The sequence below is a fragment of the Vespula pensylvanica genome, chromosome 1 (assembly GCF_014466175.1).
Source record: "Vespula pensylvanica isolate Volc-1 chromosome 1, ASM1446617v1, whole genome shotgun sequence".
Lineage (NCBI taxonomy): Eukaryota > Metazoa > Arthropoda > Insecta > Hymenoptera > Vespidae > Vespula > Vespula pensylvanica.
In genome coordinates this window covers 3934454-4072846 of record NC_057685.1, presented here as the reverse complement: position 1 = coordinate 4072846, position 138393 = coordinate 3934454, and the positions used below count along the sequence as shown (strand labels likewise).

Below are 138393 nucleotides of genomic sequence, written 5' to 3'. Positions count from 1 at the left end.
ATCCTATTCTTTATAGTAAGCGCCGTTGTATTTAGTCTCCTCTTTATCTCTCCTTCTTCCTCCCCTTTCTCTCTCTCTCACTCTTTCTCTCTTTCTTCCCTCTCCTCCCTCTCTCTCCCTCTCTTTCTCCTCCCTCTCTCCCGATACTCCCACTGTTTCTTTAGGTAAATCAAAGCACATTTCTATGCTATATATTTGATGACTTCTTTCTGAAGATTGCTTCTTCATCATCCGTTCACTTCATCGTAATACAATGCTTTAGCACAATGTGATCTCGTGCAGTTAAATAATAGTTTCAATATTGTAAGAGAAATCTTTCGTATATTCGAAACTTAAAGTACATAAAATGAAACATAGACGAGTTAATAGAACTGTCTTTTTCATTAATCATTTATTTATTTATATATATATTTATTCATTTATTTATTTATTTTTTATTTTTTTCTTCACGTAAATATTGGAATATAATTTTTTAAAAGATACCTGCTCTTCTCTTGTAAAAATATTTGATAAGAATAGCGAGTTATCGATTATCCGATTATAGATCGATAGATCCATATCTCATTGTTCATTATTGATTTTAGGAAAGGCACACGTCCAGTCATCACAAGAGTACCAGCAAAGTGTCACAAAGTCAACAATCCCACGCTACGTAGTATCGAGATATCCGGATAAAACGGCATCAGTAAGCCGACATAATAATTTAGGATATATATATCTATCTATATATATATATATATACATCCATATATATATATGTATATATATACATATATATTCGTCGAAGAAGTGCCCTGATCGATGTGCGTTCACCTTGGAAGTCATTCTATTTGTTATATTTCCACCAATCGAAGAGACAGCTCCCGATGCACTTGAAAGTCTACGATAAAAGATACTTCGAGGCTTCAACGACGACGATGACGCCGACGACGAAAGCGACGACGACGATGACGACGTTATCGAAACAAAACTACGAGAAAAAGAAAATCGATTTCTTGTCAATCGATTTTGAATGTGCGACAAACTCGTATAAAAAGAGAAAAGAAAGTTTTTTTCATTCATATCGTCGTTTCGTGTCCTGTCGGTGTTGGTGGTTTTGTTCTTCTTTCATTTTGCTCTTCTACATGCAACAGTGTTTTTTAATTTTTTTCTTTTTTTTCTTTTTTTAATTATATTTTTAATTATCTTTCTCACATTTTCATCCCAAACGAAAGAAAACAAAGATATATGACGCTTACACAAACGAAAAGGACGTGTAGAGACTAGTAAACTCTTACGTTAGCCAAAGTTTAACGTAAATCGAATTTTGATTCGTAAGAGGGATGCTTCTTTCGAAATATTAAATAGAAACATTTTGAGGGAAATAAGGAGAAAAAAGAAAAAGATATTCTCACTCAGGTCGATTTAGATCGCGATAGGTAAATAAGAGAAAGCGGCTTTACTTCGTTCCAGTCCGCAGACCTTTTTTTTTGCGAACGGATTCTCTATCTCTATCTCTCTGTCTCTCTCCTTCCCTACCTCCCTCCCTCCTTCTATCTAACTATCTATCTATCTATTTCTCTCTCTCTCTCTCTCTCTCTCTCTCTCTCTCTCTCTCTCTCTTTCTCTCTCTCTCTCTTTCTCTCTTGCTGTTCTATTTTCATTTACATTATATTCTTAGTTCCTCATTTTTGATCATTGATATTCATTGAACTTTTTCAATGATTATGAGGCTGCCAATGAAGCTGAAACGCATCTATGGTTTTCACAATTGCAGTCAACTCTGCTTTGATAAATAATTGTGGATATTACTTGTACTATTCGTCTGTTTGCTTATTTTTTTACTATATTTATTGTATTTTTTATGTACGATTTAATTCATAAAAATCTCCTTATTTCTATCAGAACATTGAATCGTTGGACTTATATATATATATATATATATATATATATATATATATATATATATAAACGACAGATTATAAAGAACAATAAATCATTAGTTTAATCATCAGCGGACAAATAATACAAGAATTTCTTAATTTGCTTAGTCATCATTTAGTGACTATTGCAATATTGTAAAGCTATATTGTGAAACTGTTTGCGTCAAGGTTGCGTCTTGTAAACTAACAAAATAGCTTCAGCCTCTTTTCACTTCACTATCTCTCATCTTTGTTCCTATATCTATTTTTCTTCCTATCCTTCTGTCTATATACATATATATATATAAATATATCTATAGTAATTCTATATAATTCTATCTTGCATAATTATTTGCAAGAGCGTTAAACATTTTGTGCTTTATTCTCAACGATCAAATCGATTATCGATCGATTCGTTGCATGAGGACATTTTTGATAAAAGAATTTCGAAGTTCCTTAGATCAATTATATTGAACAACGTTTTTCTGCTTTTTTTCTTTCTCTCATTTGTTTTTAATAATTTAATGCAAGTTCTGGAAGGGATAGATGAAAAATACGTATTGCGTGTGTTTCACGTTCATTTAAATTGACTTTTTATTTTCTTCGGAAAGCGTGATATACACAAGTGTTTTATATATTTAGAAGTATATTTTAGATTGTAGTACGGCTCTTTTTACAGATCGTGCATTTACAGTTGTTAGCAGCGTGCCGCATAGTTTAATCCCTTCACAGAACCTTAACTCCTTTTGAGAACATAAATGTCCCTGTCGACGAAACGATCCGTAGTTGGTCAATGAGCAAGCACACGAGGTAAACTTGAACCACGTCCAAGAGGTATTTATTCGTGTCTTTATTTTTTTTTTAATTTTTTTTCTTTTGTTGATGTAAATAGCCGTAACTGCATAATGTAATAAGTAATTCGATTATACTATCGCCACTTAGTATAAAAGACTATCGATAAATAATTAATATTATTGTCAGACTGTAAATAAAATTATTTTGTATGCCAAAATAAACCAAATGTATAACACTGATACACGATGTTAACACGAACGCATTACACCGTATACACAGAGAACACAGAAAATGTGTAATAACGCTTGCTGAGAGAGAAACGATCGTGTAATAGACCTTAATTTTCGTATATACATATACATACGTCTCGATTATTCGAGGTCACACTTTTGAAAATATATAAGATAAATGATATTTCCAATCTTTCTTTTTTTTCTGTTAGATGAAGAATTCATGTTATTCGACCAACGATCCCAATGAGTTTAAACATGATTTAATTTTTTGATTTATCTTGTTTTTGTTTTTTTCCTTCTTTTATATATTCTACATATAAAACCAATCAATCTCATTCTCTCATCCTTTGCACATCTTTTCTCTCGCTGTGCATATCAAAACCGCACCGAATGACAAAGTACGAACGATCACTGAGAAGAGGAAAAGCTATGTTCGTTGTTCATTACGATCGAATGTATTATATGTTCGAACATTATATCGATAAAGTAATATGCCTTTAAAGCGTTCCTTTAGCGAACAATTATAAACATATATTATATAAATATATATTAGCAGTAAACGCTTTCTTGTTCTCGGCGCGATAAAATACGCGTCGGCCATTTTTTCCAAACGCAAGAATATTTTTCATTTTCAATTAATATTAATATGAAAAATGAAAAAAACTTTTACATTTCAGACAGAGCGTGGATTTCTATACGATATAAGCACAATTGAAGAAGAAAAGAAAAAAAAAAAAAAAGAAAAAAAAAATTTCGGAACAAAGTTGAATGAAAAAAAGTTTACACAAAAAATATGCAAAATATAAACAAAAAAAAGAGCAAATGTGCATTGTAAATGGATTTTTTTTCGAAAATATATAATTTTCGAATCAACTTCAACATTTACTTCATAAAAATGTGTATTTCTTGAAGTTTCAGCTTTTTGTTCTTGTACGATAGAAGTGACGTTTATTGCTAATCGTTTTTAATTAATAGATAATGTTTAATGTAAAGCGTACATATGTCGCTGAGGCAGCGAGAAATAATAAGGAAAATCGTATCGCGAGTCGGTGTTGAAAAATGACAGCGATATGAGAAATGACGAGATTCGATCGATGGCATTATCGGCAGTGTTTTCCCGAAATAATAATAATAATATTAATATTAATAATAAATAAATAATAATAATAATTTAAATAATAACAATAAAAGTAAAAAAAAATATTGAAAATCCCATTGCTTCTCGACAAAACAGGAAAGTTTTAATTATTTTTTCTTTCTTTCTTTAAAAAACCTTTAGTTTTTCCATGTTCGAGGAGCATATAACGATGAGAATAAAATTTAAAAAAAACGAACGGGAAAGAGCCAAGGGAATAATAACCTACGTCCGTGATGTATATAAACTTTAGTATATAAGAAGTTAGAAGAAGAAGGAGCGACGATTGGAGAATATATATATATATATACATATATATATATATATATATATATATATATGTATGTATGTATGTATATATATCTTACTAATTATCGTTCGTAAGTCGTGCATTTGTATTTCGCGCGTATTTGCTCGCGCATCTCCCCTTCCACTTTTCCCCCCATTCACTCGTACCAAGCTCGATGAAACTCAACGTCATTGAAAAGACGTTCGGGTTTGGAAAAAACCTCAGTTGCGAAGATACGAGCATACTGGTTGTACCGTTCACTTTAAATCGTGTATGCGAGTATTCCTCCTTCCGATTATCATAAAAATTGAATATCTTCGTTCTGTTCGTCATGTTATTCATATTGAAGAGTTCGAATTTCTATAATAAGTGAATTTTATTTCTTTACTAATTGCTCTCGCTAATCAGAGAAAAGAAAAGTAAATTAAAAGTTCATTGTTTATTATTATTATTTGTTTCTGTTTCCTTTAGGATTTGAAAGATTTGTTTCTGTTTTCCTTTAGGAGCAGTGATGAATCGTCTATTGAAGAGAAAACCATGTGAATTTTTGTCGAACGACGAAAATTCATCAACCTCTTCGATATGAGATCGTAACTATAAAATATCAAAACTGAAATAAACAGTTTTTAATTGTATTCTTATAGAATAAGTTCTATTTTTATGAAAAGATGAAGATAGAGGAATGCTATTTAATTTAAAGTATCGAACACTCACTTATATCATTTTTCTCAAGTAAAACTTCAAATTAAGTTATATATATATATATATATATATATATATATATATGTATATGTATATATTTCTTTTCTATTTCAAGTGCTCCTGAATAAATAAGTTTTCTGTATCTATTGTGAGAATTTCGTTTTAAAAAAATGAAAGATATTACGTTTAGGAATACTTGGAAACGAGCTAAGCTTGCCTACTAATTCAGGACGGCGTTAGAAAGTTATCCTTAATAAAGAGAGCAACAACAAAATAACTAAAAATATGATATATTAATTGTCTTTATTATTTCTCCTTTCCAATTATTTTAAGTTCGAAAAAAAAATAATTTATAATAGTTTTAGAAAGTAAGCTATATTGGAATAATGAAAATTTTTAATAAAATTTTCTCAGAAATATGATTGTCAACTTTATGGAAAATCATTGAATGGCGAAACAGTTCTTTTTTTTATTATATTAGTCCAGAAGATTAAAAGAATGTGATTAGATAAAACGTGTATATTAGACCAGAAGATTAAATAAATATGAATGAATAGACGATTGAAAAAAATAAGAATTTTCGATACTGACGCAAAGTAGTGTAACATTCGTTTTTTTGTTGTCACTTAAATTTCGCGCTAATTCGCTACTTGGTAACATGGTGGCAACTACGTGCGTAGTTCTTTGCGATTAGTTTAACGAAATAAAACGGAAGTTTTTAACACTTCAAAAGAATTACGACAAGTTATAAGAGGTAGATATATATATTTTTATGTTTTATTTTATTGACTTGTGATTATTAGAAGTGGCAAATGTTGAATGTGTATTATAATAACATCATTTAACAAATAATTCGTCGAATAAAGAAACATAGAACATTGTGGTAATCAAAAAAGGATAGAAATATTTTGTTCTTATGAATTTGATAAGATAAACACGTAAGTTTTTACATCAAATAAAAGATTTAGCTAATGAATGGTAATAAATATAACAATATTTGCATAATCTATGTTAATTGGTTATCACGTCAAATTGTACAGTATTTTTCTATTGGTAAAATACAATATTATTACGTTTTAGAAACGATAATTGATTCTATTCATATAAAATTTATCGAAGTAATAGTCTTCAAATCAATTTAAATTCGTTGATGTATTTATTATATGCATATCTTCTAATTATAAGCACAATATTTTTATGATAATATTAATATGTACAATTTACAAAATATGATTAACTATAATTAACTATTTCAAAAATAAAAAATATTACAAAACACTCCAGAAGTACTATATCATATATAATATAATTATATCTTTCTGAACTTTTACATATGTATTGTGCAATATATCTTTTTTCTTTTAGCTCATTAAGTTTTACATAGAGTATAAATCTTTGCAATTCTGATATATTATTATAAATAATATATTCTGTTTTATTTTATTCATTTCAGAGATGAGTTATATAAAAAGCATGAGTTTATATACATCTCTTACAATGAGTCACAATTTTTTATTATCTTCTAAAAGCTTATTTATTAAAAACATACATAGACAAGTTCATCATTCGTAAGTAGACAGTTTATGATTAGTCTTTTAATTGTAATTATTTTCATTTACGATTATAATCTATTTATAGTTGCAAAATATTGGTAGTCGGTGGTGGTACTGGTGGTTGTACTATGGCAGCAAAATTTGCAAGAAAGTTAAAAGGATCGTCTGATCAAATTATAATAGTTGAACCAAAAGAAGTAAGAATAATGATTATATTATATTCTATTTAATAAATATGATTATTTTATGGAACTTAGTTATTATGTTTGTACAACTATTATGTAGGTTCATTATTATCAACCACTTTTTACTTTAGTCGGTGGTGGCATTGGCTCATACAATTATTCAAAAAAGCCAATGAAGAGTGTACTTCCACAAAATGCAAAGTGGATAAAAGATAGTGTACTTGATTTTGATCCTGAAAATAGTCAGATTACTACAAATAATGGCGATATAGTGCAATATGATATCTTAATTGTTGCATTAGGGCTACAAATTAATTGGGATCAAGTAAGTAAATAATTATTTCTCTTTATTACAATTACATATCTTTTTATTTTCCATTATATAAATATATATCTGATTTCTATAATATTTTTAATAGTTACCTGGTTTAAAAGATGGCCTTCAAAATGCAGAATCACAAGTTTGTTCTATTTATGGATCTGACACTGTACCATATGTATTTAATAAAATTAAAAAGACTAAGGATGGTACAGCTATATTTACATTTCCAAATACTCCTGTCAAATGTCCAGGTGCACCACAAAAAATTGCTTATCTCGCTGAAGACTATTTTCGAAAAGTACATTCATACGATCCTTAATTTACAAAACTGTAAAATGTAGTGAATTATAAAAACCATTTGTTTTATTTATTTTAGACGAATGTACGTAACAACATAGAAGTGGTTTATAATACATCCTTACCTGTCATTTTTGGTGTTAAAAAATATGCAGATGCTCTTTGGCATGTATGCAATAACAGAAACATTATTGTTAATACAAGAACAAATCTTGTAAAAATAGACGTGGGTAAGCAGGAAGCAACATTTCAGAACTTAGATACTCCAGATCAAACTAGTACAATGAGAGTGAGTACTTTAATACTATTATGTACAATATATTGTGTAATTTAAATACTCACATTGTATATTTATATTTATATTCACAGTACTCATTGCTCCATGTATGTCCTCCTATGGGACCTCCAGATGTTTTAAAAAGTCATTCTAAATTGACAGATAAAAGTGGATTTTTATCTGTAGATCCTGCTACATTAAAACATGTTAAATATTCTAATATATATGGTATAGGCGATTGTTTGAATGCACCCAATTCTAAAACTATGGCAGCAGTAGGTAATGAATAAATAATTATATTATTTGTATATTATATGACTAACTAGAAAAAAGATTGAACTAGAAATTTATATAATTTGCTATTTATAGCTGCTCAGGCAAAGGTTCTTTATAAGAATATCATTGATGACTTAGCTGGTAAACCAATGACAATGGTATATACAGGATATGCTTCTTGTCCACTAGTAACTGGACAAAGTAAATGTATAATGGCTGAATTTGATTATAAATTACAACCTATGGAAACGTTTCCTGTAGATCAATCCAAAGAACTATATTTTATGTTTTTACTAAAAAAATATTTCTTCCCATTTATATATTGGAATCTTATGTTAAAGTATGTATTTTATAGTTTATGTAGTCCTTTCTTATATAAATTAAAAAAAAAGTTATTTTCTTTAATTATGTTATATCATTTTAGAGGTCTATGGAATGGTCCTGAATTTTTCAGAAAATGTACAAGTTTTATGAAATCTAAGACGACATAAAATTATATAGTAATAACAGTAGGTATTAGTAGATGATAGTCAAGGATTTTTATACGTGACACGATAATTTAAAAAAAAATCAATATTTTATTGTGTATATATAAATTACATCATTCTTATATTTTTACATTATCGAAAAAAAATAAAAACTTTTAGATGTTTATATTTTGATCCTAAGATTGTAATATATTGTACAGAGTATTATGTGAAATATTATGTGAAACAGTTAATAAAATATTTTATTCTTAATGTTATATATATATATATATATATATTGTATAAACACACACATACACATACGCACATATATATATATATTTATGTATATATAGGTAAAGTAAATAATATATTTTTTATCTTTATCTTATAAAGCAATATGTATTTGTACTATTGTATACAAATGTTTCGTTGAATGATTTTTTAAATTTGCGCGCCACGATAATGGTATTGAATCGCGTAGTATGGTCTGATATAATTTATGTTGGCACATTTGACACGTCAAATTAAACGTAAACATGAATGGTCAGTTATTGGTAGGTTGTGTTAAATAACATTGATATTTTTTGCGTATCTTATATAAACATTCATTTCATTGCTATTTAGTTTCGCTAAAAGTGTCGTCTTGTTCGGTCGAGATCATGAATCGGGGTGGGTCATCGAAGTCTACTCAACATAACCTCGCTGCAATGCCGTACAGTGTTGTAGAAAATGATCTTTACAAATGTGTATGATTATTATTTGCGTTTATAATTAATTGGTTAATTTGGTTATTTCTTTAATATTTTTTATGTCACTATCATCAATAATTTTTTAAATAATATTGTGATAACTTATTTCATAGGGATGTCTTGATGTATGATAGCTGGGTTTATGATAATAATATATAATTGTTTTCCAAACACAATTTAATATAATAATTGTGGATATATATTAAACTACTAACTAAATTGTTTGTAGTTAAAATGAATTTTACTGTAGAAACTATGTTTTATCAATAATATCGTTAAAAATTACTATTTCAGGAACCAACGTTATATACCGTAAAAGGTATGGCTATTCTTGATAATGATGGCAATAGAATTCTTGCTAAATATTATGATAAAAACATATTCCCAACACCAAAAGAACAGAAAGCATTTGAAAAGAATCTTTTTAATAAAACTCATCGAGCCAATGCCGAAATTATTATGCTGGATGGTTTAACTTGTGTTTATAGAAGCAATGTAGATTTATTTTTCTATGTTATGGGAAGTTCTCATGAAAATGAGGTAAATAATATTTTTTATAGAAATAATTTAATTTCTAAATAAAATAATTTTTACTAATATGAAAATATGTTTCAGTTGATTCTGATGAGCGTTCTCAATTGTTTATATGATTCTGTAAGTCAGATTCTTAGAAAAAATGTTGAGAAAAGAGCAGTATTGGACAGCTTAGATATAGTAATGCTAGCAATGGATGAAATTTGTGATGGAGGGTATGTATGTAGAAACACATTTGTGACTTGATAATGCGTCTAAAATATAAATCTTTTTTTTAGGATTATTTTAGATGCTGATGCTACTAGTGTCGTTCAAAGGGTAGCACTAAGGACCGACGATATACCACTTGGAGAACAAACAGTTGCACAGGTAATACTCAATTATGTGTTTCATTCATTTAAACGAATTAACAAATGTTAGATATATCTTCGTTAATCGAGAGGATAGAAATATTTCCGATTTCTTTATTTTGTGTTCACGCATCGTTCTTCCTTCTTCGAACAGTCCCTGATTGTAAGTCTTCAGTAATTCTTGGGAATAATTGGGTTATAGCATTTCTTTCTTCCTGGTACGTTTCATTATTTTTTAAGTCTTCTCTTTTGTTCTAGGTATTGCAATCGGCAAAGGAGCAGCTGAAGTGGTCATTATTAAAATAAATTACTTGTATACTTTACTGCAATATTATTTTTACAGTCATCACAATTTTATAAATATTATCACAAAATGCTGTTGCATATTATAGAAACAACCGTAAATAAATGACCAATTTGGTTCCATTATCTACTCTTTAAGATTTTAACCAATCTACATTCTAAAACTGGCTAAAAGAGAGAATATTATTTTATTTACAAATACTCAAATATTGAACGGAAGTAAATATTAAATTTTAGTTAAATTTCTCTATCTCTCTCTCTCCTAATTCCCGATATAATTATATTTTCAAACAATTAGAAATTTCGATTTTCACGAGGAAATGATTTTTATATACGCTAGATAAATTTAGAATTTCCTTTGAGAAAGAAATGTCATGAATGAGGCATTTGAAAATCCTTTATAAATAGATAAAGAATATCATACTTTGAATAATCCCATGCTCCACCACGGATGTTCGCATAATTGAGATACCGCTGTAAAAACGTACTCGCAAAAGAGAAGCGCACGAATTTTTCCGTAATCTCGGGGGAAATCTAAAGATTGATGCAAGGATGGCAGGAGGGGTATGGAAACACGTATAGAAGGCTCTTCGCAGAGAAGCCGAAGGACATTGGCCGGTTATTTGGAGTCATGTGACACGGCTGGTGTCGATTCGATCGTACCCGTTGGTTACTCTTTCATCGGGTTCTTCCACGCTGGGAATTTTAGATTTGATTACGAAACACGCTAGCTTCTCTAACATTCCGTCCACCCTCCTCTTTCTCCCTCTCCTTTTTCCTCCTCGTCTTCCTCCCTCTTCACCGAGCAAACTCTCGGCAATCTCTCGTTTTCACCCCTCCCTTTACCCCTACTACCAGCCGCTATCAGAGAAATACAAACACAAACACCAGCATCAGCACCGGCACCCTTTTGCCATCGACGATGAAAAACTCTTGTTGTACGATCGCGACGGAATTATTGGCCGGCCGAGCTTATTTATGGCGTTCATTTTCCTGGAGATTGCAAGAGAGTCGAGTGCGAGCACACCTCGTCTCTACCCATTGCTCACTTTTTTTTGCTTTTTTTACCAACGGTCCGTCGATGCCGCGATTTATGGCCATGTCACCTGAAAGACAAACAGGACGTTGATAGCGACGACATTCTGACACGAAGCGTATTCGATCTCCATCCCTTCTCACCTCCCTTACGAGATAACTCGTTAATTTGAAATTCGTCCCTCGAACTTCATCGGGTATAAATATATCTAGAGAAAGACGAATGATAGATAGGATTTTATCTCGGCGAGAAGAGCGAGAGGAAGAAGAGAATAATAATGTTTAGAAACGCTCGCACTCTTGCACACTCTTGGAATGTAATGGATACCCTTCACACATAGAATTTCTCCCTCGCATGGAATCGTTCTCGTAAATCAATAAACCCCGTATATACGCTGGAGAGCCTGTAAAATGGAATCGCTTCTAACATCTTGCGGCTACCGGTGGTCCAGGTGGCTGGCGAAAGCAATTAAACGTATAAACGGTGGAAATTAGCCACAAGAATTGGTCTCGGTTAGATTCAGGAGAAGCACACCGCATGAATGGATATGGGAGCATCAGGGCCATTTAACACGATGACACCCTATTTACCACCCCCGCAGGAAAGACGACTGGATGGACGCTAGGAAAGCCTTTTAGCCCATATGTCAGCACGTGACCATGCTTCGATAGTGGGCGTTTGGTATTAATCGCTGTACCGTACGAATGAAACCATTCATTTATACTTTACAAGACTATTCAAAGCTAAATTGAAATGATTTCGAATCTAATTTTTCAAATCTCTGAACCATTCTTTAGAAACTCACGGGAAGTTTATGACTCATTTTAATATAATGCAAATATCGCTTGGGAGCTGAAAGATTTCATCTCCCGAAGAAAAAAGAAGAAAGCAAATAATTGAACGCTCAGTAGCCGATTAGAAAGTTCGTTTTAAGGAACTTCATTTCAAAGTCCATGGTATGTCAAAATTATAAATAATGTCTACTGAAGTTCTCGTCACAACGAAACTCTCCTATACGCGCTCATAAAACCGCAACGAAACGCATTTACAGAAGAATTTCCGTCGGTTAGCTTCTCATTTTAACTCCGAGACCATTTCAGCTTGAAAAGAAGTACATCTTTCTACGATTTGCCCCTCATAAATCAAAGAATCCGGTAGAATTGGAGGTAACTATTTGATTTTTTTATCCTCTTTTTTCTATGGCGGGTTAAGTTTGTTTAAGTATCTTATGACGTAATTCGTTTCTTATTTTTTTTTCTTCTTTTTCTTCCTTTTTTTTTCTTTTTTTTCTTTTTCTTTTTTTCTTGTAGATATATCAACGAATAAAAATTTTCTTTTCTTGTCGTTTCGTGACTTCTTCATAATTCGACGGAATTTCTCTCTTTCGTGGATTGTATTCATCCCCATGAAAATATGATTGACAATAATGCAGCGTAACGATGGAAGACCAAAGGTAGAAGCATGGTCAAAGGTAGAAGGAAGATGGTCTTTCACAAATTCAGACCTAGAAAAGTCAGGTCATTTTTAAGTACCACCCGCGATTTTTGTCGGTAAACAGGGCTTCGAAAATTTCAGAAAAACCGTTTTAATGTTGACGTTTTCGCTCTATTGCATTGTATTCGAGATATCCGTGCGTTAGACACGGCCCTGAATACTTCTTGCTACCTCGAGCTACTGGTTGAGATGTAAGGAATAGTTCATATACCATTTTAATCTATAACATACCGTCAGTTGGCTCATATCTTTGCCCATCGACGAATATGAGTAGAGTAACTTTTTTTCTTATATTTTGATCGCAGTATAATATCGATAGCAATATAAATATCGCTATTTAATTAATTTTTAAAGCAAACTTATTTTCTTATATAGAGCATGGATTTGCTTTATAAAAGTTATCCATAAGTTCAACTCAAATAAATAGATCAGATTCCCTGAAACATATTTCATTTTTCTACGACGGAAAATTACGTAAAGCTATTTTCTCCGTTTACAATGTTCATGTGAATTGATTTATTCGATAATTTCTAGAGATACGTGGGTCAGAGAAGAGATGGCAAATTTAAGTAGCGACGGAATCGTGCAACCTTTATCTTTCGATAAAAGCCACACGAAGGGAAGGGGAGAGTTTAGATCTCCGTAGCAGAACTGTAATAGTCAAAATGGCGGCAGCATAGTCTTATCGTCCGTTCAAGAGTAGGCGAACCAACCCAATTGCATTGGGTGGCAGCCAATACGGCGGCTCTCGTCAGCGATATCATCGCTCTCTCCTTCGACCCTCTTCCACCTTCGCATTTTGCGAGAAATTCTCTTCCCCTTCTTCTTTAAGTGACTCAACATATTTGTCTTACGATGAAATATCACTTTTAATTCGATCAAAGGATTAATTCGAAAATCATCATTATTCAATGACAATTGTGGTTTTTAATTAATCTCAATGCAATGTACGTTTAACGATGTCAATGCAACGATGTACGTTTAGAATTGCTAACAATAAGATGATAGAAGAATCAATCTTCTTCTATCATCCTTAATTAAATTTGTCTGATTTTTTTAAGAAAAGAAAAGATATCAGTGAGTAAGAGTAGGGACGTTTAACAGAGCAAGTCATTTTCGAAAATGGATCCTTTATGAATAGAAGATATAATACGGTGTATACTCTCAGCGAAGCTGAGATGAGATAGTGCTCTCTCCTTATTTATGGCGAAGTACGATAATAACGCGGATGATGGGACTCCCCGTCGTTGAGCGAGTATATCGGACGTAACCATGGCGACCGCGCAGAGGCCATATTGGTCCTTCGCCAGCTATCGATAATAGGAAAGATAAGGGGTGGTCCTGGATACTCGGACTATACTTTATCGTTCCCTAAATAGTTACCAGTGGGGATAGGAGAAATTTTTCGTACCAGTTAGGATCGTCTTTTGCAAAGTGCCGATCGTTATTTCCCCTCGGATCAAATTCCTTTTCGAATCAGATTCGACATTATAATCGAGAATATTCTGATGGTGATACAATTCTTTTCTCTGAAAATGGTAAAAGAACGAAGCAACGAGCTAGCTGTCCGTGTGCTGCCACACGCCATTACACGAAATAAATGCGAGTTAATTAAAGGGCGGAAGCAATTACTTGCGAATAAATCGTAGCCGTTAATCCGTTATAGCGCAGTCAAGTCTGCACTTCTCTCTTCGTATCGTATCACGTATCCAACCCCAAACTACCCTCTTTCGCCTCGTCTCACCGTCCGTCGGCGCGTACACGAGGATGGGGATTTGCGAGAACGACGCCGATCCCGTGCTACGTTCGCATAATTGGCTTTGAGCGTCGCCACCTGCGACCTCGACGATGCCCCATCCTTCCTTCCTTTTATCCTTTCTTAACTTTATCTTCGTTTGCGAGATCCTTACACTATTTTTCTCTAATATCTATTCGCTCGATGTAATGCATTAAATGAACATAATTATTTGTGTTGTTAACAAAAAAAAAAGAGATTTTAAATGATGATTATTTTTCATATATCTAGCAAATAATTTCAGGAAAGATAAGGAAATATATATTTTCTGTAGTTAACTCTTCAGTTAATTATTCAAGATTATACAAATTTGATGGAATTACGTGGTTCACCTTGTACGATCATGAAACGTATATACAGCTATGTTACGATGTTTACATTGAATATTCTATTCTCGAGAGTACGAGTGTTGAGACTTATAATGATTGCCGTTAAAGGATTAGAATGGGTTAAGCAAATTATACTGATAATCGGATAAGAAATTATTAAAATTAATTCGATCGGATCAGATTGGATTTTTTTCGGAAAGAAATTGTGAAGATTCGTTGTTGTCAAAACATTGTCCTAAAGTTTGTTGTCAGCACGACAAACCCCAGGATACGATGACTCCAACAAACTTCGAAGTTGACGTCCTACTGATACTCTTTGTTCTCTTTCGAAGCTGTCTTTTCTAACAAACTCGATTCTCTTTTTTGTATTTCAAAAGGTAGCATTCCTTTTCTTTAAACTCTATGTGCAAATATTATGTCAAGGACATCGAACACGTTGTCGAGCACAATTCTTAACAAAAATTTCAACGATTCGACACGTAAGAAGGATGCAACGTCCTCGACCCGAATGAGAGTATTTCACTGAGAATCTAGTTTCGGTGAACGTTTCTTATTACAGATTTCATTTCTATAGATTACTAACATTTTACAAAGAATTCATTAAATTGCTTATCTTTTTTGTTTGACAAAATCCATTTCTTTGTAATAGATAGTGCAATGATAATAGAGATCATTATCAGCTGATTCGTTAATTTCTCAATAAATTCGTATCACTAACAGTTACAGAATCGAAAGTTTAGGGAAGACAGGAAGATTATTTTGTAATAGTTTGTAAAAATGACTATGGTGGTATGTTCATGGGGTTCGTCCTTGAAAAACATTTACACACTTAGAAGAAAACTTTTGTTAACGGAGAAACTGTGTCATCAATAGCGTTTCGTTAAACACATAAATCTTTTCTGTTAGTTTACTTTATCTAGGGGACTTAGTCAATATTGTCAAATATTTAGTAGGCTTCCCGCAGTGTGGCACGCGCCACACTTTATTTTCTTTTCCTCTTTAATATCTATTCATTTTGTTTCCTCTACTTTCTTTCTTTCTTTATTTCTCATTGATTGGCTTTGTGCGAATTGCCTACTGTCAGCCTTGACCCAAATTCTTCTTATATAAGTTTACTACTTCTAATGCATTTTCAATGAAATTTTCGTTTGTTTTTATAATTCGTATACAATAGTTATTTAATAAAATACTTATCAAGTTATTGTTTTAAATGAAAAAAAAAAAAATATACATTTCTTTTTAAAACTCATTTAGAATGGAATATTTCAGATTATTTTTTTCTTTCTTTTAACTGCCAAGGATCCAAGATATGATTAATTTTCGACATTGAAGAAGAACTTACGGCAAAGAATGACATTCACGTATTTCAATCTTTCGACGAATTCATAGGTGGAGTCATAAAAAAATGTCCGTGTCGATGATATATACATAGATGGGAGATAGGTATCGTTGATAATGAAATAGTAGAACTAGTACTGAATAAAACTTCGGTGACTTTAGTTTGATTAAAACATCGAAGAGATCGACGGATGGATTTATGGACGTAAGAGTAGATTTCATGTACATAACCGGTGACTACAAAGTACACACAATTTTTATCGATGAACCAAAGCGAATTGCCAAAAATATTAACTCAAAAATTTCAAGGTTAGACTTTCGATTTTAAAACTGTTTCTCTAGGTCAGTAATGGCATGAACTCTCGTTCTGAAGTAACTTTCTGCGACGGAAGCTTACAGGTAGAGAGTATTATGCAACGTTTGCTTACAGTGATAGAAAATCATTGAAAATGCTGGTAAATTCAAATTCGAACGAATCTAAAATATTATTAAAATATTTGTAATTTATTTGATAAGTTCATTTTAAAAAATTAGCACAGTAATACCGATGTAATTTTTCGTTTCTTCTTTTTATATTTAGGAAATGATTTAAATAGAAATTCGAACCGAATAGAACAGTTTTCTTTTTTTGTTTATTTGACATTACTTTATTTCCAATAAATTTTAATGGATATAAATTTTATTTCACTTGTTAAGAAGAGAAATTTTCAAATGAGTAATATAATTGGAATGTGTTTGGTATAATTTAATAATAGTCGAATTGACGATCGAGTACTCGCGCTATTCGGTAGTATTTCCAGTTTTTTTATAATAACGAAAACTAACAGATATAGAATATTGTTCATTTAATTTGATTATATAGAATGTTGTTGGAACGTAAAAAATTCTATCGTTGATTTACGGTAGAATCGAAAGAAATCTCATGTACACGATCGTTTACGTAACGTGATAAAGAAAATCGTGAGAAGCATCGAGTAAGGTCAACGCGAGACGACGATTTTCTAGGGAATAATTTATTTAGCGGTAGCACGATTTACGAGTCCAGATATTGGATAATGAATCAGGTCTCCCTTGATGGAATTAACTTGCCTATGGCACGACAGTGCACCGCCTCTTCTTTAACCTTTATTAGCTTCCGACGAAGAGCATGTGAAATCTACTTTCTTTCGTTTTACTGCAGACTTACATCCTGATGGAATCTTTTGCTTCTTTTCTACGACCGTCGTCTCTCCTTTTTTCTTTATATACATACATATACATACATATATACATATATACATATACATATGTATATGTATATACGTGTATATACATATGTATAGGTGTATATCTATACGTGTCTGTCTGTTGTCCGTCTGCTGTCTATCTGTCCGGTGTCTGTCCGCTGTCTGTCTATCTGTCTGTCTGTCTCTCTCTCTCTCTCTCTCTCTCCCCTTCTCTCTCTCTCTTTCTCTCTCTCTCTCTCTCTCTCTCTCTCTCTCTCTCTCTCTCTCTCTCTCTCTCTCTCTCTCTCTCTTTCTCTCTCTCTCCTCCCTTCCTTTGTGTGTGAATATATGAGATAAATTACTATTGAGTTGAAGTCGAAAGTGAAATTCGTTGTAAGTAATTTATTATCGTATTTAGAACATATAGATATGTATGTAAGTATAATACATATACCTATACAGTAAGATATATTACGTATATGAATTTGTATCGAATGAATGGATAGGTAAGAAACTGTGGTTGTATTTCTTTTTCGGTAGATATAAAAATGTATGTATCCACATGAAGGGATAATACCATCTACTAACGACACCTCTTTACACACCTTTTCTTTTTTATCACGAAATTTTAGTTTGCTGTATCTTAATCAAAATAAGAATCAAAATAAATTTTGGTGAAGTTAGGCTTATAATAAGCTGTATGAAATTGTTAAATTTATCACCGGCTTAGAAAAATAGTCGGAATAGAAGCATCGTAACTTTACGGGGAAACCCACACATATAATGTTTCGTAACCAAAACAAAGATAATCGTCCATCAGTATTGTGTAAATAGCATTTTGTAAAATTTGTGAATTTATGATTTACAATTTTACAACCTTTCTTTTCTTTAACAAGAATACAAAAAAGATTCATGAACAAATCTCCTCTTCGAAAAGGGTCTACCTTTTCGACTTATGTTATCAATTTGTAATCTTTTCTATTTCTTTTCTATTTTTTGATTTTTAGACTCTTCTATTTATTTATTTATACTAACAGAAAAATTACAAATACAAAGTACTTATAAAAGGATAAATCTGGAAATCGTTTATTAATGTTTTTAATAAATATGCATGTTTAAATATAAAAAAAAATAGAAAGATCTCTACGTGTTGTTGAATAACTTTTGCTCTATCACGTACTCTTATAGGACATTATAACTCGCGTTTGCTTTTCATGCGAAATTAGTAGACTGGCTGTAGACCATTTTTCCCACAGTTCGATATGCCGATATAAATTAATTCCCACAGTCGATACGCGCAGCATCGATTATCGGCCATCGAAATAAGGCCTACTTTCGATCTATAGAAAGGAAGAGAGAAAATCTCCAAGATATCGAAGAATCAGTTACGGCTTCTACTATGAGTGTTACGCATTTCATTGCTACACATTATTTATGTGCTCTCGCTTTGTTACCAGTACTGCTGGGGCCAAAGATTCACAATGCCTCCGGTTTATGAGAAAAATATTGTCCTACAAGAGATCAAACGGCCGATTAAGTATGGGGGATCTATGCGTGAAATTGATTCGTCTAGTAAACGCAGGTTCCATTCAGCCGAAACTTCCGTTGCATTTATTGAGATAATATGCAATATTTTCGTGATATCAGATAGTCCATTTCTTTTTTTTTTTTTTTTTTGATAGTCTGTTTTATATTCTGTATGTTTACCATATTATATTTGTGGTATTCTCATAAAATTAGATTTATATTTTTTTTAACAATCCCTTCATGTTCTTTAACGGCGAGTAAGAAAAAAGTTCGGCAAAAAAGCAAGCAAGATTGCAAAAAATCATATCACCCAAAGGAAAAAAGTAAAATCTTTACATTAAAAAAACGAGATCTTCCTCGCTACAGGAATAATCGTTTCTGATATTGTTTACAGAAAACACGGTGTCTTTTTTAAGCGTAAAAAAGAATTGTTCGTCATTGTCGAATATTTTCTGAAAGCGAGATCATAAAAATGCTGACAGAAAAGACGTTCTTTTTTCATCCTTTTTCTTTTCTTCTCTTGTATTTTCCTTTTTTTTTCTTCTCCCGTTCATGATTCAAGACCGACGGCGGTAAATTTTTTTTTTGAAATCGGAAAACAGTTCCTCTTTCGTTGCCTTGTGTAATTGATACAAAAACCGGAGCAAAAAGAGAACTACCCTTTTACGAAAAATATATAAGAAAAGAAAAAAACGGTCCATGTAGCAAAATGAAGGCAACAAAAAAATATGTCCGTAAAAAGGGTTGACTCCTTTCAAAGACGTTTAACGAATGCTCGGTAGGTTAGTTTTCTCTTTTTCTCTTCTCAAGCAACTCGTAAAATCATTCTCTTCTCACGATCTCTTCTCTTCCTTTTCTTCTCTTTATTAGTTTTAACAAAGAATATATCTTTCTAAAACTTATGAATCTTTGCACCTTTTGGCAGTAGTTACTTGTATTATATCTTTTTTATTATTTATCACATAATGTTTATATTTTAAATTTCTGATAAAATAATATTTTATAAAACTATATTAACTGTCTGGAGATTGTAATGATAGAGTATCAATAATGTCAAGATAGAATGATTTTTATTTTAATTTATTAGAATACTTTACAAAAAAACAAAGAAGACTATAACTAGAGAGATAATTGATATTATTCGTTCATTATTCATTACTCGATTCTTCATCCCTTAGATGTTATCGTTACGACAATGCATACAGAAAAACACACGATTAATTTGATTTATGGTAAAATATTAAAAATGAATTATTTTGTAATATTATAGATATATATTATAAAATAACTTTCCCCATTCAAATATGTTTCTTTTCAAACCTATTTATTATTTATACTAAAAGTATAGTACTTAAAATTATAAAATTTTCCTTATTCACAGAACTTTACAAAAGAAAATCCGCTAGAAGTTTTCTCGAAGAATGAAAGAATAGTTTCCGTACTTTGAATGGTTTTCAGTTTTCGATTAGCCGATTTTGCCTTCGCTCAAATGTTGTGACCATTTCGTTTCGGTCGTTACTTTCTTCACTTTGATTTATTACGACCCATAATATCCTGTACTCAATTCCTTATTCTCCGTTTACTAACCAGTTGTATATTACTCACTATTTGTAGAAGTGCCGATATTTATGTACAATATTTCTTTCGATTACTAATCTTAACTAATATGTCTAGTATATTAAATGAATGAAAATGTATATGGATATGAAAGTTGCGTGCAATGCTTTTGATAAATCTTCATCGAATGAATTTTCATTTTTATTGAGAAAACAGATAAATCTACTTTTTGAAATATTTCGGCATTATTTTTTTTTAAAACGTAAACCGAATGCAAAAACTCAGAGTTTCGAGTAATGAATGGTCCTTTGCTCGATCAGATGAAACCAAAAACTATCAGCAAAATCCAGCAAGGTTTAACTTCGTTCAGCAAATCATTTTTTTTGTTGTCTAAAACAGAAAAAAGGAAATAAAATTGGAATCTCGTAATTCGTTGGTCAAATTGAAATAGAAATATTTTAAGTATCAAGTGTTTATTTGTTTGAAAGACATATTTTAATTTATAGTGTACCCAATTTTCGTTTGAAACTTGCGATATTCGCGAGACATTTTTTTATTCATAATATATCTAATTGCTATTGTTTGGAACTTACGAGGTTTGCTAGTAAATTTTCGCGAAAAGTAGTGAGTGCAAAACTTAGTAGATCTTTCGATAAGATAATGTAATTCTTCGATCGAATCTGATTTCTCTAGGCACGTTCTTGGTAATTTGCCGAAATTTAGATTTGGGATATACGAGAGGTATTAAATCAATACTTGCAAAAGGTCCGTCTTTGTGTTCCCTTTGTAGAAAATTGTCGAGGGTGAAATCGACGAGATAGAGGGATGATACTCGTATACGTACTATCAATTGGATATTAATATTTCAAAAAATTAGTTCGAGAGAATGAAATAGTGAACAGACTTGAATAAGTGAATACGATCATTTTCATGACATTGCACATGTCGTTCTTTGGAAACAATTCTTATATTCTCCATAACAGTTGGATAGATCGATTTAAAATTAATATTTAAAATTAATACTAAAATGAAGTTTCTTGTAACGATGATTTGTTAATAATTATCAAATTAATAAAAAATTGCATATAAATGATTTCATTAAATAAATAAAAATTGTGTAGGAATATTTCAAATAACGTTACCCTTTAATTATGTTCTTAGTTCTGTATTTTACACAGAAGTACTTACTATATTATTTTATTTTATATCTTACACAGATAAATCCAATATTTTGTTTTACATAAATAATTACAATCTATAAAATATATGTACATAAGACCTTCACAATATTATCATTTTCTCATAACATATATTCCAAGAACAAATTAATCATCAGTTGATTTCTACTTAAATCTTTTCTTGTCTTATTTTATAAGCCGAGAAGATTTTCGATTAATTTTTTACGTAGCTAATGTAATAAAATGCTTCATTTTACACTTATTACAATAGATTTGAATAACTTCTATGTCAATATTGGTTTATTTCAATGTTCCTCTTTGCTGTTTTCATTCACCAGCAATAAATAATATTTATGCTGTAATGATAATATTCTACTTACTTATGATACGTAATACTTATATTTATAATACATTAGACAATTTCAATTTTTTGATAAACTTTATACTATAATACTGGTGTAGTAAAGAAACAAAAAAAAGCATGATTTCGAAATGAAGCATATTTGTAAACGTTTCAATAAAAATGCTTTAAAATTTTTTAATTAGTTAGTAATAGGAATTATTTCAGTTCTATCGGAAGAACTAATTATTTTTGGAATAATTGTACAAACACGAAAATAGTTAATATAAAAAATTGCGAGAGGAATGTGGGCATACGGTGAAAAACTGGACTATATAAATATTATAATAAGTTTACGCCAGATTTACCAAAATTATTGTAACTGTTCGAATTTCGTTTCCAAATTTCGAAATTCGTTTGTATTCAAATCTTAACAACGTAATTCTGTTATTGGCTTAATTTCTTTTTTTATCACTTTTTTGGCATGAATATCCTGAATATGTATGCCAATATAATTGTCCATGTAACAGATAATTCTTAAGAAATGTTTTTGTTAATAATCACGATATTTTTTGTTTGATCACCAACAATAAGATACAGTTTGTATTACAAAATAATCAATATATTAATTAAAATAAAATAATAAATTAGACATAACAACATATATAAATATATATATATATATTTTTTTTTTGTATTGATTTTGCAAAAAATGCAAATTTAATGTAGTATTAAAACATAGTTTTAATGTAATATTTAAAGGAATTTAAAAAAATCCTATAAATTTTTCGATAGATCCACGTACGGAATTATAAAGAAATGACAAAAAAAAAATATATAATTTAACTTCGAAAAATAAATAATAATTTAATCAATTTTAATCATTTTTAATTAAAGCTTTTTATTACGAAATTCTATATATTAATTACATTATATACATATGTACATATTAAATAAACATTTAATTTTGTTTGCATTCAATGCATTCTTTAATTAAGATGTTTATTCAATCAATAAGATGTCAAAATCGATTATTCTACGTTATATTTGCATTGTTCATAAACTATATTAAATATAATATTCACGTATATGCTTCCAGGCATATATATATATATACATATATACATTTGTGAGAGTCTATTAGGTTATCCTTGCAAACTAAAAACAGATAGGTATATTATAATAATCACGATAAGAAATAATATTAGAAGAAAAAGAAATTGGATAAAAAAGTAAATAAGGTGATCAGAGGTTCAAAGATAATGCCTAAAAGTTTTAGTTTTAGGAAATTTTCCTCTATAAATGCCACATAAAGAAATTTATTTTTTGTCTTAAATTAACATATTACTTTTTATTTTCTTACAATTTCAAGTCTCTTTCAATCAAGTCTCTTTTGCTTATATGATTTATTAGAATAAGATTTAGTTCCTTAGCTTCTCTCTAATCGCAAACTGAATAATAAATTAGTCAGATACTAATACTTCTCAGCCTTTGTTGCTAAAAGTAATATGAAGAAATAAGAGAAAAAATAAATAAGAGTATGTTAGTTATAAGAACAGTTAAAGAATTGGAGCTTTTCATCGATAGGAGAGTAATTGAGGACTAGTCGGGTGATGAGATTGATGTTTTGTCGTGGAAGCACAATCGCAATCACTGGATGTTTCTGAATCTTGATTTAATTTAGAAAGTAATGGTGTTCTATAAGGACTACCTGTCAGACCGTTAGTTAGGTCCGTTGTTGAACTTGATGTTGGACTTGTCCTTAAAAGACTTCCTTCTGTGAGTGTTGTTACTGGACTTAATAACGGTGGCCTATAAGTAGTTGTTTCGTTTGCAGATGTAGCTCCGTTGATTTGAAAGGCGGTACTGCCAACACTAGGAACGCCCAATCCTGTTAAATGGAGGGGAGGTAAGAGTGTATGGTGTATTAAATGAGAGTGAGTCGTAGGATAGGTTGCCGCAGATCGTGGTTGCGGCCTGTGGAGGGAGGATGCTGTCGTGGTGGGACAAACTGTACTCGGATAGGGAGAATATCGAGCTGCTGCATAGTATGCCGCTGCCGCAGCAGCTGGATACGATGACGCTAAGTGTGTCGTTCCATGATATGTTGGTGGTAACGATGCTGTGGCTGCTGCGAACAAGCTGGCTGCTAACGTTGGATCATACATGGCGTATGGCCATGCCATTGCCATACGTTGACGTTTGTCTTTCATCCGACGATTTTGAAACCAAACCTGAAATTATAGAAAAAACGATTGTTTTCTTTTTTTTCTTTTTTGAATGAATATCGAGTCAAAGCGGCAAACGTTTCCGTTATTTAGCACCTCGATTATTTCCATTCACATACGCTTTATTGCCTTCGTAAAAGCACAAGTATCAAAATACTAAAAATTAAAAGATCCGTTAAACCCAAAGGAAGACCCGTAGATAGTCGCTAACGAAGATGCTTAGCACCTCCAACCGCAATGAGCGGGCTTGGCGTGCTTCCAAGATGAGAGGAAAATTATTGAAAGAAAGAGAAAAAGAGAGAATGCTACTGTTAATGTCTTCGTTTCCGGTGTGATCGACCCTTCGTTAGTTCATTTGACGTGGGTAAAGCCAACTATTTTTCATTTAGTAGTATCTTTATAGTATCTTTACTTGAATTGATCAATATTAACACGTTCATTGTTATTCAGGAAAATATTTCATGGATGACTGTAGCGCATCTAAACAATTAAAAAAGTTCATACGAAAAATATCTTACTTGATATTGTTTTGGAGTATTTGTTTTTTGCTATTGAGATTCTATTTACTTAACTTACTTTGATAAGTGGTTTTCGAAATAATTCCTATAAATATGTGTGCAGATATTTTACCAATCATATGTCTAGTTATTGATAGAATTTCTTAAAAAGTTCGTTCGTTTTTTTTACTAAAATATTATTTACCTGCATCCATATAAAATTCATTATAACTAAAAAGAAATTCAAATACGAGATATCTTTTTTTTGAGAATCTGACGTCTCGTATGTACAATAACATAGAATAGAAAATATTTAGGTATATAGTTTTACCTCTGTTAACGCATTATTAAATAAATCAACTTGTCATTATGTAATTATTATTGACCAATGAGGATTTTATTCGCTATTAAATAAATGTACAAATTTACATTATTCTTTAATATTATTGTTTATAATTTAATATTTTATGAAAAATTATTAGTTATAAACATTTGATAAATATGTATAAAGTGAGGTAAAACGCACTAATATATAAATAATAGTAAAAAACTAATATATAAATAGAATTGTTGCAGTTTTTAGCAGGTAATTAGTACATAGAAATATAGAGATATACATCATACCGCTGAAGATAGATAAATAGCATTTGGCAAAAGCTGATAAGAAATAAATAAAAAGAAACCTTCAATACTTTTTATTGATATTAGGAAGCTTACAATAGAACTAAGTTTACGTAATGATTTCATCAGCGCATCTACGAGAATAGTTAACAATATTTACGCTTATGTACTCTTACAAAATGATCGACCAATGATCATGGTCATTAAAGCAATTGATTTTCTAAATAAAACTGAAGAGAAACATTTACACAGGAGGTATTAAACGTATAATGTATTATACACAATCTATCCAAAAAGTTTCGAAACTAGATTAATAAAAAATAAACAAATATTAAGACGGCAGTTTCAACGGTTCAGATGTTCTACATAGTCTTTCTCCACTTGAGTACAATGCACAGAATACTTATACAACCATATGAAACTATCAGAAAAGTCCTTTCTTGGGATGTTGTTTAATTCGTGTATCACGAATTTTTTCTTGCTACACGACAATGCGTGCACTCACACAGCTGCAGTTATAATGATTTTTAGCGAAAAAAGAAATGCCAATTTTCAACCTCCCTCCATATTCACTCGATTTGATGCCGAATGACTTTTTTTTATTCTCTAAAATAAAAATTCACATTGAAGGATCAACGCTTTGACGACAACATAATCGACATTCAAGCCATTGTGACAACCGAGTTGAACAGCATCTTAAAGAAGAACTTTTCTGATAGCTTCAAATGTTTGTAAGAGCATTCTGTGAATCAGTTCTGTATTCAAATGAAAAAAGACTATGTAAAATAACTGAACTACTGAAACTGCTATTGTAAGATTTGTTTATTTTTTATTAATCCAGTCTCGGAATTTTTTGAGACAGATGATGTATGTCCAATAAAGAAATGTCATTAACAAAAAAAGATTAGTCATATATTAAAATGTATCTATTGTAGAGTAACTGAAACTTGTTTATTACTATTTATATAGAAACTTTAATTCCATCTTTTTTAAAAATCATTTTTCTCTAATCATTTCTACATCTCTGTCTTACATTATATAATATATTATACTCATAAATGTCTCTCCTCAGTTTTATTTAGTAAATCTATTGCTTTAATGACCATGATCATTGGCCGATCATTTTGTAGGAGCACAGAAGCGTAAATATTGTTAATTATTCTCGTAGATGCGCTGATGAAATCATTACGTAAACTTAGTTATATTGTAGGCTTCTTAATATCGATAAGAAGTATCGAAGGCTTTTTTTATTTATTTCTTACCAGATTTTGTTAGATGCCATTTATCTATCTTCAGCATTTAACATCCTCTCTCCAAAAAGTTTTCAGATTGGAGTAATCAAAAAATAGAGAAATGTTAAGATGACGGCTTCAATGATTCAGGTGTTCAACATAGTCTTCCTCCACTTGAGTGCAATACACAGAATACTCATGCAACTATGTGAAATTATCGGAAGTCCTTCTTTGAAATGTTCTTTGAATTCTTGGAATTCTTTGAACGGACAGTGTATATCTTCTATATCTTTTAATAAGTTATTATAATTTGTAACAATGCACACCTTAATAGTTGATTCCGGTAAATGTAATTGTGAAGCAAGTTCACACCTTCGTGGTCTGCTAACATAATTCTCACGATGAAATTCTTTTTCTAATCGGGACAATTGTTCTCTGGTAAAAGCCGTTCTGTACCTTCGGATATTTGGGTCCATAGAAGATAATGGTTGTTGAGTTAATTGATGATCACCTGAAGAACTTCCTAAAAACAAAAAAGATATAATGTCATTAAGAAGATGTTTTAATTATTTAGGATTTCAACTGACAAATTTGGCAAATACTAGTTTAACTGATGAAACGTAGTTTTTAGAATGTATTGGTATATACTTTTCAAGAATGCGAGACTATTAAGCATGTTGGTTAAAAGATCCAGCAATTAAATAATTAAAAGAATTCAATTTTCATAAAAAATTTGATTCATTAAAATAATTATCCTTTTTTAAGAAGATTCAAGTTTATAGATTCTTATCATTTGGCAAAAAAATCGTTTATAAATTATAATGCTGTTGTCTCTTTTTCTCTCTTTGAAGAAGAATTATTATATTTACAATTGCCATGACAGGATATGCAATTACAATTTTAGAGTTTATGTATCGCTAATCTTGCTATCAAGATCTACGTGCTTGCAATAAAAAAAGAAAACAACAAAGTTTTCAATATAAAAAAATTATGCTTGCTCGATTATGCTTATCGAAATCTACGCAATAAAAAGAAAAATTTAATTTCTACAAAAGATTTATGCAAAAATAACATTTCTAGGTGTTCCTATAGATATATAATTACTTTAATTTAAAAGAGATATATGTTCTTACTAATATACGTACATTCTGTTTGAATAGATCATGAACAATCATTGTTAAAACAAATAAAAAGAAGAAAAGACTTTTATTAAAAATAAGATATTATATAAGATATTATAAAGAATAATAATATTATATAAGATATGTATAAGATATTATAAAGAATAATAAAGATATTATATAAGAAACACAGAAAAGAAGTAAGAAAAAACTACAATGTTATTCGGAACAATGAAATACTGCTTTTCAGAATAAATACCTCTTCGGAATCGTAATAAAAATTTATCACGAATAAAAGCAGCTTATACTAATAAAAGAATGTCTATTCTGAATGAAGAATTCTGAATGTTATTTTTTCCATTGTAAGGTACAAAGAAAAACTTGTTCTCATACAAATACTTTTAACAAGCGTAAACGTTTTAAAAATTTTGAAAATATTTTTCTCAAATCTTTTGAAAATATTGCTTTTTGTGATTTATATGGTAGTGTAATGGATTGACAGAGCGAAAGGAAAAGAAATATAAAATGTCAAAAATAATATTTTAAATGTATATTAATAAATAGAGCCATGCAATAAAAGAAACGGAAAGAATAATCCATTTTTACAATCGTAGTATTACCTTTTTCTGGCGTTTTAGATAGACTTCCAGGTGATGGACTATGACGCGAACTATGTGATGGACTATGAGGAGGGCTATCAGATGGACGAAGTTGAAATTGTGAAGGAACAATATCAACAACAATGATCGTTTCGTCCTGATCGTTGTGCTCTTTTTGTTGATCATCGAAATTTTGATGAAACTCTTGCATTTCACAATCAATTTATTTTCATAAATGAATGTATTACTTTTGTACCCAAATGAATGTGAGCACTTTTCACTTCTCTCTATTTTCTTGTCACTTTTACAACTGATTATACAATTGTCAATCATATAGAATGATTAAACATAAATTGAGTTTAGTTTTAGTGTGCGTATGTATGTGTAACTATATATATATAATAATAATAATAATATATATAGTATATATATATTTTATAAATATATTTTATAAATATATATATATATATATGTATATATATATATTTATAAATAATATTTTGTTTGTCTGTTTACTGTTCTTTGTCAAAGAGTTGTCAACTTCTTATTAACAAAAATATTTCCGAAACGTTTATAGTAATAATCGTATTTATCAGGTCGTTAAAATACACTCACAATTATTATATGTTTAGTTGATTTTTTTTATTAACGAGGACCGTAGGAAACAAAACTTCGAAGTTATGACATCCGTTACTCGACACTCTAATGCAAGTGCATGTGTCGACTGAAAGAAGGAAGCAACCAACGAGTTTATATATTACGAACCAAAGCGCCACAACATGGACTGTCCTCTTCTCTGATTGGTCGACTCCAATCCACCTCTCGTATTTGATATCACGTATCTTCCCCTTCTTGACTCCATTGTAGCATCACCACTCCCACAACCATTCGCTTTCCTTTGTCTTCTCAGGGTGGTGCGGTTCAAGATAGTCCATCTAATTTTTTTTTTGATAATCAACCTTTTCCACACTCTTTTTCATTAAATAATAAATTTAAGTTTAATGAATTTATTTTCTATATAAAATAAAACCTATAAACAAAAACATTTATTTCTATTTAAATGCAAAACTGAATAAAATTTCTGTGAAAAGAATACGGGTATCATTAACCATAAAGGAAAGAAATGCCTTTTCTTTCATTTATTTTAGACTTTGACCTGCTATTTATAAAGAAAGTTATACAAACTTATTTTACCTGTTATGAAGACACTAACGTAGACAATGAATAATTCTTTTATTATTATACGTAGAATACATTGTAAATAGAAGGATTTAATACTCATGTAATAGTAGTCATTATGATAATCTTAAAAGGATACATCTTTTGTCCTTATGTACCCTTTGAAATTTCTTCCCAGCTTTGTACAGTATTTAATTTTTAAAAAGTAATTTAAATTACTTGAGTACTTAAATTATATATATATACATATATGTCTAACTAAACTTATATATATAATATTTATTATAATAGATATATAATAGATAAAAATGCAATAAAAATGCAATTATTTACTTCTATAAGTTCGTAAATTCATAAAACTTCATAAATCGTAATTTATATTTCAAAATTCATTGTCAGAGATTTTTAATGAATTTTTTACCAGCAGAAGTAATAGGATGGACTTTTTTTCATAAAATCTTTTTTTCTCTCTAATTTCTTCCATTTTTATGAGTGTGCCGTGACGACTTCTTTGTCAAAATACGACGTCTACGTAAATCTAGAGCACTTTCTCTATTTCTCTGTTCAAATTACACAAAAATGAATTCTATTCACTTGTAGGTATACATGTCAAATAGTACAATTACTTACACGATCTTTCCATTTATTTATTTCTGCTCGAATTTCTTATTTTGTTTTTCTCATATTGATAAACTATAAAATATTAACAAATTGTTTATTTTGCAAAGTGATAATATAGAATACTACCTATTAAAAAGAACTTATCTACAGTTTTTTCAGACCATTTAAATCATATAGTTTATTTTAACCACATACTTCTTATACTAAGAATTATAAACTCTAAATGTTCTAAAAATCAATTAAATAGTAACTCGTAGATTTTTAATAAATCTTGTTGTTCTTGGCAGGATTATCTTGGATTACATTGGATTATAGCAATAGAAAAAAGAAGATAAAAGAAACTGATTGTTAACCGTCGAAAATATCCGTCTTCATAATGCCATAGAAAGAAAAAGAGAGAAAGAAAGAAAAGGATGAAAAGAAAAACAGAGAGAGAAGAAAGGAAAAGGTTCGAAATTTTCTCCTAGTTCAGAAGAGTATGCGATCTTCTACTTCATTCCTTCTTTTTCATATATATATTTTTTGACAAATATTTTTAAGATAACGATGTAATCAACATGTAAAGTAATTCATGAAATATTATTCTGTCAAAAATCTATCAATGAATCATTATTATTTAGCTCGTTTTTTTTCGAATAATAAACAATATCATTTATTAATGTCACTATGAGCTAATAAAGTAATAATCATCAAATTATGAAATCTATATCTAGCTAATATATCATCTTAATTAATGTCTCGATTAGATTAAAATGGATAGTTAATACTATTTAATATGATAAAGAAGAAAAATGATAGAAAAATATTTATAGAAAGTCATATGAACATTTTTTAAAATGTTGTTATCTTTATTATCTTTTTGTCAGGAAGTCGAATGTTGTATCGTATCGCGTAATAAAGCCTATTCGGTAGACTTGAACGCGATTATACGATTGAAGAGCAGGTACAATAGATAATTGACGCGAACGGCCGATGCAGATGCGGTCGCAATCATGCCGCTGATTAAACGGTTTGATTAAGCGTCTAATTTACTCGTGTGTACGATGTAACGTCGCTCTACGTGAAATCTATGCAGTTCAATACCTGGTAACGTTCGCTAAGGTATATATATATATATGTATGCTCGCACACGAATATCCACGGGCTAGTATATAACAGAGTCCATAACGCGTAGCAATCGTACCGTCCATGCGAAACGATACATCGCAAACATTCGAATCCAATCCGAAGGTCTATTGTACGATTTTCTCGCAAATGCTATCGTTAACTGTCTTTCAAACTTTTTAATGGCTTTGAAGTGATATGTATCAACTGATGAAGAGATATCTATCTACAAATAATCTCTCGTTGTGAATAGATAGCAAAATAAATACATTTGCGTATTCGATCGTTCTCCCGAAAAGCGAAAGGTCTACAAAAAAATTTTCAAGTCTGCCATAAAAACAAAATTTTCCAAATCCGACTTTAAATTCCTTTTTTTTCTTTCCTTTTTCTATTTTAATCGATTATCAAGAAAATTATTGTCGGGTTTATCACATTTTTGTATAAGTTTATGTCGATGCATATTTCTCTGTAATTTTTCATTATTTAAAAAATGTTTAACTTAATCTTGTAAATACGTTCTATCAGGCAAAGGAAAGTTCACCTCATAGATGATGAACGTTAAAAAAAAAATAATAATAATATATCAACAGTCATATCAACTTTTGATAAAAAATTAATATAAGATATATTAAAAAGATCTTGCAATTGTAACAAATATTTCACCAAACTAATAGATTTGTCAAATGAATTTTCGATAACTATAAGATCCGAAAACGAACATTGTTCATTTTTATATCGACCGAAAATTCTTTTCTTCCTTACTTCAAAGAAAATACGTAATTATATATATATATATATATATATATATATATATATATGTATTAGAAATTAATGTATTCGCTATCATATAAATTAAAAGGAAAAAATTAACATAGAAAAAGTCAAATTATTTGAAAGATCGTTCGATGGATGATTTATGAGCATATTCTTTTCTGCCTCGAATTCCATACAATCCTCACCATCAATCAATTCATTCCGCCTCTCTTTAAGTTCACTAGCCGTTACTTCATGCTTAAAAATAAAAGGTATTTCCACAAGAATATTTTCTACTGATATCTTACCTGGTACCTGGTACAGAATAAGGTCATTATTCCAGGCCTACGAACAAAACTTTTGCTCATAAACTTTTCAAGAATTCTTCTAACATCTTTTATCTGATATAAAATAGAAATAAGTACAATAATTGTATTGTTTATAAAAGTAAAGCATCACGTCATATTTTCACTTTTGTGTAAGTAAGCCGTTTAAAAGTTCTTAATATCAATTCTTCTTATTATAGAGCAAACTATATCCTTCTTTTTTTTTAATATATAAATAAATAGTATATTATATTCCGTAAAGCATGATAGACAATTAAAACTTGTTCACACGACATCGAAAATTTTTAAATAAGTAAATCTCATTAAAATAAATCAACATTTTTCTTATTAAATCTTTCTTATAAATTTCTATCTTATTTTAAACATTTGAACATGTTTCAGCTAGTCAGCAAGGATATAAAGAGCGAACCAAATCTTACTTACCGAAAGAACGGAGAAAAAAAGATAAAAGAAATATTGTACGATAGTGTAGCATGTGTATATACTTGAAAAGAACTCGACGCATTCTCATTTCCCGCTCTTACGGATCGCAACTGCTCGAAACTCTTAAGTCTCTCTTATCATTTGTTGTTCACGAAAAAAACAGCGAAATGACTCCGAAAAGATTATTTCACACGTTCACTGACAGAGAAAGATTCTCACAGTACGCGTATCTTCTTTAGATACTTCGCGTCAAGTTCGTTAGCGTTTGTGGTCACATTAAGTGATACTCCCTAGTTTAAACTTTACAATGTCTTTATGAACACAAGCTCTTAAAAAGAATATCTATCTTCTTTAATACCATTGTGTTGAATCATTGTATTCTATTTAAATAGATTTATGAATAATAATTCATCCTTTTTTTAATATAATTGCATAATCCTTGAATGTAAAGAAAAAAATTTGCACTCGTATAAAAATCACATTCATCGCTATCATTTGTGATTATTCGTCGAACATTTTTAAGATTCATTTGTCATTAATATGTTTGCTACCGACTGTATAGACAGCTTGTGTATAGGCATACATTATTTTTATGTATACGTAGGAAAATATCATCGAAAGGTGGCCGACGTGAGCGGCAAGATGAAAGCCTTTGTCGCTTTCTTCGGCGTTCCCTATTAGGAGATTTCATTCGTTTTTATCACACACGTTTGCAGCACTAGCACCACTATCTGTATGTATCCCTTGATTCCATGGGTGGGATTCTGTACGACGTTGAAGCGTGTTTCGTGTCTTCGTGCTAATTAAAACGGTCCACTAAAGACTTCACGAACCTGTCTGTAACACTCGCCAACATTCGAACGCGTACTTACATACTTTGTTTAACTAATACTTATTTTTGTCGGTGATTACATTCGTGAAATCTTCGGTTATTTATAAACATAAAACTTATTTATTTCTTTTTTTATCGAGTACTACATATATCGCATGCTTTTGTATCATCATTTCTATTACTCATTGATGAAATAATAAAAATTTGATAGCTGCTACATATTTATATATTTAGAATTAGACGAATGTTTGAATTATTAGAATTCTATATTTAACATTTCATAAATTTTAGAATCATTAAAATTCTATTTAGAATAGATGTATTTTATTTAGAAGAGTCATAAACACCATTTCTTATTTCTTTCTTTCTATTTTAGACACATTATTTTTAAAATCTTTTCTTTATTTTTCATATAAATTCTTCTTTTTTTTTTTGTAGGAAACCGATCCAATTTGGAAAGACAAACGTTAAGTGCCGGAATTAGGACGAAATTAGGCGAGCCACTTAAACCACATACGTTCGGAGCAATTTGGAAGCACTCCAGGAAACGGTACGATGTAGAAGTGCACTTTTTCTTTCTCTTTTAAGAACCGAATGTCCTCTCTTCCTGCTTCCTGCACTTCATTTTTTTCTCTTTCCTCGCCTTTTCCGCGGAGGAAGAGAAATCTCTGCTCGTAGACACGTTTTCAGATCGGCGCCCGTGACATTTTTTATTCTCGCGTATTATGAGCAGACAGATGCGTCTCGAGGGTGCGTTCGTTTTGAACACGACGTAACAGAAAATGTCTCTGTGAAATTACACGAAACTTTACTTAGGACCATTAAAATAAAGCTCGATCTTTAAAAACTACACTTTTCTGCCTGGTATTATCGACTGTTTACGTCAAATTTAATACGATTAACGCGATTGCTTTTATCTATTTAGAAATTGTTTAAATTACAAATTTTTTAACAATTCTTCTTTAACAAATAACTTTTATAGCAATCAATAACGATCAAGATATACATTTTTATCGCTAGAAGAGAAAAATTTTAATTATTCCCTTTTATCTCTCGCAGTGTTCAATAGCGACACGAAAAATCAATTTCCGTTATCAGAAAGATGTGGATCGCGGCAAGAACAGGAATATTGCAATAAATTCCTGGAGCATACTCTCATGGGGGTCCGCGTCGAGATGAAAGTTAATGCCTCTAATTTCGCACGATCATCCCCTAATTTAATCAAAGCGTCAACCTCGTCCGTTCGAAGCCCCTCGCTGACCCCCTTTCCCCCATCTCACCTCGTCATTTCAAGGCTGTACTTTTAGACACGAGCAGAGAGAAAGAGAGGAAGAAAGAGAGGGGAAGAGAGAGCGAGAGATTTTGCTAACTCGGTTATAAATTTGGCGCCGTATTATGTTCGAGAAAGCATACACCCCCATCTACTCCCGACCCTTTTATCTTTCACCATTCTGTAGCAACGAACGGCTATGATAGTGGCTATGAGGAGATACCTTCTTGCATTAGACTTTAGTCTTGGATTAAATTGTACGTCACAGGATTGGAGAGATATTTCGAATTGTCTATAAAGAAGATATCAAAGAAAAAATGTCAAAACAAGAAAAACATGATAAAATTTTAATGACAGAAACTAAAGAAGACACGCTTGATAGACGTAAGAGAAAAAAAATTATGCGTGCGTGAGTTTACCAACGTATGTACGAGCATACACACACACACATACATAGAAATAGTGCATCTGTTCGCAAGGGATGATATCGTTCTTAGGATCGAGAGATGCCTCAAGTATTCGCGTACGGCCAAGTGAAGAGGTTGCGATAGACTACTTCAACCGTGAAAGCTTTACGACGTGCCGACGGAAGGGAACAGCGAAACGTATGGACAAACGTTTCACTGTGAGAGCGGCTTAAAAGGCCAACGCACAAAGTGTATCGTTAAAGACTGCTTCGTCTAACCTGTTCCCTTCTTCTTATATTGTACATCGTAAGAAACTCTTGTCGCATTAAGTTCCATTAATATCTATCTTGAAAGCAAGAAGAAAGATATCATTTCTAAATGATATATACTGTTTGCTATACTATTCTCACATCTATTTATTACGTACCTATACTTAAAAAAAAAAGAAATAATAATAATAATAATAAAATAATAAGAGAAGAAAAATTTCATGTCAATTAATTGTATATAATACGTTTATTAATAACGTTATATTAATAAAATATAAAATGATAGATATTATCTAAGTATACATACTTTATTTATTACAATTTTAAAAATTTACTGTTTATTTTATTAATAGAAAATTCGAGGAAAACAAAATTTTTGTAGATTTTTAAATAACGTGTAAACTGTGGTGGCTGTGACAATACGAAAAATGTAATCAGGTTCCCATGTAGATCATATGTTCTACGTATTTATGCTATTATTATATATCATAAAATTGTGATAGTTTCAAAACACGTTTCCTTTCTAAATTCTCACCAATACGATACAAGAGAATATAGTAGAACCTTAATGTCTAAGATCGTGGAAGTCTGGCGGTGAAATTACATTTTTTAATTATGGCCAGAGCAAGTTCATAATTGGTGCTCACTACGCGGGGGATGAAACTTATTAGTCGGCAAGACTTTACCGTCCTGGGGAATGTAACATGCCCGCCTCATGGAAGGATATCGTTGGGATATCTCAGGGGCGCGGCTACTCGGAAATTTCAATTTATCCAACAGATTTTGGAAATAAATCTTTACGTTTAAATCATCTAAACATTTATCTCGACAGATTTGATATACGATTAGAACGTGTATTCGGTTTAATACAAATATTAAAAAGAAAAAGAAGAAAGAAAATATGTGTCGAACAATACTCTATTAATCAATGTAACAATTTCGTTTTCTTATTTTTAAAAAATATTAATTACAACAATACGATAAAATATATATTGAGTGTGTCCGATTTATTTTAATATAAACAAAATGAAGGAAACAAAATCGTTTAGGAAGACAAGTAGGAGCATCCCTGGCACTAATCTCGAGTTACGCAGCAACATTTTCTTGTAGACACAAAATATACGAATTTGTAGGTGGCATACGCATAGTGCCTACAATATATTTCTCTGCTTTTTTCTATTTTTTTTTGCATACATATATACCTATTGTACAACTTAAATGTTCGTTGATACGTTTAATCTTTGGAGTACTTTGTGTTATCGCACTTCCATAAAATCAAATGTTAACTTTTGAAAAATATATATGCCATAGAAAAAAACAGTATATCGAATGTTTTGAAAGAGATCAGCCATCCTTATGACTCCTCGCGAGTAAGCGAGAAGAGAAGATTATGTTTTGCATGAACTACCGGAACGCGTTCTAATTAACTGGTTCCCGTAGACCAGCTCATTATACGGATTATTACGCTCCTAGCTTAACGTTCACCCTACATGATATAACGTTCTAATCTGAAGTACAATTATAATTTCAAAATTAATCAGCATGAAATATAAATTCGTATATTGTTGATAAAAACGAATAAATTCGATCATTATTCGTATTTCGAGACATTTTTTAATATTATAATAATATACCAATGACAGTCTCGAATATATTTGCAAGAAAAAGAAAATATCAATAGTTATTTCAAATAATATACTTAGCCTCGTAGCTTAGATTACGTAGGAAACAATAAATTAAATAGAGTTCTAAAAGTAAAGTTCGAAAGAAAATAATTATTGAGATCGTGAAACGTACAAGCAAGGTATAAAGGAATATACTCGGTAGATGTGGCGGCCATGATGGTTGAGAAATCTCGCTTATCAACGTGGGAAGAGCTGCTAGGATGAGGGGTGTAGAAGAGAGAAGAGAAAGAGGGAAAGAGAGAGAGGAAGAAGATATCGGGTCAATACTTCGTGGGGGGCCAAAACGAGAGAAGAGGCCAAAGCGAGAAGGTAAAGAAGGGAGGCTCTGCGAAATGGAGGGGAGCTTTTCGCTTTGCCGCTCCTCCTCTTTCGCGCAGCATCCGATTGGCGGTGGCAAGGCGTTAAGGGTGGAGGACAGGAACAAAGACAGAGACGAATGCCGAAAGGATGCGAAAGGATATTCGATTTTTTCCTTATAAACCTATATCGTTGTTTGTTAAAATACGAAGTAGCATCGATTTATCAAAGATCTTATCAACAAATTGATACGCGAATCTTTAATTTTGTTCTTTTTTTGTTCTTTTCTAACTCGAATGAAAAGAATTGGGTATTTTATCAGAAAAAAGAATAAAAAAAAACGAAGAGACACTAATGATATATCGATATATTGACGAGAAAATAAAATCGTGAATTACCTATGTGTAATTTTTATAAAAGTATATTAGTTCTTTTACATCAATAACTTAGACGTTATTGAAGGTGAAAAGAACGTATCAGGGATCTTCAAGCTCGTCGTTCATTGGTGGTTAGAAGTCGTGTGAAGGTGGAGAAGGGCAGATAGAAGGGTGGTAAAGGCAAAGAGAGGGAGAAGAAAGAGAGAGAGAGAGATTCATCGCCTATCACCGTAGGGACGAAGCGCTGTGTTCGCCTCGAATGCGGTAAGGGTGGATGAGCAGCCTCGTGAAATGCCATCATCAAGCATTCATAAGGTATAGCGGTCTATTTATCAAAGGCAACTCGCTGCCTCGCCTTGGAAACGTATCAAGAAATTGCGGATGGAAAAGATAAGGTTGCGAAAAAAGTTATGCGCTGGGAAATCTCTCTTATGTTCCTTTTTACGTCATCTTTATAACGAAAGTAATTTATATACTCTTGGATCGGTATATACCCTGTATCTCAATGATCTTGATCTTTCTTTATCGGATCAAATTTTTTATTGATTGCTTATCTACTTTTTATTCTTCGACAATGATTAGATATAAAAGAAAGTCCTTGACTATGACAATAATATTTCTTTTTAGTCTTCCATACAGGAATAATGATGTAGGTCGAACTAAACGTTACGAAAAAGCCATAAGGGAAGCATCATCATCAATCAAAATCAGTGCTGGATCAAGAACTGAAAATAGAAAGAGAGAAGGAGGGTGTGAACACACCCTCGAAAAAAAATCTTGTAATTATTGCAATCCAATGAAAGACTCGCGAGAGCATATGCGAGTATTCAACCCTCCGAAGACCGAGGGGTCGCGTCAACGAGGCTAGTTTTGTCATTGGAATTTGATGATCCTTTTCTGTCTCATGGGATTCGCTACATAAATATTTGCCAGGTAATCCCTTCGGCGGATCCACTCGCTTCCTCCTCCATATATCTCTATTGTTCCTCTACTGATTTGCACACCCTTCTTCTTTTCGACAAGCTTCTCTTCGTTTAAAAAATCTATCTTGCACCTGCCCTCAGATTAAGGGATCATATTTGATACTTTTCTTTGCAAAATGAACGTTTAACACGTTCGTTTGACTGATTTATAACTGAATTATTTTTCAATGAATAATATTTAAGATTTTTCAAAATCACTTTTTTCTTCTATACAATGAAAAGTAACACGATTCATTTCTAGATTATTTGAACAATTTTCTTTGCGTTACCTTCGTGTAATAATCCTTTTGAATTATCCACCAAAGCCGTTGTTCTACGCTCGATTAATTTCTTCGGCAAACCTTTTATCCCCTTTAACCCTTTAGCAACTCATTCTCTTATTTACTGACAGCAGGTACGGATTACCCTTCTAGCAAGTGTAACATAGGGACACGCATGTTGGCACCCCGCAAAATAATAAACACGATTGCTCCATATGTAACGGATATACATGATGTTACGATGACAATCGCGATGATCCCTACTGCGAGAAGTTAAATCACTCGATTTAACGTCCTTTTTGGGGAGAGTTTCTAAAAGGGGATGATAGGACAATCGGCCTGAGAAACACATAAAACGTGTTCAATAATTTATTTGTTCAGTTAATTACCTTTATTAATTATCTATTTCTCGATTATAAAAATAAACATATATTTTTATTTTATTTCATTTTATTAATTGAAAATATCGGATGTTTCTATATGTGTCTATGTGTTCTTTTACGAGACGTTAACATATGCTGGACAATACTTGTAAATTCTATAGATAATCCCATTTAAGGCATCAATCATCAATAATCTAGTGATCAGTAGAACTGATGGCAAGTATGGCATTACTATAGGATGATAAATCATGTGTTTGGACATATCATTAAAAAAGATAAATTCTCCGATGACTAGTGCTTTTCTCTAAATGAAAAAAAAAAAAAAAGAAAAAGTATATTCTCTGGATATATTAAAAAAATCTATGCGAATGAAAATGAAAGAAATCTTTATGATACTATATACCTATTTAAAAAATAATTTCTACGATACGTAAAAATGTAATTCTTTCGTCTTGGAGAAAAAGCATAGAGAGAAGTAGGCAAGTTATTCCTTCGGATTCAACATGTTCACGGATTCTTTCTTATTCCGTCCTAATTCGAGAGAACGACTGCCGTAAAACGAATCAGAGGGGGATCATGCCTCGAAATTTCTTCGCCGGATTACCCTCCGGACGATCGTTTCTCCTTCCTCCTACTGTAGCCGGGATGAAGAAGGGATGAAAATTTGGGATAACCAACCGGCAGGAAATCGTATTCCACCATCCTACGAACGCGATTGCTTTCGAGTTATCAAATTCTTATCGAATTGTACGTGCGATAAATTTGATAATATTAGAACAATCTAAAAAAAAAGAAGCAGAAGAGGAAAAGAACTTTGAGATTAGAATTATAAATAAACTCTAGTTAATCGTTAATCATTTTTTACTTCAATATCTTTTTTTATATTATTATACTATTGCTATGGATTGATAAAAAATGCACTATAAAAAAAAAACAACTATTTTTTTAAATACGAAAAATAATGAAGGAAATATTTTAAGTTATTTCTGCGGATTTATGTGGCCGTGCTCACTCTCAGCTTGTGTGTATATGAAAGTTTTTATTAGGAGGAAATAACGTTCCAACCAGAAATCCGACAAAGTTCGGATTTCTCTCTATAGTAGTAGATACGAATGTATTTTATATTTTTCTCGTCATTTGTACTGTTAGTAAGAGAAACAACAAGAACGATAGAGCTAGGGTTTAGCAGAATCTACACTGCTATCACTACTGACTGCTACCTTCCATAGTTTTTAAGGGCGTCGTTCAAAGGTTTACGACTGCGCGAGAAGATAAGCTCGACCTGGGTACATATATTCTCATCCTCGTTATCCTTCACGTCGACCAGCCTCAAACTCATGCGATATGTCTAAGACAACATTTTCGATTTCGTTTATGATTAAACTCTCTAACATACGTATGATAGAATGATAGTTACGATATAAATAATTTATCAAGATCATATGAATTTAATTTTTTTATATCCCTGTATATAAAAAAAAATTTCTTAATTTAAAAGTTCACTTGATATTATTATTCAATAATAAAGTAATGCAAAGTTTTGTAAATTTGATGATACAATTTTTTATTTTCGCTAATTTATGTATAGTTTCCTTCAATACCGATAAGTATCGTAACTATAATATTTGTTGATTTTCATTTATATCGTTAGAGGGCAAACGTGTATGGTGGAACTCATTTGATAAGAATATCATTATGCAACGATCATACAGATGGAGCTCGGAATTAAAGCAATGTATGCGATGTAATATATTGTTGATTAAACGCCGATCGTATAAGATAATCATATTAATTTATACGATTAGTAGATTGCGCAGAATTAATTGTGTATATTCATATTGTTTAGATCAGTATTTATTTTTAAATACAAATATATAGACCATGCTTGATATGTTTAAAACTATAGAATTATCTGTCTTCTTATATTTGTAAGTCAAATATTAATCCTTTTGTTTCAATATATTATAAAAAAATCATTTTTCTTATAGCTTACTAGATAGACAAGATGGTCTTCAAAATACAATCACAATTGTTCTCTATTTATGAACCTGACATTATACCATATATATTTAATAAAATTAAAAGGATAGCATAGTTATACCTACATTTTCAAATACTGCTATCAAATGTTCTTGCTTTTTATCTTGCTCTTTATCTTGCTGAAGACTATTTTGGAAAGTTGACAAGTTAATAATTAAAGTTACAAAAGGTGAAATGTATATAAATGAATGATTTTAAGAGCTTTATCTGTTTAATTAAATGTACGTAAGAATATAGAAGTCATTTATGTCTTTACCTGTCATTTTCAGTGTTAAAAAGTATGCGGATGTTGTTTGATATATATAGAAGGTTTTTGTAGAGAACTCGAAAATCATTGGTCCATTATTAGAAGTGACATGTTAGGTGTTACCTCAATCGAACTTATTGATTGGTCGGACTTCTTTCGTTGGCTTCTTATACGCTGAAAATTTTAGATTTGATCATGGAGCTCTTGAAGATCCCGCCCTCTCAATGATTTTTCCCTTTTCTTCCTTTTCTCAAGCTCTTTATCTCATATTTCTTTCTTTCTTTAGTTTCACTAATAGCCGTTATAAACGAAACACAAATACTAGTTTAGCACACGCACTCTATTGTTAACGATGATCTTTTGTTGTACAATGCAACGGTATTATTGACCGATCATATTTATTTATGGTATTCATTTTCTTGAAGATTGAACACCTCGACTGCATTTACTAGTCATTTTGTTTCGTTTTCTATTTTTAATGGTCAGTCGATGCCGCGATTTACGGCCTTGCCACCTAAGAGACGAACAAGATGTTAATCACAACATTTTGACATAAAGCGTATTCGATATCCATTCCTTTTCACTTCCTAACGATATAACGCGGTAATTTGAAATTCGTTTCTCGAACTTCATCGGATGTAAATATGTTTAAAAGAGAACGGATGATAGACAGAATTTTATCTTAGCGAGAAGAATGAGATAAAGAAGAAAATAATAATGTTTAGAATAATGTTTAAAAACATTATTGCAAATGTTTGAAATATAATGGATATAATGGATACTTTTAACACACAAAAATATTTTCCTCACATAAAATCGTTCTCGTAAATCAATAAACCTTATACATCGAGAGCTTGTACAATGGAATCGCTTTTAACGTTTAAGATTTTTTTAACCCGAGGGCCAACAATGAACAGTAAAAGTAATTCAACGTGTATACAGTTAAAATTAGCCGTAAAAATTGACCTTGGTTACATACAATAGAAATATGCCATATGGATGGATATGGGAACGTTAAGGCAGAGATCATCAATATGACCGCCTCTATTTACCACCTCTACAAATAAGAGGCTAAGAAAGCATTTTATACCTATACATTATGACGTGAATGCGGTTCAAGAAAAGCAGTGTACGGAAAGTTTGTTTTGTCCCACATCCGCTTGAGGACTCTTCAGTATAGCTTATAAATGGCCAGGCTCTAGACGTCATGATTCATTTCATATTTCCCCTTTATAATTCACGCCTGGTGTTCTAGTGCTTATGAATAAACCTAGTGGCTAGCAGCAATGTTTCATTTCATTTTTCAAATCTTTTAAACAATTCTTCATAGATTCATAGAAAGTTTGAAAAGAGAAGAAGACAAATAATTGAACGTTCAGTAGCCGGTTAGAAAATTCATTTTAAAAGACGAAATGTCCTTGGTTTATGAAAAGGAGGATACAAGTAATGTCTACTAATGTTCTCGTCAAAAAGAAAGTTTTTCTACCATGCATCATGAGAAGAAAAACAACCGCAACGAAACGTGTTGAAAAGAATTTCCGTCGGTTAGCTTCCCATTTTAACTCCAAAACGTTCAACGCTAAAGGAGCTACATATTTCTTCGATTTGCCGGTCGTAAACCAAAGCATCCGGTAGAATTTGAGGTAACCATTTGATATTTTCATTTTCTTTTTTCTATGATACATTTAGTTAGTTGAAGATTTTACAATGTAAGTAATATCTTCTTCTTTTTCTTTTTTTTTTTCTTGTAAAATATCAATGAATTTCGTTTCTTGACGTTTCTTAAGATTTCTTCATAATTTGACAACTTTCTCTTTCGAGGATTGTATTAGCCTTTAAGAAAATTTGATTGACAATAATGCAGCGTAAAGGTCGAGGACCAAACATTGAAACCTGACAGGAGAAAATTTTTCACGCGATTCAGTCCGGAGAAAGTCGGTTTTTCTTTAAATGCACAATATTTGTTGGTAAACAGGGCTCCGACGATTATAGAAAGAACCTTGAGGTTCTCGCCGTACTAGATTATGCTTGGGATACCCGCGCATTAGACGCGGTTCTGAATACTTTTAGCTACCTCGTGCTACCGGCTTAAATCTAATAAGTCATTTGTGGACTATTAGAACTGTTAGTATACTATCAGTAGGTATATATGTTTGCTCATCAACGAGTATCAGTTACTTTTTTTTTTTTTTTTGCTATTTTCCGATCTCTCCGATAATTATATAGAGATCGTTGTTCAATTTGTTTTTTTCTCATAAAGAGCATAAATTTACTTTATAAAAATTATCTATAATTTTAATTCATACGGTCAAATCAAATGTTTTTATCAAAAACATATATAAGACGGAAAATTACGTAAATTATTTTCTCTCTTTACAATGTCCATGTGAATTGATTTATTCGATAATTTTTAGAAATACGTAGGTCAGAAAGCAAACGAAAGTAAAGTTAAGTAGTAACGAAATCGCGCTAACTTTATCTTTTGATAAAAATTACGAAGGGAAAAAGAAAATTTTAGTTTCCATAGCAAAACTGTAACAATCAAATGACAACAGCGTGGTCTTATTGTCAGATAGGTCCATTCAAACCAATTGCATTGGATGGCAGCCAATATGGTAACTCTCGTCAAATATATCATCGCTTTCTGTTCAGATCCTCTTCTATCTTCGTATTATTTGAGATATCTTCTTTCTCTTCTTCTTTAAGTGACTCAATAAATTTGTTTTACTTCAATTATTACTTTCCTCTCGATGTAAAGGGATCGGTTAGAAAGCCGTGAACTCTGAACAACAATTTTGTTTTTTTAACTGATCACTCTGCTAATGCAATGAATGCAATGATAGATGTTTAGGCTCGCTAAACATCAAGACGATGGAAAAATCAATATTTTCTCTATCCAAATTTTCCTGATTTTCTAAAAAAAAGAAAAGATATCAGAGAGTAAGAATAGGAACGTTTAACGGAGAAAGTCTTTTTTTAAAATGAATCCTTTATCAATGGAATATATAACATGATATATATTACTAGCGAAGCTCAGATGAGATAGTACTCTTTTCTTATTTGTGGCGAAGCACGATAATAACGCGGATGATCGGATTCCTCGTCATTGAGCGAGTATGTTGGACGGAACCATGGCGGCCGTACAGTGCTCATATTGGTTTTCTGCCAACTATCGATAATAGGAAAGATAAGATAATCCTGGATATTGGGACTATACTTTATCGTTCTCTATGTGATTACTAGTAGTTAAAGACACTATTCTTTTCTTTGAAAATGGTGAAAGAGCGAAGCAACGAGTTAACTGTCCGTATGCTGCCACAAGCCATTACATGAAATAAATGCGAGTTAATTAAAGGGTAGAAGCAATTACTTACGAATAAATCGTAGCCGTTAATCCGTTATAGTGCATTCAAGTCTGCACTTCTCTCTTCGTATCGTATCACGTATCCAACCCCAAACTACCTTCTTTCGTCTCGTCTCACCGTCCGTCGGAACGTATATGAGAATGAGGATTTGCGAAAACGACGTCGATCCGGTGCTACGTTCGCATAATTGGCTTTGAACGTTGCCACCTGCGACCTTGACGATCCTTGCTCCATCCTCCCTTCCTTTTATCCTTTCTTAACTTTATCTTCACTCACTTTTCTTCTCTAATATCTATTCACTCAATATAATACATTAAATGATGGTAATTATTTCTGTTCTTAACAAAAAAAGAGATTTTTAATGATAATTATTTTTCATATATTTAACAAATAACTTCAGGAAAGATAAGGAAATATAATTTTTCTAATTTTATGGAATTACGGGGTTCACTTTCACGATTATAAAATATTACAATATTTATATCGAATATTCTATCATAAAGTATGTGTCTCGAGACTTATAATAATTGCCCTATAGAGTATTAGAATAAGCTAAGCGAATTCTACTGATAGTCAGATAAGTAGTAATTAAAAGTCATTCGATCGGATTTGACAAATTTTCTAAGAAAAGAAATTGAGAAGAATCTTTATTCTCAAAACATTGTCTTAAGTTTGTTGTCGACACAACAAACACTGAAGTTGATTTCCTACTAATGCTTTTTGTTCTCTTTTAGAGCCGTCTTTTTTAACAAACTAACTCTATCCTCTTTTTCGTATTACAAAAGGTCGCATTCCTTTTTTTAAATTCTACGTGCAAATATTGTGTCAAGGACATAGAACACATTGTCGAGCAACAATTTCAGCGATTCGACACGTAGGACCGTGTCCACGTTTGACAAAGTCCTTGACCTTAGTTTCGACAAACATTTTTTATTACAGATTTCATTTTATAAGTTTGCTAACATTTTAGAAAAAATTCGTCAAAATGCTTATCTATTTTGTTTAGCCATTCGATAAAATCAATCCAAATTAATTTTTATCTAATGCATTATTCAATCTTTTTTAATAGTTCGTAAAATCGACCAGAAAAAACATTTGTCCTTGAAAAAAGTTAATACACCTAAAAGAAAACTTCTGTTGACAGTGAAACTGTGTCGTCAATTGTATTTCGTTAAACACATAAATCTTTCTTGTTAATTTACCCTATATAGGGGACTTTGTCAATATTGTCAAATATTCAGTAGGCTTCCCGCAGTGTGGCACGCGCCACACTTTAGTTTCTTTTTCTCTTTAATGTCTATCCATTTTCCTCTACTTTCTTTCATTCTTTATTTTACAACATTGATTGTGCGAATGGCCTACTGTCAGCCTTGACCGAAATGTTTTATTATGGCATAGATACATCTAGTGCGGAACAATCCTCTCTTTCTCACGTCCTTTTTACTTTTACTTCTTTTCCCGAGCTTCTGAATTGTTATTAGAAAAATCCTTTTATCAGTATACTCATAGAATTTATTGTTATCGTTAATCTTCATTATCTACATGAAATAATATAAGTTTACTATTCTTAATGCAATAAAATTTTCGTTTGTTTCCATAATTCGTATACACTAGTTATTTAATAAAATATTTATCAAGTTATTATATTATATATTAAAAAAATAATACATTTCTTTTTAAAAGATTCATTTAGAATGAAATATTTCAATTGATCTTTTTTCTTTTTTTCATCTGCCAAAGATCGAAAATGTAATTAATTTTCTATATTGAAGAAGAACTTATAGCAAAGAATGACATTCACGTATTTCAATCTTCCAATGAATTCATAGGTGGAGTTATAAAAAAAGTGTCTATGTCGATGATATATACATAGATGGGAGATAGGTATCGTTGATAATGAAATAGTAGTACTAGCGTTGAATAAAACTTCAGTGACTTTAGTTTGATTAAAACATCGAAGAGATCGTCGGATGAATTTATGAACGTAAGAATAGATTTCATGTACATAACCGGTGACTGCAAAATACACGCTACTTTTGTAGATGAACCGAAGTTTTGACTTGAAAATATCTAAGTAAAACATTCGATTTTAAAACTGTTTCTTCAGGTCAGCTGTATTTTCCGCTCTGAATTAACTTTCTACGACGAAAATTCATAAGTAAAAATTATTATACAATATTTACTTACGTACAGAAAATTATTTATTTCCATACAAAATACCATTTCTTTATGTTCTTTAATAACGAATAAGAAAAAAGTTTGACAAAAAATTGTAAAAAAATATTAACCAAAGGAAAAAAGTAAGTTCTTTACGTCAAAGAAACAAGATTTTCCTCGCTACAGGAATAATCGTTTCTGATATTGTTTACAGAAAACATGACTTTTTTAAGCGCAAAAAAGGGTTGTCCGTCATGGACGAACGTTTTTTGGAAGAGAGATTATAAAAATTCAAAAATATTTAGAGAAAAAAAGAAGAAGACATTCATTTTTTATCCTTTTTCTTTTCTTCTCTTCTATTTTTTTCTTTTTTCTTCTCTCGCTCGTGACTCCAGGCCCACAGCGGTATATACTTTTTTCTAGACTAAAGAACAGTTTCTCTTTCGTCACCTTGTATAATTGGTACAAAAAGCAAAGCAAAAAGAGGGCTGTTTTTTACAAGAAATATACGAAAAAAATAATCCTAGGAGCAAAATGGAGGCAACAAAAAAATATTTCTCTAGAAAGGATTAACTCCTTCCAACGATGAAGGCTCGATGCGTTAATTCTTTTTTTCCTTTTTCAAGTAACTCGGAAAATCTGCTTCCCTTCTTACCGCCCTTTACTTCTTCCTTTCATCGACTTTCAGCCCTACGAATCTTCACCATTTTCGTTTTTACGAAAATGGTTTTGTAAGAAGGATGCTATGTCTCTTTTATATTCTTACAACTATTAACAAATAGATTTCGACAGTCTTAAATTTTACAACAGTTTCGCTTTTATCTAAATATTTTGTCCTTTTCTATCCTCTATTTCATAATAATTTTGCGATATGTTTCAGAATCCTTCGTTTTGGTTAATCTTCCGATCAGATCGTGCTCTAATCCGTTCAATAAAATGCTACTCTATTAGAAAAAAGATACAAGTATTATAAAAATAAAGAAAATAAACGAGCTTAGGCGTTTTTAGTTAATTTCTAGTCTTCGAGAATGTATTAAATCTAATAATAACTAAATGTATAAAATAAACTCATAGACAAAACTAAGCATAAATTAATTCGATCTTACCTTTAATATATAGATTTGTCGTTCATGAGTCATAATAGTTAACAGAACAAATAATAACATATTAGAGTAGTATTACAAACAATTCGCACGCACCTACGTTAAATCACTACAAATCGATAATTTCCCTTTCTCACTTCTTGTTTACCAAATCATATTTATGTTATCTTGTCACGTATTATATTTATATCGTCTTGCCATATCATTACGACTTCTTTCATCTGATCCCCACTTTGATCGAAGAGTTATTAAGATGTATTAAGATATAGATATAAATAAGTACACGCTGCTATTCCGACAAACGAAAAGGAAAAACTTAAAAGTGAAAATAGGCTGATTCATATAAGAAATCAATAAAAATTGATCAATATTTTCTAATAGCTTCGGTTCGTTATATAAAAATCTGTTGATTCTTTTCCTATATCAGTTGTATTGCGCATACTCGAACATTTATCTGTACTCGAGTTCTCGGCGAGAGTAGCAGTCTACACATTCTTGATGCTTGGAACAGTTCTCAAATTCTTAAGAAGAGTACCTTTAAGTGTTGTTATTTTGCATATTCGCGTTATTCGTTGGTTCTATATAGTGAGACTTGTACGATCTTTTTAAATATTAAGAAATATAAGAATATACATAAGGTATCTTCGTATCATTGGTGATTCTATGTAGTGAGATTTATAGAATCTTTTCATACGTGAAGATATATAAACATATATATAAGAAATAATATTTAATATTTACATATACGGAGAAGATTGTAAAGGTATTTTGTTAAAAAAAAACAACAACAAATAGTGTGCGTGACTCTTATAAATAAAGTACATCTATTCCAAATAAAATTCCAATAAAATGAAATTAAATCGGCCTATTACAATCGATGTCAAATAGTGATTGAGTGAATTCAAATCAGTTTGTTTTTTTCAGCCAATGTATAATTTAATTTAACTGAGCGAAAATTATGAAACTAAATTAAATTAAACTAAATTATATTAATTAAAGAAGTTTTACTTTTATAGTGTGATATTGTGTGATATCTTTTTAAATAACTTTTCATGTTAATTAATTAATGATAATTATGTAATATTAATTAATAATTATATATTATTTTTATATATTATTTGTGCTGTTTAATAGATATATACGTAGATAAAGGTGTTTGATGTGATGTTAGAAGATAATGCGATTACGGTCTATGGAGGAAGAATGGTATTGTTATAGGACAAATTAAGTAAAGAAAATATTAAATAAGAAAAGATCACAATAAATGATATGTACCAATGATATGTTCAATAGGTATTTATTTTTAAAGTAAACAATACCTCAAGATTATTGAAGACGTTCCTCTCACAAATAACTCTCTCATAAATACTACTTTCCGTGATTGTACGACAGTAGAATAAATATAATAATATTAATTAAATACAATAAATAAAATAATAATAAATCAAAAAAAAATTCAGGTAAAGATGCAATAATAAAGTATCAAATAATAATAGTCATAAAGTATCAAAATAAAAATTTCGAATGTATATTAATAATATGATAAATGGTAATAAAAACATAAAAACATAAAAAGAAATATAAAACATGATTCAATAAAGTCATACAATGAAAAGAGAGAAATGAATAATAATTTATAATTATTACCTTTATCCGTCTTATCATTTAATGAGTTATTTTTTGGGCTAATTACCATGACTAAGTTTTGTCGATAATCTTCTTATATCATCTATAACATTCCTTTTAAGTTCAACTTATATCTATCTTTGGAAAGTCTTTTTTCTCATAATTATTGTCTTTCCGTAATTATGTGACAGTACAATAAATATAATAACAATAAATTGAAAGAAATCATCATCAGTCAAAATCAGTGCTGGATCAGGAACTGAAAATAAAAAGAAAGAAAAAAGTATCACATTCTCCAATCACGCCCTCCAAAAAATATATTGTAATTATATGAAAAAGTTACGAGAACATATGCGAGTGTTCAATTCCCTGAAGGCTGAAGGGTCATGTCAACGAGCCTAATTTTGTCATTGGAATTTGATGATCCTTTTCTGTCCCATGAGATTCAATACATAAATATTTGCCAGGTAATCCCTTCGGTGGATCCGTTCGCTTCCTCTTCCATATATCTTTATTATTCTTTCATCGATTTACACGCCCTTTTTGTTTTCAATAAGTTTCTTTTCATTAAAAAAATCTATCTTGCACGTACCTTACGATTAAGGGATTATATTCGACAATTTTCTTTGTAAAACGAACATTTAAGATATTCATTTAACTAATTTATAATCGAATTGTTTTTCTGTCGTTCAAAGATTTACGACTGTGCGAGAAAATGAACTCAACCAGATATATATATTTTTTCTTCGTTGTTTTCCACAACTTAACTTATTCAGAATGATTAATACAACACTTTCCATTTCTTTCACGATTTAACTCTAATATACTCGGACCATACTTTCCATATACATAAATAATTAAACAAAATCATATGACTTTTATCTGTTATATATATGTGTGTGTGTGTTAAAAAACATTTATTTCTTAATTTGAAAATTTAATTAATATTATTTGCAAATAATAAATTAATGATAAGTCCTAAACGATTCAAATTTTCAATCAAGTGGACGATTTAATTTTTTATGTATTTACAGTTTCCTTCAATACCGATAATTGTTTTCAACTTTTATTTTTAACACTAGAGGGCGACCGTATACGATTCAACTCCCTTGATAAAAAAATATAATTATGTAATGGTCCTACAGATGGCACTCGAAGTTTTATTGATTAAACATTAATGCAGTGTGTACGTGATATATTTTGAAATTATAATATAAATTTATAATGAAAATTAGTAAATTTGTTAAAATATTTATTTTTAATAATAATTTAATATTTCTCGATAAAAAATTAATGTTATATTAAATAAAATCCATAAGTTAATTTCTCTTCGACAAATTCGATAATCTTCGATAATCGATAGTCGTCGATGTCTTCTCGACGTTAGAAATTCCGCTTCCTGTTTTATTTCTTTGTAGTGACTACTAAGTTAGCAAAATGGTGAGTTCTTTGGTATTTTATGATTGAAATCCATTTTTATTGCAGAAATCTTAACAAAAGTGCATATATATTTATGCTAATGTTGCTTAATATCACATGATATAATTTCACTTGGTGATATTTTAGTTTTTTTGTGAAAAAATAGTATAATTCAAAAATAGAAATTATTCTTCGTTTCACAGTCATCATCGATCATCGCAGTGTTTACAAATCAACTTTTTACATTTATTTCATTTATTTCTCTATTCAATCTATTTATTTTTCTACGTTCATTCCTATAAATGTCTCAATGACCTGTTGACAAGTAGATTTTTTATGCGTTCAATATAAATTTTATCATTGTTATCTATTATATTTACAGTCGCTCGTTATTCCTGAGAAGTTTCAACATATTCTTCGTGTCATGAACACGAATATCGATGGTAACAGGAAGGTTATGTTTGCGATGACAGCCATCAAAGGTGTTGGTCGTCGTTATGCCAACATTGTTCTTAAAAAGGCAGATATTGACTTAAACAAACGAGCTGGAGAATGTTCAGAAGAGGAGGTAAGGCAAATTAATAGTCTTATAATATTACCTTGTATGTAATTACATATTTAACACGTCGAAAAAATTTAATATTTACAGGTTGAAAAAATTGTTACTATTATGGCTAATCCTAGGCAATATAAAATACCTGATTGGTTCTTGAATCGGCAAAAAGATATTGTTGATGGAAAATACTCTCAGGTATGCACATTTTAGATTTGAAAAAATTAATAATATTAAATTCAATGCACAACTAAACGGCTGATAGTATAAGATTATCATACTAATTTAGTTAGTAGGTTGTGCAAAATTAACTGCGCATATCCATGTTGTTTAGATTGTTACATATTTCTAAATGCAAAAATATAAATTGTGCGTCACATATGTGAAACTATAAGATCATTTATTTTCTTATATTTGTAAATTAATTATCAACTTTCTTGTTTCAAAGAAATACTATAAGAAAATTTTTCTTGTAGCTTACTAGTTCCAATTTAGATTCTAAGCTTCGTGATGACTTAGAACGTATGAAGAAAATTCGTGCTCACAGAGGTTTACGTCATTATTGGGGCTTACGTGTGCGTGGTCAACATACGAAGACTACTGGCAGACGTGGACGTACTGTTGGTGTATCAAAGAAGAAGTAATTTTATATTTCATTAATTATCAATAAATATTGAAAACTATTTATCTCTGAGTTTTATTTATAAATTACACAAGATTAGTAATAAGTTAAATATTGACTGTACAAGTTTGAAAAATATTATTTAAGTGGATTTTAATTCCATTAATATATGTAAATGCAGATTTGATAAAATTCTATAGACAACATTATATTGCGATTGAACAATTCGTTTGTTAACATCATTTTGCAAAGGCACACAAAATTTCCAGCAATTGCTACTATAATAAGAATAATTTATTAATAGTTTTATGTAATTAAACTGTTATATTATTTTAATTTACTAAAATTACAACTCTTAAGAATTTTTTGAACTGCTATCGTAAATTTTATGTAAATAGATATATATGTAAAATTTCTATGGAATATCTCTAAGGCAGTTGAAAATAATTAATTTTGATTTTATGTTAATAACTGAGAATAGTTTCTAGATATGCCTTAGGAACTTTCCCTCGCTGATTGCCTCTTATACCAATTAAATAATCTTCATCTCCAGGGATTTCAATAATGGAAATTACCTACAAATATAATAAAACATATTATAGTGCATATTCTAGACACTAAACACTGCATCTGATAAATGCAGATAATAATTAATTAGATGTGTTCATTTATTTCAATTAAACAATTTACTTATCTCTGACTACTCTAAAACACAACAAAAGATTAGGAAAATATAAATCTTAACATTAAATGAAATTATATATATTTATTTAACATGCAAAATATGAATAAATATACAATTAAACGAATAAACGTGTATATGATAATTAATATTAATAATTCTAATAAACAAAATATACAGAAGAATAATAAACAGACAAAGAATATTACGACTTTTTTTAACAAAAATATAAAAATTACTCATTTACTATACATATAAACTAAAAGTAAATTAATATTATATCATGCATCTTTTCGCATGGTAAGTATAATGCCAATTCTGCTACAATACAAATTTATTATCCTAGATCACTTCCATTTGAGTATTATATGGAACTTCTTATTTTATTATTTATAAACTTGATTATAATGTAACCTAAAAATAAAAAGTTTATCATTTCAATTTGAACAAAGTAAATAAAAATGGATTATCTTAAACTAATAAAAAAATATTTATTAAATAAATTTATACTTGAATATATAAGTAAAATAACAAAAATCTAACTTACAGTTCAGATGAATATCATGCCTTGTTTATGGATACATGGAACACATGCTGTCATCTATCTAAATCACAAATTTGGTTACCTCATCTTGCATGACACTAAGCTCGGTTGAATCCCTAGCATCATAGTCACAGACTACTCTTGCACGATCTTGACCATTTTCCACTTGTGCAGTAGGATTTGTTGAGGTGGTCGAGTGATAAGGACCCCCAGATAAGCTGGGTAGGATAAATTATAATGGGATGAATTTGATGATTATACTTAAAGAAATATATAAATTAAAAAATTATAAAACGAAACAAAAAAAATTGTGTTCAACACTATTTTACACTACAAATTAAATTAGTTATACCTCACAAAAGCGTGCGCACTGTACACATACAAATAATAAAGACAAAGTAATAACAACAATATAACATATATGTATTCTAAATACAACACTTTTGCTTACATAATATTGCTAATGTATGAAACAAGCACACCTTCAAAATTATTTTAGTAAAATAAATGCAGTAAATTATTTTATTAATATGAAGTAAAGCATGATGATGCATTGCTTATACAATAAATAAAAAACAAATTAATTCATCTTATAGATAATTATACTATACACATTGAAATCGTAATATAAATTCATTAAAAAAATTTAGACTAAATAATGAAATTTCATAATCTAAACAAAGATAGAATATGATTTATTTCTGCTATCTAAATAAAGGAATTATTGATTTATAGAAATTTTCTTTTTCATGCATATTTTATAGAAAGTATATAGAATGTTTTGTAAACATATTTTATTTACTGATGTGTACTAACAAGTTAAATTCAACAATTTCAGAAAATTAAAATCTTCAATATATTTTTAAAGTGATTATGTATTGATAACAGCTATCTGTTCAACAGTGAAGAGAACAACTCATTAATATAATAACTCTTCATTGTTTAGAGATCATTTACCATATTAAGAAGTAAAACCATAATGTGAAATTAGATTTTAGAGGTATTGGTGTCAAAGGTAGCAGTAACATACGTTGAATCAGCAAGAGAATTATTTATAGGCAGATTTTGGGATGAAGTGGGTGAGGGTGTTAGCTCGATCACTTCCTCGCTGTTGACTCTTAGCAAAGGACTCGGCTGACGTGCCCTGCAATTCCCACCATGCAAGCAAAAGATAGAAAATGGAAAATAGAATATTAGAGAAGAAAAAAGTATAAAAAGCAGGATATAGCAGAAACTGAATTTAATTCACTACTACCAATAGATCTGCAGAAATTAGCAACATTGAGCAATTATGTTCACAGTAGAAGTTTGATATGAAATGCACTATTGTAGTAATAGATTTAAAGAAGAGGACATAAATATTATTCAATAAGATATCTTATGATACTTTGTATTTACATAAACATTTTTAATTATGTTTTTATTTCTCCAAGAAGTAAGACCTGAATTATTTTCACACAATTCTTCTTGGAAAAAATTGAAAAAGCTTTACACAATAATTACCAGTTATTTTAACTACATAATATGATGATCTTTACGAATGAGTAATGGTTCTAAAGCCCTTCTAAACATTTTATATCTTGTACATGGAAATATTCAAGATTCAACAAACATTACTCACTCGGATCACCAAAGAGTAGGATAGCTATACAGAAAAAATTGAATTTGTGTACTGCAAGGATTGTGCGGGAAAATCAAAAGACACCACTAACATATATAATAAATAAATTAACTCACCCAGCAAGTTCACGCTGCAATTCTTGCATAGTTGCATGACACTGTGCATAATGACGTGCTTGTGCCTCCACAAATTCGTGTAAACATCGCAAGTGTCCAGCTTGAGAGCTTGATACTCCTTCTAAAAGTAGCTTGACGATCTCTGCCTGTCGATCAAATTCCGATTGTGCCACCCTCAGCTCCCTCTCTGCCTAAGTTTAGTAATATTCAAGTTTCATTTCTTTCTTTGTATAATTTAAATATGTTATTAAAATATGTTATAAAAAATGTTTAATTTTTACTTAAAAAGTATATAGTTCCATTATATACATAAAATACTTATAGATAAATATTTTGTTAAGTTTATTATATGTACATGCGTTAATGATGGCTTTGCACTTATTTAGGTATTTATGTGTGATATAATTAACATATATAGACAAACAAATATAACAATTAGAAGAAATAACAATAAGGGATAATTTTATGATGTAAAATACAATTCTTGAATGATCTCATTACATTATCTAGTGTAATATCAAATATAAATTCATTTAATGCTTATATTACTTCTTATGTAAAAATGTAAAAATATATAATAAGTAAAAGTTGCAACAAATGATGACAGGATGAAAGACACAAAAATGGATAGTTCTTCAATCTTTACAAATGTATTACTAGTTCTGTTTTGTTCCTGTTATTATTTCAACTCGTTTGCAATGTGTAAATATATTAAAATAAAATAAAATAAAATTAAATTAAATAAAATGAAAAAAAAAACACATTGCATAAGAAGAGATATTTCTGATCTTTTAACTTCGTTAATACCTGATCAAGTAATACTTCGGGTGAAACGCCGGAGTCCTATGAAATGCAGCAATGTACGGGACAAAACACAGAATAAACATACAGACCAAATGCATTAATTAAACAAACGATAATAGAACTTACACTCTGTTGACCCAGCATACTCCTGGCTTTCCTTACTCGATTTTTACATGCATCTAAATCCAACCTAAACATAATTACATGTTTTTATGATAATAAATATTTTTTCAAGTAAATGTATAACTTTATATTACCTTTTGGTTTCTAAAATAGCCATCTCTTTACTAACAGTTTTCATTTCTCCATCTAGAAACTTTCTTAGTGGTTGTATATAACAATTAGCCGCTATTCCAATAAAATCTCTTTCAATTTGTCCCAGCTTTTGTTGACACTGACCTACTTTTATCAAAGCACTACCTACAATAAAATATAAGAATATATAATAGTGTAATAATAAATTTCAGAAAAATAATCAATTAACAATAGATACCACACACATACCATAGGCAATGCCAGGACCAAAATCATTTCCAGCTTCTATCATGTCAATACCTACATATTCAAGATTGCTGAGCCTATTAGGTTTCTTTTTATCAATTTTTTCATAAAAGAAATCCTCAATTCTATTTCCTAGAATAAAAGCCAAATTATCATTTCTTTGTTCATTTATTTTTATTATCTTTTCAATTTGTCATTTTATACCTGGATTAGGAGTAAGTACAGCTTCCATATTCCTAAGAACTTTTTCTGTCCATGTTTTAGTTGCATTTGCTCTTTCTGCAAGATGTTCTAAATGTGCATCTAATTCAGTTTTCTCAGATGTACCTAATGTTTCCTCTGTTAGCTAATAACATAGAAATTTAATTATGGATTTTTCTTTGAGAACTTAATAGCAAATATATCATTTTTTTATAGAAAAAATATTTAACAAATTCTAATCTAATATTTAAAATTATATTATTTGTAATTTATACAATTATAAGAAATCAGTGATAATCTTAAAAAAGAATATAATAAAGACATTACTCATAATTGTTTGACATGTATAGACTGAGTCATCCAGAATTTTGTACAACCTAATTGTAATGTCATTATAATAGAATTTATTTTATTGTATTATTTCTTTAAATATATGATGTTAATAGATGTTAATAGATTCAAATTACGTATTATACAATCTACAAATTATGCGTAGACGTTATACAGCATAAATATGTAATAAAAGGCTAATGCATTCATTGTCAATTTTATTCTCATAAATTACAATTAGGTTAAAAAACGGTTCTTCGCGAAGGCGAATTATATAGATCAAATTAAGTTTCTAATATGTATGTCAAGTCGTTGAATAACGTCTAAAGAAAATTAATCGACGTTTTGTTGTCAATTATATTTAAATTTTAATTTGTGCAAGAAAAGTACAAAATGTCAGAAGTGACAGCGTTTACAAACGATAGTCATTGATAGTAGAACACATCATATCTTTCTATGTCATAAAGGTATAACTTTTGCAACAATCAATTATAAAAATCTCACCTGTACAACTCTGCTTAGTGCAGCACCAGCATCTTTAACCAATTTCTTTACATTGAAATCCATTTTTTCTCTTTAACAACGCGATTGTTCGGCGAGTACGTTCTATTGCTTTTTATTTTCTATTGCTTCTTATTTTCTATCGATCCATAATTCTACGAACTTCCGCAAAGTGGCGCCGCTAAACTTTACGTATAAATTCTTTAGTATTCAAATATTCCCGCCTTTTATTCTACAATATTTTCATAATACATAATAAAATATATATTTGACTTTTCTATTGTTTTTAAATTTAGTTAATTTATTTTATATATACATATCGATGGAAATTGAACAAAATTATTGTTTTGTTAAATAATGCTTTATTTCAATAGATTACGAACTTTCTTGAAATACATTACTTACTAAATTATTAACGATACTGAACGTTATTCGAAAAATTTTAGGAAGATTGAAAATTAAGACACAAGATTTATAAAAAAAATAAACATTCTTATATTGAGTATACGAAATACAATTATCGCTCATCACAGATTCTATGAATCTATTTGAGTTGATCAGCTTATCCTACAGTTAAAAGGTATTCATATAGCAAAAAGTAATATTTGTACCTGATAATGGACCACTAGTTTAGTTTATAATCAAGAAATTCTTGAGGAAAGTAGTCCAATCAACATTGATGTCTTTGATGAAAAAACTGCAGGAAGTTCAGGACTTTATCCTAGAATCATTACTAAACAAAAATTGAGCTATTCTATCATACTGTTCTTTTTTAGTCATCATCAGACAATTACCTGTTCCAAACGATGAAATAATTTCTCCGTAGAACGAGTGGTAATGGGTTTCACACGGGAGTTGAACTGTTTATTAAGTCCAAAGGTGCAAAATTCTGCAAAAATTCAATGAATCAACAAACAAATAGGTTGAAATTAAAATAAAAAAAATGAAGACTGATCTTTTTCTAGAAATTTTATTTATATACAAAGTACATGTTTTTGTCACATGAAAAACCAATGAAACTTTTGTTCCCCTACAAGTTCATAGTACCATGCATTTCCAAAAATATTAGTACAATATATATGCAATAAATATTCTTTAATTTTTTATCATATAAAACTAATGCACAAACTGGTTTATGGAATTAATATTTAATTGACTGTATAATAAATGTAACAAAAGATTTAGAAATATACAAAGGTCATATCTATATTTATTACAATTCTAATGGTAAATTTCAATACCATGTATAAATGCAATATTTATATAATAGAATTATAATGGTTTGTGATACAGTTCTGCTAACTCAATGGAATGACGTTCGACATCACAATTAATCATTATAAAGGCAACAATTGTTTACTTACTATTAGCCCATTGGCCAGCCATTAAACGTCATTGTGATTTCATAGACACAAGTTTTCGCGAACGTGCTCGAACTTCTGTACGAATATTTGTATATTCAAACCACAATACATTTGGAATTAAAGTTGTGTCACGCAACAGCAGATATTCTGATACTCGCCTAAAAAATATACTTCATAACTATTATGCATAGGATTTTGATTAGATCAATTAATAGGATACAAACTCACCATGATACAATAAGAGGAAACAAAGGAGTCAGAATTGTATGTGTGATTAAAAACCATGCTACTCCTAAAGTAACTCCCACAAGTACACCACATAAAACTTGGGAAGTTGAGTGGTATTGTAGGTAAATTCTGCCATAAGATACTAAAACAGCTACTATTATACAAGCAGCCACAATAATTATTCGCCAAAACCTTTCAGATATTGTGCTATTACTATTGTGATGTAACCTGTATAACAAACAAATTATATCATTAGATTAATCGACAATATAATGATGAAATGACAAAAAAAACATTTACCTAATACATATGAAAAGTATTGCATATGTAGTAAAGAACCACATAAATTGTGCATGTGTAGAAGGCATACCATATTCATTATAAATACCATCACGTTTTAATGGTCTTGCTTCACGAATGGTATGTTTTAATATTAAATTAACAAATTCATTCAATATAACTCCACTGAAAAATGCAATCTGAAAAAGACAATAATAAATAACCTTTGAAAATGATTACTCTAAATATAAGATAGTGTAAATATAATTTAAGCAAAACTTCTAATGTTTTATACTTACAGTATGCAAATCTCTTCTAAAGAGAATCAATGTCATAAAACCAGTCAAAATAACGAAAGGTGTTAAACTTATCAGAGCTAATAATTTACCAAGTATGTCTCCTATAAAAGAAAAGCATTTAATTATAAGAAAAAAAATAATACTTATTGATCAGATGAAGTTGAAAAAATAATAAAAATAGAAAATAATTATTTTATAACACAACACAAAGTATGTTATTATAATAATTTCATGTTTTCGTTCAAAGAAATATGATATAAAAGAATAATTTATGAAAAATCAATGATACCTGTCATGTAAACAGGTAGCAATAACAAAATGTAGACACGAAGAATCCAAAATTAGTATGATCGCACATGTCTGTTTCCGACTGACGCCGACTATATTTCTGATTGTGGTAATACTGAAAAATCTTTACCTTGTGGATATTCGATTAGAGTCAAAGACAAAGGAACCCATTCCAATTCATCAGTTGCACGAATGAAATGTGATTTGAGCTCGTCGTCGAGCGATGCCATGTTACCGGAAAATTTGAAGTCGCATGACTTTCGGACTCTTCTAAACCAGCGATCATAAGACTGAGAGCAACTGAGAGCAACGGAGAGCCGCTGAGAGCTAATAAACTGGAATGAACTATGATAACTTTTTAAAGATAATACTTCTACGCTATCGACAGATGGCAGCAGCTGTACTATCGATTATAGAGTTCTAATCACATACAACGTACAGCGGAGTTATCTTGAAAGTTATGAAAATACTTTATTTATGATACCAACAATGGAATTAAACTGTACAAATAGATATATGTGAAACAATGATATCTTCTTATGAGCGCATTGGCAAAAAATTAGTAAATCGTATTAAACTGGATCTGTAATTTAAGCTGTCTGATTGGTCGACAAATGGATAATGCGCGCTCCTACGTGAGCAACGGTACCTTTATATCGTTGAAATGTGTTTACAATGGAAGTCAACCGAGTGTTCCATTGTATATATACCATTTTATTACAAAGCTCGCCTATGTAATAATGTAGTATATATATACACACACACACACACACACACACTATATATTTATATAAGAAATAGACCGATATTTTCTAGTCTTTATATTTATTTGTTGTAAAGAAAAAATAATTTAATGAATAAATTTGTTATGTACATTATTTTAAACTATGCATTAATATATATACTGTAAATAACATCGATTTTTATGAAAATAGTGTAATTATAAATTTGTAACTATAAGAATTACGTCAGGGTGTACCTTACACACACGTGGAATTATTTTCTACATAGATGCGTCATTGGATGAGAAAATTAAATTTAAATAATTTACAAATAATGACAGAAGAAAAAACATCGCCTTTGAACTTCGAAATTTTAGCAGAATGTGAAATTAGCAAAGCAAGAACTGGGAAAATAACTTTAAGGCATCACCATGTAGATACTCCAGTTTTTATGCCAGTAGGAACACAGGTAAATAAATTATTTTTCTTATAGTGTTATGTATATAAATATATAAAAAAAAAGTTTATTATCAGAAATTATTTATATTATATGTTTTAGGGTACTCTGAAAGGTTTATTGCCTCAACAATTAGAAGAATTGAATTGTCAAATAATTCTTGGCAATACTTATCATCTTGGGAATAGACCTGTATCTTATTTCTTATTTTTAACAAATCTTGCTTTTTAAATCTTCTCAAATTTTAGATAGTAAATCTTATTGTGTAATTATAATTTTTTAGGGTACTGAAATATTGCAGAAAGCAGGAGGTTTACATAAATTTATGAATTGGAAAAGAGCATTACTAACTGATTCTGGTGGGTTTCAAATGGTGTCATTATTACAACTTGCCAAAATTACAGAAGAAGGAGTGAACTTTAAATCTCCATATAATGGTATTGTATAAGAGTGTAGAAAGTATAATCATTTTATAAATCATGTATCTAATTGTATATATTCAAAAATTATTTTTTAATTTTTATTAGATATTTTTTCTTATTATTAGATACTGATTGTATGTTAACTCCTGAACGCTCAATTCAAATTCAGAATATAATTGGTGCTGATATAATAATGCAATTAGATGATGTAGTTAAAAGTACACAAACAGGACCAAGAGTGACAGAAGCTATGGGAAGGTAAATATTGATTCAATAAATTATATTTAATTTATTATGTTTTATATATATATATATATATAAAATAAAACTAATAATATTATTTTTAAATGCAATTAATAGTAATATTTAATTTATAGAACAGTAAGATGGTTAGATAGATGTTTATTAGCACATGAAAGATCTGATGAACAAAGTATATTCCCTATTGTACAAGGTGGATTAGATCCTAAATTAAGATCAGAATGTGCCCATGAATTAACTAAAAGAAAAGTAAATGGTTATGCAATTGGAGGATTAAGGTATTATTTTATTATAAATGTCACCTAATTTTATAATAAAAAAAATCTAATTTTATGAAATATATATTTATAATATAGTTATATATAAACTAAAAATTTATTATAGTGGTGGTGAAAGTAAAGATATATTTTGGAAAATGGTACATCTTTCTACTGATATTCTTCCAAAAAATAAACCTCGTTATTTAATGGGTGTTGGTTTTGCTATAGATCTAGTTGTATGCTGTGCATTAGGTGTTGACATGTATGATTGTGTATTTCCAACAAGAACAGCTGTAAGTAAAGCACTATATATCCTTTATTATACTTCCAAAATAATTCTATAAAAACATTATGTTTTTAATTTATAATTTCAGAGATTTGGTTGTGCTTTAGTACGTACAGGTCAACTTAATTTAAAACAAAACCAATATAGTAAAGATATGAGGCCAATTGATGAATCTTGTCCATGTAGCACTTGTAAGACATATACACGTGCATATCTTCATCAAATAGTTACAATAGAAACAGTTGCATGTCACTTATTAACAGTTCATAATATAGCATTTCAAATGAAATTAATGAAAGATATTAGAGAAAGTATAAAGCAACAAAAATATCCTGAATTTGTACAAAATTACATGTTAAATGTATATCCAGATAAAAAGTACCCAGAATGGATAGTTAATGCTTTGCAAACAGTTAATATTACATTATTATAACAATTAATGAAATTGGTGCCCATATAATATAATTCTACTATTTCTTAAGTATTTTTTATTATGTACTATATTACTAGATATTACTTATGTACTATAATTCAAATGTTATTAACATACAACTAAAATAAAATATTTGTAAATAAAATTAAAAAGTACATAATACACCATAATTTATTAATAACTTCACATTATACTATTAATATAAATATGAAAACAAGTGTTCAATTAGTAACCAAATTACATATTCAATACAAGTGCTTTCTATTTTATTTCAATTATATTCTCTATAATATCAATTAAAGTATGATCTACAATAGGCACCACTTGTAATAATTAAATTATATTGAGTTCATCACATAAAGTCGTCTGAATCATAGCCACTATTTTCTGTATTTGATGTCATGTTAGATGAATTAAATAAAGAATTGTAGCTTCTAAAAAAATGAATATACATACTAAATAATAATATACATACATTTTAGTTTAAAACAAATTAATTATAAATAGAAAATACTTTGCAGTAAACATTCTATCATACCTCATTTCAGCTTCTTCTTGACGTCTTTTCTCTTCAGCTTTTTCTCTTTCTTTTTGTTCTCTTAAAAGCTTTTTCTTATCTTTCCGCTCATTTCTATCTCTTTGTTCTCTTTCTGCTTGTAAATTTACTTGTTCAGAACGTTTAGTTTTATTAAGTCGATTAACAATAATATTTTGACGTTTTGTAACATGAATTTTACGAACATCTTTCTCTTTGTGAAAACCAACTTGACCAACTTCCATTTCCTGAGTCTTTTTCAAATTAGACCACATTGTATAAACTACATCAATATCATTCATTCTATTTCCATCAATACTATTTGCTTTTACTAATTGTGCAGCATCTTCTAAAACTGTACTAGGGATATCATCTATTGTTTGACCCTAACCAGAATATAAAAGAGAGTAGTTTATTTATATATTTATATGCTATAATAACATCAGAATACATATATATTATCTTTACCATATGTAATCGTAAATACACATGAGCTGAGGAGTACTTGTCCACATGAAACCATACATCTTCTGGCCAACCCCACTTAATCAAATCCTCATCTAAATGTTTTATAAATACAATATTAATAATAACCGTTATTTAATTCTCTCATTCAATGAAATTATATCATTTCACTTACTTTCATATTTATCAACCCCCATAAATAATGTTACTGGTGGTTGTACAACTGCAATTCAAAATAATAATTTAAACTAACCTTAACAAAATGTTATGAAAAACATAATTACGACTATATACGCAAATAACATATAATTTATGTATATTTTGAAGAACAAATAAAACAATAATGATAAATTACCCTCGCTTGTAAAATAATATACCATCGTTCCACAAATATTGATGTAAATGCACGTGTTAACGAAAACAACTGTCAAAAATAACGCCGACACTAACGCCACTGAACTATACAATGTATTACTATTAGTTACTACATTCACTTGATTCTTCTTAGATCATATACACTCAATAATGCTTTTTTTGTAACAGGGTAACACAAAAAACAACTTCAAGTCTAACATTACATTAATGATATTTTAAGGTAAAAATTTGAAAAATATAATTAATACTACTGCAGATAAATCATTAATTTATTATTTGAATATAAAGTACAAAGCATATATAGATACAGCACATCCCTATTTTTTTTAAAATCATTTCTATTATAAATGGTTAAAGCAAAATTTTTATATTACTTTAAAGTTATTACTTTCATCAAACAGCGGTGCTAGTAATTAAAGTGACTGATATTATATTTAATTTTTAATACAATCGTTAGGAACAATGATAAATTAATAAACATGCGATTTTTTTTAATAAATTGCATTGAAATTTCGAACTTTTTTTAATTGTAACATACCAAGTATTTCCTGTAGGATCTATTTTTGTAAGTTTATATGAAAATATGTTTATCCCACAGATATTGAAGATTTTTATATCTGCTAATAATGTTAATTCATCCTAGAACGATTCATATGGATGGCATGTTTTTCAGCATGATATGTTTTAAATATTTGATTGAATACAGGATATATTTCAGGATCATTGATCCACACAGATGATGCTGAAGGTGTTTCTAGCATTGTTAAGTATGCTGAGAAAAATTATTAGTTAATAAAAAATAATCGAATATTTGTTAAATTATTAAATTAAAAATTGTAAATTTATATTTACCAAGAAGCACTTTTGGATTATTAAGGCTGAGTTGTATTTGAGGATTGCTTATAATTGCGTGATAAATGGATTCGTTTGTGTCAAGGCCAACATCTAAATCTTGTAAACTAGGTCGTCGTTCACCAAGTAACCATTCACACTATACAAATCAGATATTTTTGAATTAATTGTAATATGAATACATTACGTTCGATATAGTATTATACTTACAGCATTAAATTGATTATTTCCAGTAACTTTTAATGCTTCTATTATGTTTTTTTCTTCAAAACCCATTTCCAAAAATGTTTCTATCATTCTTGGATTTGCTTTAAAATTTAATTTCTTAAATTGCCGGAAATATTCTAATAAGAGAGTTACGATATTTACTAGATTCTCTTTCACGAATTGAGCTTCCCTATCTGAACATTAGTACAATAAATATATGTAACATAAATGATAAATTTAAAGAAGTCGTATCATTTTAATGGATAATATTATTACCACTAAAGAGATCAGCACATGCTTCCTTAAAGGTTATTTCTGTACTGCCTGTTGAAGAACTAGGACCTGCTTCATTGATATCTGTTTTGGCATATAAAGAAATTACTGTCGCATCATCTTCATAATATTCATCTGGATCATCTTGATGTTCTATCAGCCATTCTAAAGCCTCTGTCATATCAGACCTATAAATATAAGGTACTATATTTCGTCATATTGTATTTGAAAAATACAATATCATATTACTTACTTTCGTATATGAAGTGCTGTAATCACTTTTTTAAAAGAATAACCCATATCAGTTAATGCTTTTATAGCTTTAGAATCAATATTTGGGCAACATCTTCCTTTAAATTTTTCTTTAATCATTTCAAAAAGCTTTGGTGCCTCTCGACTACCCATTAATAGTCTTGCTGATGCTTGCACAAGTGTTATTAAAATTTTACGAGTTTCACTCTGAAACTATTGAAAAAAAACTGTTGATAAAATATTCAAGAAATACAATTACTACTACTATTTGAAATATAATCTTACATCAAAAGAGAAATTAATAGGTGGTATATATTTAGGTGGATTTCTTATAGGTAAATCACTAGTAGCATTTGCTATTGCTTCTTCAGTTGGACCTTTTAAAGTTTCCTCTGGAAAATTTTCTTTGCTAGAAACAGGCCGTATTTCTACTAATATTAATTCATCTAAAATAAAAATGATATATGATACATGACTTATTATTTTATCATTTAAAGTATTAAAAACTCACCATGCTCATCAATTTCTTCATCATCAATATTTTTATCATCTATGAGTTGTTTAAACTTAGATGAATGGATTAAACGATACTTAGAAGTAGATTTAGATATATCTTGGCCATAAAAATGTTTCATTGCCATTTCCTTAATTTTTTTTACAGTGAAATCAGTTCTTACCCCAACATCTAATACATGACCTTCCATGCTATATGGAAAAAATAAATATAATTTATTATTTTTAATATTAACAAAATTAATTGATTACTTATAAATTTAATAACCTGATGACATTCACATTAAAGCACTTAGTAGTTGAAGATAATGGCATGTGTACGGTGCTATTACTTTCCGAATTGCCTGTGTCGGTGGAAGAAAGAGTCAAGGACTGCCTTTCAGCTGTCCTTGAGCTCTTTCTGTTATGCCAGGCTTCTGCTATTCGACCACGCATCCATGGAATCATCAATTTGGCTTGTAATACCAAAAATATATGTATTACAAATTTCTTGTACCAATATAAAAAAAATGTTTACTCGACCTTTTAAGTAAATCTGTCACATAAACAGTACAAATTACTCACTTCGTTTATGAACGAATGTATATAGAATGTAGTTAATTATTTCTTGAATAGTATTTTAAATTTTGATTTCTTGTAATATCCTTATTATTATCAATATACAAAAAGTTAGTTACATCAATTTTAAGTTACATACTTATAAAAAAATTACTGTGTTTTAATCGTCTTAAAAGAGATAACACATAGTTTCGCATAACTTCGCATATAGCGAAGTCAAACTAGTTAATGTTGTTTGTCAATTGTTCTAACAATAAAAGTATTTTTTACAGATGATATGAACCAAATCGGCACTCACTGTAATTCTATACGTCAATGATTGTAACAACTAAAATATTATTAAGGAGCATTTACATGTGTTGGTTAAACATGTGATACCCCCCGTAAACGATTGATAAATCACCTTTGTGCGCATGTGTATTATTGTATTGTTATTTTCCATAAAAATAGATATTCTGTCTAAGATGATAAGTAAATAATATAAATAAAAATGGTGGAAAAGAACTACGTTTTGTCATGCAGTGATATTATCATATATGATATTGAGAAGTAATGTGATTATTTAGAAGCGGAAATTTTTTTATGGCATAAGAATAACAACAAGAGACTACTGCATTTTATAAATATAATAAATTAAATACTATTTGTAAACGTGTCTTTTAAGACAATTTTTAATTGCCAAAAAAATTATAATTAAAAAATTATCAAAATGGTGGAGGTATCAGGTTGTGGTGAACTACAACAATTAGTTCAAGAAGAAGAATGCGAGGAACCACTTAGTCGTGGTGGTGAAGCTACACCTCCTTTAACACCAGCAAGATCACAACATCCAAGTAAAAATGAAACACATAGCTCTCATGTATCGGTATGGATAATATGTCTTTTGAGTTTGCAATATTGACAAGTATTAATTAATTAATACATCTTTAGCAACAAGTATTATGGGAAAGCAATACTCAGACTTCTCCTATTGTTAGTAAGGGTAGTTCTGGCCAAGCAACTAGTCAAGGTTCTATGGTTTCTGGGAGAGCCATTAATTTTTCAAATCATGCTACCAATCAATCTCGTTTAATTTATCTAAATGAAAAAGAGAAACAAAGACCTAATAGACCAGAACCTCCAAAGCTCAATCGACAACAAAAAGGTACTAACTTATAGCATTTATTTATCTATATATTTTATCTTCCTTTATATATATATATATATATATATATATATATATATATGTTATATGTATGCATGTTTTGTATATTATTTACATTTGTATGATTCTGTGTCCTTGTAATTGTTAATAATTTTTTCCTCACTTATGGTTTAGATTATATTTTTTTTACAAGAATATTTTTGAATTATTTTGATTTTTTAATTAATTGCACCTCTTTCATTTTGTTTTGGTGTCATAATATGTAATAGATATGACACCATGCAAACATCACTGTTTTTTATCAGAGGTACCTGATGTTAGACGCATGGAACAAGCTTTATTGCAGCTATTAGAAGATTTTCATAGTGGAAATTTACGAGCTTTTGGTTTGTATATATTATTAATTTTATATCCACAAATTAAAGAAGTTAATGAAATATATATATATATCAACATATAAAATTTTTAATCCATAAAATATATAGGTAAAGATTGCAGTATGGAACATATGACAGAGATAAGAGAACAGCAAGAACGTTTAGCTAGACTTCATTTTGAATTAGGTCAGAGACAAGAAGTTGGTAGCGATCAGTCTGGATTAAGGCAATCAAGTGCAAATATGAGACATTTACTTCATCGTCTTCAACAACTTAGTGTTTGCATTGAGAAGTTACATAGTAAATAAATTTAATATTAAATAGTAGAAGTAAATTTTCTACAATTTTCATATTATACTAATCTTATAAAATAAATAAACTATATCAAATTTTATCTCTAATGTATAATTATTTAAATAATATAAAATCTGTCAAACTAATTTCTCGTTGGTTATATTTTTCTTTTTTATAAAACAATGATATATCTAGAATATATATCAAACTTCACTGTTACATATTAACATAGATTACATTAAAAATCCAGATTTGCTTTATTTAATACAATTGAATGACTTACATATTAAATCATGACAAATTGTAATATTTACAAAAAAAATATAGAGCTATATGAAGAACCAACTACTTACAAATATGATTATGTACATCATCCATTGAGTTTAACAGAGGTAAATTTATAATTATAAAATAATTACTTTTTTTTATATAAATCACCACATTCTTTAGAAAACTCCCACAACAGCACATGTTATAAGTCCATTAAAGGATGCAAAACATTTGGATTTATCAAAACAAACAGTTAGAGCCCATGATACTTTACAATACTTAAGCTATGATAAGCAAATACCATTTAATACTTTTTGGGAATCTAAAGATACAACAATTATTTCTATAAAGCCATCAATTAGACACAAAATTCTTGGAGATCATCAGTATCAAGAGGTGATAAGGTCAAAGAAATAATAGTTATAACATATGAAATTTTCTTTTCTTAAATAAGATTAATGTAAATAAATTATTTATATAATATAATATTTTAACAATAATATAGATCTAGACCACGTGTGTATATGACTCCAGGTATAAGTCTTGATGATATACAGAATTCTAAAACAAGAAAACTATTGGTTGATTTTACATACATGACAACATCAAATTATGCTTCTAAAGATGTTTGGGGTGATTTTAAACCAAGACATCCATGTCATACTGAAATAAATGTAGAAGAAATATGTAAAGAAGTATGGTCTACATGATTACATTGTTATAGTTAATAATTAGAACAATTATTTAAAATGTTATTTTACAGAGTATGCAAAAACCATTGTGTATTTTATCAGCAAGGTTTCCAACTGAAGCTGAGAAATGGGATAAATTGCAAGATCGTTCATTTTTGATGAATACTACATCAAACATTGATCATATACACAGGTAAATTTATATTACATCATAAATTTTTCTTGAAAATTTACAAAAATATTTTTTATAATTTCTAGTAAATCAGAAAGTGAACATTTAGAAACAAAACAAAATAGATTGGAAGTAAAAAGATTGTTAGAAAAAGATAAATTGCGTATAGCTTATGATAAGTTATCTCCTACGTATGGTGGTTATAGACCGTATGTAGGTTTAGGTATTCCTTTAGAGAAAAAGGTATTACCAATTGTTCATCCAGATTTATCTATATCACAAGCACTTCGTCGGTATGTATACTTTACACATTTTATTAAAATAGTACATATATATATAATGAATATTCTATATAATGAATATAATCTAATTTCTAAATATAATATATATATATATATTGCAGAAGGTGTTTAGAATCTTAGATTAAAACTAAACAAACGTCTCGACAAGTTCTTCATAGCATATCATTCTTAGAAAATTATAAAAACACTCAATATTATATGGTAAATTTACGATTTGTTGAAGATTAAGATTATTATTAATCAATTATATTTATTTATAAATTTGTTGTAATTATTTGAATGACAAACGATACTCCATACTCCGTTGGTAATGTTATACATACATACATACATACATATATATATATATATATGTTTTCTAATGTTAACATGAAACGATACATGTGTGTGTGTATACATATATGTTCTTTATTATATATGAAACAGTACATGTTTAATTATTTAATAGATAAAATATTTCTAATAAGGGATTTTTGTTTTATTAATATATCTAATATTATTTAAATATGATACTTTTTTTTTATAATAGTAGCATACTTTATTCACAGTGTTTATATTATAATTATATTAATATAATTGCATTAGTTTAGCCTTTATATAGATTGTTTAAATAAATATATAAACTTCTTATAATTATTAATTTTGTATAAATATATATATATATATATATATTAAGCTCCAAATAGATGAAATGACAGAGGATACTTTTCTATATAACAACTATGATGTAGAATCATTTAATCTTATATTAAAATATTTAAACAATGTGAGAATAAGATACTAAAAGCTATTCATTACATCATAAAATAAAGCATAAAGATAGTGCATGTGCAGCACGTTTTCTAACAATGCTTTCCGTATCCCGTAGCAATTGAAGCAACCTTTGAATATCTTCTGGTCTTGGTGAACCAAAGTGTCCTAAAAGTAGTGCAGATGTGGCCCTAGTATTAAAATTTTCGGATCTTGAATATCCTCGAACTACAGCATTTCTGAAAACAATAATTGTAAAAAATGTAAGATATATTCCATATGATTAATATTTCAAAATTTATAAATACCTCAGTTCTTCTGCTCTTTGTGGAAGCTCTTTTTGTAGACAATGTATCAAATTCGATATAAATTTTTCAAAATGAAATTCGATATTTAATCCTAAAGAAGCATGTATTATATCAAATAAAGGTTGACATTGCAATAACCTTGCTGTATTACGTAGAGCTTCTTGTGCTACCTATTGATTATAAATAATAAAAATATATACACATTAAAAAGTTCACAAATAAATAATTACTAATTACTAATATGATACCTTCGCCACTGTAACATTTTCGTCTTCTAGTCTTATAGTAAGACAGGGTAAGCAACCCAAAAGATGATCCTTTATATCATCATCTGGTGAAGTAACAATTTTCTGCCAACTACAAGCTACAGCACTTAAGGCACTTATAGCTGCTAATCTCATTTCCCAATTTTCTTTTTCAATAAATGGTTTTAAAGCAAGTACAACTCGGGGACTTACTGGACGCACGAATTGAACTGATAATAATACAGAAAGACCACGTAGTGATTCTAAAATCACATCATTACCCCCATCTCCTATGGCAGATTCTTCTAAACCATCAAGTAAGGCATCCATACAATTATCAAAATATTCATCAACCTGGAACAATATACTTCATAAAAAATGTACTAAATATAGAATCAACAGTTGGATGTTATCTATAAGTAAATTTTATTACTTGTTTAGGCTCTAAATAGGCAATTCTTGCAAGTCCAATAGTAGCTAATTTTCGGACCAAAGGAGATGAATCAGCTTTTGCTTCATACAATGTATTTATAATTGCATCCAGCCATATAACATCACAATTAATTTTTCCTATTAATTCAGAATAAAAAGTTGCAGCTACTGCTCTTTGGGCAGAAATCGTACTTGTCATCATTCTTCCTAAAGACTGAGCCAAAGCTGATAATACATTATTTTTCGTATGTATACATCTCATCATTGTACGTACTGTTGCCACTACACTTTCCTCAGCTTCTGTTTCAGAGGAAAAGATCTAGAATTTGTAAATTATTTATAAACATTGCAAATTATAATGCATACAAATCATAAATTTATTATTGTACTCACATTTTCATTAAGTAAACTCGATGCTATATTTGAATCTAGTGTAGTTAATACATTGACTAATACAGAATAAGTTTCTGTATGTGGATTTATCTTGCACCCTTCTCTATTTGGCACATAACCGAACTTAGTACTAATAACACATACAGGAGCATCAACATGTAACCATCCTGCAAGATATTTCAATAATACTGATAATAGATTTGATAATTGTTTATTAACCAATTCTTTTGAATTTGGAGATTGTAGTAAATGTCGTAGAGCCACAATAGCTGCCAATGATGGGAAAGATGCTATACCATTTTTAACAGTCTGTGCAGTAGCATTTTCCGCGAATAAATTATTGTTTTCTAATTTTGCCAGAAGTAATTCCAAAGCCTAAACGAATAAAACCAAAAATTTCAATATCATATAGAATTAAACTAAACACTTTTACTTAATTTAAAACAATTAATTATAATACAGAAAATGTTATTAAAACATACACGAGAGCCTAAATCTAAACTAAGACCAAGTGCCTTCCAACATTCTTCACTGCCTTTATCTAATGGCAATGGTTGACATAAAAGTCGTTCAATTACTTCTTCAGGATGATGTTCCATTAGAGATTTAATAGCAACTGCAGTATTTCTTCTATAGCTACTATCTTCCATCTGTCTCATTTGTGTAATAATACTATCTATATAATAATTAAAATACATTATACATTTTTAATCATATTAAATTTTGGTGTATGTTAAAAATTTACAGAACTCACCAACTAAGGTAATATCACTTCTAGATATTTCTGATCCATTAATTTTAAAATGTTGGGACAGAGCTATACTTGCAGCAAGACTTGCTTCTCCGCGAAATAATAAACCTTCTATTAAACCTTCTGCTAGACTGATAATGTCACCACTATTAATTCTTTCAGACACAGCTGTAGCTAAGATCTAAATAAAAATATACCATTATGATTATTATACATAAAACCATAATGTTTCATGAACTTACTTTAATGCCATCATAACAAGCTTTTGAGTCTTCACCAACAATAATTTTCTTGGAATTATTTAAGTCTTTATCTAAATTATTATCAGGAGATAAAGCACGATGTCGAGCTCCAATATTTAAAGACAATGCTACACAATCTATTGCTATTGGTCTAAGTGAATGTTCTGAATCTGCACACCATGATAAAACCCTTCCCATAAGCCTTCCTGGTTCTAATTTACCACCAGGATAAGTATATTTTAAAGAATGATAGTATGATCTATAAATGCAAAATTAAGTTAATACAAAACTATAATAATAATAATAATAATAATAATAATAATAATCAACGAAAGTCAGTATTTGCTAAAAAATTGTTAATCTACCTAAGAGTTGTCCTTAATACTAATAAAGTAGTTTTTCTTTCAGTAGTTGATTTTGATTGCATCCATGGTAACAATATATCAATAAGATCAGCTAATGCATCAGCAGAATCGGATACAATTTCACTACATACAATTCCTAATTCATCTATTACCTGTTGCATAAATTCTGACTGTAGCAATAGAACTACCTGTGAAAAAAATGAGTAAATGAGCTATGTAAAATCGTTTTTGTTCATGTTTGAACGTTATATGTATACCTCTGTACTGGCACCTATGACTTTGTCCAAGATTGTACTCAGTACAATTCCTCTTTCTTCTGAATTCAATTGTGGTGGTACACGTCTATAATTATATTTAGGAATTCTTCTCTATGATAATATAATAAAATTGACACATCTGTTAAAATTTTTTTTTTAGTAAAAGGATACATTAGTGATACTATAGTCTTCAGTACTTTTGGGTATAGTTGTAGTGGTCTATATCCTGACGATGTTTGCAAAATTCCTAATGAAATTGCAAGTCCACTACTTTTTGCATGTAATCCAGTTGATTTTTCCAATCTATTAGGATGAACTGCATTGGCAACCTTTATAAAATTTATTTATGTCTGTTCATATGACGATACTTTTACATTATCATTAATGTTAAAATATAAAATTACCTGTTCTAATGCTAATAATCCAATTTCTTTAGTAGTTAACTCTTTGCAGTCATGTAATTGTCGTATAATCCATAATAGTATATTTTCCTCAAATGATGGATATAATTTTTCTACATCTCCCCTTTGTGCAATCTCAGCATAACATCTTAACAAGCCAGCTTTTGCTGCTTCTGCTGTGGCTATAGCTTTTGAATCTTTAATAAAACCTAATAATCTTACAGGAATTTTTCTAGTATCTTCTTCCATACAAGCTTCTTCCATTAATTTTATTACAACATCCAAATGTCGTTTAGAACAAATTCCAACTGCTCTTGCGAATTCTTCATTTGATATGTGAGAACGTGCGAGTTCAATAAGAAGTGTTATATGAGCATTACTACTACACATTGATGCTAACAAAGGTGCTACATGTGGTGTACTAGCTTTTACTGCTAATTCATCTGCGAGTTTTAAGCTCCATGCTTCTCCTTCTAATTTGACGCTCTCCTCTAAAAATTCTACTATTTTCTCTTCCCAGTTGAGATTCCTATAGTTATTTTAATAGAATCTTTAATATAATTTATCCCTACTTTAAGAAAAAAAAATGTAACGTACCGCTGTTCAATAAATTTGACATTAACAGGAAAGTCATCTCTTAAAAAATGTGTAATTTCCTTTAGCTTTTCATCCCAATATGGCATAAGTTGGTGTCCTAGCAAAGGTGCTGCACATTTTAGGAATGTTACGATAGGTAGGCGATTCTGTACATCTCCAAGCAGTTCCAAACATCTACTTAGAATTTTTGTACCAGGAAAATCTCGTTGATTAATGGATGAATTACCGTTATTAACTATTTTTACTGCCAGCGGTGCTAAAGCACGCAATATAGATGCTACCTAAAAAATATCAATAATGGGAAATATTTTTATATATCGTTTTATAATATTCTTGCATTATGAATTATTGTATCAGTATATACCGACGACACACAAGCTGGATCTAGTAAAGCACGTATCAGACAAGGCCACAACCAAGATTCTGCACCTTCTACAGTGGTTGCAAGCAAATGTAATGCTTCTGCATATGCCTCTGATTCATCATTCTTTATACCACAATGAGTTACCTTAAAAAATTGACAATACATTTTTGCTTCGTTATTTAATTCGAATAATTTAAATTTATAATGATTAACATTTACCATGTAACGAACAAAGGTCGCTCTTTGTGATGGTAAAAGTGGGACTGTAGGACGTGCTGCGAGTGTTACAATGGCTCCAACCATTTGTAATGCACTACTATCTCCTAATGATTCTTGTAAACTAAGTGCAATTCGTTGTAATGTTGTATCATCCTAGTAATATTGAAGATTTAATATATTTACATTATTTTTTGAAATATATAGTTTTTATTACAATATTTTTAATACCTCAGATGGAAGTGTATTAATAAGATGTTTAAGAACTACCAATGCCCGTGCCTTTTGTGATACTGATGTAGACTTCAATTGCTGTAAGATTCTATAATATATAATACATATTTAAGTATTTTTTATAACTGAAAATTCCATAAATTTGTTTTAATAATACATCATTACCTATCTAAGCCTTCTTCTGGAAATAATATAATCAATGATCTAGAACATTGTAATACTTGATAATGTGTTAGAAGTACATCTCGAGATGCTTCAAATGGAATTATACAAACTAATTCAGATAAAACTTGATGTATTTGTTCTAAAAATGAGCGAAGAACTTCCTTCTCATTTTCTGTGGCACAACTTAAGACCACTGCTAAAACTCTACAATACCCAATCAAATTGATGAAATTATAATATATTATGGTAAATAAAAGAGAGTTGAAAATGATGACATACCTAACTGCTGCTAATCGAGTATTAACTTTTTTACAAAAATTCAATAATATGGGTGTTAACTTAACGATTCTTTCACAATCTACTTCCTGTGGCAGTAATGGTATCATATAAACAATTGCTGACAATACTGCTTCCACACCTTTATAATCTTTAGATGTTTTTATCCAATTGAATGTTAATATATCAAAAGCAGAGCATATTTCCTCTTTAAACGTTTCTTTACTAATTTCTGGGCTTGAATCTTTTTCTAAATTTAATATATAATCATTTATAGCTTCTGCAATCTTCCCAAGTGCTGAAAAATTTTTTCATTAACAAAATATTTTCATTATAATTGTCTATTATTTTCATTATAATTATTATTATGACTGAAATTTACTAAGGCAGAATGTTTGTTTTAATATCTCATCACGTGTTTGACTTAACATTGGGATCATAATAGTTAATGTGATTTTGAAGAACGATATCATTGCACATGGATTACGTTCTGCAATCATTCCTATAGTACGAACTACTGTATGATGTGGAAGTATTCCAGGTTCCAATCTATAAATAAATATTTTATCGTTTATAACTATAATGTTTAATAAATGATAATTGTGTAACCAAAGAAATGGTGAAAAATTACTTGGTCAACAGGCTACCTATTGCCTGTGTGCAATGTATTTGACTCAATGAAATCAATAATTCTATTGCTTCCTTTTCAGCATCGCCGAAGAGTTCATTTACAGCTAGTTCTGCAACCGATGATGCTAAATCGGTATTCAAGTTCGCACCATGACATTGACATGTTTCAGACATCACTGTTAGTAAAGAAGCCATATGTTCCGAAGATATCTTAACAAAAAATAATTTGCTATAAGCTGTGTAGATAATTATGCAACTTTGACATATTGTAGCAAATTAATACCTTTCTATGGAGTTCCCAAAAATATACAGCTGCATGAATTACAACTTCTGGATTTTGCTCGGATATTGTTTTAATTGCTGTAGTTACTGACTGTCTGACATCTATTGATTTATCATCTAATGTATCTAGCAATGCTCCAATTACCGCTAAACAAATGTAACATAACCTGACATATTTCCCTTAAGATATTTAAAAATCATTCATTGTATTATTATTAAAGAATACCTGGTAGCTCTGAATAACAAGAATTTTCGATTTCTTCCCTCATGATGGATTATTATGGATCCTTAATAAAATATATTAGAATTATATACATAAAAAGTTAAAATTATAAAATGATCATATTCGTTGTAGGTTGTTCGTTTATACAATAAATATATGACAGATCGTATTTATTAAAAAAGTACACTTTCACGTGTCACGCTGCAACTTCTGTTTGTTTTCCTTTTTTAATCGAGGCGAATATCTTTCAAAATCGTTCAGTAGATTAGAAAACTGGCACTATCACGTCGTTACAGGCAAATAAGTAACAAAAATTCAACATCATCACACGACATCGCATACAAATAATATTATCAGTTTGATATACGTACAGTGAAACAATATCAATGTGGTAGTGTTAGTACTTACCATCCGTGTTATCTGACAATGTAACTATACATTCACACACTCAATTTGTAATTTTATGTTCGAAATGAAAATAATTTATTTTTATATACACACATACACGTAAATGTATTATTCATAAGATAAGATTTATTATTCTAACGATTGTTGATATTATGATTTTGAAATATTAAAAACAAATGAAATTAATAATAAGTGATTTTTATAACTATAGATAATGACGTATAATGTTTAGAAAATTTTAATGAAAGTACTAGACTGATATGATCAATGAATATTTAATCTATTAAATAAAATGATTATTTCATATTTGTTACTTTTTATTTTTAATATTTTGTTATTTACTTATATAACTATATACATAATCATGTTAATTTTGATAATGAAAATACACGAGATATACTATAACTTACCTCTTCATTTTTAATTTTTGGGTTATTATGTATACAAAAAAAAAAAGTGATAAAATAACGGGTGATAATAAATTATAGTACAATCTATGTCATTAAAAGTTATTACTTTTCATCATTGAATGTTGATGGTAATGTAACATTAACAATGTCAATAAGCTTAACAATTTATCATTTTATAAAATTTGTTTTACACTGTAACTGGTGGCATAATATCCATTCCCTTGCATTCTAAAGCAATTTTGACTCCCAGTGCAAAAAATGCGATGCTTTTTACCATTGACCTATAAAACATAAAACGATGTTACATATATTAAATAATTTAAAATCAAATATGCGTTTAGTATTTCAAATAGCAACCCAGACGCAAGAAAAACAATGTTATTGTTTTAACACTGGCTTAAAAATAATTCAGGGTTATGTGCGTATAAAAAAGAAGATGTGAAAATATATAAGTAGAGTCTATTAAATCAAATATATTGTATTTACCATTTGAATCCATCGTAATACGTTCCTCTTATAACCCCCGTTACATTATTAATTCCTTTATACATTTTTTCGAACATATTGTGTTATCAATTGTTTGATTTAAATTGTTTAAATTTGAGTACACGATTTATTGTGAAAAGACGATAAAATTGCGTAGAACACGTGCAGCAATTTACAATGTGTTCATTTATTTCTATCGATCTAAAATATTTTATGTTACATTTGATTGTTAGATGGCGCTGTAAGAGAACGAAAATTTAAATTTTAATGATACCAAAATTCTTGACAAACGATATACAATTATTAGAAATCATTATTACAAATAGCAAATATTTAAAAAACATATTATTTTTTTAATAAACTCTTTATTAAAAAGTAAGTGAAATGTGTAATACTAAATAATTATATAGTATAGTTTAACGATGCCATCTAGCGACAAAGTGATAAATCATTTTAGATTTTACCAAATCTTACATAGTTGTGCAATTAATCAGTAGTGATATGTATATTTATTGAAATAATATTCAATTAAACAATCCCATCATGTTTAGAATACTTAACAATGAGTGTACAATATACTTTCAATACATAAGATATAAAAAGCAATAATTATCTGATTGATACATATCTTCATTGAGGAACTTTGAGTTAGAGACAACTAAATAAATTCTTCTTGTTGTATCATTGTTGTTAGAAAGTAAATATATAGACATGGGAGCAGGAAAAAGCCAATTTACTGAAGAGGAATTACAAGATTATCAGGTGATAAATATGTATCAATAACATATTATAATAATTGATAAAAAAACTGTCATAATATATCATATGTATCAAATATATTAATTTGTATTTTGTTTTATTGTTTAATTTTATATTACTTTTTATAGGACTTAACATATTTCACAAAGAAAGAAGTTCTATAGTAAGTATATACTTTATTATCAACATCATTATACATTAATGATTGTAAATATATTTATTTTATTGCATGGTAGTGCACATCAAAAGTTTAAAGCTCTTGCTCCAGAAAAGGTTGGACATAACAGAAATGCAAAGCTTCCTATGTCCAAGATTTTACAATATCCAGAATTAAGAGTAAATCCCTTTGGAGATAGAATTTGCAAAGTTTTTAGTTCTAGTCAAGATGGAGATTGTACATTTGAGGATTTTTTAGACATGATGTCTGTATTTAGTGATGCTGCTCCAAAAGCTGTGAAAGCTGAACATGCTTTTAGAATATTTGGTAATATTGTTTATAATGTTTTCAATGTTTATATCATAATTACAATAATTAATTTATTAATTATTTGTAGATTTTGATGGTGATGATATGTTGGGAATTGGAGATTTAAGATTAGTAGTTGACAGATTAACAGCTCCTCAAAGACTAAGTGAAATGGATATGCAACAACTTCTTCAATACATACTGGATGAAGCTGACTTGGATGATGATGGTGCTCTTAGTTTTGCAGAATTTGAACATATAATAGAAAAAAGCAGTGATTTTTCCAAGTAAGAATATTTTTAATTAAAGTAGTGATTCAATAACAAATTAGTAATATTATTTTTATTTACAGGACATTTCGTATACGCTTGTGAATTATAATAGTAAAATGACCAAAGTATAGTTAATGAAAGACTGAATATTAATAATAATAACTAATGCTAGAGCTACTATTAGCACTAGGCCTAAATCGTTTTTCTTTTTTTTTTTCATGTGAACATTAGAAAGTAATGTTAAAAGTCCAAAGATGTGCCAAGTCCAAATGGTCAGGCCTAACAATAACAATAACACCAACAGAATATTTTTTTTGTTACTTTTTACAGGATCTTATGCACAAATTAAATTATATTTCTATAGTATTCCACAGAATAATATTTCTCATTAGTAATAGTAATATAGTCTCTTTAAGATATGTCATAATGTCAAAGACATTCTTTACTCTAAAATTTTACTCTAAACAGCAGTACAAAATTTATACTACATGCATATTCATATAGTATAAACTTAAATATGAATTTAATTGTAATTGAAATCACAATTTATTGCATTTCTTGTTGTATTTTATCATAGTATTTACCACGTTTTAAATATTATTATGTATAATTTTTAAACACATTATTTTATTTATATATTAATTTATTAACAGGTATTCTTAATAAAAAAACATTGTTTTTTATTAAATAATGTATTTACAAGAAATTTGTTTCATTTATTCTTTTTTTTTATAAAAAGTGTTAGTATTAAATGTATTTTCTCAAAGTTATGTTTTGTACATAGCTTGGAAAAATGCATTCATGATTGTAAATATCCCCTAAAAAAATATTCGATTTAATAGAATAAATTTTTAATTTAAAATTAAAATAATTGAAGAAATAATTAGCTTACGGTAGTTTCATACGCATGAATATCCAGCATGTAATGAAAGAGACAACTATACTAATGAATCCAACACATATCAAAAGAATTCTGTTAAGTTTTGGAGTGGATGGACTATGTGTTTGTTCAAGTACGATGAAGCCTAAACCACCTAAAGTAAAAAGGAAGCTCGACGCTAAACCTTCCATAATATATTGACCATTTACACGATATGGCATAAATGCCACCTGTAAAGATTTATAACCTAGTTAATAAAATTATATTTTTTGAGAAGATTAATAATTATAACTTACAGGTCTTGTATGACCATGTTCATCAGTCGTAGATCCTACACTGGGCGGTTCAACGATTACATCGTATATTATACCTACAACACGTATTTAATTGGTAATATTACTCGAAATTAACTATGCGGATAAACCTTTTTTCTAATTGTTACATAATAAATCTATATCAAAAAATAAAATTTGTATTTTCAGATCTAACCTCCTGTCACTAGAAAGTATGATAAAAGAACGAAAGAAAAAGCTATCATTGCACTAGGTTTCACGAACCAAGATGGTCTTTTAAGTTTTAAATTAGGCACTTCTAAAACGAAGAACGGGATTTTATAAATATATTCCATCTTTAAAGAGAATAATAATAAAGTATAAAATTATGAAAGATATGGGAAGATATGAAAGTTTCGGGTCGCCGGCGTGACGCGTATTGACGCTGTATTTGTCGGTCTTTCATTATCAATGTTGCCAAATATCAAACCATAAACTACGTAGGTAGAAGTGTATCGATATCGATGTTATCGACATATATCGTTTTATAATCGAATATTTCGATAAAGCAAATTTTATAAGTTTATGATAACAGTCATGTTTCTTATGTAGAATCGTAAAAGGTGGTTACATCTTTGCTTATTTCATATTTGTATTGTTATATTTAAAAATGTTTGTATAAATATAAAAAAAAGGATATATTGACCGTGCATGGAATAAGTATCATTGTAGCAACTTTACGCTCACATTGCGTGTGCGTAGAGTGTGGAATCGGTGTGCGCATGCGTCAACGTGATCAGCTGTTTAGAACGTAGTCAGAAACCATTTTTACACGGAGGCGTGTATCTCGATCGAAATGTTGCTCTTTCGCGGAGTTTTCGAGCCTTGGATGAAGAACGATCGTATTATAAAATATTTTCTTTTGCCACGGTGAATATTTTCAGAGTTTCGAAAGGTCGATGTGACACGTTCAACACCGGAAGTTTTTCTTTGGTAGCACCACGTCAGATTTTTGCAGTGGTGTGGTAGTGGTGGTAGTGATGATTGTGTATGCGTAAAAAAACATGGATGTTCGGTCGGCGCACATTTTAACACAATTTATATTATGAGATTTCTGTGAAAGGAAAGATGAAGTTTCGTGTGACTTTCGTATATTGGGCACTACTTTTTACATCGGTTGTGTCTAGGTAAGATTTTTGAACTGTTTACTCATTTTTAATATTTAATTTAAGAAATATATATATATATATGTATATATATGTATATATACATGCATATATATCCTCATTCCAAATTGAAAATATGAAAATTCACATTGCACATATAATAACGAATTTCTTTTCTTTAAAAAGATTTCTTTTTTCTTGAATTCATTGATTTATCAATGAATCAAAGTCATATAACCTCCTCATTTATATTCTTATTCTCTAACATATATTATTTTATATCATGAATAGAATTTGAATGGTAGTAAATGTAATTCTTTTGTTATTGTAATTCTTTTTCTCTTACAGTGGACTGTTATTTCTAATAGTTGCTTCAGAAAGTACAGAAGATAGGACAGGAATAGAAAATGATGGAAATCTATATGTGTTTGACAATTTTACAACTAATGATGAAAATGAGAAGTACGAGATACCAGAGATTACAATTGCTAAAGTACGAAGTCCAGCAATAGAGAATGAATTTCTTGAGGTATGTTTTAAGATATAAATTTGAAGAGCAAAGGATTTGATTTTGGCAAATAATTATTTATTATTAATAATATGAGGGGTATATTTGTGAAATTGATTAACTTTATTACGATATATACATTATGCAATGTTGTATAGTTGTTATTAAGATATATATATATTATGTAATATTATATAATTGTTTATTATATAATTCTGAATATATATCTTTATTTTTCTAAGGAAAGTGCTACCAAAGTAACTTCTAGTTTTGATACTGTAAATACATTGGATGATCGTGTGGAAAATGATTTGGAGATTATGGCAGAAAGTATTATACAACAGCCTAATCTTTCCCAAGGGTAAGTCATTATTTTTCTTGAAAATTTAACACATTTTTTAAACGAATTAATCTATTTAAGGCAATTAAAGTTAATAAATTATTACGCTTATTTACGTTTTGATCGCATTATTACGAGTACATCATTTAATTTGACGCTAAAAATTAATCGTCGTCTTATGATGAAATTTTGATATTTTTCACATAACGTAAAATCGTTAATCCACGTGATCAAATCATAAGAAATTATTCATTTCACCGATCAAGATCCAATGACAAGATCGCGTCCTTTAATCATGTCCAACAGAGATGATTGATACACGATACATCAAATAAATCGTACATGAAAATATCTTAGATTAGTTTTATGTTTATATTATTTTTTTCTGTTATAAAAATATTTTTATTTTATTGCTATAGATTTAGTAATCAGTCTGCTTCGTTTCTTCTGGAACGGAATCTTGTAAATCGTATAGTGCGTTTCCGCTTTCATCACGGACATTCGATACTTAGACATTTCACCAGACGTATATCGTAATTCTTGACTTTAATTACGCGAGTCGTCTCCTGCGTCTTATCTCGTATCTGCCTCTTCGTTTTTATTGTAGGGTGGGTAGGTGGGGAGGAGGTGGGGAGAAATTATGAATATTGAATAAGCTCGCGTAACAGATTAATTACGCTCTTTCAAGACCTTTTTATTGCGATAAAAAAAAAAAGTACAAATAGAAAATAAATATTGATGTTGTTTTTGATAATAATCGTAAATGAAAGAGCATTTGTAATTTGTTTAAGCATTCGCAATTCTATGAGATCATTTCAAAGTTTTGGAGGTATAATAAATTGTACACAGAATCGTTTACATCTGTTAGTACAACGACTTTGATCGACATAATAGCTCTCTTGTTCTCTTCGGTTAATGGCACTGGGTGTTACGCTTGTTAACGTACGAGTATATCGTTTATTGTTAGAGAGTAAATTAGGCGCCCCTTTCGTCGCTAAATATAGACAAATGCGAAATGCCAATGTTTTATTCCTGTACGCGGTAATCAATGTCACATACGCGTTGAATTTTATAAGTAGAAATATACACTTGTGTATATATGTATAATGATTTCGTTAAATCAATTTATTTTAAATGCTGCAGTTTTTTTTGTTTTTCATCGACTGGAAATACGATATCGTATAAAGACTTGTCGAATAATTTATAAGAGTAATTTATTCCAACGAGAAAGAAAATGGCGATTGCCAAGTTGCGTTGTAACGTTTCTGCGTCACACAGGTGCCATAGTATATTCTCATTAATAGATATGTTATATTGAATTACTTACACGCTTATATTTCACGGATTCTATTAATAACTATCAGGTCATTTGAATGATTTCTTAGAGAAACGGTTTTATTATTTATCCAAGTTGTCCACGTGAAAAGTTTTTAAAAATTCGCTTTTATCGCGTTATGCTAATTAAAAATATGGTAATCAATTTAAATGAACTGGATTTGAAAGGAATACTATTGTCATCGTCATCGTTATCATCGTTGTCGTTGCCATTATCGTTGTTATCGTCTTCGTCAGTGACAATGTTCAAACTTTGGCGCGCTTTTACGAAAAAGCACATAACGCGATTTACTCGTAATTTTCTTTCGCCAAGTTTCGAATTTACTTCATTATTTAACATTTACTTTAAAGCCATTGAAAGGAAGAAAAAAAAAATAAAAAAGAAAAAAGAGAGAGAGTTGGTTAAAAGGCTAAAGCTTGATATCTTCCTTCTTTTCTCAAGGTGCTTCGAAATCGAGTTAAAAGTTCCTAGAACGAGAACGTTGCGTACTACAACAATATCAGATATTTCTATAGCTGCATCCCAGTATCGAAAAGTCGATAAAACTAGCTTTGACAGCTGTCGTTACTCAATATCGCATACCATGGACACTGATATCTTTTTAACGGAAATTACAAAGAATTATTCTTATCTACGTAAATTGTATACTGAGTGAATTTATGCGATAAAATTGAAACGTTTAATGACATGGTTTTTATTTTTCTTTTTTTTTCTTTTTTTATTTATTTATTTGTTTGTTAATTCGTAAGTAGGTATATTTAAGAAATATTTTTATTTTATTTTTTCTTTTTTTCGAAAATTCCTATTTAAGTATTACGTAATAAGTAAACGTTGCGGTAACTGTGGGTTAAACGATCGAATAGAGATGTAAGGCGCGTGACATTACAATCACGTGGAAATGCCAGAGAGAAGCCATCGCAAAGTGTTTGGGTGTAAAATCAAACTGGCTTTGTAGGGTCATGTTTAGGACGAGAACGAAGCCCCATTGTCGCGATGTAGGATTTAAACGTTATTTTCTTTCTTTCTTTCTCTTTTTTTCTTTCTTTCTTTCTGTCTGTCTTTCTTTCTTTCTTTCTTTCTGTCTGTCTTTCTTTCTTTCTTTCTTTCTTTCTTTCTTTTTACATATTTCCTTGTGGAATTTATTTTGATAAACGATTTTATAATTTCGAATACTACAATAAAGAGAGAGAGAGAGAGAGAGAGAGAGAGAGAGAGAGAGAGAGAGAGAGAGAGAGAGAGAGAGAGAGAGAGAGAGAGAGAGAGAGAGAGAAGGCGATGATAATGAATAGAATTTTTTTATTCGTGAGAAATAAAATTAATCGATTTGATTTGACACCGTTGAATTCGATACTTGTTTTTGATTATTGATACATTAACTTATAATGTAATCAAATTTCTTGAAATGATATAAATGAATAAAATGTAAAGAAAAGCATATAAGATTAATGTTAGTTCGATATATTTGTAAAAGAATCAAACATTAAAATATAGCCACTAAATGCATTTGTCGTAGTTACTGCATTGGCTACGTTCCACCGATGCATTATCGGATATTTGGTGCATCGTAGGAGAGACGTGTGATGCACCAATTATCAAACGAAGCCAGATCGATAATATGTGTGCGGCTACTTGGAGGAAATTGATATAAAAAAATTATACTGAAATGCCTATAAAAGAGATACTTTACTTATTCATAAAGACATATGCATCGAATATATACATACCCATGCAAGCAAAAAAAAAAAGAAAAAAATTCGATACTTCACATAAATGTCCTCCATAAATTTCACAGAGTGAAACGATAACGAATCGTGGACTTTCGATGAATTAACCGCTTTCTCGAATTCCGTATCGAGAGTATCGAGATTTATGTTATCCATTCACAGCCTAGATTAAACGTATCTATCGTGTCTTCATTTTCTGGGTCGGTCATATTTTCAAGAAAGTATGCCTTTGAAAAGAAAAAGAAGTAGAAAAAGGATAATAATAGGTCTAATGAAAAAAGATAAAAGAGATTACAGTTCGATATAAATTTTCGGAGACAGAAAAAAAACTGTCTCATAGGGTATCCAGTCTCGAAAGAACGAGACGAAAAGGATACGAGAAAGCATCGGAAGAAACAAGAAAGAAAGTCGCGACTGCTTCGAAGAGGGAGGAAATGCTGTAAATGGAGTAAAATGTGGGCGGAGAGCGATAGTGGCGGCGGCGTGGCGCTGTTAGCCATGGTGGGGTGTGAGATAGGGGTGGGGGTGCCACTGCGAAGGGTCGTTCGAGGCGCCGCTCGAGGGAGGACATCAGTCGACGTAAGGACGTCTACCGATGTAGATGTTTTCATTCTTCTTATCTACCTTCCGAATGCGGAAAAAAGAGTTTATAGCATCTCAAGATGCGAGAGTGTAAGAAAAGTGTATATTTTTCGTGAAATTAAGTGAAACAAGCCGGTTACAGGTGGCAAAATTCAATTTTGGAATATTATAAGTGGAATCGGTATTGGTGAGTTTGGTAGGCAACAATCAGTGTTCTGTATCTTTTTTCTTTCTCTCTTTTTTTCTCTATCTTTTTTCTCTCTCTTTTTTTTTTTACCTCTTCCAAATGTTAAAATCTTCCAAATATCATAAAGTATCTCTCGAACGTTCGAAAAATACAATTGCGTCATCTATCGATGAAATAATATTAACAATAATAGATCCATCTGTTTCGAAATACATTTGTAAATAAGAAACTGTTTTGTTTTAAGCATATGAAAATTATACTTTACCAGACGTTTCAAAAGCTTCCTTCTAGTATCATGTTCCGAGTAATTTTCGTTGAAAAATTAAGATCTTCTCGTCGATCTTTAAAATCATTATTATTACACCAATATTCGAACCGGAGTTCGTTGTCGAGATGGAAGACGAAAACAATACTATTATTTTAATTATGATTTATCAATGTACTCGATTGCGGCCGAGTTTCGTGTTTCTTGTTTAGTAATTACATCTATGATACTTACCTTCATAGGATATATTGTGTACGCATCTATGTATGTATGTGTATATATATATATATACACGTACATTTATCTGTGTATACCTTGCACGATAATAAATCGTCAATCGTTTATCAAAAGTATCGGCAAATCACGAATGTGTCACCACACGTGTATTGTTATTAACACTTAATAGCAACTTAAATATTTATCTTTTACAGGAGTCTACATTTCGAATCGATAAAGAAACGAAAAACTCGTTTCTATTAAGAAGAACGTATTATATTTTCGAAATATATAGACGTAGTATGTATATTGCGGAAGACATGTTTCGACGTTTGGATCGATAAGAGCGTAGAATCGCTCTCAGTTTTCAAAGTTGCAGTATCCAACGAGAGAATCTTACAAAATTTTTCTTCTTCTACTTTCAGAGTAATATACTCAAAAGTTAGTAACAGCTTACTTCGCCCTCATTCTGTGGATATTGTGATACTTGAAAAGTCCTTCGATTTCAAGCCGAAAAGTCCGGATACTTTGTTATTTTCTTATAATATCAAATTATTTCAACGTTGAATTTCTTATTTTTTATTTAGATTAGTTAAATACTGCGTTTCTAAATTTGTTGTTTTCTTATAATATCAAGTTATTTTAACTTTGAACTTTGTTTTGTGTATATGTCTATTTGTTTTGTGTTTGTGTGTGTATATATACATACAGATATATATAGAAACAGATTATGATACGCTCTACGCGAGCTTTCGTGTGGTCATCTTTTGTCGGTCTGACCACACGTCAACTTGTTTCACTGTCGCACTACTTACATACATACATCGAACAAGTTGTCGCAATATTTTGTTCATTTATCTACCTTATTTTTATTTTCTCTTCGAACTAGATAACAAATTCTTATCATCCATGTTCCCAATACTTCGTAATAATATCTTCAATAACGTGTAGTTCGTTTCGAAAGTATAGTCCGCATTTCGCGAATTATAAGAGCTAAATATTTCTCTGAAACTTCTAAATCAAATAATTCGAATAATTGTTCCGTTCTATCACGTAATCGTTAGATTCTTGAGAAAATTGAATTTTATCTAAAACACATACTTTCTCTCCCTTCCTTTCCCTCTTCCTCTCTCTCTTTCTCTGTTTTTCTCTATCTATGTTAACTTTGCATTGGTGATAATAATATTATCATGAGTTTACAAAAGTTAGTGGATCAATTAATGCGAGATATAAAGAAATTTGAAAATGTCTTCACTTTTTAGAGATCAATACTCGTTGATTCATTTCATTTAGCGGTAAAGATTTTAATAGTATTTGTTAATGAAATATATGTCACAGGCGAAAACGATTGCCGCAATAATAACGAAAACTCCACTCGAGATCATCTGATCGCTGTATTGCTCGACATATCGGAATATCAAATTGTTGGGGAACTCGGTCCAGTCACGAATCAGGACAAGGCCGGCTATAAGGCAAAGTACCGCCCCCATCACGGAAAATGCTATAGCCTGTAAAATAAAAATGGTCCTTGTGATATAGTCTTTCTCAAATCGAGTTAATCGTCTCGTCTTAATTAAATTTTTCTTTTATCAATTCAACTTTGTTCTTTTCACTTCCGCTGCATACCTTTTTATTCGAAATATATTTTTATAGAATACGTCCTCGGAAATTCTAAATTTAGATCGTTTGTCCTTCAGAAAACAAGAGGATATAACGGAACATTACTATCGAACAAGCGCGATGAACTACACGTTTCCAGCTAGCAGAGCACATTTCTCAATCAAATTTGAATAATTTGTACTCGCAGGAGGCCCGTGTCCTCGTTGACTAGAACGGAAATTGTAGTATCAACGAGAGAATTATACTCGTGATCTCCTTTTTTCTTTATATGAAGGGTTGTCGAAGGATTATCGTGATTTTTTCAAAATCAAAACACGTAAAACTATGAATAATAGAGAGTTATACACTTACCGTTTTCTTCGGTATACGGTCACCAAGTAAATGGCACAGGATGATGATAGCATTTATCAAAATATAGCCGCAGAGAGATACGTAGACAATAGCGACGTGATCTATGTCTTCTCGATGAATCTCATTGAAAGGATTGACTATCAGACCAATTGATATGATGCATAAGATCTAAAAAATCCAGTTGTTTATTTAATGGAAAACGTATTCGTTTTCTTTTTTTTTTTTTGGTCATAGTTTTAGGCAAAAGTGTCCTTTTTTTATTTATTATATAATATTAAATGTATTTAAACCACGAATAAAGATTTTGGAATGACAAGGAAATATATTTAAAAGAAATCAATTGAAATCAATAGACAGACAGAGAGGGAGGGAGAGAGAGAGAGAGAGAGGGAGAGAGAGAAAGAGAGAGAGAGAATAATCAATATGGCTATAGTAACACTTACAAGTTCGATGATCTTACAGAAGAAAGGAGCCTCCTTGAGATATTTTTGAAGTCTCGATGAAAAAGATGGTTTTTCACTTTCTTCCGGCATTTTCCTCTCACGATTAACTTAGATTATAAAAATCCAGTCCCACACTTCTGATTGTTTCACCAACAAAAATCTTGTATTTTTCGACGTTCTCTATCTCTCTCTTTCTCACTTTTACGGCGAACTAAACAACGCCCAGATCGTTTGCGAATCGTCGTCTTTCAAGAGCCGACTATCTAGTCGCATCTAGTCGCGTAAGACTAGCGATGGTATACGATTTACGTTAACTAGAGTAAGTCCCCACTTCCTTGCCATCTAAGTGCATTTAACTCGCAATTGCAACGTTTTTGGTACTCAACCTTAGATCCAAGATATTAGAACATTTTTTATTATTTTCTTAAGTTTTTTATATCAAAATTTATCGAAAATAGTTGTTCGAATATATAATAATTAACATAATATAATGTATATACATATATTAATGTATATCGATTTAATTTTTTTTTTCTTATTTTCTTTCTCTTTTTTTTAATCTATTTCTTATATATATATATATATATATATATATATATATATTCCAGATATTACTAAAGTTAATGAAATTGAAGACTTCGTCGAGAATGATTCGATGTGAAGGTTCAGGTTACTCAGGAACTTTTCAGTATCTCGATTAAGTTGCAAACTTTGCAACCAGTTGAAATCCTTTCTCATTAGGACTATCCTCATAACGATGTCCCTTTTGATGGTGCTTGACCAAATCGCTTTTCCATAGTGTCAGTTAATTGAATTTTATATACTGTTTTACATATACAGTCAGTGTAATTCAAAATTCACAATAGTTTTTAATCTACATTTTAAAGAATTTATTTAGAGCGAATTTCTTTCTTCATTTTTTTTCCATTAATATTTTCTTCATTTAAAAAAAAAAAAAAAATTGAAAAAATTGGAATAAAAAGATAAAAATATATATTCGATTGAATAACATGCATCTTCTACCCTTACTGAAATAATAAAAAATAATCGTAGATAAAACATCGTAGCCCTGAAATGCGAACCACCTTCTTGTTTCATATTATGCACCGAATCGCATAAAAGCGAGTTGACACGCGCGCGCTCTGCAAACCAACACCTACATTCATCTCTCATTGTCACATTCTTAATTAATCGTGCCTCGTCATCGGTCCTTCCGAGTTCTGACCTCCTCCTTGTATTTCTTTCTTTCTATCTTTCTTTCTCTCTTTCTCTTTTTTACTTCCCTCTCTTTCGTACTATTCTTTTGTTATTCCTTCACTATCTCCAATGCTTTGATAATTCTTACCGTACTTTGCTACGACTATGGTGTCATTCGGGACATGAACTCGAGATTGGATGTGGGCCGATCCCTTGAAAAAGAGAGAGAGAGAGAGAGAGAGAGAGAGAGAGAGAGAGAGAGAGAGAGACCCATATAGACCTTCGTGTTTTTTCTAGACTGACACACGTTTCTTCTCTCTTTATCGTATTTTATAATTTCCTTTTTTTCTCTAAATTTCCTTTTCCTTTTCTTTTCTTTTTTTTTCTTTTTAACTTCGAACATTCCGATTATTATGTTATTTTTAACTTAATCTTGAAAAAGTAGATATATAAGAATGATATGATATACGATTCAAATTTGTTTGTCAATGACTCACGTTATGTTTTTCTTAACGAAATATTGCAGCAATAAACAAGAGAATCATATCGTTTATCTCGTATCCTGTTTTTGTTTTCTAAAACGGTACGTTCGTTTGTTCATAACATGTATTTTGTGATGTTTTTTTTTCTCTTTTTATCTCGTATTTCTAATTTTTTTTTTCTTTTTTTCTTTTGATTCGTTCGTTGGATTCAATATTGAAGAATTTAATTTCGAAATAACAAAGAATTCAATTTCGAAATAACGAAGAATTCAATTTCCAAATAATTTGTTCGGACACCTAATCATCGGACGGACAAGCGACGGAATGAAAAGTATGAAAAGTATGAAAAAATAATGTTATCGCGAGAAAGTTTTTTATTTGATTTCCTCTCATCTTGATGTACTATTCGCAGGACAATTCTGTCATCTTTTAGGAACGTCACAGTGTAATGGATTTACGATGCATCGGACGTACGTGTCTCTCCGAACGACATCCAATTTCTTTGATAAAAGTGTCCGAGACAAACTTAACGTTCAACGAACGACTTTCGAACGAAGCTAAACTATATAGTTGGTGAACTAGTATGCACGACACGGCGATTACGGAAACGCGTGAAACAGAAATTGCAAAGAAGTTTGTAGTTCGCGTACATAGACCACCGTGAAACGACCGCAGGCAGATGGAAATAGTCAAGTAAAATGGAGAAATCAAGCTTTGAGTTACGATGAGGTATTATTTATTGAAAGAGAGAGAGAGATACGTCTTTTACCTTTTATATTCTATCTTAACAATAATTCTTCTTGTTTTCTCAGTTTTATTTAACTTGACATCGATGCCGAACTAATCAATTTTGGCTATTTCGTTCCTAACATTTATAATATCTTACTATTGTTGATATTGGTTGGATCGAAAATATTAACGATAACATCAATAAGATTAAATATAAGAAAAGAAATTTCGTACATACGTTTATTCTTATTTAAATAAAATATTCGAAAAATATAATTCTTGTTTTGTTCTTTTTTTAATCGTTTATTATTGATTACGTTTATCCACAATTGAACAGGATAAAATCAGATAACGAAAATTTATGTCAATATTCAAATTTTAAAGTCTACTACCTCACGATCCACCAATTTTCACGGCGAACGATTTTGATACCGCGTTTCGTCAGCGTACCGTAACAAAAGTGCAATTGTGTTCGTCGGGGAGTAAGTGAAATACGCTGGACGTCCATGATAAATCGAATATGGATGGGAGAAGCTGTTGGAAATAATATATATATAAAAAAAAAAAAAAAAAAAAAATCGCTTGACATTATTCATTTCGAGAAAAAAGTCGAGCTGGTTTATTTCTTTCTCTTTCTGTTTACTTTTTTTCTTTCTATTTCAATAAACTACGAATAATTGCTTTCGAAATGAATCGACGATCGATCCTAACGTAATAACTTCAAATGTATAATTTTTATATGTTCTTATCATACATTGAAATAAATGTTCGGAGGGAAGAAAGGATAAGAAAGGAAAAACTGTAAAATCGACGCTTAAGAAATTTTGTCCTCTTTGCATCGATGCCGAGCGAGCTTTCTAAAAAGCTCATTTCGAGGACGTCAAAGGCCAATGGCGGTGGTGTACCCAACGACCTTTTTTCTTTCCTTGAGTATTTCTACGTATATACATACATACATACATACATACATACATACATACATACATACATACATACATACATACATACATATATATATATATATATATATATATATATATATATATATATGTGGATACACGGTGAAGCATTTTTATCCTTTCTAGGTCAACTGAATTTTTACGTAAGCCGGGACGACGATGACGACGACGACGACAACTACGACAACGACGACATTGCTGTGTTATTATTTAACGTGTATGCACGTGAATAACGACTTGGTGGGATTTGCAATAACGGTAACCCAATTCGTAAGCTTTCTCGATCTTTTTATATTTCCTAATCCAATTCCTCTTCGTAATAAAAGGGAAGAAAGGAAGAATCGTTGAATAGAAAAAAAAACAAATAAAAAAAAGATAATTGACGAATTTTGAAATTGACTCCCAATCAATCGTGGTCGACACGCAATCAATGTTGGGTACCTAGTGATTCGAGAATCAGTGGGAAGTATCCATTACGAGCGAAAGCGGAAACGCATGAACCGCCTTGCATGTTTGACGGGGAACGTCTCTCTCTCTCTCTCTCTCTCTCTCTCTCTCTCTCTCTCTCTCTCTTTCTCTCTCTCTCTCTCTTTTTCGTAGGTATATTGAAGAAATCGTTGGCGATATCGTTCGATGTCGACAATTCGACCCACGATGTCATTCTTTCGTGTGAAAAAATACATCGATGTTGCAACAATCTCTCGAAGTGAGTACTAGAGAATAGAGGAATTGGGTGCGCTGCCCGATCTCGTTGCAAGTTTATAGTTGATAAATTTTTGGAATTCTGCGCCTACCATCTCGCCCGTCTGATTTATCTCCACCGTTCGAATGTAAATCAGGCTTTCTCTGAGTAATAGTGGTTCTTTCAAAGGAACGCGGTTTAACGGCGGTCGTTAAGTAATCGCGTACTTCGATCGATCGACTTCTCGGCTTCTCTACGATGGAAGTCGATAGTTGTGCTTCGACCTAGCCGCGAGCACAGTACCGCCTCCTCGAAACGTTCCTAACCATAAGGAATTTTATTTTTATTTGACTACAATGGTCTACTTTACGCGTGGGTCGATCTCTCACCGCGCCCATGTCGCGAGAAGACCAAAGTGTCTTGTTTCTTTTTCTTCGGTCTACAGGAAAAGGGACGTATGCGGACGTGTGCAGACATATGCGGATGTGTGCGGGCGAAGAACATTTTCATTTCTCTTTTATATATGTGTATATATATATATATATATTGTTCCTATTTTAAGGACAATATTTTTTTCTACTCTTTTGAAAGGACAATTTTACACTATCAGCATAAACTAATCGGCCGAGTGTTTTCTCTTTTTTCAGCTCAAATAGATGCGTGTCTTATGAGTCATTTCTAATCTTTATTTAAACAAAATTTATCTTCTTTTTCTTTTCATCAAAAAATCAAGCTTTTAAATCCGCTTATCTCCTTATAAACAATTATAAAGTTCAACGAGGAGCCAAATCTATTCGGGAATTATCAGAGATTTCTATGATGAGATTAACCCACATTTCTAGACGAGATATTCTAGTCTTGTCGTTTGAAGCAAACTTTCTTATCGATGATTAGACATTAACTTGAGATTAAAGTCACAACTCGTTAATCGATCTCTCGTGTGTATTTCTCACATTTCTCTCTCTCTTTCTCTCTCTCTTTAAGGACTCCATAAACATTTTAACGTAGGTAAGAGAAATAAGTATTAGAAAACGGCATAGACTATGAATTCGTTCCGAACGCGTTTTCACCGACAATTAAAACGGAGACAGGTTTACGTCCGATAAATCGCACGAGATCGAACAGGAGATATATATCCTATACTCTTCCGATAGGCCATCGGGATCCATAAAACGGAACGAGTATTTCTGCGTAGTCACTTAGAGTTGATTGGCTGTCTTGTTAAAATGAATAAATGCACGCGCGGTTGGTGATTTTTCTCGTGGCGACGAGTATGTACACCACACGAGAGGAGGAAGCTTATTAGAAACGCTTCCACCGGCGATACTTTCATCCTGGATTAGATTATTCTCTCTGTAAACGAGCGTGTCCAGGTGCTCTCTCGCTAAAATCGAGCCACATAGGAAGGTGGGGAAATGAAACAGGAGGGAAGAAACGTTCAAGTACTTTCATGTAGTTCCATTTTTATTTTCTAATCCGGTAGTCTCTCTTTCTCTCTCTCTCTCTCTCTCTTTCTCTATTTCTCTCGCATGGCAACAGTGATCAGGTATCTCGATGTATTATGTTCCTTCGTCTTTCTAAAGCGATTTCCCCTGTCCCGTCGAATCAGGACTCGGTGAACGAGACGTTCTCGATTTTCCAAGCCGATTTGACCATGTTTAGAAGTAGGAGTCTGAGTGAGCGTTAGTTGGGCTCGTTAGGACACTCGATACAGGAACGAGTCGTCGATTTGTCACCGTTTACTTCCAAACGTTCGTTTGTCAAAGTAACGAGACTCTAACCGGCTAATCTCGTCTTTGACGAGTAATTTCTGAGGGAAAGGAAAAAAAGAAAAAGAAAACAAAACAAAAAAAAAAGAACAAAAAATATTCTTTAAAATTCCTCTTAATTGCATTCGCTTGTATTCCTCATACTTACTTTATATATTTCTTTCTCATTAAATCCGTTAAATCGTTATAACCGGCATTGTACCTTCTTGCATGCCCATAGTTTCACTATTGTTTCCGCAATGGAACTTTTCGATTAATATAATCTGTAACAAGTTAATGAACATTTACTGAAACAACTATATTGAGATCGTTATCTTAAAGAATTTATATCAACGTCTTTGTAAATTATCGTATCAAAAAGTTTAGTTGGTTGGCACCTCAGGCTCATAAATTATACGAGTCTATCTCGGCTAACATCAAGCGAGTAATTTCTCGTTGATGCTCACGACTCGCAAACCGGATTGATTGACCATTGAAAAACGTTCGGTAGACCGTGAAACTATCGATGACCTTCTTACCATTCACGGTAGCTGTCCTACGTTTTTAAAGTCTCCTTCGCATCCAACCTAGCGAGGTATATTCATATCTTTGTTCTTTTTTTTTCTATATATATATATATATATATTTTTTTTTTCTTGTTCTTTCATAATCCATTTTCTATGCAATATTTTCTGTCAATTTATTACAACTATTTGGAGCTTAATATCTCGATTACATGATTAAATAATCATAAACTAGTTTGTTCGAAGAAATTGATTTAGGATAGATAATTCGTACGACCTTTCAAATCGATCAATAGATGACTCATTTGTTATATACCACGTTCGAGACTGTACTTAAATTGAATTTTACGATCAGTTGATCGTTATAGCGAAATAACCAATTTTTCTTCGTTACCAAACAATAAATATCTATCTATTCGACTATTTTTTAAAACAATGTCGACTAAAAGAGTTGAACTTGAAAAAAAATTTAAGATCGATGATCAAGATCTAAACGGGAAAGGTGAAGAAAATAGAAATTAAAATGATGACAAATCCGTGATTGTCGGAGGTCCTTCGATCTAAGGAGGACATGGCCAAGGGTATGGTGAAGGACCAAGGCGAATGTCCTTTATACTGGGTCGATGATTCAGGGGGACAGCTAAGGTATCTCCTACGAGCTGCCGCACTTTATTTAACGGTAGTAGCAGCCTTGTGGTGCGTCCCTACCTGCCTCTATGATCGGTGAGGACATTATCATCAAACGATCTTTATCGATTGCGATCTTTATCGGTGTTAACCTTTTTTCCTATTTGAAAATATCATTAATTTAAGAAAATCAGGAAATATTCAATGTGTCCTTTCGTTTCTATAATTTTGTATTATTTTTTTTTCTTCTGTTTTTTTTTTTTTTTTTTTTTTTTTTTTATTGTCGTATTTATCTACAAGAATAATTCATTTATTTGAAATAGAACATGAGAAAAACAGATACTCTATTCGCAGAATTTCGGAGACTGGGCAAGCAGTTGTATTGACATTGGTGGATACAGCAGCAGCAGAATTGCAGAACCTAGCTGAGCCAAAAATTGAACTCGATTCACATTCGTCCGTAAAGAATTCGAGTACGAAGAGTAATGATAGGAGATACCCCGAGGATATACACGATGCTGAACCATCCACGCAGATACCGAGTCCTTCAACGATCGAGGAAGAAAGTATCGAAGAAGATAACGATACGAATATTTTGTCGGACGAGGATGAACTTCTGGGATTGCATGGGACACCGCATGGAAGAAATGTTAACGAGAAAACTGCTGACATCGTGGTGGTCGTTAGAGCCGAGCAACAAAAGGTCGCAATGGATGCCGTCGATGCCGTTCAATCAGAAGTTCGATCGGAGGAGGAGGAAGAAGTCGAGCTACCAGAAGATTTGGCCAAAGTCGAGGAAGCTTTTGGGACTGCATCCGAGTTGAACGATACCGCAGCGAGAGTTCGATTGATCAGTGGAGGCAATAGGGACGACGTGGCTGCTGCAGTGATCATCGATGGTCTCGTTGCATCTGGGCCATCCGACTCGCACGAGGATATACCATCTTTTAGCGAATGGGCACAGAAACGATTGGAGGAGGCAGAAAAGAAGAAGAGTGAGTATCGAATCTCTAATGATTCGACTTGGATTCAACGTAGATTAAGTGGCATGTGTTCTAATTGACTATTCACTCTAGAAATTAAAGTGATTTATTAGATTACACAACTGCATACTTGGGATCCATTGCTCTGACTGTTATCTTATATACTCTTATTTCTTGGATGAGGCAAGACCTGATTTCCCCCAAGTACTTTTCAATTTCGTTTGATATTCAATTGACCACTGGTATACACTTGCAGCACATCCAAACGCCTCGGTGCAAAATCCAGGAGGACCAGGTCGAGGTATGGGCGGTATGAAGGTCCGTTCGAAGAACTATGCTTCTCCGGATTGCGGTGCGAAGATCGTTGCTGTTAATCCGGAAGCTCAACACGCTAAAAGCGTATTGGCTGCCACGAGGGACGAGTACATGTTGAATACTTGTACCTCACGCGTCTGGTTCGTGGTAGAACTCTGTGAAGCCATTCAGGCAAAGAAAATCGAGTTGGCAAATTTCGAACTGTTTAGTTCGTCGCCAAAGGAATTCTCCGTTTACGTTAGCGATCGTTTTCCAACGCGAGATTGGAGTCCGGTTGGTCACTTCACCGCGAAAGACGAGAGAGACATTCAAAGCTTCGCATTGCATCCTCAACTCTTTGGACAATTTATCAAAGTGGAACTTCAATCTCATTACGGTTCCGAACATTTTTGCCCGATTTCTCTCTTTCGTGCTTACGGTACGAGCGAGTTCGAGGTACTCGAAACGGAAACGGAGAATCAGATATCAAGGGAATCGAGTTCTGATGCCGAAGACGACGAGGACAACGACGAAGAGGAGGTACTTGATGCCGACGGTGTTCCTTCGAATCTCTTTGGTAGCGCTAGGGACGCCGTTCTCAGTATCGTTAAAAAAGCTGCAGAAGTTCTGGTTAAGTCTAGCGACTTGACTGGGAACAACATAACGAAGATTCAACAGAGCATCGATTCTGGCACCATATTAGAAAATTCCTACGACAGTTGTACCACACCTAGATATACCATTCTCTGTCCTAAATGTTCCGATCAAAAATTTGCCAAAGTTTTTCAATTGGTCGGCTGCAGGGATCGACAATTGGACGATCTTCTGAAGAACCATCTGGTGAACGAGACTCTTAGAGAAGATGGATTATGTGCCGATCATGGCATCGATATATCCTCGATCGATCGAACGAAGGAAGAAAATGGAAACAGATCAAAAAGTAAGGCAAGAAATCTTCAGGCAACATTTTTCTCTTCCGTCTTCAAGCCTGAGTACATAGTCGCGCTTTGCAACGTATTGGCAACGAAAGAACGCAAAGTGGTGATGAACACTAGCTACGAGATCCCTGGCAGTGAATCGGAGAACGTAACGCAGAAAGATAGTATATTAAAAGCGGAAATCACCGATAAGAGCACCGACCTTCCTATGGTATCCCCTCCATTACAAATCACTACTACATCTGTGACATCTCCGAAGGATACCAAACAACGTCAAGAATCTTGTAATGAAAAATTGGACTCTACGACTTCAACATTAGTCGGAAGCTTATCCAGCAGCGAGAGTTTGGCTTTACAAATAAAACCAACAAAAACTTTGAGCAAAGAGGATCTAGGAAGAAAAGAGCCATCTTTATCTAGTTTGGAACCTAGCAAAGAAACGGCGGAAGAGACTTTACAAGGTGAAATTATTACAACTGCACCGCTTGTTAAAAATTTACCAACGCCAACGTTGAAAGTCGTTGAAGAATTGTCGATCTTTGGAGCAACCGAAACGGCAACTCAAACTGTAACCAGTGTCCCAATAGCAAATTACGTTACTCAAGAAATCAATAACAATCTTCCTTCGACTCTAATTGAATCCGGTGAAACTATTACTCAGAGTAGAACTGAAAGGACAGAGAAAAGTGAAAACGTTGGAACGAAGAAATTGGAACAAGTGGAAATTGATGGTAAAGGGAAGGGAGAGTCTAGTGAACAAGAAGGGAAATTATCTTCTCAAGATCATCTGAATTTTGACACATTGCTATCGGATTTGAAGGACTTAGAAAACGATGCGATCAATTTGCAAAACGGACCGGCTGCTGCCTCGAACGCGCAACCGACTGCAAGTACGACACCACAGCAAAAAGAGTCCGTTTTCCTCAGGTTATCCAATAGAATCAAGGTCAGTGATAACTTGGTTTAACTAAAAATGAGACGAATAATGTGATCAATTTAAAAAATTTGAAAATGATAAAATTTTCGAAGTATATATTGAATATCCTTATATAAAAAAAAAGTTTTTAATATTTTTTTAATGCATATATTTTCAAAGTCTCATAATACTTTCCATTTAATCTGATAAGGATTTAATTAAGATATACGATTAAACTCTATACAGGTAAGCGTATTATATGACAAAAGAAAAGAATATCTCTTCTCTATTAAATATAATTTCATTTGACAGGCACTCGAAAGGAACATGTCTCTGAGCGGTCAATATTTAGAGGAGCTGAGTCGACGTTACAAGAAGCAAGTGGAAGAAATGCAACGTTCTTTGGAACGTGCTATAACGGCGATGAGCGAGGAGTCGAGAAAAGGTGAGGAACGTGATTTAAAGAGACTCGACGAAATCGCTGCTTTACGAGAAGAGATCGCAGTACTCTCGAAATCGGTCGAATCGATTCTACATGATCGAGACAGTTGGCGTGGAAGATTCTCTGCTATTGGCCAACACGCTCTTCTCATTTGCCTCGAAGTATTCGTGGTTATTCTTATCCTTTCTTATTGTCGAAGAGCCACCGATTACGAGGAGGAAGACGAAGAACAGGCAACGTCCAAGAAAAATACAGCACGTAGAAAAAGTGTTGAAAATCTACCGAACGCTTCAGCTATTAGCAAAAAGATCAAGAAACGACGACCCAGTGAGATCGCCTCTCATATTTCAACCACTTATCACGATCTTATGATCGACGATCACTGCCACGAAACCAAAAAGGAACGAAAAAGGAAACGTAAGAAGGAAGCAAATGCAAAGATCGTTGTTGGTATTGAAGGAAAACGGGAAGCGATCAAATATAAAAGTACTTCGAGTCTTGTACCACCGACGAATACGTTCGTTTCAACGAAAAGAGCTTCGTCCACTGATCCACCGAAAGTCGAAGAGATACAAGTTCAACATAGCCAAGTCAAAGACTCGAAATACATGACGAATATCACGAGCGGACTGACCAATGAAGATAAAATGATTTATAGTATGAAAGAATCGGAAACGACTCGTGAAAGTAATGTTATGCTTAGTCGTTCAGAAGATAATGATTTTATCGAGACACGTTTGTTTTCAATTAATCCTGATAGATCTATCATACCTGTCTCTACCTCACAGACTACTGATTTTTCCAAAAATGGCTCTTCCAAGTACGGTGGGATATTGAAGGAAGGAAAACTAAGTTCTCCGTCCTTCATGAAGACAGCTTTAGGAGCAAGAAAAAAGAGAAGTTCGATTAACAACTCTGGCCAAACGCAGCAAAGTAGTAAAGAAGAAAAATGGGAAACTAATTCGGGAAATTCTTCGAGCGATAGATCGTCTCATAAGGAATCTCCTGAGACGTCGAGAACTGTTTTGGTACAGGTTGGCAACGTAAACGGTAGTGCTGCGAACGGTTCATTGGATGAAAGTGACGAATCGAGAAGTAGTAGCGTTACTCCGACTTCGTGGAAAAAAGAGAAGAAAAGTAGCGGTCTAAAGAAGATGGTGAGAAAGATTTTTTGATTGAAGTAGATCCTTGCCAGTGTGTGATACCATGGACCTGCTAGTTGTTCGAAAAAATAATTGTCGGAATGAATTATCTCGTCTTTCTTCGCAAACATATTCAGATTACATTTTTCTGTTTTCTTTTCTTTTTTTTCTGACGGTAAAGTCAAATTATTTATGGTTTTAAAATATACTGGGTCCTATGGACTCTATCGATGTGTCGTCGATCAAGTATCGATAAAGTCATTATTTCTTTCATATGTTTAATCAGATGAAACAGTTAAAAGACTTATATAGGGTGTAATAAAACTACGCGGCGAAACTGTAGCGATGAATACCTCATATGTAGAGAAGAAAAGAAAATTTGTTCTATCAACATTAATTAAAATTAATTCTTAATTTTTTAGTTAGGAGACTTTCAAGCATTATCTTAGTGTACTGCAATTATGTTTATTTGTTGGAATTGCGATACACCTTCTACTTGAATAGAGGTCTTAGCTCATCGTCCTATCGAGTTACGAACAATGCTCCTAAATTCCTAGCTTTGAAGCTTGTTAGATATTGTTGGAGTTTACATATATTATGTATTTGTTATTCATTCTATTGCGTTGATGAATTTACTCAAATGATTGAATTCGCGTCAATACGTTTCTTTTATGGTTTTGAGAATGTCAGTGCTTTAAGATCATACTTGGAAGTTTTATAACTCAGAAATTAAGCGTTTTCAGATCCATATTGATAAAATCTATTTTTTTCTCGATATATGAAAAATTCATTCGTGAAGTTTTGTCGTGTAATTTTGTTACATCTTATATGCATATAACTCCTCATATATTTAAAAACAAAGTAAAATTTTTTCAAAATAGATTTATAGTTTTAAAAACTTCGATAAAATATGAATGTCTTGCAGCGATTAATTATATATAGTCAGTGATTAGAAAACTATCACAAATTAGAGAGACATTAGAAATATTCTTTTCAATTCCATTCGGTATATATAGATATATGTGTATATATATACATACATACATATATATATATATCGTTTCTTTTTTTTTTTCTTTTAACATTTTTTCAGGCTCGCCGAAATACCCACCAAATACGTTAATATTCCAAATACTTTATTCAAAGATGGAAACGATACAGAATAATTTAATTCTTTAGTAAATTTCTAAAATTACTCCAAAGGAAATATATTATCATATAGAAGCGTGTCTTAAGAATTTCTAAAATGTGAGTATTCTTTTCATAATATCTTGTCATTTTTAATGCAGTATCCGCTTAGAATTGTTAAATAGAACATATAGAAGATGACTATTGTTTTATACATACATATTAGCATTTGCAAAAAGCCTATAATTTTTTATGTCATTTATCTTCGTCATCGAAAAAAACATAATCGACTTGGCAAATTTTTAACGCATGTCTATAGCTATCTTTTTTTTTTTTTGTAATTTGACTAAAAATCTTCTTAAATATAATATCGTAGTCGCGCAGATCTCTTCCTCTCTCTCGCTTCTAATAATTATTGCTATAATTAACGAAGAGAATTAGGTGGAGAGATGCGAGGAGGAGATTGAAATAAAACTCTCGATAAAACGAGGTTGCGGTTTAAACAGCCGAAAGATTGAATTACTTGTCGTTAAGAGAAGAAAAGTAAACCGGTAATCTTCATATAGATATTTAGATTAACATAGATAGATAAATAAATAAACAAAATCCTTGTTGACCAACAGAATGGATCGTGATGCTCCTAAATATCGAGACATTTATATCAAGACGATTGACGATTATTATTCGAGTTAATGTTAGTAAATAAACAAGAATGGAAAAAATTAAAACTTATGAATGTGACCGATTTAGATAGACTAATTATCGACGGATATTGTAATCGTAATAAATACGGATCGATATATATATATATATATACCTATATATATATACATATATATATATATATATATCCTAGAATCGTTTATATCAAATTACAATTTTAATTTATTCAATATCGAGTTCATTAGAACAGATCTTTCTGATCGTATAAACATATTTATTATAATATGCGTTTATATACATTCTTTGTGTCGTAAATGTTGACTTTGATTTATATATATACATATACATATACATACATACATGCATACATACATACATACATACATACATACATACATACATACATACATACATACATACATTTCTTTTTCCTTTCATATAAATTCTTAAAAGAAATCCATCTTGATGATTTCCTTAACTAACTATAATTGAAACTTCTAAGTCAGAAGGTGTGCGTGAAAAATCGATAATTGCTTTGCGATAGATCAATATATCGATAGAACAATAGTAAATTAATATAATTGCACTTATTTTGTAATTCTTTTAATCGAGCTCGTGTTTGTCGTTTCTTTTCATTTTGTTTTTTTTCTTTTTTCTTTTACAGAAATCCATCAATGTCTTCCAGCAATGTTACGTAATCGTCTCATTTGCTGTTTCCTTCCCCTTCCTCTGCTTTCCCTCTCTTTTTTACAATTTTATTTTTCTAGACCCAATGAAAATTCATCTACCGTCATTAATCTCATTCTTAACAAATTTCTTATGAATCTTAAAACCTATTGAGAAAAAAAATTTCATAAATGTTTATCTCGTATAAATGTTGGATTTCTTTAATTCTATTAACAGACTATCGCAAAGAATATCTCGGACACACAAAGAAATAATGTGCCAGCATTTCGTATTTGGTAAAACGAGAGAATAATAATAATAATAATAATAATAATAATAATAATAATAATAATAATAATAATAATAATAATAATAATAATAGTAATAATAAAAAATAAGATAAAAACATTTTTTAAACGAGCTGTGATAAAACACTCCTTTAACTTGTGAAGAATGACAGTGGTGGAATCGTAATTTCCAAGTGAAATAAGAAAAGAGAGAGAGAGAGAGAGAGAGAGAAAAGAATGGAAGAAAGGAAGAATGTTCAGAATTACTTAAACTTTAACCAAGACGTGTCCTATTACTTAATGTGCATTTAAAGATTCTAAGATAATAATGAATGAAGATGAGAGTACGTGCTATATACTCGATCGGTTCTCGATTCTCGAGTTTCATTCGAGTATATATATATATATATATATATATATATATATATATATATATATACTATAGATATAGATAATCATCTTAATATACATCAATAAATGATACATGAATTTAAGCGTACAGTGCTAAAGTAAAAAATCGATCATTATGTCTCCGATCATCGTAAAAAGTATATACTCATAATCATATATTCATCGTAATTGCTTATTATCATTTTCATAATCACTTTTATTTTGTTAATGTTCGCTGATATATATATATATATACATATATATATATATATATGTTCACTACATGTGATAAAGATGCGAAGCTCGACTTTCAATTATTCAGTTTAGTGAGATAGCACTGTTTATTCCTATATATATATATATGTATATATATGTATGTATGTATATATGTGTGTATACATATATGTATATATATATATGTATGTGTATGTATATTTTACCTATGAATTTATTTAATTGATTATAACAATTATATTGTTCTATCGTAATGACTGTACTTAATCGCACGAAAAATGTACAGATTGAGAAGTATTTCTCTTTATTTACAATATTTGTTATAAAATAAAAATTGATTTGATCGAATTTATTTAAAAATTATATTTCATCTCATTTATAATGGTTTGTATATAAAATACGATGTTATTTTATTATGAAATTTGTTCGGTGACTTTTATCGATGGTAATAATTCAAATGGTATTAGACAATCTTGTTAGAAATATATTAAAATTTTTAATTGGATTATTAAAAAAAAAGATTCCATCGATTAATGACATGTGAGTATATGGATAACAATGAAGTATTGAAGTAACTCTCGAATATAATATTTACGCTTAATGTATTTAATATTTGCTTATATTAGAGAAGTTACGTGTATTATTTATTAAACAAAAAATATAATGAACTCGCGTTATTAAGACTATTACATCTAAGGAACGTCGAGCTACGTCATTTCGAGACAATTATTTGCCTAGTCTGTAATATCTAATGTGTGATTATATTGTATTTTTTTTTTTCTTTTTTTTTCTGTTTTATTTTTTCTTAGCAAGCTATTCAAATGATTCGAAGCTCAAACACAGATAGATCAAGATAATATGCTATGCTTCGAATATTTGTGCGATATTTGCAATTATGTGTAAATATAATGAAAGCGATAATATCGTAATGATTATATACGTCATTTCAAAAAGTCCGTTCTTGTGCATATAATTCTCGGAGGATCCTCAGAGAATATGTTTTACATATTCTTTGATCATTAGAAATAATTATAAATGAGTTTTAAAGAAGTCTGTTTTTGAAGATGACCTTTAAAAAAAAAAGAAAAAAGCCATCATAAATTTCTAACATAATATACGAAATAAATAATTTATCATCAAAATTTTATGCACAAAAACGAGCTAAAATAACATCAACAATTAGCTTTAAGTGATATCGTTTCAAATAAGCCTGATATGTAATGTTATAGCATTTGAAAACTGAAATAACAACATTATAAAAGAATTAGTTAAGATTAGTTCAATCACAATAGATAGTTATGTTTAATAAGAGAAAAAACATTTACTTCTAGATTAACTGACCGCTTATTCTCACCGATTTGAACGATGTTATTTAAAAAAAATCATGTATGTACATTGGAGTAAGCGAAGGTTAGATTGTTGTAAATCAAAACAGTACATGCCACATGGAATATGTTGGTAAAATGAAAAGAAAAAAAATTAACAAAAAATAGCAAAATGACATATAAATCAATTTACAAAAATAAATGTAATATTACGTATTCAGTCAATTATTATACAATTTAAAATATGTAAATTATTAATTATATCAATTATCATATAAATGACAAGAAGACTATAAAAAAATATATAATCCCTTTCACAGTTTGTTTTCCTTTTTTTTATGTTAACTTTTAGAATAATTTTTATTTCTTATCGTGATATTGTATATGTAAATGTATATAAATACAACTATAAAGATATGCCTGTGTGAAGTTTCTATAATGCGAAAAAATAAAGTTGCCAAAAGAGTTGATGTATATATCGTATGAAAAAAAAAAAAAAACGTGTTTTTTCTTCACTGTTGTTTAGACTTATTGTCATTTACTAAAATACGTTTTAGGAATATTAAAAAAGAAAAAGAACAATATATACAATTTTTTATCAAAATATTCATAACCTACAAATACTCAAATAGTACATAAAGAAAATTTTGTGAAGTCATTTGCTTTACATACTATGGTAGTCATTCAAATATAAAATTCTAATCTTTTAGCGTTTAAAAATAAGAAATTTTTAGAATTTAGATTATATTTATATTATGTAACGAATAAAAAAATCAACACGGTTGTTATACCTAAAACTATACTTTATTACAATTTGAAAAAAATATACTAACGTGATGCAAACGTGAGGTTATGAACGGTGCCATTGACTTTTGTTATTAATACATAGTTTATTGCAATATGGAAGAAGATAGTAAGTATTTTGTGTACAAGTGATCATAATGAAATCAACATATATTATGAATAATCGTGATATATTATACTACATTAGTACATTTTTAATTAATATTTTCTCATTTATCAAAATAAGGACTTATCAAAAGAAAACAACGTGCCAAACGCGATGGAAATTCGCAGCATTTGGCTGAAATTATTAAAGAACTTGGAGATTTATATTTCCAAACTGGAAAATTAGAGGATGCTTTACAAGAATATATACAACAATTAGAAATTTGTCAAAATTTAAACGACGAGTTAAATTGCGCAGTTGCTCATAGAATGATCGGTGAAGTATATACCGGTCTTGGTAACTATGAAGAAGCATTGATACATCTGAATGAATATCTTGGTTTGTGTGATACATATACAAAAGTAAAAATAATTAATATAACTTTTAAGTAAGATAAGTGACTCTATTACAATTTATATGTTAGAACAGAGGGTGCCAAAAAGGTAAAAAATTTGTTGGAAGAACAGCGTGCTTTTGCTACATTAGGAAGAACATATTTTTGCTTAGCTGAAACGCTATCTAAAGAATCTGACAGAAAAAATAATGCTTTAATTGATGCTAAAAAGGCATATACAAGGAGTATATGTCTTTGTCAAGAGTAATAAATATTTTATATATTTTTAGTCTTCAATATATGATTTTTTTTTATGTTCTATTAACTGATATATATTGTATATCTATTTATAGATTAGAAAATTCAAATATTAAATTAGAAGAAATGATGACAATGCGTACACGATTGCTTTTAAATCTAGGATTAATACTTGAAGCTCAAAAAGAATCTGAACAAGCAATTGATCTTATTGAAAAAGCAGCAATATTATGTAAAAAGCATAATTTGAATGAGGATTTACATAGAACAAACATTGCTTTAGCTGCTATATATGAACGTAAAGGAGAAACTACATTAGCATTGCAATATCTTGATACTGCTGCTGATGTAAATAACGTATCATTAAAAGCTGAAGCGCATCTTACCAAAGCAGAGGTATTGTTAAAAATTGGAGAATGGAGTGATGCACGTAAAATACTAGTTTCTTTATATTTGACTAAGGGATTACCACAGAATATGAACGAACAAATTGAGAAATATTTAAGAATTGGTAAGTTTATAGCATTGTTAAATTCAAAATATTTATAAATATACAATATTATTTGTTAAATTCGAAATATTTTTAGTTTAAATATCTGATCTCTTTTAGTGGTAACAATATGTAAAACCAAAGAAAATTTATTTATTGAAGATGATATATCTGTTAAACAAAAGTTATATGAAACATTAGGAGATGCAACTGTAGCTGTACATTCTTTTGAAAAAGCAATCAGTTATTATCAAGAAATGCTAAAATGTGCAGAAGATACTGGAAGTGAAAAAATAGGTGCTGCTTTAGTAAGTTTAGCACAAACTCTGCGTGATGCAGATCGTTATGATGAAGCGTTACAATTTGCTGTTAGAGAACTTGAACTATGTAGTGATCCACATGAAATATGTAGATCCGCTCTCTTTCTAGCTGACTTACAAATAGCTAATAAATCTTCTGATATCGAAATTAAAGAATCTTACAATTTAGCATTATCCACGGTGGAACAATCTGAAAATAAGAAGCTTCAAATATCTGTTCTGAAAGAATTCTTACTTTATTTAAAAAAAACTGAAGATAAAGATACTGTAGAAATGATCCAAAAAAAATTAAATAATCTGACGAATCATCTTATTGATGAAGAAAGTGAAAGTGAAAGTGAAGTAGAAAGTGTAAATATTGGAGGAGATATTTGTTTAGAAGAATTGTCGGATATAGAAAATGAATTGCACTCTAAAGAAAATATTGAAACAACAAAACGACGTTTTAAGAGAGGTCTTGCAGTGAGGAGAAATGAAAAAGGAGAAACACAGCTTCATGTTGCATGTATTAATGGTAATATTGCAAATGTAGAAAAATTGTTAGCAGCAGGGCATCCGACGAACGTAAGAGATCACTGTGGTTGGAGCCCGCTCCATGAAGCTGCAAATCATGATTACATAGAAATAGCTAAATTGTTGCTTAAAAGTGGAGCAAACGTGAATGATCCAGGTGGATCATTATGTGGGGGTATTACGCCTCTTCACGACGCCGCATCATGCGGGAATTTATCTATGATGTGCCTATTAATGGAATATGGTGCAAATGTTACTCTCAGAACAAAAGAAGGAGATACAGTATTAGATTGTTTAGAAAGTTGGAAGGATCGTGCTGGCAACTTATCATTAAACCAAGAAATAGAATATGATAGTATGTATCAACAATTAGTACCTATGGTACCAACAACTATAAAAAAATCTAAAAAACAATCTCCTACACCTAAAAATGATTATAAAAAATTAATAGATCTTGAAACACAGAATGAGGAAGTAGAATCTAAGAGGATATCTGCTGGAGAAGATTATAAGAGAACAATAGCTAGATTAAAACATAGAGATAGTTTAATAAGACCGATCACGAATTCTAATGATAAGTGTAAAATATCAAATCCTCTTCTAGATACTGATGAAGATTTAGTTGATGACTGGTTAGAAGATGATATGTACACAAGTTCCAAAAAAAAATCTTTCAATGATATTTTCAATACAACTAGCAAAAGAAAATCAAATAGTTTTAATGTAGATAATGAGACAAATAATATACGTGTAAAACGACAAAAAATTGATACAGATGATGAAAAAACAGAAGAAGATGAGGAAGAAGAAAAAGAAATACAGAATATTATTGCATTAGAAGACAGTGACAATAGTAATGCAAGTAAAGTAACCAGTCCTGCTAACTCGCCTAAACAATTTAGAAAAAAGAAAAATAAACAAATCTCTCTATTTTCTACTGGTTTTACTAAAAATTCTATATCTCGTACTCCTTCACCTATTTATTCAGCCATTCTGGATAATTCACATCAACAAAGTAATAATGGAATATCAACGAATCTGCAGATTTCTATACAAAATAAAATTTTTTATTTAAAATTAGTTATACTTGAGCAAGATAGGGGTGATATATTAAGAATTATCTTAGATGATATGAGAAAAAAGTTCTGTGATGAAACTGGGTGTACAGTGGAGCTTGTTTTAAAAACAATGGAAGGAGATTCAGTTTCTTCTGAAAATGTAATCCATATTATAAAAGGAAATGAAAATATAAAATATTTAAAATGTGAAATTATCAAAATAGAAATACCATCTATTGTAGAGAGGTATAAAACAATTTGCAAAATGATTCGAATAGGTAATATAAACAAATATTTTTTATATCGAAGTGTTCATTATTAATAAAATTTTTTAAGTATAATTGCAAATATTTTATATTTTTAGTGCCAGAAGAGACAACAATAAAATGTTTAAAATCGTGCGAGAATACGTCCGTTTTCCGACTTAAATCGGATGAAACGAAGGAAACGGAACTTGAACCTTTACTTAAAGCTCTAGAGTATCAAAAAAATTTGCAAGTACTCTATTTGTCTGGAGGAGTTTTTCTCAATAATGGAAAAATATTGTCTAATTGTCTTTCAGATTTATCACTTTTGCAAGAATTATATTTGCAACAATGTGATATTGATCACAATTGTTTGTCAAGAATAGAAAAGTTACCAGTTCAATTAAGAGTACTAGACTTTAGTTATAATCCACTCGGACCGAATTCTCAAGAAACAATTCACAAACTAATTGCACCATTAAAGAACTTACAAACTTTGTCTTTACGACACTGCGAGCTGAATGATTTTAATTTTTCCATTGAAAGTAATAATCTTGTAAATTTGGATTTGTCATGGAATTTTTTAAACGGAGACAGCAAATGCTATTCTTTACAAAGACAATTAGTTAATTTAAATTTATCTAATACACTGCATCCAACTCGGAGTTCCTTTATTACTGACATCATTCAGAATTCCAAATTTTTTTTTATGACTTTAGAATCACTTGAACTTGCTTGTTGTGACATTACTGATGATGATGTTAAATCTATACTCTTACAAGCACCAAATCTTACAAAATTGATACTTAATGGTAATTCGAAAGTTTCATTGATATCTGTACATATGTTATTAAATCATAGGCCTACACTAACATATATAGATGTCAGTGGATGCACAAATATTACAGAACCACCTGATCCAAATATAACTATAAAGAATCCTGAAATATGTACTTTAATTATTAATATGATACCTGATATATGTCAATCTTGGTTAATTTTATGGGAAGGAAAAGGTATCGTACATAAATTATCGCACAATCTTACAATTTTTAAACCATCATAGTTATAATATTAAGAACGATAAATTAAATTTCTAGTATCTTATAAATATAATTATGTATTTACAGTATTATTAACACCCATAATCTTATTGTAATTTAAATGTATAAAGTTTATTTCCTACTTTACAATATAATTCATTAATATGTACATAGTTTTCTTCTGTATAATCAATCAAAAATTTATTGAAACTAGATTTGATTGAAGGTAGAACTTTGTTGAGGTAGTCTTCTTTATCTCCTACCCACCAAAGGATACTTATATGGAATGAAGGGTCCTTAAAGAAAAATAAAATTATCTAAAAATAATGTTGTGAATCTTATTGCGATAAGCTTGATATGGTTTTTAATATTATTTTAAGTACATTAAGGAATCATCATGTTCTTACCTCATAAAATAATGGTAATTGATATTCTTTCAATAAATTATCAATAGTAGAAATTAGATAATTTAATACATTACTGTAACAATTTATTCCTAGAAATGTACGAGTTCTTTCTTCATTGCAATATACTTTTATATCAGTAAGTTCCATAGTAAATTTGTTTGTCTTTTGAAATAATTTTTTTAAACTTTCAACAAAGGATTCGATCCAATGAAATTTTAAAATCAATGTTCGAGTAAGACTAACGTGGAATTGTTCGAAAAGTATATTGCTATCTTTTGGCAACAAAATTCCAATTGACCTTATCCAAGAGAGCATAACGTCACTAGGTGTATCTACAATAATAAATATTAAACATTTCATTTTTTCGACATCTTGCAATATACACTAATAAGCTTTCATTTTTCAATGCACTACAAAATTCTGCATTTACAATTTACATAAACTAACGTTGCCCAGTTGCCACGTTCATGTTTAAAAGTTCTTATCTTTCCTTTATGATCTGATGGATTATCTATTATTTCTTCGTGATGAGGAACTCCTTTCCATAATAGGATACTTTGAGGTACAGAAAAACTGTAAATAAAAAATATACCTTTACATGTTCTTAAACAATCAAAATCTAACCTATAAACATCTGATTACCTTTCACCAATTTTTTTATATTTTTCATTTTCTTCTTCTTCATCTTCTGAATTAGACGAATAATATTCACTAATTAAGTTCAAACTATTAATACTTGACATATTTCTAAAATTTTCAGCTCAAATAAGTTACTATATTCGATGGAAAAATATTCGCTCCGCGGAAAGTACGTCAATATCTTGATTCTTATTGGTGAACGTAAAATTGATTGGTGCTAATAAACAACATCGCTTAGTTGTCTCATGATATCACTTAAGCACTAATTTTCTTCTGTGTAGCAATATTTTCTTTATATCAGAATAAAAACAAAATATAGTTTGTATATCAAATTAAAAATAAAAAAGTAAAACAAAAATTTTAAATGACAAAAAAAATATAACTTCGTTATTATACTCGTGAAATAAAATTTGTTAAATTCAGTTCTACAAGATCACATTTCGAAACAGTATGATGAAGATTCGCGTATTATAGGAAATAAGAAAAAAATGAAAAATAAAATTGTCAGAATAGTGAAGGTTCTAAGGTATTGCAAAATATACACATATATATACACATTTATATTTTCATTTTAATAATTATTAATTATTTTACAAACAGGAGAAACTGATCTGAATGTCCTGTTCTTCACAAAGAATTCACTAAAAGGGAAGGCAAAATTCATTGATAACAACCTTTCTATATTCTTCCTGCAAATCTGCCCTCTTCAACTTGTTCATCCCACTTTGAAATCCAATCATTTGGACATATAGAAGAGTAGACTCGTTTGAAGTACTTACAGGGTTCATAATCTTGATTGTGTTTTTTGGAACAGCGATGAAAATCCAAGTAACTTTGGTAGCAGTATCTACATATTTATTAAGATCATTAATATCATCAAATTATTAATGATATCAATGTTTTTATCATATTCAAAAAGTCATACCTTGTTTGATTTTGATTTGGGAACCTTGGATCAAATGGCGCTGTCTTCCACTCTACTTGTGACATGATGGCAGCAGTTTAGAATACTCTTTAACAAGTTACAGGTTACTTAATTTCTATTGCAATTTTTCAGTAAATATTACACGTCACCCCTTCAACCCTTCGCTATATACTTTGTATACAGTCCCTCGCTCTAGGCCATATGTCTCTTGCCTCATCTACCACTATCACAATTTCATTTTTTTTATAGTCTCTTTCTCTCTTTCATACATAAGGATATTGTTTAAATAATATACTTTTCTATAAAGGCATTAATATACAATTTCAAATTAGCATATTACAGATATTATATAGATTTGATTAAAAATTAATTTCATTTTAAAAGTCATGTCTCATACCCTTAAAAAATATATTGAAATTACTTAAGTGCAAAGTAAGTCATTAAATTAGCATTCGATATTCGTGAATGTCACATAATGATTCAATCATTAAAAAGTCAAATAAAAAAAATTAATGTTCGTTCACAGCACATTTGTTATAGGAATAATGAGGCGACAAAGAAGAGAAAAAAATGAATTATTTGACCAATGGTCTGGTATTATCCTCTTCCTGACAACAAACTTCACGATATTTTTTCACCTCTGCCATATAAAGCGACCATGCATCCTTGGGTTGTTCAACAGTTTGCTCAGTCTTTGGTTTTGCAACCATCCCAGTTTTTAGGATTCTTCCTCCTCGCCTCTTCCCAACCATCAAGGGTGGTGGTATTACTGGTTTTTCTTCGAGAACAGAAGTTGTTGGTTGTTGTGCAGGTTGCATTTGTTCTTGCATTTTTTTAAACATTTCCATAAAGCTTCCATCATTTTTGAAGGCATTTGGCTGTGGAGCAGGCTGTTGTTGTGCTATAACCGTATCTGCATGATCTTCAAAAGCATCTGATTCATACGATGGTGCTCTATGATGTCTACGGCTTTCTCTATATCTGTGCCTGTCTCTACTTCTATTTCTGCTACGACTGCGTCTTCTATCTCTTGAACGAGATCTTCCCCTTGATCTAGATCTTGACCTGTCTCTTCTTGAATACTTCCTTGACCTATCCCTATCTCTATCCCGATCTTTGTCTCTGTCACTCGAACGAGATCGTCTGTGAGATCGGATTGGAGAAGGTCTGGAAGTACTCCTTTTCCTTCTTCGTCTATCCGGTGGTGATTCATTCCTGGAAGATTTACTGCTCCTGTAGTCTGTAGGCGAAGGCGAGCGACGTGATGTTCTGCTTTTGTAGTTGTCATGCGTTGTGTAACTTGAACTATACAGGGGAGGTGAGGGTGGAGTAGGTGGTGAGTCTGTGTGTGACCTGGCGCTGCATTCATGCCGTTTTGAATCCATGGTGAAGAGCTCAAATACCTCACTGACCAGGGTGAACGGACAGATGGATACCTATAAGGATAGAAACTGCCTTCTATAAGTACACAGCCTATTTTAATTCACCAGGCCTTTATATGACTGGCTCTAAATACATATTTGCAAGAGACAAGTAGACTTAGAGCGAGAGAATATATACTAAATACTTTGATATATTAACACTTTTGTGCTTTATATTTAACATATTTTTTATGATATAATCATTTTTAATTTAATAGTAAGCTTATAGAATTGATTTAACAATGCTTTCTATAGGTATAGGACATTATAATTATTCATATATAAATTTAATCTTAACTCTCTTACTCCCAGACACGTTTACAAAACTATCTCATGAATGCATTAGATTCACGAGTGTGTATGGAGGAGTCAGAGCGTTACTATCTTCAAAGAAATTGTTTAATTTTAGAATAATTAAATAACTAGTTTTACATAGACTCTTATATAAGAACAACTTTTATAGTCTTATTTAAAATATAATAACAAATCAATTTTTACTCAATTGATATGAACTCATTAATATTGGTTTTACAAATTTTTACCAATTACTTTGAAGAAAAATATATTTATAACAGACGTTCGGTTAGGGGTGACTTCTACGATCGAATATACAATGTAATTGAATAAAAAAAGACAATATTGCGGATAAACATTAATTTTTACAAATATTTTTGTCCATTTCAAGGAACATTGAAAGGAAATTTGGATCGATTGGAAAGCATTATATTGTACAGAACAGTTTCTTATCTGTGATCATATGTATTACGAATTATTATTATTTGACGAATTAAATTTTAACAATTGTATTAAACTACCCAAGACTTTTTTTGAGTGTTTATTAATACTATTGATCGTATAATATTCTAAAATTACGCAAATTATCTTTAATGCAATACCTTGATCAGCCGTCCTGATGAAAACAAAATGGCTACTAAGGGTATACCAGAAGATTCGTTACGTCATGCGCACGAAGAAAGTTTGCTTACCTGGGAGTATAGTTAAGCACGATTTTCAAAATACATGCGCAGAATTATATGCGGGAATCAACGAATGAGGGTGCAAGATTTTCGATGACGTGTAAATGATCGTTACCAAAATGCATCAAAAAAGAACCTAACCAATAAAAGGAAGTTACAAAATTCTCTTCTAACCTAAAAGTATAACCAATCAGAAACGATTATTTCTGATAACTAACCTTTCATAAAATAGTAGCATTTCCTGTAATCCAGTCCAATATAATCAAAAAATAGTTTTAGAACGTTACTTTTATACATTGCAAATATATTGACAGTATTTGGACAAATTCATTTCGTTAATATGGATACGATTAATACGCTTTGCAATAAATGATGATTGTTCGTTATTAGAAGATGGAAAGATAGGTAAGAAGAAATTGATTGGATAATGCTCGTTAACCTATCGTTCTTAATATCTCACGTAAACCATACTTCATTATAATAAGATATTTTATAAATGCAGGTCAAAGTTACGTTGAAGAATTTCTGTATAATTAAAATATACTTATCTTATAAAATATCCTATAATTTTCTCGATGACACATTTAAAAAAGTAATACTTTAATTGTCTTTTAACAATATACTTTCGCTCGTATATAAACATAAATGAGTGTGTGTGAATTAGTAACCTCTTTTCTCCACGAGATAGAATGTATACAAGTTAGAAACGTTAGGAAACATATAATGAGTATTACGTTTTAATTCATACAATGTTTTTATTAATCGAATTCATTTATTTGTACGTTCAACATATACGTATATGCATACATACATACATACATACGTACGTACGTATGTACATAAATTAGCAAAGTTAATAGTAGTCTGTAAGCATACAATGTAGATTAAAATCTCTTTTTTCATTCTCGTTATAGTCGTCGTCCATTTTTGATTAGTTAACGATAAAAGATCATTTCCCTTTTTTCTTCTTTTTTTATTCTCTCTCTCTCTCTCTCTCTCTCTCTTTCTCTTTGTCTTTCTCTCTGCTTTTAATACTGATTCTCTTGCACAGATCATAAAATTTTCTTTTGAAACGTGTACCTTTTCTCGTTGCGACGTGCAATCTCATAGGAAACGGCAAAGATTACCCACCGTGAGAATGTAAAGGTACCATTCGGTACCACTCTCTGACGACGTCAGCAAACAAGCACTCGTCTCTTTTTAAAGCGAAGAGAGACACGGAATAAAAAACAATGCGTGCTTCGAACGTTCCCGGTGAATCCGTACTTTTTCCTTTTATCGCACGTATACACATTTGTACGTGAAACACTTTCATTCAGATATATCGTAAAATAAGAAAGAAATAAACAGAAAAAAAGGATACGAAAAACAATATATCTAAAAAGTCATTACTTCTAAACCACTTATGGTAGTTACCAATCTGTCCATCCATCCATCCATCCACGCCGTTGTTACTATGACGTATAATATTTCTACGCGAGGCCGCATAACGGAATTTGGATCCTTGACATTTTTGAATTCAGCGGTTCTTCTATGGTCGATCGTAGTCATTGAATATTTTCATTACTCGATTAAAAATAACGTAAATATTACTCTTTTACTTAGATTTTTCTTATTTTTCATATTATCAATATTCATGTTATGTAATACTTCACTGATATGTGTGCATCAATCAAGAAATAGATGAAGCGATAAACTTTCATTTTTACAAAAAATTCTATGTAAATAGTTACATATCTTCGTCGTTAGATCTGTGTGTGTGTGTATGTGTGTGTGTGTACGTAGATAGGAGGGGGAGGATTTGAAAATGATATACTATAATACTAGTTACACTTTATAGAAACTTAAATACACGGAATCTCGTGGCTTGCGCCGATCATTCAGAGATTTTGTAAATATATGTATATGTGTAATTTCTCTTCCCCTTCCCCAATGGGTTGCCCTCTCATAGGTGTCTTTTCTGGTGTAAGAGGAGGTCCTCGAGATTGGTTCTCCATAGGTAGAGGGATTGAAAGAATAAGGGGGAGACAGAGAGAGAGAGAGAGAGAGAGAGAGAGAAAGAGTTTGAGAAAGAAAAAGATAGATAAAGGGTCAAAGAAAAAGAGAGATGGATAAAGAGTCAGAGAGAGAGAGAGAGAGAGAGAGAGAGAGCTGTGCGGGCGCAGCATCGTACTGCTTATGTGTGTATGCTCGAGTCATGACCTTGCGGCATTTGGTACCTGGCCGTGCCAGGCGGCCGCGCATACACGCACACGCACACACACATACATACAAACTCACACATACACATCCCACACCCAATTCAACACGAGGTACGAAGTAACGAACACGAGCGCACAACTTGCCGGCTCTGCGCGCACACGAGTAAAATAACAAAGTACCATCTCTTTCTCGTTCTCCCTCCAACGATCCGCGCGCGCACCTTCGCCGCCGCGCACACGCTCGCCCTCTATTTTTTTCCTTTCGTGGCGCGCACACACGCATGCCACGCGACTAGTACACAGGTGCGCACTCGCGCGCATACGTCGCACTTTTTCTTTTTTTTGTTCTTCTTCTACTCGATATGCTTTGCAAGAATCTATGTATCCTCTTTCTCTCTCTCTCTCTTCCTCTCTCTCTCTCTTTCCCTCTCTCTTTTATAAATTAGTTATTATATCAAGCGTGTGATCGATTCATTAGTTCATTATATTTATTAATAATAATAATAATAATAATAATAATAATAATAATAATAATAGTAATAATAATAATAATAACGAAAATAATTGTCTAATAATACTATATCTGATAAATATACAATGATATTATATTTAATAATTAAAGAGAAATATATGGATATTGAAGCATATATTCTGTTTGGTTAATGCTAAAAATAATAGATGGATACATAGAACAGTTCAAGATCAATTTCGAGCAGTTTGTCATCGTTTTGTCATCATTTTGTCATCATTTGACTTTTGTTCTTTTTCATAACTTTTCTTTTATCTCTTCAGAATTTATTCTTTCGTTTCTCTCATTTATGTATGTGTGTATGTGCGCGCGCTTGAACACGTCTATTAGACGCAGCAAAATGCCAGAGACTCCACGACCTTTCCTATTGTCTCTAGCGATGTCGCGGTACCGTGAAGGCGCCGACTAGAAATGCAAGCGAAGCCACCGTGGCATCCGGATTTCTCTCTCTTTTTCGTCCTTTCATTCCCTCCGTCATACGTACATATATATTGTCTGATATAAGTCTTCCCTTGGTAGCGTTTAGCTCGTCATCTGTCACACGGTGTAGAAGCCACGAAACGATTCGAAAGATGTTACGGTGTTACGTTGACAGAACTAATTTTCTAAGAAACCTTTCTCCTTTCTCTCTCTCTCTCTCTCTCTCTCTCTCTCTCTCTCTCTCTCTCTCTCTCTCTCTTATAAATTTTTTCTAGTTCGTGTTACACACATTTTCTGATCTTCCTTTTCCTGTATTTCTATCTTGCTGTTTAGAAGTCCTGGTGCGTTTTGCTCAGATAAATACAAAACTTAAAATCCAGACGCAACTCGGACGTAAAATACGCTACTAAAACTCAATTTAGGTTGTCATGTACTTGTCTCAGATAAGGAAGATACACAAAAGTTACAACTCAGACGTAAGATACGCAAGACTTGCAACCCAGACGCATGATACGCAAAACTTGCAAACCCAAAACGCAACTCGAATGCAAGATATGTGAAAGAAAGAAAATTAAAAAAAAAAAAAAAAAAAAGATTGCAACTCAAACCCAGACGTAATCCAAAATTCACGGTTTGCCAGCAAACGAAACGAATTCGTTTCTTTGATACGGAGCATGATAAAACTAGAACGAATTTTTTCGAGTAGCAGAAGAGAAAAAAGAAAAAGAAAAAAGTAGGAGAAAAAAAGAGAGATGCTCTGATCGACGGAAAAACATTTTCATTGAATTCACTTTTATTAAAGCGTAACATGTATACATCAAAGCGTGTCATTTCCGAGGTACGTTAAATCCCGTGAATACGTTTTTCTTTGCAAATACATATGTACATAGATTTGGAAAATTCCGTCCGACGTAACTCTCCGAAGTCTTCTTCCTTCTTTTTCTCCCCGCCCTCGTCACTTTTTCAATTTATCCTTCCCGTCATTAGAAGTGTAGTGGTGGTGTGTATGTATGTGCGTGCGTGCGCGTATGTCTGTAGTGAAACACAAAAGCTCTCGGAGATATCAAATATTTTCATTGTTATGTTATGTACAAAAAATCTTTCAACGGTCTGAAACTTGATGGATCAATCACGTGTGAAATATACTCTTTTTACTGATTATGATAAGTCAGGTTTGATTAGTCTTCTTCTTCTTCTTTTTTTTTCGTCTTCTTCATCTTCATCTCTTCCCTCGTTAATATGACAACGATATCGCAAATACATTATCTTCTCGTGTAAATATTAGAATCGTGCGATTTATGATAAAAGTCCTGAATTTTTGTAGTGCATGGTACCAAAATGATGGAACGTCATCAACATGTTAACGATATGCGTGTCTTTATTGAGGTTGGCAAGTGGATAAGAACGTGATATGAATTTATGAAAAGTTTACGTGTTAGTGAGTTCGTCGATTGTCAAGTCTTATCTTCTCTTTGAAAGCTATTATAATACATACTTAAGTTAGTCGATCGATTAGAGATCGCATACAGAATTGCATTATTAATAAAGCCAACCATCGATGTGCGTTTTAATATCCGTTAAATGTAATCTTCGTTCTAGGCATTTAATTCAACTAAATATTGGAATTAATATAGAAACGTCGGATAGATAGAAAGTAAAAGAATCGTTGATTAAGTTTCTTTTTTTTTTTTTTTTTGTTTTTAATCCCTGCCGTAAATTATTTCTCTTAAAATGAGTAAAAATAAAGAAGAAAAAGGAAAAACGTATACAAAAAAAAAAAAAGAAAAAATATTGTGTATTTCAGAATTCGTTTCGAAACATCGGCAAATAAGAGCAAGAGATAGCAGTGGTAACGTTTGTAAACAGAAGGAAAAGCCTACCTCAAGTTAACCTATTTTATTTGACGTACATACTTTTTCAATGCGTCTTCCAAATTCTACATTCGTAAGGTTTCAAAAAAGAAGAAAAAGAAAAAAAAAGTGTGTGTGTGCGAAGCTCTCGTTTTACTCAATCTGTAAGTCACAGGTCGATTAGCGAAGAGGACGGAAGAAAGGTGAAGAGAATATTTATGTAACACGGAAGAAAGATAAAGCCTTAGAACGCATGTGATATATATGTATATGTGTGTACAATAATTAGCAGATTCCATCCTTCGATTTCTCATCTCGTTCCTTTTCACGTATTTCTAGATGTACGAAATGGAGGAAGGTAAGAATGAGGATCGAACGAGTGGAAGAGAGAAGAAGAGGATTGATTCGAGAAGATGTGGCGATAAACGGAAGGAAGAGAAGCAATGGAAATTAGAAAAAATGTTTTACAACCGATCGTAATGTATACGATGGAAAGCCGACGGCATATAACGACGACGACGACGACGACGACGACGACGACGACGACAAGAATGGTACGTATACGTTTACGTATGATGTATGTATATATGTGTGTACGATGTATGTATACATACAAGGATCGGCGAAGATATCCGATCGGCGCGTCGATCGTCGACCGATCATCGAGGGTGCGGAGTAGCTCTCGCTTTGGAGCGTCATGATTGGTCGACGGGGCTTACTTCGTTCGGGCCAACCTGCCGCTGCGCCGTGTCACCATGTTAGTTTGCCGGCGAGAGCGAGCAGTCAGTCGCTTACTGTCCGCGACCGGGTGAACGTCGTTCGTACGAGCCATGAATTGAAGGCTCGGACGATTTTCTCGTGCCGTCTCGTTCTTCGCGTCTTCTTTTTTTTCACGCTTTTTTCCCCCCTCTTCCTCCTCCCCCCTCCCGTCCTTGTTGTTCTTTCGTTCTCAACGCATGAGAGCGGTCAACGACGCAGTCCAGGTATACCCGGGCCGGTGGGATAATAGTAATAAATAATTGTTAGAAGAAAAGTAATATCGTACGTATTAGTAAGTAGTGTTAGTAATTAGTACGTTCGTAATTTTTACGACGAGAAGCTCGTAGCGAACGGAATAAAAGAGAGGAAAAAGAAAAAGAAAAAAAAGCACGAAAGGATAAGCTTTTGTTCCCTTTCGAATCGCGTGGAATTTTCGAGGATCACCCTCCGTTTCTCTCTTCCTCTTCCTCTCTCGCTCACTCGCTCGTTCGCTCGCTCGCTCGCTCGCTCGCTCGGTCCTTCCTCTATCGAGCGGGGAAAGGAAAAGTGGCTCGGCTCTGTGTGCTCGGAGTGCGGTGAGGGAGAACGACACGGAGGCGTGCGATGGCGGTGGCTGCGCCGGAGCCACGGCGGCCGCGCACCGTCTTTTCTGGTGGTGAACGTGCTTCCGGATGTGCTACGGACTATCGCCCCCAAAGAACTTTACGGCTGAATCGGACCAGTCCTCTCGTCGTTTTTCACGCTTTCGTCCTACTGCTCTTTTTCTTCGGCATTAAGATCGACGCCCTCAGAGTCGGTAAGTCATCTAGCAATGTTTCACCGGTCAACGACACCTACTTACGGTCTCTTCCTATTTTAAATTTCCCGCGCTTGTGGTATATAGAAAGAGAGAGAGAGAAAGAGTTCGATCGACCGTTACGCGCGATTGTCTTTTTTTTTCTTCTTTTTCCTTATGTTCTTTTTTCTATTTTTTTTTTCGTCTCTTTTAAACGAACATTTCGCGGCTATTTGCGGCTCGAAATGGAATGAGATAAAGCGATTTAACTTGTACTAGGTTTTGTTGACCAGAAGATGAAAGATTTCTAAAGTTCGACTCTCAATAGTAAATCTATCCCCATGCGATATTATTTTTTTGTGTTAGGTTATCCTTTTCGTGGAAAGGAAGACCGCCTTTTCTAACCTTTCTCTTCTTAACCTAGTACTTTTTTTCAAATCTTTTCGGGATATACAAAATCGTCCCAAAGTCGTCGTATAACGTTGTAAGAAGAAACGATTCTCTTTCTTCTCTTCTCTCTCTCTCTCCCCCCCTCTCCCCTCTCCCTCTTCGGTCTTTGTTCGAAGTGTAATCGAGTGAAAAATATTTTTCCATCCATACCCCACCGCGCCGTCACGCACATGTCCCGATCTCTGTTTTCATTCGACTGGTAAACATTCTGTCGTTTTATCTCCGTTGTTTTTTTCTTTTCTTTTCTTTTATTTTCTTTTTTCCCTTTTTTTTCTCTCCACGCTCATCTTACGCGCGAGACTCAAGTTCATCGATAATGCATACTAGTCGATCGCGAATAGCATTTGCTATTTTCAGCTTATTCTTGCTATCGTTAGACTGAGTAATAATTCTTCTCGATAAGAGACCTTGAATGCATTGAAAACGAATAAAAGATACAATTGCTTCGTTTTATTTGTATGAATAAGTTTATCGCTTAGAAGAAGCAAAAGGAGAATATGAGTATGAATATATAAATTCTCATTAAATTACGGTCGGTTTTTTCTTTTCTCTTTCTTTCTCTCTCTCTTATTTTCATATTTTCTACGATCGATGTTATATGAACTAATTACGTTGAAAGAATGAAAATAAGAGATAGAGAAAGAAGTATTAAAAAAATAAAAGAAGATAAAAGAAATTAAAAATGGAAAAAGTAAGAAAACAAGATAAAAAGAATAAAAAAATAAATAAAAAATGAAACCAGTAATATCTTAAAAAGAATGTAGCTTTCAATTGCGAGTTGCGATGCATGTTCAACAAGATAATACGCGTGGCACGTGGCCTCCTCTCTGGTCATAGTGTCACCTCGAAAGAGAGAGGGAGACAAAGAGAGGGCGAAAAGAGAGAGAGAGAGAGAGAGAGAGAGAGAGAGAGAGAAAGAAAGAGAAAGAGAGAGATTATAAGACGGAAAGAGACTTCTCTTTTCGGCTAGGTAAGAAAGATCGTAATCGGACTACACGGATGCTGTTGAGTTTCTTCAACGACGACGATGACGATCGACAACGACGACGACGATGACGATCGACAACGACGACGACGACGACGACGACGACGACGACGACGACGACGACACGACGACGATGACGACAGCGACGACGGCGACGACGACACGACTATGTGAAACCGGTTTTCACGAGAATTCTTTCCATCGTCGCCTTTTAGACGCGTATCAAACGTTAAGTTCATATTGCAAATGGCCTGAGAAATTTTCACAAAATTTTCCATCAAAAGAAATAAACAAAAAAGAAGAAACAAAACACAAAGAATTATACGCGCAAAAAAAAAACGAATGACAAAGTTCCAACAGCTTAATTAATTCAGAAACTTAAATCAATGAAATCGATTTAATATATTCAATCTATTCAATGAAAAAGTTGAAAAGGTTATTGAAAACGTACAAAAATGAAAAATGACAATATTCGCAAGCGTTTCGTAGAAAGAAAATTTTAGTATTACGCGTATATTTATGGGACAAATGTTATATATTTGTACAGGATGCATCAAAAGTTCTTGATAGATTGACTTGAAAATTCTTAGGCTTGTGCTTTTATAATCTGAATAAAAAAAGAAGCTTGGCGTAAAAATCTCGAAAAAGAATAAGATTGTAGACTTAAGAATCTAAGAAGGTACCCTGTACAAATATATAAGAAATTGTATATGTGTATAAATATACTCATAAATATGTAGCAGTTTTTTGGTATTATTACAAGTGTCGTTAAAAAAGATGTTTTTTGTTTTCTTTTCTTCTCTTTTTTTTTTTTTTTTTTTTTTTGGAACGAACAATCAAACATTGAAGAAAAAAATAATAAGGTTAACACGTTAATCTGTGCGTAAGGTGGAAGAAAATTCGGTGCATTTGATGTGTTTACACGGGTGCCTCCTCTAAACTCAAACCGGTTTCCTTCCTTTCCATTGGGATATTGTAAGAGATCTGAAAAAAGTATACGCGCGAGCCATTATACCGAGATGGATATGACGATGATGGTGCCTCGTGCAGTGTGCTGTGCTAGCTCGAACTGGTAGTATAGTAGGGGAGAGGGGTTGGTTAGTTGGATGGATGGATGAAAGGGATAGAGGGGATAGGAAAAGGAGAAAGAGTAGGAGGAGGCAGTCCTTTGGACCTGCTTCGTCGAGCCGATAAAAAGGAAGGTGTAACAGTGTTGACCTTGGTTCCGTTGCTCGTCTCCTACTTCTCTCCCTCTTACTCCTTATTCGTCGTGTGTTATTCATCGATGAAGTCAAACTTTCATCTTTTGAATGTACGAATGTCGAAAGACATTCGAATTTGTAAGAAATATTATTAATCTTAAATATTATTTATCTACATACAGGAATCTTGTGTTTTTATACGAATCGATAGTTTCGTTTGATAATGAAATTATTTGGTTTGTGCGCGTTAACGTGTGTGTTTAATTTCGTAGGAAAAAATAACTCGCAGAGATCCGTATCTAACATACGTATGTACCTATATGAGAAAGTAGAAATAAACATTCTACTTACAATTAGTGACACGTTTAGTCTCTTGTGTCATGTATAGCTGGTATGTATGCAGGAGATATAGTATACGGAAGAGTGTATGTTTTTCATTATTGCGTGCGTGTGTGCGTGCACGCATGTAATTGTGTGTGTATGTGTATGTGTGTGTCACAAACGCGATAATAACGTACGCGATAATAAAAAGACAAAATAAAGAACGATAATGAAGATGATGATGAAGAGGAAGAAGAAGAAGAAATTTATCGTATAGTCGAATCAAGCGGATGTAGAGTTTTATTGTTCGTCTACCGGCAAAGTGACAAATTAAGTTAACGCTTTTGTTCTGCTACGTCTCGTTTTTTTCGTTTCCGTGAAACCGTAAATTCATTTTTTTTAGCTCGAATATTTATCTTTTTATCTCTTAAGTATTGTCAATACCGAGTATGTATTTTTACCTTCTCTTTCATGTAAAAAAAATATTTTTACGACGATATTATTAGATTTCACTAGTGAATTAATTCGTCCAGATCGTATGCGAATACATGGAAATTGTTTAGTGCGTGCTAATCGTAACGAAACAGTTCTACAGGAACGATCTTTCTTTTTCTTTTCCTTCTTTTTCTTCTCCTTTGCTGCTTTTGCATATACATATGTACATACGTACATAGAGTCACGCACGCTCAGGATAAAAGTTCTCGTTCTCGTTCTCGTGCTCGTGCTCGTGCTCGTTCTCGTTCGGCTGTGACTCCGAACGTGCTACGTTCTTTAAATTGTCCAATCACCAGCCGCCATATCTTCTTTCGATCGAATTACGAGTTTTATATTAATTTATGTAAAATATTAATATATATATATATATACACATCGAATACTTTCTCTCTCTCTCTCTCTCTCTCTCTCTCTCTCTCTCTCTCTCTCTCTCTCTCTCTTTCTCTTTTGATACATAAATTTACGTGTAACTCGTCGACTTTATAGCCTTTTCTTTCCTCAGCATCGTTAGTTTAATATATACATCTATTCGATGAAAGTACGAGAGTTTAATCCTCTTCTCGTTCTGTGAGTAATCGTGTTATCCATCTTATTCGTGATTGCCACGAAAGCTAGGCGAACTCGAAACCCCAGAAATGTTCTGTTTCCAATATCCTGACAAGGAGGATTAACCGATTCAAAACGAAGTTCTATCTAACAACTATCTACATATCTACCTAACTACCTAACTACCTACATACCTACCTACCTACCTACCTACCTACCTACCTACCTACCTACCTATCTAGCTTTACCCGGTTTCTGCTTGGTAAAACGTTAATCTTACATGCTCGACAAGTTTACATAAATCATAATAATTGTGAAGTAGAGAATTGCATATGTGTATGCACAAAGCAAGCAGTAATATATATATATACACACACACACATATATATATAAATTCGTTTTTCAATAATACTGCATCAATTGTTACATTAATGGGTCGTATTTATAATAAATCTTACTCGAGGGAGAAAAAGGAAAGATCCATATCGGTGAAGATCCATGGTAAATGATAGACACTTTGCTTTGAGAGTATTGAGACGGTAAAAAGGAAGTGGGACGAATCAGTGGGTCAATGAAACAACCTTCGTATGTATGTAAGTAAATATGTATGTATGTATATATGTGTACAACGAAGAGGAACGATTCGTTCACCGCTCGGACGAACTTTTGCAAGCTCTGATTCCTTCGCGAGAAAGTTTTCGCAAGCACGCGATTCTTATTTCTCTTTGCTAGCATAAATTGGACTTGCTTTGTTAACGATCGAGAATCTTTCGAAAGCTATGAAAGTCGCTGACTGTGTAAATCCCATCTTTGAATAAAAAAAGGGAAGAAAAAAAGAAATATTCATTAACAAGATATGAATGCAAATTTTTTTATATATCTATACGTATGTTACATACTTCGTATTGTACCGTAAGAAATAAAATGAACAGAACGATATATAGTTTTATATAATAGATCCGTGTCTACTTTGTAACTTCAACGAGACATTCGATTACCATTGGCTGTCATTCGATCCATGGGACTTTACGAGTTTCCTTTGGTGCCGCTATTTGACTTTATATTCATCGTACGTCGTTTCCTATCGGCTTAAAGATGGAAGAGGAATTTTATGGGTACGATAGTATGTATGTTCGATGGAATATACCAACATCTTCTGTATTCATTATCGGATATTCCGTCGAAAAGTTTCTCATATTTTATCGTAATTATTTTCACATGGATTTTTTTTTTTTCTTTTTCCTCCTTTCATATATAACTTTCTACATATATACATACATACGTATCGTTACAACATACTATCTTTTGTCCGTCCCCATTAAATCAAGTAAACCGTAGTTAAGAAGTTTAACACCTTATACAGCTTTATAATATCTTATCCTTCTCGATCTTTTTCCTATTCTTTCTCGTTGTATTCTGTGTATTTTAAACCGTACCTTCTTCGTCGTGCCTACTACGGGTCTCTTAAACTTACTTTTAAAGATTTCACAAAGCCGCCATATCTGTATTACAATCCCCTGATTCCACCTTCTCGCCCAAGACAATTGAAATTTCTCTCTTTCTCAAAGGCGAACGTCATCGTAACCAACTTCACGATGACCGAGTTTATAAAAAAAGAAAAAAAGAAAAAAAAAAGAAGAGAAAAGAAAAAGAAAAAGGGGGAAGTGTTCGTCGATTGTCGATTCTTTGTTAGAAACGTTGAAAACGTTAACAATACAAACGAGAAATCGGAGAGAAGAATAAATGAAATATATACATACATACATATTCAGTTGATCAAAGAAAGATATCCATTATATTTCTTCCTTATCGATAAATTAAAATAGCTTTGTAAATATGTATATATATATATATATATATATATATATATATATATATCTTTGGCGTTTATGAAAAAAAGTAAGACCAAAAAACGAAAAGAAAAGAAAAGAAGAAAAAGAAGTTGAGACAAGGAAAGAGAAGAAAATAATAAAGAAAGGGAATAATCATTTAATCAGATTATAGTGGTTACTATAGGAGAGAGGTAGGACGATGATCCTGATTAAATTCACGAACGAAAAGAGTAGAGCGTGTGAGATGCGAAAGATGAAAAGAAGGGGAAAAATAATTCTCTCTCTCCCTCTCTCTCTCTCTCTCTTTCTCTCTTTCTCTCTCCTCTTGGAGAAGAGAAGAGTTGTCTCTTAGTCGGTGGCGATGTTCGTCGAGAGTCGATTTTACTCGGCAGGTAAAGAGTCAGTAGGCGGAGCGAGGTTCATTCACCTCGGCCTAGCGGCCGACCAGATAGCGGGACCCTGGCTGGCTCTCCATTGGGCCTGTCCGATCAGTACCTCCCTCTATAATACCTACACACCATATATATATATGTATGTATATATAAATATATATATATAAATATATAAATATATATAAGTATATGTATATGTATGTACATATGTATAATGTGTGCGTGTGTGTGTATACTATGTATAAATATATATTAATATTCAATATATTAATATTATATACACACACAGATGCACAGAGGGGGGGGGGGAGACGTATAGAGACTAAATTAAAAGTAGACTTGTAATTTTAAAATGTGAACAAAAAAACAGATAACAAAAAAGTAAGCCTAGAAAGTCTCGAAAAAAGGTAATTGATTTTTAAAATCATCTAGGAATACTTTTGGCCTTATTTCTGCTGTATTTCTTTTTTCTTTTTTCCCCCTTTGTTTTTATAGGAACTTGTAATATCTCTCTCTCTCTCTCTCTCTCTCTCTCTCTCTCTCTCTCTCTCTCTCTCTTTCTTTCTCTATTTCTATCCCTATATCTTTTTTTCTTTCTTTTTTTCTCTCATTCCCTTTAAATCGTCTAGCCAGGAAATCTAGGATTTAGAATCAGCTTACATACGTACAGTTCCACTCGATGAGTCGACTCTATCCTAGCGTGTCGAACGAGTTCTATTCTCAGAGTTGTAACGCACGGGATTACGTCTACCGGCGAACGTGTTGTAATAAGTAATCGAGCGATCGTTGAACCATATGGAAAATCATTTCAGGACGATAAAAGGAATCTGTGTGTTATTTCTCTCTCTCTCTCTCTCTTCCTCTCTCTTTCTATCTCTGTTCATCGTATTTTAAAATTATTGTTGATAAATACAAGAGAAACAGCAAAATTACAGTATTGAAATTATGTATTATATTACTACAAGATATTATTTATAAATCATTTGCTGAATTTAGAGAATTCTGAGTTTTCCATGAGAAACTAGGAACACACAGCTATCTTTTTCTTTCTTTATTTATTTTGGTTTTTTCAAATTTTAGAGTAGAACTTTATCGTTTTGTCAAATGAAACGCAAGCTACGCTCTGTTTTTCAGCGAGCATCGATCAAAAGGTAACCAGGGAAGCCGTCGTGTTGAGTGTGAAAATGAATGCAAATTGATTTACGTCATATTTCGAAGCTCTCTTTCGGACGCCGTAGTCGTGTCCGTAGTCTCTTTTGTAAATATTATGTACATCTAACTCTCTTTCTGAATTATCTTGATCTGAAGTGTAATTTATTTATTTATTTATTTATTTATTTTTAATACTTGTATAACTGCTAAGCTTTCATTTGCCTGAATTATTATGATTTTTAATTGAATTTTATTTATTTATTTAAATTTTTTTTTATACATGGGTCAAAAGATTCCCAGATGAGTCGAAAGTCGCTAGACGATTTATAAAATCCACTACTTTTTAAACTGATTTTTACTTTTTTTGTTTTTCAGATCGTAAAACTAAAAATTTAGAAACTGTCTTACAAAGTAAAGTTATTCTAGATCTAAAATTTTTATATTTCTGTTTCCGTCGTTAGATTTCTTCGTCCATCTGAATTATTATGATTATAAATTTAATTGGATTAATTGATTAATCAATTAATCAATTTTTTTTTTGAAAAATGAATCCAAAGTTCAAATGAAATAATATTATATGTATGGGACGATTGATTTATTTATCGTTGATTGATATTTATCGTTCGTATTGATTAAAATAAATTCTCTCGTTTTTTACGTTATAAGTATATAAAAAAAAAATTTGTGTTAATTATTTGCAATGCTAGAAAATAACGTTTTACCATTATCAAACGTAGAAGAAAATATTTTTAAGGAGCATCGAGTTCGAGCGCTTTCTCGCGAGAAATACCGAGAGCTCTAGTATCCACTATGAAGTCGCACGATTTCCCGTGACGCGACCGATCAAAGGTGAAACTTGTCGTTTGTGATCATGTTTCATGAGCATTTCTTTGAATTCTCACAAATTTCGAGTATCTTAGAGTACAACTTTTTTTTTTTCTTTTTTGTTCCGTTTTTTCTTCTTCTCTCACTCTTTTCTCCCATAGAGATAATTATAGCTTTGTCGCCATCAATGATTCGACAAAGGAAAAACTTTTGAAAACGTAGCTGTTTCATTTTATTTTATTTTATTTTATTTTATTTTATTTTATTTCTTCGTTCGGTTCTCTATCAAAGTTCTCTATTAGATTTACGTTTCTTTTGGAAACGTAGATTACACCTCCTTCTTTCTATCTTGAAATATCTTCCTTTTCGCGTTCAGAGTTTCTTTGTTGGTATTAGTGACTTGATACCGTTAAACGATTTCGTATTTTGTTCGGGGGGGAAAAAAAAAAAAAAAAAAAAAAAAAAAAAAAAAAAAAAAAAAAAAAAAAAAAAAAAAAAAAAACTTTCTTTTCTCATTCGTTCGACGCAAACTACTGTGCGAAAGGGGAAGCCATTCCTCTCTTGTCAGTTTGTACGTATGTTTTTGTGTGTGTGTACACCCGCGCCCGCGTATGTATGCATTTATGTGCTTGTGTGAGAAACATCGTATGAAAGGAGTAGAGTAACGTGAGCTCCTAACGTCAGCCATAAAAGTTCTTAATTAAAATCGCTATTAAAGTGTCGCAGAGAGACTACTAGCTAGTCGGACGCCAAAGTTTTCGTAACTTTTTTTTCTTTTTCTTTTTTTTTTTTTTTCACGTTGTCTAGAAACGACGTGTGAAAGTCATTCCACACGTCGTAGGTACTTTTTCAAACTAACGTTCCTCCTCTTTCTATGCTATTGTTCAACGTGAATCACGGACCTTCTCTCCTAAGTCCTCCTAGTTTCCTGTTTGATATTCGAAAAATCTGATGGAAGAATTTTAGTAGACTAGAGTAACGAATTTGTTTATGGATATCGGTATTTGAACGACTACTCGAATAAAAGTTGAAATTTCTCTTGTATTTATTTTTTGACGTGACAATCGAAGTCTAAGGACCCGAGACAAAAATTAAATATTTTTGTTATTACGAGGATACACGATCTATAATTTGATAGATGATTAATTATCGATATATTTTTTCATGCGTTTAGTGAATAATACTAAAACAAGATTAATATTATAATTATATGAATATATATATATACATGCATTATATATATAATATTATAACATATTAATATTACTTTAATATTCGTATTAATGAATTGATATTAAATAATTGATTTTGTATCGTTTTGTTAGCTAAAAAAAAAAGAGGAAAGGAGAATCTTTATTTTTGCAAACAAGTCTAGTTACTCGTTGTTTAATTTTAATATACACACGTACAAACACACACACACAATGCACAAGTTTGTCTAGAAAAGTTAACTCGAGTCAAGCTACATGGCTAGTTCTCGGCTACGATTCTAACTGTAAACGAGGGAGCACGCGTTCTTGAAAGCCACGCGTCCGCATTTTAGCGGTTCATGGATTACATGTAAATGCACCTGTCTCTCTATTGGCCGACGTTCGAGGTGCCCTGAAAGGAGGTGTGTGGACTATCGTATATCGCGTGCTTCTACGGGTGCTTCTCGTTACCATGCGTTCGACTTGATTATCAGAGAATTCAATGCCAGTCTAGTGATCAATGCTAGTATTTTTTGTATGTATGCAAAAGTTATTATTAAATAAAAATTTACATCATTTTTTTCATACGAAATAAAAGTTACCTTTCGTGATAAAGATTTAATTTGTTTTTACGCGACGATATTACTTCCAGATAATACACGCAGATTATAGATCGATTTGTTTTCTCTTTTTTCATTTTCGTTGAAGAATAATTTCTTAGAAAGATTTCGATGATTTGGAAAGAATAGAGTATGCAGTTTTCTTTTTTTCTTTTTATACATATAAGGAATATGTAAATATAACAATCAAAGAGATTAATAGATATCTAATGAGATTAAAAACATATAAAATATAAGACAAGAGGATAAAATAGAATTCTTCCGTTATCAGGGGGCATTGCCTTCGAGCGATTAATTCTTTCAATCGATTCAACGTTAGATATATAGAGAGAGAGAGAGTAGCGCGCGTACACTGGTTTTGAATATTAGCTCTTTCTCTTTCTCTTTCTCTGTCTGTCTGTCTGTCTGTCTGTCTGTCTCTCTTTCTCTCTCTTTCTCTCTGTCTCTTTTTCTTTGTCTCTGTCTGTATCAGTCGGACGAATTTCGTGTACCAGTTCGGAGAGCAAGCGACACTAGCCTCGAGAGAGAGAGTCACCGACCTCTGCTTTATTTCCGTACCACTTGCTAATGCCAATTCGATTACTACTTGTCAATTATTCCAGACCGGAGAGATGTTCTAACGAAGTCACCGATATGTCTTCTCTGGTGTTCTCTTGTGAGATTTGTTAGTCGTGTCGTGGCTATTGTCCTCGGTAATACGATATAGTAGTAGTCATCTATTCGTGTCTTCCTCTTCTTCTTCTTCTACTATTTCTTCCTCTTCTCCTTCTTCTTCTTCTTCCTCTTCTTCTTCTTTATCTTCTTCTTCTTCCTCTTCTTCTTCTTTATCTTCTTCTTCTACTTCTACAAATTTAGGATGTAAAAGAAGTAGATAACTTGAAACGGTAATAGCAAATAACGACAAGAACAAAGGTAACAGTAGAAACAAGTACTAGTGACATTGTTGTTTAGCAGCATAGAAAAACTAGTAAAAATATAGTAGTGCAGTTGTCGTTTAGCCGCATCGATATTAATATAGTTGAAAATAATAATCGACAAAGAATAACAACATGAGTGAGCATAATGATAAAAACAAGAAGTAGTAACATTGTTTTTATTATAATTATAAATAGCAAATAACGCTAGTAACAAAAACTAGCATAAAAAATAAGTAATACAATCGTTGCGTAGCAGGATTGGTGTTGTCGTAGTTGAAAATAGCAAATAACAAACATTAACAATAAGAACGAGAATAAAGATAAAGACACAAGTAGTATCATTGTTGTTCACTAGGATTGGTGTTGCCATAGTTGTCTGCCCTACATAACCATAGGAGTCTTTCGACCAATGAGGACTTATTGTACAAGCTTGTTCTCTGATTCCACCTATTACGGGACGCGCTTTAGAACGAGCTAGCTATGCTATGCTGTCCTCTACTAAACTATACTATACTACGTTACGACGTTCGTTTCGTTTAGAAACGATATCCCGCTCTTTATTGACGCTGCCAATCAGGTAATCGTGAGGCATGCACGCGCTCGCTACGCTTCATCAAAGCTCGTTTTTCCGTGCCCCAGTTTTGCGGTTAATCGGCCTGAGAGGACTCCTTCTCCTTCTTTTCCTCCCCCTCTTTCTTTCATCGTCGACATTTCCTTCTTAAGGTGCGTTCGATCGAATCGAACTAAATGTTCGCGAACGTTCGAAATGAAGAATCGACTTATAAGATGTATATGAAAAAATATATATATATATATATATGTATATATATTTTATATGTATTCCAAATATTTTGTTTCTGTTTAAATAAGTTTTATATGATATAAAACTTGTAATATAATATAGTATAATGTAATATAATGTAAAACTTATATTTATCATATAAAAAGAAAATATGTAATGAGTATTACGAGTTTTACTAGTATAATTACATTATACTAATCACAAATAATACATTTTATTTGAGAATGAACGGATATAATTTCTATTGGAAATCTGAGTATATCTCCGTTTTAATTAATGTTTAAATTTGAGATATTCCCAGCACGGATATCGAATAATAATAAATTCACCGTTAATTTATTACTGCAGAGTAAAACCTTTGACGATTCAATTAAATTCTTATTCCTTTTATAACTTCCATAAGAAATAGAAAAGCATAATAGTCGTACTAATAATTATAATAATAATAACAACAACAACAACAACATAATAATAATAACAATAACAACAATAATAATAATAATAATAATAGAATCCAGCCAAGAAATTACTGTGTTTCGATGTCGTCAATTTTTTTGACCTATTAACGTCACATAAAGAATTAAGTTTGCATGTTAAAAAGATCGTTGATTGAAATCATCGATCATTGTGATTTAAGATACTGAAAAAGGCAAATGGAAAAGAAATTGATGAAAATGGCGCATTACAATTTTCGTTACGATCGAATGAAAAAAGAACAAAGAGTAATGAGGTCGTCCCCGTCCCCATCGTATCTCAGGTTGAGACTCCGTGTTCATTGGCTGCTAAAGGCAGGTTCACACGCGAGAAATACTTAAAACTCGCGATACTCCAAGTAGACTGGCAGAGAGCCGTTGGCGAAACGTTTATAGCAATTAGTACTAGGCGTGCTAATTCACGAACGCTCGGCTCGTTGCACGTCGCGTTACGTGGGATCGAACCAAGCGAAACGCCGTTAACGTTCTTTTTTATCGCCAATACTTTCTATCCTCTTGCGAGAATCTCGTTGTCATTTTTTAGATCCATCATACAAGCCTATTACGTTCTCTTAGTTCAAAAATAAATCGCTGTATCCGTTTCAGAAATAACGTATAACGCAATGTTTCTTTTATGGTTTTTTTTCTTCGATGCCCAAATTTTTGCACCAACTAGGGATAAAATTGAACATCCTTAGATTCGGCTTTTTATCGATTTTATGTTATAAGTAGGAAAAGTGTATAGGGATAGAAAAAAAGTTTTACGACAAAAGTTTCCTCTTTTAATAAGGATTGTCATTTAATAAAAGATTTATCATTCATAATATCTTCAAAAATTCATTTTTCTTTTCTTTTTTTCTTTTTCATGTGAAATCTTAATCGGTAATTTAAATAACTATGAAACGATATAATACATTTTTTTTTTCTTATACAAATACAAGCTTCGATTGTACGGATAGATTGTGTTTTTCCACAAACGAAGAACTTTTGATTCCCATTGTATTATACGTACGTTGCATGACGAGCGGTATTTTTCTAACACGTACAAAAGGAAGATAATTATATATACTTTTGTTTCTCATTACATAGTAGGTAAATATACCAGATGGAAATAAAGGAAAAAGAAGAGAATTGTTAGATATAACTTATGTTTATTAGAATCTTTTCATTTTTAACATGATCATCGGACTTTTCTTTTATTTTCTCACGAAGCAGATAATATAATGCGGGGGTTTAATAAACGATTCAAATATATAGTTACATAATTTCGAAGATACACGTATGTAATGCGAATATTATAAATTATTTTCCATAGTGATGAAATTCTTCAAAAAATGGTATCATCCGATACGGATATTAATATATTCTCATTATCTTAACGCTAAACGAAACGATATAAATGTGATAACCCTTCGATGCGTCTATATCTTATATACAGAGAAACGTCGTACAAAGTAGTTATAGAACGGTGTCTATTGAAAACTACAATACCAGTCATTAGGTGCATCATAGTCGTTTAATTTTTCAATACTTTTTTTTCAAAAATTATATTTCCAAATGAATTTTGTTATTTTTGATGTTGATCTTATTTGATGTATATCTCTGGCTTGGTTTGGCTTGTATCATAGATTACGGACCACCCTGTATAATTTTTCAATCTCGTAATAAATTAACTAAATAAAAGCACCATAAATATGATACAATGGGATTCGGAAGTTTATCGATTGGTCGAGGAACACAATTCGTCAATATACAACAAGGCTTGTATTTGTATTAACAAAAAAGTATGTATTGTGCTGTGATACATACTTTTATATTACAATTTTATATCACAATGCCTTGTAAGTATAACTTATATCAGTACGTAACTATACAACTATATTAATTATACAACTTATACTGATATAATTATACTAACAATAAGAATACGACGTATACTTAGAAAACATTAAATGCCGGATATAAACTGACGATTAATAATCTACTTGCGAAATAATGAAACATGATGGATACACAAATACAGTATATATTTGTCAATGTTACTTGGAGTTATAGACTATTAATATCGTATCATTGATATACTTTTTCTTTTCTTTTCTTTTCTTTTCTTTTCTTTTTTTTTAGATCAATTAAAGTCGCATAAAGACGAATAAAAAACAATCTAGGCTACTAGAGAAAAACGCGCGAAATTCTCGGAATCTTTGCTATCTTTCCAGAAGAATGCTCGCAATCTATTGAACCTCGACACGAAAATGCAATAAGAGTGCAATGATTCGATATAACGGGGTCATCTTGGAAATCCAGAGATCGCTTTGGCCCGTCGATCGTACGAAGATAATCGGATCAGTCGTGACAGTCACGAACGCTATGCGGCATACATACATACACACATACATACACACATACATATACTCATATATATCGTTTGCTTGTGCCATTCAACCGTTCAATGTGTATATACTCGTCGCTACTGATTCTGTTGCGCTGTTACTCCTACTCTACGTACAAGGTCACGAGTAGACGAATGCTCGATTAATGATCTAACGAAGGGAACTCTTACAAGGGACGTTTATACGTCGTTGATCGTTTTCGAAAAAAAAAATACAATAAAATAAGATAAAATAAAAAAGAAACAATGAGTAATTACGTCTTCCTTTTCTTTTTATTTTTCTTTTTTCTTCTTCAATATTTCCAATGAAGATCCGCAAGGGAATATGAAGTTGTTGATTGGTAGAAATCATTAGGTCGCAGAAACCTGAAGCTACGTTGTAAACTTTCCATAAGAAAATAAAATGCGAATTACCTTACTAATTCGCATTAGGATAGAGTATCTCTCTTTCTATCTCTATCTCTGTCTTTCGTTCAAGTCGATGTAGTACTCACAAACGCATTGGTATACCAGTCGTGCACCATTTAAGGCCAATCGCTAGGTGCACTTTCTATGGAACGAGCGAATTTCACGTTCCCAACGTGACTCTCTTTCTGGTGGCCAGAAACAACACCACAACGCTGTCCTCCTCCCTCTTTCACCTCCTACTCATTCTCCATGCCGAGCTCCAATCCCTGACACTTGGTACTTTTCATTTACTTCCGTGATTAAAACTCCGTCTTCCTTTAACTTACTTCTTTCCCAGTTTCTGCTTCATCTCTCTTTATTCCTTCTTCCATTTTATTTTTCTCCTTTAAATAGGAAATGCCATTCAACAAACTGGTTCTCTACGTTTCTACGA

General features: G+C 31.1%; 21 protein-coding genes and 2 long non-coding RNA genes across 51 annotated transcripts in view; 11 read left to right on the top strand and 12 right to left on the bottom strand.

The window, feature by feature from the left end:
- Window positions 1-5339, top strand: part of LOC122635447 (cyclin-T-like) — a 19867-nt gene extending 14528 nt beyond the window's left edge. Inside the window, exons 8-9 of one of the 2 annotated variants that reach the window (XR_006328673.1) lie at window positions 585-758; window positions 5104-5339. Coding sequence is in view for 1 of the 2 variants with exons in the window: in XM_043825703.1 (XP_043681638.1) it covers window positions 585-656 (72 nt within the window). In the remaining variant the exon portion in view is untranslated. Of the gene's footprint in view, window positions 1-584; window positions 1529-5103 lie in introns of those variants that run through there. The other variant, XM_043825703.1, reaches the window with a different exon arrangement.
- Window positions 5340-5469: 130 nt separating this feature from the next.
- Window positions 5470-8710, top strand: LOC122635495 (sulfide:quinone oxidoreductase, mitochondrial). Of its 3 annotated transcripts, none has more exons than XM_043825776.1 (9): window positions 5470-5809; window positions 6509-6623; window positions 6694-6805; window positions 6894-7118; window positions 7213-7413; window positions 7492-7701; window positions 7782-7968; window positions 8059-8305; window positions 8390-8710. In XM_043825776.1, the coding sequence occupies exons 2-9, from the start codon at window positions 6511-6513 to the stop codon at window positions 8454-8456; spliced, it is 1362 nt and encodes a 453-aa protein (XP_043681711.1). In that variant the 5' UTR covers window positions 5470-5809; window positions 6509-6510; the 3' UTR covers window positions 8457-8710. The 3 variants fall into 3 exon arrangements, with proteins under 3 accessions (XP_043681711.1, XP_043681720.1, XP_043681730.1); XM_043825785.1 differs by lacking the exon at window positions 5470-5809 and adding an exon at window positions 5816-5993; XM_043825795.1 differs by lacking the exon at window positions 5470-5809 and adding an exon at window positions 5816-6018 and having other exon boundaries at window positions 6504-6623.
- Window positions 8711-8870: 160 nt separating this feature from the next.
- LOC122635508 (coatomer subunit zeta-1) lies at window positions 8871-10497 on the top strand. 5 transcript variants are annotated; one of them, XM_043825827.1, is made up of 7 exons: window positions 8961-8978; window positions 9060-9181; window positions 9479-9724; window positions 9800-9933; window positions 9997-10087; window positions 10223-10231; window positions 10327-10497. In XM_043825827.1, the coding sequence occupies exons 1-7, from the start codon at window positions 8972-8974 to the stop codon at window positions 10372-10374; spliced, it is 657 nt and encodes a 218-aa protein (XP_043681762.1). In that variant the 5' UTR covers window positions 8961-8971; the 3' UTR covers window positions 10375-10497. The 5 variants fall into 5 exon arrangements, with proteins under 5 accessions (XP_043681769.1, XP_043681777.1, XP_043681762.1 ...); XM_043825809.1 differs by having other exon boundaries at window positions 8971-8989; XM_043825834.1 differs by lacking the exon at window positions 9060-9181 and having other exon boundaries at window positions 8871-8989.
- Window positions 10498-23624: 13127 nt separating this feature from the next.
- On the bottom strand, window positions 23625-28808 carry LOC122637829 (homeobox even-skipped homolog protein 2-like). Its single transcript, XM_043830277.1, has 3 exons — window positions 28490-28808; window positions 27075-27271; window positions 23625-24404 (listed from the first exon to the last, which is right to left on the bottom strand). Exons 1-3 carry the CDS (start codon window positions 28677-28679, stop codon window positions 23748-23750), a joined length of 1044 nt encoding a protein of 347 aa, XP_043686212.1. The 5' UTR covers window positions 28680-28808; the 3' UTR covers window positions 23625-23747.
- A 22671-nt stretch (window positions 28809-51479) lies between these two features.
- Window positions 51480-52855, top strand: LOC122632666 (40S ribosomal protein S18). Its single transcript, XM_043819762.1, has 4 exons — window positions 51480-51636; window positions 51998-52183; window positions 52265-52366; window positions 52645-52855. Exons 1-4 carry the CDS (start codon window positions 51634-51636, stop codon window positions 52810-52812), a joined length of 459 nt encoding a protein of 152 aa, XP_043675697.1. The 5' UTR covers window positions 51480-51633; the 3' UTR covers window positions 52813-52855.
- Window positions 52856-52928: 73 nt separating this feature from the next.
- On the bottom strand, window positions 52929-58251 carry LOC122632596 (endophilin-B2). 6 transcript variants are annotated; one of them, XM_043819582.1, is made up of 10 exons: window positions 58094-58251; window positions 57263-57404; window positions 57062-57190; window positions 56815-56977; window positions 56684-56747; window positions 56561-56596; window positions 55754-55944; window positions 55047-55160; window positions 54099-54234; window positions 52929-53365 (listed from the first exon to the last, which is right to left on the bottom strand). In XM_043819582.1, the coding sequence occupies exons 1-10, from the start codon at window positions 58154-58156 to the stop codon at window positions 53255-53257; spliced, it is 1149 nt and encodes a 382-aa protein (XP_043675517.1). In that variant the 5' UTR covers window positions 58157-58251; the 3' UTR covers window positions 52929-53254. The 6 variants fall into 6 exon arrangements, 5 of the variants coding, with proteins under 5 accessions (XP_043675517.1, XP_043675552.1, XP_043675542.1 ...); XR_006327898.1 differs by lacking the exon at window positions 52929-53365 and adding an exon at window positions 53374-53886 and having other exon boundaries at window positions 54020-54234; XM_043819617.1 differs by lacking the exon at window positions 54099-54234.
- A 310-nt stretch (window positions 58252-58561) lies between these two features.
- LOC122632616 (dolichyldiphosphatase 1-like) lies at window positions 58562-61196 on the bottom strand. Of its 4 annotated transcripts, XR_006327903.1 has the most exons (8): window positions 60920-61196; window positions 60679-60818; window positions 60261-60361; window positions 59983-60161; window positions 59683-59910; window positions 59455-59612; window positions 58885-58979; window positions 58562-58823 (listed from the first exon to the last, which is right to left on the bottom strand). XR_006327903.1 is itself a non-coding variant. In XM_043819659.1 (5 exons), the coding sequence occupies exons 1-5, from the start codon at window positions 60776-60778 to the stop codon at window positions 59483-59485; spliced, it is 738 nt and encodes a 245-aa protein (XP_043675594.1). In that variant the 5' UTR covers window positions 60779-60897; the 3' UTR covers window positions 59047-59482. The 4 variants fall into 4 exon arrangements, 1 of the variants encoding a protein (XP_043675594.1); XR_006327902.1 differs by lacking the exon at window positions 60920-61196 and having other exon boundaries at window positions 60679-60896; XR_006327904.1 differs by lacking the exon at window positions 60920-61196 and having other exon boundaries at window positions 60550-60691.
- A 324-nt stretch (window positions 61197-61520) lies between these two features.
- On the top strand, window positions 61521-63852 carry LOC122632590 (queuine tRNA-ribosyltransferase catalytic subunit). Its single transcript, XM_043819567.1, has 7 exons — window positions 61521-61739; window positions 61830-61919; window positions 62011-62164; window positions 62275-62407; window positions 62527-62688; window positions 62795-62963; window positions 63045-63852. Exons 1-7 carry the CDS (start codon window positions 61560-61562, stop codon window positions 63387-63389), a joined length of 1233 nt encoding a protein of 410 aa, XP_043675502.1. The 5' UTR covers window positions 61521-61559; the 3' UTR covers window positions 63390-63852.
- On the bottom strand, window positions 62969-65437 carry LOC122632641 (coiled-coil domain-containing protein 25). Of its 2 annotated transcripts, none has more exons than XM_043819720.1 (5): window positions 65303-65437; window positions 64565-64612; window positions 64393-64484; window positions 63928-64310; window positions 62969-63823 (listed from the first exon to the last, which is right to left on the bottom strand). In XM_043819720.1, exons 2-5 carry the CDS (start codon window positions 64584-64586, stop codon window positions 63742-63744), a joined length of 579 nt encoding a protein of 192 aa, XP_043675655.1. In that variant the 5' UTR covers window positions 64587-64612; window positions 65303-65437; the 3' UTR covers window positions 62969-63741. The 2 variants fall into 2 exon arrangements, with proteins under 2 accessions (XP_043675655.1, XP_043675644.1); XM_043819709.1 differs by lacking the exon at window positions 65303-65437 and adding an exon at window positions 64745-64908.
- Window positions 65394-67768, bottom strand: LOC122632581 (ubiquitin-associated domain-containing protein 1). Its single transcript, XM_043819556.1, has 9 exons — window positions 67559-67768; window positions 67130-67316; window positions 66860-67053; window positions 66634-66794; window positions 66350-66561; window positions 66100-66284; window positions 65827-66017; window positions 65617-65755; window positions 65394-65536 (listed from the first exon to the last, which is right to left on the bottom strand). The coding sequence occupies exons 1-9, from the start codon at window positions 67614-67616 to the stop codon at window positions 65394-65396; spliced, it is 1470 nt and encodes a 489-aa protein (XP_043675491.1). The 5' UTR covers window positions 67617-67768.
- Window positions 67769-67864: 96 nt separating this feature from the next.
- LOC122632630 (coiled-coil domain-containing protein 28A) lies at window positions 67865-71345 on the top strand. 3 transcript variants are annotated; one of them, XM_043819694.1, is made up of 4 exons: window positions 67865-68284; window positions 68350-68563; window positions 68833-69013; window positions 71321-71345. In XM_043819694.1, exons 1-4 carry the CDS (start codon window positions 68129-68131, stop codon window positions 71343-71345), a joined length of 576 nt encoding a protein of 191 aa, XP_043675629.1. In that variant the 5' UTR covers window positions 67865-68128. The 3 variants fall into 3 exon arrangements, with proteins under 3 accessions (XP_043675629.1, XP_043675610.1, XP_043675619.1); XM_043819675.1 differs by lacking the exon at window positions 71321-71345 and adding an exon at window positions 69049-69334 and having other exon boundaries at window positions 67882-68284; window positions 68833-68949; XM_043819684.1 differs by lacking the exon at window positions 71321-71345 and adding an exon at window positions 69049-69334 and having other exon boundaries at window positions 67883-68284; window positions 68869-68949.
- LOC122632608 lies at window positions 69483-70960 on the top strand. Its single transcript, XM_043819641.1, has 6 exons — window positions 69483-69626; window positions 69685-69908; window positions 70010-70199; window positions 70268-70389; window positions 70455-70661; window positions 70772-70960. Exons 1-6 carry the CDS (start codon window positions 69528-69530, stop codon window positions 70788-70790), a joined length of 861 nt encoding a protein of 286 aa, XP_043675576.1. The 5' UTR covers window positions 69483-69527; the 3' UTR covers window positions 70791-70960.
- Window positions 71346-71398: 53 nt separating the features above from the next.
- On the bottom strand, window positions 71399-78181 carry LOC122632551 (maestro heat-like repeat-containing protein family member 1). The gene is made up of 22 exons (XM_043819478.1): window positions 77805-78181; window positions 77580-77725; window positions 77298-77506; window positions 77049-77215; window positions 76670-76964; window positions 76391-76594; window positions 76223-76313; window positions 75995-76147; window positions 75776-75919; window positions 75412-75692; window positions 74818-75343; window positions 74585-74742; window positions 74414-74498; window positions 74157-74344; window positions 73792-74050; window positions 73553-73730; window positions 73281-73474; window positions 72799-73173; window positions 72407-72724; window positions 71977-72327; window positions 71729-71898; window positions 71399-71659 (listed from the first exon to the last, which is right to left on the bottom strand). Exons 1-22 carry the CDS (start codon window positions 77845-77847, stop codon window positions 71470-71472), a joined length of 4725 nt encoding a protein of 1574 aa, XP_043675413.1. The 5' UTR covers window positions 77848-78181; the 3' UTR covers window positions 71399-71469.
- A 523-nt stretch (window positions 78182-78704) lies between these two features.
- Window positions 78705-79465, bottom strand: LOC122632675. The gene is made up of 2 exons (XR_006327926.1): window positions 79106-79465; window positions 78705-78900 (listed from the first exon to the last, which is right to left on the bottom strand). It is a non-coding gene; the product is annotated as an uncharacterized LOC122632675 (long non-coding RNA).
- A 102-nt stretch (window positions 79466-79567) lies between these two features.
- LOC122632649 (calcium and integrin-binding protein 1-like) lies at window positions 79568-81758 on the top strand. Of its 2 annotated transcripts, XM_043819742.1 has the most exons (6): window positions 79568-79668; window positions 79740-79867; window positions 79993-80027; window positions 80101-80348; window positions 80419-80617; window positions 80683-81758. In XM_043819742.1, exons 2-6 carry the CDS (start codon window positions 79817-79819, stop codon window positions 80702-80704), a joined length of 555 nt encoding a protein of 184 aa, XP_043675677.1. In that variant the 5' UTR covers window positions 79568-79668; window positions 79740-79816; the 3' UTR covers window positions 80705-81758. The 2 variants fall into 2 exon arrangements, with proteins under 2 accessions (XP_043675677.1, XP_043675667.1); XM_043819732.1 differs by having other exon boundaries at window positions 79573-79867.
- LOC122632670 (oligosaccharyltransferase complex subunit ostc-B) lies at window positions 81279-82190 on the bottom strand. The gene is made up of 4 exons (XM_043819775.1): window positions 81972-82190; window positions 81779-81852; window positions 81495-81712; window positions 81279-81420 (listed from the first exon to the last, which is right to left on the bottom strand). The coding sequence occupies exons 1-4, from the start codon at window positions 82108-82110 to the stop codon at window positions 81402-81404; spliced, it is 450 nt and encodes a 149-aa protein (XP_043675710.1). The 5' UTR covers window positions 82111-82190; the 3' UTR covers window positions 81279-81401.
- Window positions 82191-82467: 277 nt separating this feature from the next.
- LOC122632556 (SUN domain-containing ossification factor) lies at window positions 82468-106890 on the top strand. 7 transcript variants are annotated; one of them, XR_006327894.1, is made up of 8 exons: window positions 82468-82941; window positions 83269-83449; window positions 83671-83789; window positions 97795-98435; window positions 98680-100601; window positions 100884-102170; window positions 103249-103403; window positions 106333-106890. XR_006327894.1 is itself a non-coding variant. In XM_043819492.1 (7 exons), exons 1-7 carry the CDS (start codon window positions 82883-82885, stop codon window positions 106378-106380), a joined length of 4257 nt encoding a protein of 1418 aa, XP_043675427.1. In that variant the 5' UTR covers window positions 82468-82882; the 3' UTR covers window positions 106381-106890. The 7 variants fall into 7 exon arrangements, 6 of the variants coding, with proteins under 6 accessions (XP_043675427.1, XP_043675434.1, XP_043675449.1 ...); XM_043819492.1 differs by lacking the exon at window positions 103249-103403; XM_043819499.1 differs by lacking the exon at window positions 106333-106890 and having other exon boundaries at window positions 103249-104087.
- On the bottom strand, window positions 88340-90708 carry LOC122632657. Its single transcript, XM_043819749.1, has 3 exons — window positions 90493-90708; window positions 90050-90217; window positions 88340-89586 (listed from the first exon to the last, which is right to left on the bottom strand). Exons 1-3 carry the CDS (start codon window positions 90580-90582, stop codon window positions 89383-89385), a joined length of 462 nt encoding a protein of 153 aa, XP_043675684.1. The 5' UTR covers window positions 90583-90708; the 3' UTR covers window positions 88340-89382.
- A 239-nt stretch (window positions 106891-107129) lies between the features above and the next one.
- On the top strand, window positions 107130-112081 carry LOC122628088 (tonsoku-like protein). Of its 3 annotated transcripts, XM_043809923.1 has the most exons (6): window positions 107130-107761; window positions 107879-108136; window positions 108227-108395; window positions 108485-108900; window positions 109000-111048; window positions 111135-112081. In XM_043809923.1, the coding sequence occupies exons 1-6, from the start codon at window positions 107749-107751 to the stop codon at window positions 112079-112081; spliced, it is 3852 nt and encodes a 1283-aa protein (XP_043665858.1). In that variant the 5' UTR covers window positions 107130-107748. The 3 variants fall into 3 exon arrangements, with proteins under 3 accessions (XP_043665858.1, XP_043665868.1, XP_043665878.1); XM_043809933.1 differs by having other exon boundaries at window positions 107130-108136; window positions 108553-108900; XM_043809943.1 differs by having other exon boundaries at window positions 107130-108136; window positions 108222-108395; window positions 108553-108900.
- LOC122628117 (U6 snRNA phosphodiesterase) lies at window positions 112065-113433 on the bottom strand. Its single transcript, XM_043810006.1, has 4 exons — window positions 113108-113433; window positions 112896-113038; window positions 112466-112797; window positions 112065-112354 (listed from the first exon to the last, which is right to left on the bottom strand). The coding sequence occupies exons 1-4, from the start codon at window positions 113206-113208 to the stop codon at window positions 112166-112168; spliced, it is 765 nt and encodes a 254-aa protein (XP_043665941.1). The 5' UTR covers window positions 113209-113433; the 3' UTR covers window positions 112065-112165.
- A 222-nt stretch (window positions 113434-113655) lies between these two features.
- LOC122628106 (cytochrome c oxidase subunit 6B2-like) lies at window positions 113656-116468 on the bottom strand. Of its 2 annotated transcripts, XM_043809993.1 has the most exons (3): window positions 116347-116468; window positions 114030-114116; window positions 113656-113951 (listed from the first exon to the last, which is right to left on the bottom strand). In XM_043809993.1, exons 2-3 carry the CDS (start codon window positions 114092-114094, stop codon window positions 113783-113785), a joined length of 234 nt encoding a protein of 77 aa, XP_043665928.1. In that variant the 5' UTR covers window positions 114095-114116; window positions 116347-116468; the 3' UTR covers window positions 113656-113782. The 2 variants fall into 2 exon arrangements, with proteins under 2 accessions (XP_043665928.1, XP_043665920.1); XM_043809985.1 differs by lacking the exons at window positions 113656-113951; window positions 114030-114116 and adding an exon at window positions 114123-115465 and having other exon boundaries at window positions 116347-116410.
- Window positions 116469-122021: 5553 nt separating this feature from the next.
- LOC122628080 (low-density lipoprotein receptor-related protein 2) overlaps window positions 122022-138393 on the top strand; it is a 44554-nt gene continuing 28182 nt past the window's right edge. The window contains exon 1 of the mRNA XM_043809910.1: window positions 122022-122982. Within this exon, the coding sequence (XP_043665845.1) occupies window positions 122790-122982 (193 nt within the window). The 5' untranslated portion in view covers window positions 122022-122789. The remainder of the gene's footprint in view (window positions 122983-138393) is intronic.
- The window catches only part of LOC122628123, a 5816-nt gene continuing 3381 nt past the window's right edge, over window positions 135959-138393 (bottom strand). The window contains exon 3 of the long non-coding RNA XR_006326983.1: window positions 135959-138343. This is a non-coding gene — a long non-coding RNA (uncharacterized LOC122628123). The remainder of the gene's footprint in view (window positions 138344-138393) is intronic.

What these genes read in the sequence shown, in the direction of transcription:
- LOC122632551 (XM_043819478.1), bottom strand. Translation starts at nt 77,847, where the DNA reads ATGAGGGAAGAAATCGAAAATTCTTGTTATTCAGAGCTACCAG. An exon ending in GTTTAGATTTAGGCTCTCGT is followed by an intron (nt 73,174 to 73,280) that starts GTATGTTTTAAT and finishes TTATTCGTTTAG; the next exon opens with GCTTTGGAATTACTTCTGGC. An exon ending in CAAAGAGCAGAAGAACTGAG is followed by an intron (nt 71,660 to 71,728) that starts GTATTTATAAAT and finishes TATTGTTTTCAG; the next exon opens with AAATGCTGTAGTTCGAGGAT.
- LOC122632616 (XM_043819659.1), bottom strand. Translation starts at nt 60,778, where the DNA reads ATGGCATCGCTCGACGACGAGCTCAAATCACATTTCATTCGTGCAACT. An exon ending in TCTAATCGAATATCCACAAG is followed by an intron (nt 60,362 to 60,678) that starts GTAAAGATTTTT and finishes TTTCTTTTATAG; the next exon opens with GAGACATACTTGGTAAATTA. An exon ending in TTAGAAGAGATTTGCATACT is followed by an intron (nt 60,162 to 60,260) that starts GTAAGTATAAAA and finishes TGTCTTTTTCAG; the next exon opens with ATTGCATTTTTCAGTGGAGT.
- LOC122632670 (XM_043819775.1), bottom strand. Translation starts at nt 82,110, where the DNA reads ATGGAATATATTTATAAAATCCCGTTCTTCGTTTTAGAAGTGCCTAAT. An exon ending in ATACTTTCTAGTGACAGGAG is followed by an intron (nt 81,853 to 81,971) that starts GTTAGATCTGAA and finishes TACGTGTTGTAG; the next exon opens with GTATAATATACGATGTAATC. An exon ending in AACATGGTCATACAAGACCT is followed by an intron (nt 81,713 to 81,778) that starts GTAAGTTATAAT and finishes AAATCTTTACAG; the next exon opens with GTGGCATTTATGCCATATCG.
- LOC122628106 (XM_043809985.1), bottom strand. Translation starts at nt 115,414, where the DNA reads ATGGATTCAAAACGGCATGAATGCAGCGCCAGGTCACACACAGACTCA.
- LOC122635508 (XM_043825827.1), top strand. An exon ending in AAAATGATCTTTACAAATGT is followed by an intron (nt 9,182 to 9,478) that starts GTATGATTATTA and finishes TTACTATTTCAG; the next exon opens with GAACCAACGTTATATACCGT. An exon ending in GAAGTTCTCATGAAAATGAG is followed by an intron (nt 9,725 to 9,799) that starts GTAAATAATATT and finishes AATATGTTTCAG; the next exon opens with TTGATTCTGATGAGCGTTCT.
- LOC122632657 (XM_043819749.1), bottom strand. Translation starts at nt 90,582, where the DNA reads ATGCCGGAAGAAAGTGAAAAACCATCTTTTTCATCGAGACTTCAAAAA. An exon ending in TCTGTAAGATCATCGAACTT is followed by an intron (nt 90,218 to 90,492) that starts GTAAGTGTTACT and finishes TGGATTTTTTAG; the next exon opens with ATCTTATGCATCATATCAAT. An exon ending in ACCGTATACCGAAGAAAACG is followed by an intron (nt 89,587 to 90,049) that starts GTAAGTGTATAA and finishes TTTATTTTACAG; the next exon opens with GCTATAGCATTTTCCGTGAT.
- LOC122637829 (XM_043830277.1), bottom strand. Translation starts at nt 28,679, where the DNA reads ATGCAAGAGTTTCATCAAAATTTCGATGATCAACAAAAAGAGCACAAC. An exon ending in ATCTAAAACGCCAGAAAAAG is followed by an intron (nt 27,272 to 28,489) that starts GTAATACTACGA and finishes TTTTGTTTTTAG; the next exon opens with GAAGTTCTTCAGGTGATCAT. An exon ending in TACCGGAATCAACTATTAAG is followed by an intron (nt 24,405 to 27,074) that starts GTGTGCATTGTT and finishes CTATAATTTCAG; the next exon opens with GTTTGGTTTCAAAATCGTCG.
- LOC122632608 (XM_043819641.1), top strand. Translation starts at nt 69,528, where the DNA reads ATGACAAATTGTAATATTTACAAAAAAAATATAGAGCTATATGAAGAA. An exon ending in TAGAAGAAATATGTAAAGAA is followed by an intron (nt 70,200 to 70,267) that starts GTATGGTCTACA and finishes GTTATTTTACAG; the next exon opens with AGTATGCAAAAACCATTGTG. An exon ending in AACATTGATCATATACACAG is followed by an intron (nt 70,390 to 70,454) that starts GTAAATTTATAT and finishes TATAATTTCTAG; the next exon opens with TAAATCAGAAAGTGAACATT.
- LOC122632630 (XM_043819675.1), top strand. Translation starts at nt 68,129, where the DNA reads ATGGTGGAGGTATCAGGTTGTGGTGAACTACAACAATTAGTTCAAGAA. An exon ending in GCTCAATCGACAACAAAAAG is followed by an intron (nt 68,564 to 68,832) that starts GTACTAACTTAT and finishes AATATGTAATAG; the next exon opens with ATATGACACCATGCAAACAT. An exon ending in TGGAAATTTACGAGCTTTTG is followed by an intron (nt 68,950 to 69,048) that starts GTTTGTATATAT and finishes TAAAATATATAG; the next exon opens with GTAAAGATTGCAGTATGGAA.
- LOC122632581 (XM_043819556.1), bottom strand. Translation starts at nt 67,616, where the DNA reads ATGCGAAACTATGTGTTATCTCTTTTAAGACGATTAAAACACAGTAAT. An exon ending in TGAAGAAATTGATGAGCATG is followed by an intron (nt 66,795 to 66,859) that starts GTGAGTTTTTAA and finishes TTTTTATTTTAG; the next exon opens with ATGAATTAATATTAGTAGAA. An exon ending in ATGTGCTGATCTCTTTAGTG is followed by an intron (nt 66,018 to 66,099) that starts GTAATAATATTA and finishes ACTAATGTTCAG; the next exon opens with ATAGGGAAGCTCAATTCGTG.
- LOC122632556 (XM_043819492.1), top strand. Translation starts at nt 82,883, where the DNA reads ATGAAGTTTCGTGTGACTTTCGTATATTGGGCACTACTTTTTACATCG. An exon ending in CAGCCTAATCTTTCCCAAGG is followed by an intron (nt 83,790 to 97,794) that starts GTAAGTCATTAT and finishes CTCTATTCGCAG; the next exon opens with AATTTCGGAGACTGGGCAAG. An exon ending in GGAGGCAGAAAAGAAGAAGA is followed by an intron (nt 98,436 to 98,679) that starts GTGAGTATCGAA and finishes ATACACTTGCAG; the next exon opens with CACATCCAAACGCCTCGGTG.
- LOC122632596 (XM_043819582.1), bottom strand. Translation starts at nt 58,156, where the DNA reads ATGGATTTCAATGTAAAGAAATTGGTTAAAGATGCTGGTGCTGCACTA. An exon ending in TGGTCCTGGCATTGCCTATG is followed by an intron (nt 56,978 to 57,061) that starts GTATGTGTGTGG and finishes ATTTTATTGTAG; the next exon opens with GTAGTGCTTTGATAAAAGTA. An exon ending in GCTATTTTAGAAACCAAAAG is followed by an intron (nt 56,748 to 56,814) that starts GTAATATAAAGT and finishes AATTATGTTTAG; the next exon opens with GTTGGATTTAGATGCATGTA.
- LOC122632649 (XM_043819742.1), top strand. Translation starts at nt 79,817, where the DNA reads ATGGGAGCAGGAAAAAGCCAATTTACTGAAGAGGAATTACAAGATTAT. An exon ending in AGGAATTACAAGATTATCAG is followed by an intron (nt 79,868 to 79,992) that starts GTGATAAATATG and finishes TACTTTTTATAG; the next exon opens with GACTTAACATATTTCACAAA. An exon ending in ACAAAGAAAGAAGTTCTATA is followed by an intron (nt 80,028 to 80,100) that starts GTAAGTATATAC and finishes ATTGCATGGTAG; the next exon opens with TGCACATCAAAAGTTTAAAG.
- LOC122632666 (XM_043819762.1), top strand. An exon ending in GAGAATGTTCAGAAGAGGAG is followed by an intron (nt 52,184 to 52,264) that starts GTAAGGCAAATT and finishes TAATATTTACAG; the next exon opens with GTTGAAAAAATTGTTACTAT. An exon ending in TTGATGGAAAATACTCTCAG is followed by an intron (nt 52,367 to 52,644) that starts GTATGCACATTT and finishes TTTTTCTTGTAG; the next exon opens with CTTACTAGTTCCAATTTAGA.
- LOC122632590 (XM_043819567.1), top strand. Translation starts at nt 61,560, where the DNA reads ATGCGTCATTGGATGAGAAAATTAAATTTAAATAATTTACAAATAATG. An exon ending in TATGCAATTGGAGGATTAAG is followed by an intron (nt 62,689 to 62,794) that starts GTATTATTTTAT and finishes AATTTATTATAG; the next exon opens with TGGTGGTGAAAGTAAAGATA. An exon ending in TATTTCCAACAAGAACAGCT is followed by an intron (nt 62,964 to 63,044) that starts GTAAGTAAAGCA and finishes TTATAATTTCAG; the next exon opens with AGATTTGGTTGTGCTTTAGT.
- LOC122628117 (XM_043810006.1), bottom strand. Translation starts at nt 113,208, where the DNA reads ATGTCAAGTATTAATAGTTTGAACTTAATTAGTGAATATTATTCGTCT. An exon ending in TATAAAAAAATTGGTGAAAG is followed by an intron (nt 113,039 to 113,107) that starts GTAATCAGATGT and finishes TTTTATTTACAG; the next exon opens with TTTTTCTGTACCTCAAAGTA. An exon ending in AATTACCATTATTTTATGAG is followed by an intron (nt 112,355 to 112,465) that starts GTAAGAACATGA and finishes TTTTTCTTTAAG; the next exon opens with GACCCTTCATTCCATATAAG.
- LOC122628088 (XM_043809923.1), top strand. An exon ending in ACATCTGAATGAATATCTTG is followed by an intron (nt 108,137 to 108,226) that starts GTTTGTGTGATA and finishes ATGTTAGAACAG; the next exon opens with AGGGTGCCAAAAAGGTAAAA. An exon ending in TTGCAAAATGATTCGAATAG is followed by an intron (nt 111,049 to 111,134) that starts GTAATATAAACA and finishes TTATATTTTTAG; the next exon opens with TGCCAGAAGAGACAACAATA.
- LOC122635495 (XM_043825776.1), top strand. Translation starts at nt 6,511, where the DNA reads ATGAGTTATATAAAAAGCATGAGTTTATATACATCTCTTACAATGAGT. An exon ending in TAATAGTTGAACCAAAAGAA is followed by an intron (nt 6,806 to 6,893) that starts GTAAGAATAATG and finishes ACTATTATGTAG; the next exon opens with GTTCATTATTATCAACCACT. An exon ending in CTGAAGACTATTTTCGAAAA is followed by an intron (nt 7,414 to 7,491) that starts GTACATTCATAC and finishes TATTTATTTTAG; the next exon opens with ACGAATGTACGTAACAACAT.
- LOC122632641 (XM_043819709.1), bottom strand. Translation starts at nt 64,769, where the DNA reads ATGGTATATTATTTTACAAGCGAGG. An exon ending in GGGGGTTGATAAATATGAAA is followed by an intron (nt 64,485 to 64,564) that starts GTAAGTGAAATG and finishes TAAAACATTTAG; the next exon opens with ATGAGGATTTGATTAAGTGG. An exon ending in TGTATTTACGATTACATATG is followed by an intron (nt 64,311 to 64,392) that starts GTAAAGATAATA and finishes TATTCTGGTTAG; the next exon opens with GGTCAAACAATAGATGATAT.